This window comes from Ursus americanus, chromosome 9, assembly GCF_024610735.1.
Source record: "Ursus americanus isolate L20-20 chromosome 9, mUrsAme1.1.p, whole genome shotgun sequence".
NCBI classification, from domain to species: Eukaryota; Metazoa; Chordata; class Mammalia; order Carnivora; family Ursidae; genus Ursus; species Ursus americanus.
Window position 1 is genome coordinate 10,026,297 of NC_142135.1, and position 144,179 is coordinate 10,170,475.

Below are 144,179 nucleotides of genomic sequence, written 5' to 3' on the forward strand. Positions count from 1 at the left end.
TGTCATTCAGAATAGAAGGAGAAATAAAGAGCTTCCAGGACAAACAGAAACTAAAATAATTTGTGATCACTAAACCAGCTCTGCAAGAAATATTAAAGGGGATCCTTTAAGTGAAGAGAGAGCCCAAAAGTAACATAGACCAGACAGGAACAGAGACAGTATACATAAACAGTGACTTTACAGGTAATATAATGGCACTAAATTTGTATCTTTCAATAGTTACTCTGAATGTAAATGGGCTAAATGCCACAATCAAAAGACACAGGGTATCAGATTGAATAAAAGAGCAAGACCCATCCATATGCTGTCTGCAAGAGACTCATTTTAGACCCAAAGACACCTCCAGATTGAAAATGGGTGGGGGGAGAACGATTTATCATGGTAAGGGCCATTCTAAGGAAAGCTGGGTAGCAAACCTTATATCAGACCAAATAGATTTTAAACCGGAGACTGTAGTAAGGTATAAAGAGGGACACTATATCATAATTAAAGCGTCTATCCAACAAGAAGGTCTAACAATTATAAATATTTATCCCTCTAACGTGGGAGTAGCCAATTATGTAAACCAATTAATAACAAAATTAAAGAAATACATTGATAATAGTACAATAATAAATAGTAGGGGACTTTAACACCCCATTCACTGCAATGAGCAGATCATCTAAGCAGAAGATAAACAAGGAAACAAGGGCTTTGAATGACACACTGGACCAGATGGACTTCACAGAAATATACAGAGCATTCCATCCTAAAGCAACAGAATACACATTCTTTTTGAGTGCACATGGAACATTCTCCAGAAGAGATCACATACTGGGTCACAAATCAGGTCTCAACTGGTACCAAAAGATTGGGATCATTCCCTGCAAATTTTCAGACCACAATGTTTTGAAACTTGAACTCAATCACAAGAGGAAATTTGGAAGGAACTCAAATGCTTGGAGGTTAAAGAGTATTCTACTAAAGAAAGAATGGGTCAATCAGGAAATTAAAGAACAATTTAAAAAATTCATGGAAGCAAATGAAAATGAAAACACAACTGTTAGAACCATTGAGATGTAGCAAAGGCAGTCCTAAGAGGGAAGTACATAGCAATAAGGCCTTTGTCAAGAAACAAGAAAAGTCTCAAATGTACAACCTAACCAACCACCTCAAGGAGCTGAGAGAGAACAAAAAACAAAGCCTAAACCAAGCCGGAGATGAGAAATAATAAAGATTAGAGCAGAAATCAATAAATAGAAACCAAAAGAACAGTAGAACATATCAGTGAAACTATGAGCTGTTTTTTTTCAAAGCATTAATAAGATCTATAAACCCCAGCCACTTATCAAAAAAGAGGGAGAGGAGAGGGAGAGAAAGAGAGAGAGAGAACACAAATTAATAAAATTATGAATGAAAGAAGAGAGATCACAACCAAGACCAAGGAAATACAAATAATTATAAGAACATGTTATGAGCTACCTTATGCCAACAAATTAGGCAATCTGGAAGAAATGGATGCATTCCTAGAGATGTATAAACTACCAAAACTGAAACAGGAAGAAATAGAAAACCTGAACAGACCCATAACCAGTAAGGAAATCGAAGCAGTAATCAAAAATCTCCCAACAAATAAGAGCCCAGGGCCGATGACTTCCCAGGGGAAGTCAACCAAACATTTAAAGAACGAATACCTATTTTTCTGAAGCTATTTCAAAAAATAGAAATGGAAGGAAAACTTCCAAACTCTTTCTATGAGGCCAGCATTACCTTGATCCCAAAACCAGACAAAGACCCCACTAAAAAGGAGAATTACAGACCAATATCCCTGATGAACATGGATGCCAAAATCCTCACCAAGATACTAACCAATAGGTTCCAACAGTACATTAAAAGTATTATTCACCACAACCAAGTGGGATTTATTCCTGGGCCTCAAGGGTGGCTCATCATCCATAAATCAATCAACGTGATACACTACATTAATAAAAGAAAGGAAAAGAACCATATGATCCTCTCAATAGATGCAGAAAAAGTATTTGACAAAGTACAGCATCCTTTCTTGATTAAAACTCTTCACAGTGTAAGGATAGTGGGAACATACTTCAATATCATAAAAGCCATATACGAACAGCCCACAGTGAATACCACTCTCAATGGGGAAAAACTGAGAGCTTTTCCCCTAATGTTAGGAACATGACAGGGTTGTCCACTTTCATCACTGTTGTTTAACATAATCCTATCCTCAGCAATCAGACAACAAAAAGAAATGAAAGGCATCTGAATCGGCAAAGAAGAAGTCAAAACTCTCACTTTTGCAGACAAAATGATACTCTCTGGAAAACCCAAAAGACTCCACCCCAAATTGCTAGAACTCATACAGGAATGTAGCAAAGTGGCAGGATTTAACATCAATGCACAGAAATCAGTTGCATTTGTATACATAAACAATGAGACAGAAGAAAGAGAAATTAAAGAGTCAATCCCATTTACAATTGCACCAAAAACATAAGATACCCAGGAATAAATCTAACCAAAGAGGCAAAGGATCTGTACTCAGAAAACTATAGAACACTCATGAAAGGGGCGCCTGGGTGGCACAGCGGTTAAGCGTCTGCCTTCGGCTCAGGGCGTGATCCTGGCGTTATGGGATCGAGCCCCACATCAGGCCCTTCCACTAGGAGCCTGCTTCTTCCTCTCCTACTCCTGCTGCCTGTGTTCCCTCTCTCGCTGGCTGTCTCTATCTCTGTCAAATAAATAAAATCTTAAAAAAAAAGAAATTGAGGAAGACACAAAGAAATGGAAAAATGTTCCATGCTCATGGATTGGAAGAAAAATATTGTTAAAATGTCTGTGCTTCCCAGAGGAATCTATACATTCAATGCAATTCCTATCAAAATACCATCAAGTTTTTTCACATAGCTGGAACAAATAATCCTAAAATTTGTATGGAACCAGAAAAGACCCTGAATAACCAAATGAATGTTGAGAAAGAAAATCAAAGCTGGTGATGTCCCAATGCCAGACTTCAAGCTCTATTACAAAGCTATAATCATCAAGACAATATAGAACTGGCACAAAAACAGACACATAGCTCAATGGAACTGAATAGAGAACCCAGAAATGGACCCTCAACTCTATGGCCAACTAATCTTCAACAAAGCAGGAAAGAATAGCCAATGGAGAAAAAGACAGTCTCTTTAACCAATGGTGTTGGGAGAATTGGACAGCCACATGCAGAAGAATGAAACTGGACCATTTCATTCCACCATACACAAAAATAGACTCAAAATGGATGAAAGACCTAACCGTGAGGCAGGAATCCATCAAATTCCTAGAGGAGAACAAAGGCAGCAACTGCTATGACCTCAGCCACAGCAACTTCCTGCTAGATATGTCTCCAAAGGCAAGGGAAACAAATGGAAAAATGAACTATTGGGACCTCATCGAGATAAAAGTCTTTTGCCCAGCAAAGGAAACAGTTGACAAAACCAGAGACAACCAACTGAATGGTAGAAGATATTAGCAAATGTCTTATCAGATAAAGGGCTAGTATCCAGAATCTATAAAAAACGTATCAAACTCAGCACCCAAAGAAGAAATAATCCAACCAAGAAATGGGAAGAAGACATGAAAAGACATTCTCCAAAGAAGACATAGAAATGGCCAACAGACACATGAAAAAGTGCTTGACATCACTTGAAATCAGGGAAATACAAATCAAAACCACAATGAGATATCACCTCGCCCTGGTCAGAATGGCTAAAATTAACAAGTCAGGAAATGACAGATGTTGGCAAGGATGCAGAGAAAGGGGAACTCTCTTAGACTGTTGGTGGGAACGCAAGCTGGTGCAGCCACTTTGGAAAACAGTATGGAGGTTCCTCAAAAAGTTCCTCAAAAAACCCAGCAATTGCACTAGTAGGTATTTACCCCAAAGATACAAATGTAGTTATCTGAGGAGGCACATGCACCCCAATGTTTATAGCAGCAATGTCCCCAGTAGCCAAACTATGAAAAGAGCCCAGTTGTCCACCAACAGATGAACAGATAAAGAAGATGTGGTGTATACATACAATGGGATATAACTCAACCATCAAAAAGAATGAAATCTTGCCATTTGTGAGGACATGGATGGAACTAGAGGGTATTATGCTGATGAAATAAGCCAGTCAGAGAAAGACAAATATCAGATGATGTCACTCATATGTGAAATTTAAGAAACAAAACAGGTGAACATAGGAGAAGGTTAGGGAAAGAAATATAAAATAGGACAAAATCAGAGAGGGAGACAAACCCTAAGGACTCTTAATCATAGGAAAAAAACTGAGGGTTGCTGGAGGAGAGGGAGGGAGGGGGGATGGGGTAACTGGGTGATGTGCATTAAGGAGGGCACAGGATGTACTGAGCACTGGGTGTTATATAAGACTGATGAATCACTGAACTCTACCTCTGAAACTAATAATACGCTATATGTTAATCAATTGAGTTTAAGTTTAAAAAAAATGTTTGAGTATAGGGACCAGGCATTAATATTCTTAAAAGCTCCACAGGTGATTCTAATGTGTGGTAGGATTAAGAAACACTGACCCCCAAACAAACAAGAGCCTGGAAAGGGTACTGCCTCCTGGAATCAGCTAAGCTCTCCTGAGGCTTAATGGAGTCTTTGGGACCTATCAAGTCTTTTGAATAGTGTGGGCCAGGGTTTAGTAGTTATTAGTGAGCACGGCCCCAAACAGACACAGACATCACAGGGAAAGGCAGAGGAACAGAACTACATTTACTCAACTATTATGGTATGCCTGGCGCCATATTGTGTGTTGGGGCACCATATTACCTGTGATGGGAATTTTGGCTCTGATTTGACCATGGATGCCAAAGGGAGGGAGGTAATTCCTCTTGACAATGGGCAAATGACCTATTTGTTTCCTTTCAACTAAATGTTTCCTTTCAGAATTTTGAGTCTGGGGTAAGCGGCATAAGAGGCAAAAGTTTAAAGTTACTTTCTACAGCAGTGGCTGCTGAGAGCATAGTGGCAGGGAGGTAGGGTACCAGATTTCCTCTGGGAAATCCCCTCATGGGTCCTGTCTATCTTCTGAGCCATGTTCTCCATATCTCTTTTTGATTCTATGGGCCATCAGATACTCTTCCAAAAAATTTGTTTTCTATATTTATCAGAGAGTTTCTTTTTTCTTATATGTATTTTTTTTTACAGTGAAGAATCTTGCCTAATATCTTAACTGCATAGCAACAATGACACAAATATTTTGTAGCTGTTTGCTGGTTAAAACAGGCTTTTATATCCTTATAACTCTACGGGCAAATACATATATATCAAAAAATTAAACTATTTACTACTTTGCACCACTTGAAAAGCTCGAATGAAGAAGTCAGACAATAACAAGCGTTGGCTGAGGATGTGGAGAAATTGGCGCCCCCATGCATTGTTGGTAAGAATGCAAAATGATGAAGCCACTTTGGAAAACAGTTCGGCAGTTCCTCTGAAGAATTTAAACCTATGTCCACATGAAAACTTTCACCCAAATATACATAGCAGTATTATTTATAACCAAAGAGTGGATACAACCCAAATATTCATCAACCGATGAATGGATAAATAAAATGAGGTGTGTCCAAACAATGGCATTTACTCAGCTGTAAAAAGACACAAAGTTCTGAGACATGCTCCAGGGAGGGTGAACGATGAAAGCATTTTGTTAAACGAAGGAAGCCAGACATGAAAGAGCATATACTATCTGATGATATTTACATGAAATGTCCAGAACAGGCAACTCTATCTAGTCAGTAGGTAGATTAGTGGTTTTCAGTGGCTGAGGGGAGGGAAGAATAGGGAGTGACTATAAAAGTGTGGAATAATGAAAATGTTCTCTATTTACACAGTGGTGGTCATTATATAACTCGGTAAATATACTAAAAACCACTGAGTCATATAATTTAAAAGAGTGAATTGTATGGTATGTTAATTGTATCTCAACAAAGCCAATATATATAAAAATGAAAGCACACAGAGAAGAATTCTACCATATGCACAATTATTGGAATTAATTCCATAATCTGGGCCAAAAAAAGCAAAGGCACTTTTTTTTTTTATAACCACTTGGCTCAAAAATATGAACTATTTTTCTGGTACTCAATCAAAGAAACTATGAACTAGTACCGTGGGAGAAGCTGGCTCTGTATAGGGAAATAATACACTACCACAAAGCTATGCATATGATATTCTGTGGGTGATTTAAGAGGTTTTCAAGGGTAATTTTGCTTTTTGTCTTATGCACAGACTGCAGAAGCTACTTTATGAGATGCCACTACTGTGTGTTAACATTTTACATTTTAAAGAGGAGGAGGCTGTAGTTAGTGGCGTATATATAAATTGCTGAGAGTAACAGCACCAGCAAGTACCTGAGTTTTAATACCAAACTTCTGGACTCCAAATCCTATGCCTTTTGCCTTCTACCAATGGCCTTTTATAAAAGGATTATATTTTATATTACAAACTAAGATATGTAGTTACTATTTTCAGTAAAAAATCCAAACTGTAATTATTCATTTATCCATCCATCCATCCATCCATCCATCCATCCATCCATCCATCCGTCTATCCGTCCATCCATCCATCTGTCCATCCGCCCATCCATCCATCATGAACATCCAACCAGTCATGAACAAATGTTTGCTGTACGGGACTCAATGCAGTGGTGCAACAGTCATGTCTACTCTTGAGGAGCTCACAGTCTAGTGGAGGAACTTCAGTCCTATCCTACTGCACCACATTTGGCATATAAATTGGTCTCAGTCAATGTCAGTTGGGGAAAGCAGTGAAAATTTTTTCAGTTCTGGGCTTGGGTGGGTGGCAGTTTCACATCTTTTCCTTGGCGGTTCTAAATGTGATGGCTGCCAAGGTTTAGAATTTACCTTCTTAATGAAGAATAATTGCTTGAAATGGAAAGAACGTGGTAGAAATCAAGAATTTTAATACATAGACTGCAGGGCTTTATCGTCTTGGTGGTGATCTTCTCTATCTTAGAAGTTACTGGGTTTCTACATTGCTTCCAAAGGTTCTGCTCATTATTGGAAATTACATATGGTCTCCATCCCTGGAGCTCTTGGCAGATCGAGTGTGGCCCTTTACAATAATTTGCTTGATCATTCATAGGATCAAATACCTTATGTAAAATGAGGAACAAATCAATATTTATTTCATCTGTTTTTGATGAATAGTAATAAAGCAAGCTAAAACTCTGTACCATATAGTAGCTATTTTACAGATGGTGAGACTTGTCCAAAGCCAGTCCAGATAATAGCCAGTATGTGGCAACAGCTAGTAAGGGTAGGAATCCTGGCCTAAGTTGGTGAACATTCCGTTCCAGGTCTTGGCCCTATAGGTAGACATTCTGTAAAACTTTGTTGCTTTGAATGGAATTGAAACATTATGATAATTTATTGTTTTCTGCACAAGGAAATGACAGCAGCACTTTATGATTCCAGCATGGTGAGGCAGCGAGACTGGAGCTAGGCAGACTTGTTTCAGAATCTAGACTACTCCTTATGGTCCTCACAGAAAAATGAGAATCGTATTAGTGTTCATTCCACAGGTTCATGATGAAGAGCCAGTGAGACCTTGGGTGTAAAGGGCTTAGCAGAGGCCCCGGCCCACGGGATAACACTTGCAATCATTACTTGTCTAGAGGCCACACTAACCTGTGGTTCATCCTCACTTCCTCTGGGATTAGATTGAGGGGCTGTCAAATGAGAGAGCACAGATTTAATCTAGGACAAGCAGCCCCCAAACTGGCTTTGTATCAGAATTATCTGGGGTGTATTATGTTCATCACTGGTTCTTTCTTTAAAGGATTTTAATAAAAACATGAACACATGCATATGCAAAAATTCGAAAGGATATGCATGGAAGGTGAATCTTTTTCTGCCAACACAGATATTCCGTTTCCCAGACCCCTTTGAGAGACAGCTACTCTTACCGTAGTCTTATCTTTCCGAAATATAACCGAGGCATAGACACGATATATCTTGCATGTTCACGCTGTGCACACTTCTTGGATCTTGGGGGTTTTTCTTGGTAATCTGATGCGGAGAATATGTCCGATCAATACCTACAGATTGTGCCTGCCGTATGTTCCATTGTGTATGGATGTGCCAAAATGTACTGAACCACTTCTCTCTTGATAGACATTTAGGTTATTTCTAGACTTTTCGAATACAGGCAACATTGCAATAAATACTCTTCTGCATATTTCTTTGTGCGCAGGGTGTCTGTAGGATAAATGCCTTGAAATGGGATTGCTGGATTGATGGGTTTAAGGAAGTTTAATTTTACTATATATTTCCAAGTTGCCTTTCAAAGGAATGATACTGATTTACTCTCTCATCAATAACCCCTCCCCATGCCAACTTTGTAATATTTGCCTAACAGATAAATAAAAAAAACCCAACTCATTATTGTTTTGTTGCATTTTAAAATTTATGACAAACAGTAAGCATGTGTTCCTTTGTTTAAATGCAAAGTTTAACTTTTTTTCTGCAAAATGTGTGTCCTTGTCCTATGCCTGTTTTTTGCTAGTTTTTTTATTTATTTAGAACTCACATTTACATAGGTAGTACCTTGTATCTTCTTGGAAATATTTCTTTTCCTGTTTGCCTTTTGTCTTTGACTTTATGGCAATTTTTATATGCAGAGATTTTTAACTCTTGTATAGTCAAAGGATTAGTTCCTTAATTGTCTCTGAATTTTATGTGTTTCATAGAAAGATCTGCAGTCTAAGGTTATTTATTTTATTTTATCTTTCTTTTTAAATTTTTTTAATTTAGATTCAATTTAATTAACCTATAGTGTATTATTAGTTTCAGAGGTAGTGTTCAGTGATTCATCAGTTGCATACGACACCCAGCGCTCATTCCATCACGTGCCCTCCTTCATGTTCATCACCCAGTTATCTCATCCCCCACCCACGTCCCCTCCACCAACCCTCAGTTTGTTTCCTAGAGTTAAGTCTCTGATGGTTTGCCTCCCTCTCTGTTTTCATCTTACTTTATTTTTCCTTCCCTTCCCCTATGTTCATCTATTTTGTTTCTTAAATTTCACATATGAGTGAAATCATACATTTGTTTTTCTTTGAGTGACTTATTTCACTTGGCATAATATCCTCTAGTTCCATCCATGTCTTTCCAAATGGTAAGATTTCATTCTTTTTAATGGCTGAGTAATATTCCAGTGTGTGTGTGTGTGTGTGTGTGTGTGTGTGTGTGTGTGTACCACATCTTCTTTATCCATTCATCCATCAATGGACATCTGGCCTCTTTCCATCATTTGGCTATTGTGGACGCGGCTGCTATAAACATTGGGGTGCAGGTGCCCCTTCAAATCACTATGTTTGTATCCTTTGGAGAAATACTTAGCTGCACTCTATGATTATTTAAGAACACTTCTCTCTCACTATCTCTCTCATTAAAAAAGTTCCTCATACATTGATCACCTTCCTTAGATTCAGTAAAGTAAAAGAAAAATATTTTGTAATCTTTGCTCCTGAAACATTTAAAATAGCCTTTTTTTAAAAAAGATTTTATTTATTTATTTGACAGAGAGAGAGAGAGGGAACACAAGCAGGGGAAGTGGGAGAGGAAGAAGCAGGCCCACAGCAGAGGAGCCTGATGTGGGGCTCGATCCCATAACGCCGGGATCACGCCCTGAGCCGAAGGCAGACGCTTAACCGCTGCGCCACCCAGGCGCCCCTAAAATTGCCTTTTAATTATAGTCATCATGGTGTACGTTAGATGCCCAGGGCTTACTCCTTTCCTAGCTATCGATTTATACCCTTTGACCATCACCTCCCCACGTCCCACACCCCAGCCCTGGGCAACCACTTTTCTACTCTCTATTTTTTTTTTTTGAATTCAGCTTTTTTAGTATTGTGGTAATCATTTCAGTATTGTGAGAATACACTGCACGTGTATTAAATCATCGTGTTGTATACCAAATGTCAATAATATCTCAATAAAGCTAGAAAATAATTTTTCTTGTTCTCTGTTCTTTCATGGTTGGAATTCCCTGTAGAACAATGTGGACCTAAAGCTTTGTTGGGGGGGAGGTGATTGTTTTGACAAATTTCCTTTTTTCTTTTATAATGATTGGTCTGTGCACATGCTTTATACCTTCTGGAGTGAGGGCGGGCAATCTATATTTTCCTAGAAAATTATTTATTTTTCCACCTGGCAAAATAATCTTTTGTAATTCTTTGTTATTCACTGCACATATAAAAAAGGTCATTGTTTTTGTATTTGTGTGTTTGCTTTCTCAGTTTGTTAGGTTTTATCTAGTTCATTGCCTTTTTGCCTCCCTCCCCCAAAGATGAGGTTTTTTAATGTATTAGTCCTACAGTTTTTTTAATTGCCTGCTTTATTACCTTACTTAACTTTGTTAATTCCTTTTTTCCCCTTACTTAGGTTAATGTGTTGTTTATCTAACTCCTTCAGAAGAATGCTTAATGTACTTACTTACATTTTTTTCTTTCTTATTATTGCTGTAATTAATTTTCCTTCAACCATTGCTTTAACTAAATCCCACAGGTTCTGTTCCATGTTTTCAGTATTATACATTTCCAGTTGTGTATTAATTGTTATTTATTTATTTAAAATAGTTATTTATTTGAGAGAGAGAGCATGAGAGGGAGTGGCAGAGGGAGAGAGAATTCAAGCTGACTCCACGCTGAACATGGAGCCCAACGTGGGGCTTCATCTCACGACCCCGGAGATTACAACCTGAACCGAAATCAAGAGTCAGGGGCTTAACCAACTTCACCATCCAGGAGCTCCTATTTATTTTTTTGATTTACAAATTTTCTTTCTTTTTTTTTTTTAAGATTTCATTTATTTATTTGACAGAGAGACAGACAGCCAGAGAGAGAGGGAATGCAAGCAGGGGGAGTGGGAGAGGAAGAAGCAGGCTCCCAGCAGAGGAGCCCGATGTGGGGCTCGATCCTGGAACACCGGGATCACGCCCTGAGCCGAAGGCAGACACTTAACTACTGAGCCACCCCAACGCCCCTTGATTTACAAATTGTTTCAGAAAGTTTTATACTTTTTTGGTGGGATGGGATATTTTGTCTAGTTTTGATATTAATTAAAAATTGTATTGCCCTGTGATCATTTATCTGTAGTCTTTTTTTTTTAAATAATGCATTTATTTATTTTTAATTTTTTTATTATGTTCTGTATTCTTTATTCCTTTTGAAATTTACCAAAGTTTTCTTTGTATACTAATATATTAACTGATTTTTATAAATGTTTCATAGACTCTTGAAGGGAGATGTTCTAGTCTCCAAATTTGGGGCATTAAGTTAGACATAGATGAAGAGACTCAAATTGTTTTCTTCTTATTCTTTTCTTTTTTTACTTAGAACTTCTATAGTCTCATTTAACTATTGGTCTCTTCAATCTAATATGGGCTAAAGGGGGTGAATTAACCACTTAAGTTTTATTATATTTCTATCTTTGTTCTTTATAGTCCCTTTAGGTTTTGCTTTATGAATTTGGACGCCAAATAACTTGGTTCATAAAAGACAGCTATATATTCATCAAATAGTTTAATAATTCTTTTCAAAATAATTACTCTTTATTTTAGCAAAGTACCCCATTTTATCCAATTTGATGCATTTTACTCTGAATTAAACCTCCTCTATTACTCTTTATAAGGGCTCCCCTGCCTTGTTGTTTGTCTGTGCTGGTCTGATAGTTTGCTGACCATTCTTTTCATTTTGACATTTCTGCTTCTTCATTTTTGAAGTGCTTCTGATATATAACACATTAGCTCTTGTTTTGTGAGCCAAAGTCTGCATTCTTCTTTCATAGTGAGTTTATTCTGATCAAAAATTTTTATTTGCCAATTCTTTTTGTTCTGTCTTCTATATATCTCACCTAGTATTATCCTTTCTTTATAATAACACATTTTTAAAAATACATAAGCTAAATCTTTCAGCATACTCTCAATTTTGTTTTCCATGTGCCTACATTCCCACTGTCAGCTCAGCTACAGGAGCAGGGTGAGAGATTTTTTTGGAAGGCGAATGAACAAATGTCTGACCAGTAGGTAAGACAGAAGAGGCTGGAGTCACGTCTTTATAATTCCACTGACCACTGATTCTTTCCCACACAGAATTAGGATCATATTTGAGCCCCCAACTATATAAGTTCATTACCAAATATTTACCATTCTAGATACTGTCACATATGAGAAAAACCCGAGGGCTGTTGCCATTTTCATTCTGCAGAGGAAAATGAAGTAAGCATCTTGCATAAGCCAGCAAGTGAAAGAGCTGGAATTTGAATCCAAGCACATTTAGTTCTTTTTTTTTCTTTTTGTATTTTCTTTTATTTTGTTGTATTAGTCACCATACAGTACATCCCCAGTTTTTGATGCAATGTTCCATGATTCATTATTTGTGTATAACACCCAGTGCACCATGCAATATGTGCCCTCCTTAATACCCATCACCGGCCTATCCCAACCCCCACCCCCCTCCCCTCTGAAGCCCTCAGTTTGTTTCCCAGACACATTTAGTTCTTACCCTTTTTTTTTTTTTTGAGAGGGAGGGTGAGAGAGAGAAGGGGGGAGGGAGGAGGAGCAGAGGAAGGGGAGAGAGAGAGAATCCTTTTTTTTTTTTTTTTAAGATTTTATTTCTTTATTTGACAGAGAGAGACAGCCAGTGAGAGAGGGAACACAAGCAGGGGGAGTGGGAGAGGAAGAAGCAGGCTCCTAGCGGAGGAACCTCGTGTGGGACTCGATCCCAGAACACCAGGATCACGCCCTGAGCTGAAGGCAGATGCTTAACGACTGTGCCACCCAGGTGCCCCGAGAGAGAGAATCCTAAGCAGGCTCCATGCCCAGTGTGGAGCCTAATGTGGGGCTTGATCTCACACCCCTGAGATCATGACCTGAGCCGAAAACGAGAGTCAGATGCTTAATTGACTGAGCCACCTAGGCACCACCATTGAGTTCTTACTTTTGAGGCTGCGGTCTTTCTGTCACACTGGTCAGGCCGCAACGGAAGGAGAAAAGTGGTGCAGAGTTCTCTGCAGCTCTATGCCTAACTCAGTGGTTCTCCCCAGGGGCAATTTGTTCTCCCCTGGTACATGTACCAACGTCTGAGGACAGTTGTTGCTGTCACAACCTGGGGAAGTGCTGCTGACATCTAGTGGGTAGAGGCCAGAGAGGCTGGGGAATATGCTACCTTGCAAAAGATGATCCCTCCTTTTCAGGGATCCCTCGTCCAGTCCAAAATGTCTGTAGAATCGAGGTTGATAAACCCTGCTTCACCCTAAACCACTTTGTCCTTATTGGACTCAGTTCTGGCACATCCTCTGGGGCAAGTCTGGGTTCCAGCGTGGAATAATTGAGTTTCCCTTCACTGTGCATCTGAGTTAGCATTCCATACTGAGCACATGCCCTCGCCTTTGGAATCGAGCTCTTCAAAGGAGATTTTTGTTCTTAAGGATGATTGTATATATGGCAGTTAATTTTATGTCAGCTTGGCTGGGCCAGGGTACCAAGATATTTGGGTAAAAATTATTCTAGAGGGGCGCCTGGGTGGCTCAGTTGTTAAGCATCTGCCTTCAGCCCAGGGCGTGATCCCAGAGTCCTGGGATCGAGCCCCACATCAGGCTCCTCCGCTGGGAGCCTGCTTCTTCCTCTCCTGCTCCCCCTGTTTGTGTTCCCTCTCTCGCTGGCTGTCTCTATCTCTGTCAAATAAATAAATAAAATCTTTTAAAAAAATTATTCTAGATGTTTTTGTGAAGGTATTTTTTAGGTGAGATTAAAGTTTAAATCAATAGGCCTTGAGTATCTTCCACGATGTGGGTGGGCCTCATCCAAGCAGTTGAAGGCCTTAAGAGAAACAGGGAACTGTGTCAGCAGATTGCCTTTGGACTGGAACTGGAACTTTGACTCTTCCCTGGGTCTCTAGCCTGTTGGCTTCCCTCCAGATTTTGCTGGCTTCTACACCTCATGAGTTAATTCCTTAAAATCTCTCTCTGCCCACCCCCTTCTCTTTCACGCACCCTATTGGTTCTGTTTCCCTGGTGCTATCGTTTGAACAGTTGTATCTCCCCAGAATTCATATGCTGGAATCCTAAGACCCAATGTGATGGCGTTAGGGGGCGGGGCCTTTGGGAGGTGCTTACCTCATGAGAGTGGAACGCTCGTGAGGGGGATTCGTACCTCGTTAAAGAGGCTCCAGAGAAATATCTAACCCCCTTGCACCCTCGGAGGATACAATCAGAAGTCTGCAAAGTCCCTGGAAGAGGGTCCTTACCGACCATGCTGGCAATCTGATCTTGAACTTCCAGCCTCCAGAACTATGAGAAATAAATTTATGTTGTTTAAGCCACACAGTTGTGATATTTTGTTACGGTAGGAACGGAGACACCTGGAGACCCTGATTAATACTGTACAAAATAGATGTTATGAATACTATCTTAATGACTTACTAGCCGTGTATATTTATGCTGGTCCCCTAAATCTCTATGTGCAGGAAGTGGGGAATCTACTGAGGACGGGCTGCCATGGTAGATGGTTCTTTAATATGTTTCCCCATTCCAATTTATTCAATAAATATGCGTTGAGCACCTGCCTTATCCCAGGTCAAGTGTAACAGAAAGGTGGATGCAAGCCCTAATATCCCTGTCCTCAAGCCTTTCACACGCTAGCCGAAAGGACATATCCCAAACACCTAATATCCCTGTCCTCAAGGCTTTCACACGCTAGCCGAAAGGACATATCCCAAACACATAATTGTGCTACAGAATGATTAGTGCAGCCCTCGCTCTACTCCTTAAGGACCAGGAAGCCCAGAGAAGGGCATCTTAAGCAGCCCAGTGATTGGGCAGTTTCCCAGAACACCTGCACTTTGAGAGAGAAATAGACACCAGACAGGAAAGGCAGGAGAAAGAGCAGGCAAGCTAGCCTTCAGGGATAGATGCACATAGGAGTGCACTGGATGCTGTGAATCCCATGATGACGGGTCCTTTGATGCTCAGAATTAAACTCTATCAATTGGAGACTTCCCCGAGTTAGCCTCCCAAAAGCACCTTATCCTCCATTTCCTTATGCCCAACTCACAGGACTGTTGTGAACAGATAAAATTAATATGTGTCAAAATAACGTGTAAAGTGCAGAGCAAAATAAAAATTAAGCTTTTGACTTTTTGAGGCAGTTAGTGACTGGGGAGACACAGATTCTAGCATTAGTGAATGGAATTCGTTAACTCCATTGGTGATTTAAGAGCTGATTATCTTGCGGGGGAAATGAACATTTCAGAGTCTTTTCTGTGAAGTGATGATAGCTAAAAACACTTCCTTCACAAAGAAAATATATATGTGCGCTCTTTCTAAACTATTAGGCATTATAAAAACATTTGGTGACTTTGTCCTCTCTCTCTGTCCCCCCCCTTTTTCCCCAAGCCCTAAAATGTTTAAAAGATAAATTAGATCCACCTTCATGTTGGTTATAGAATCTGACTGATGTGTATTTGGTTTCAATGTTTCAATCCCATGTATATTCATGAAAGTAGGAGAGGGGAAAATTACTTCCTGCCCAATAGATTCTAATGAGGATTTTGATAAGCAGAACAATCATTAATTGGTACATTTCTATTTCTACTACTGTCAGGCTGGGACAAGAGGCTCCTTATGCAAATCAAGAGGAATGGGAAAGTGGATGCTGATTTATGGATTACTAGTGATAAGTCAACATATTTTTCCGACCTTGAGAACTCAGCTGAAAGACCAAGGTCAAAGACACCAGCTCCCAAATAAGAATGCATAGACAATATTGGGACCAGGCTGAATTTGTGATATTTTAACTGCTTATTGCTGCTATACATGACTATATATTCTGTTATAGTCAATTCTACATTGTTATGGACTGAATTGTGTCCCCCTTCCCCACACCACATTCCTATGGTGCAGCTCTAATCTCCAATGTAACTGTATTTGGAGATAAGGCTTTTAGGCAATCATTAAGGTTGGGACACCTGAGTGGCTCAGTTGGTTAAGCATCTGTCTTCAGCTCCGGTCCTGGGGTTGAGTCCTGCGTCAGACTCTCTGCTCAGTGGGGAGCCTGCTTCTCCCTCCGCCTGCTGCTCCCCCTGCTTGTGCATCTTTCTCTTTCTCTCTCACAAATAAATAAATAAAATCTTTTAAAAAAGGGAAATAATTAAGGTTAAATTAAGTCAGGAGGGTAGAGTCCTCATCAGATAGGATTGGTGGTCTTACAAGAAGAGGAGATCTCTCTCTCTCTCTCTCTCTCTCTCTCTCTCTGCACATGCACCCAGAAAAAGCCATTGTGAGCACATAATGACAAGGCTGCTGTCTATAGCCAGCAAGAGAGCTCTTACCAGAACCTGGCCATGCTGGCACCCTGATCTTAGACTTACAGTCTCAAGAACTGTGAGAAACAAGTCTGTGGTTTAAGCCACCCGTTTTGTTGTGCTTTCTGTTATTCATGTATCCAGAAAACATTTATTTTTGTGAGCATAATCTGTGCTAAATTCTGTGCTGGCCCTCAGGTTAAAAAGGCTATTAGAACCTGGTTTTTGCTTTCTAGCTATTCAGAGTTTAGTGGAATGGACCAACATGATTGATTCATTACAAGTCAGACATAATAGAAGTAAAAGCAAAGAGCATGGGTGCACACAGGAGTGCCTAGGTTGTGTTCCTGGGAGGGTCAGGGGATGCTTATTTTAAGAGGTGACATTCGAGCTAAGACTTGAAAGATGTCTTGCTGGGAGATTAGGACATTCCAGGAAGAAGCAATAGCATGTGGGAAAGTTAGAAGGGAAAACAGAAACTTTGAAGAAATGTAAAGTAGTTTTTATGCATGGAGTACAGGACGGTAAGGGAAGGGGTAGGAAAGAAGGCAGAAATGTAACCAAGGAAGGGATGTCATACATCATCTAGCATTCTAGGCTCAGAAGTTTGAATGTAAGGGGCATCTGGCTGGCTCAGTTGGTTAAGCGTCTGCCTTCGGCTCAGGTCATTATCCCAGGGTCCTGGGATCCAGTCCCACTTTAGGCTTCCTGCTCAGCGGGGAGCCTGCTTCTCCTTCTTCCTCTGCTCCCCCACCCCCACCCTGCCGCTTGTGCTCTCTTTCTCAAATAAATAACCCCCCCTCCAAAAAAAGGAAGTTTGGATTTTTTTATATAATTTTTATTTTGTTATATTAATCACCATACAGTACATCCCCAGTTTTTGATGCAATGTTCCATGATTCATTATTTGTGTATAACACCCAGTGCTCCGTGCAATACGTGCCCTCCTTAATACCCATCACTGGCCTATCCCATTCCCCCATCCCCCTCCCCTCTGAAGCCCTCAGTTTGTTTCCCAGGGTCCACAGTCTCTCATGGTTCATTCTCCCTTCTGTTTACCCCCCCTTCATTCTTCCCTTCCTTCTCCTACCAATCTTCCTATCTCTTATGATCCAGCAATTGCACTACTGGGTTTTTACCCCAAAGATACAGACATAGTGAAGAGAAAGGCCATATGCACCCCAATGTTCATAGCAGCATTGTCCACAACAGCTAAATCGTGGAAGGAGCCAAGATGCCCTTCAACAGATGACTGGATTAAGAAGATGTGGTCCATATATACAGTGGAATATTACTCAGCCATCAGAAAGAACGATTACCCAACATTTGTATCAATATGGATGGGACTGGAGGAGAATATGCTAAGTGAAATAAGTCAAGCAGAGAAAGACAATTATCATATGGTTTCACTCATTTATGGAACATAAGAAATAGGAAGTTTGGATTTTATCCTGAAAGTAAATAAGGACCTTTGAAGATTTTTCTTCACAAATTTTGGGGTTCTGTATTAAGTGATTATATACTTATGATTGTTATGTCATGTCTTTCTGATAGATTGATACTTTTCTCATTATAAAATACCCTTCTTTATTTCTAGTAACAATGTCTACCTTAAAGTATATTTTGTCCAGGTATTATGGCTACTCAAGCTCTCTTTTGGTAACTGTTTCATGATATATCTTTCTCTGTCCTTTGCCTTCCACCTATTTGTGTCTTTGAATCTGAAGTGTCTGTCTTGCAGACAGCATATAGCTGGATAATTTTGTTTGTGTGTTTTCATTTGGCTGATCTCTGCCTTTTGATTTGTGTTTAATTCATGGACATATCATATAATTACTGTAAATAAGGCAAAATTTACATCTGCTGTTTTGTTGTTTGTTTTCTACGTGCCTTATGTCTCTGTCCTCCATTATTGTATTATTGTGTGTGAATGGACTTTAAAAAACTGTATTATTTTAATTCCCTTATTATGATGATGATGATGATGATTTTTTACCATATTTATTATACCACTGCTTTCTCAGTGACTGCCCTGGTGATTATAATTAACATCTTAATTTAAAACAGTGTAGTTCAGGGACACTGGGGTGGCTCAGTTGGTTAAGTGTCTGGCTTTTTAATTTCGGCTCAGGTCATGATCTCAGGGTCGTGAGATCAAGTCCCGCGACAGGCTCTGCACTGAGTGGAAAGTCTGCTTGAGATTCTTCCCCTCTCCTCTGCCCCTCCTCTCAATTGTGCTCTCTCTCTCCCTATCTCTCTTTCTCAAACAAATAAATAAATCTTTAAAAAGCCCCAACAATCTAGTTCGGATTAAAAACGACTTAGTTTTAACAGTACGTAAAACCGTGATCCGCTATAGCTCCTTTTCTTCCCCCCTCCCTTCATGTTATTATTGTGATACAAATGATGTCTCTTACAGGTTGAGCCCATCAACATGTGTTCATAATTACTGCTTTGTGCAGGTAATTTTTCAATCAGTTAGAAGAAGGGTTACAAATAAAAATAAACATTCTACTAAAGTCTTCGGTAATTTCCTATGTATTTACCCCTGCCAACGTTCTTTATTTCTTCATGTTATTCCAGTTACTCTCTGTTGTCTTCTCATTTCTGCCTGAAGGATTCACCTCAGTATTTCTGATGGGGCACGTTTTCTGGACAGCAGTTCTCTCTGTTTTTTGTTTATCCAGAAAAGTTTTAATGTTTCTTTATTTTTTGAAAGATGGTTTTGCCGGACATCGCATTCTTAGCTGATATCCCTTTTCTTTCAGCACAGTGCATACATCACTGTCATTCCACTGCTTTTTGGCGGCCATGGTTTCCAGTAAGAAATCAGCTGTAAATCTTATGCAGGATTCCTTGTATGTGATGAGATGCTTCTCTCTTGATGCTTTAGGGATTCTCTCTTTGTTTTTGGACAGTTGGACTATGATGTGTCCGGGCGTGGATGTCTGAGCTTCTCCACTTGAGTTTGAGTTTCTTGGATGTACAGGTTAGTATTTTTCATCAAAGTTGGGAAGTTTTCGGCCATTATTTCCTGAAATAATCTTTCTCCCCCTTTTGCTCTCTTCTCCTTCTGTGATGCCTATTACACATTAAGTGTATGTACTACGATGCTGTCCGACGGGCCCCTTGGGTTCTGTTAACATTTATTTATTTATTTATTTATTTATTTATTTATTTATTTATTTATTTATTTTTTCTTATATGGCATAATCTCAATTGGCCAATCTTCAAATTCACTATTTCTTTTTCCTCTGCTGGCTCAAATATTCTGATAAAGGTTTCATCTCAGTTATTGTATTTTTCAACTCTGTAATTTCTGTGTGGTTCTTTTTTATGACTCTCTATTGATTCTTTATCAGGTGAGGCATTGTTCTCTTACTTTCTTTAATACTTTAGACTTGGTTTTCTGTAGTTCTTAAGACATACGTACAATAGATGATTTTAAATCTTTGGTAAGTTCAACATTCAGCTCCCTCAAGGACAGTTCCTACTGATTGTCTTTTCTTTTTTTCTCCCGAGCATGGGCCCTACTTTATTCCTTGCATATCTCTTAATTTTTTGTTAAAAACTCAATATTTAAATGAATATAGCATGGTAACTTTGTTAATGAAATTCTCTCCCCTCTACTGTGATATCTTTATTGCTGTTTGTACTTCTTATTTTGGTTATTGCTGTTTGTTTGGTGAATTTCCTGGATTAATTCTGTAAAGTCCACGCTCTTTGTTGTACGTAACCACTGAAATCCCTACTTGATTGTGAGTCTTAATTTTTAGTGACCCTGGAAAGACACCATGGTGGGCTTTGAGCTATGCTTTGGCATTTAGGTAAGCAGGGGTGGTCTGCATTCTTACCCACTGCTCTGGAATATGTGCTGCCACAACCCTTGTAGACAATCTACTGTGGATATCATCTTGCTTTCCATGCCAACCTAACCCATTATTTGAGTATATAATCAATAATTATTTTCATTTCAATCTACTCTGGAAGCTAGCAATAATACAGTTTCATATTTGTATATTAGTAAAAATCCATTGAATTTGATGACCCTTCAGGGCATTCAAAGTGGTGTCACAGTTATGATATCATCCTTTTCTCAAATAACACTGAATTGACATCACTGTCTTCATTTCATATTGGGAAATGTAGCATCTAAGATATTCAGTGATTTGCTCAATGAGACAGATGATTGATGGCAGATGCACAATCAATGTCTGGTCCTTTACTCTTTCTACTACCATACAGAGCAGAAGTTGTTAGCCATGTCACATGGAGCCCCAGTGCCAAGGGAAGCCAATCTAAACTGATTTTGCTTGAGATGATTGTTAGAAAGTGAGACACTTGCCCACAGAGACAATTGGAAACCTTGCCAGATCTTTTGAGGGCTCTTCAACCTCCCTGTTGAGAAAGGAAACTCTGCTTCCTCACCACCTAACACTCATGTCACAGTTTTGGTTAGGGCCTTGTCACAACTGGCAAAATTCTTTTTCAGCTGAAAGCTGTTCATGCATATTCAGAGATATAAATTAGAATGTGTACCCTTAACTGGAAAGAGGTTAATAACCTGTAATAGCCGCCCCTGGCACTCCAACGCTCTTGTGTCTTCATTACGCAGTGGCAAGAGAGAGTGATTTCTCACGGAAACCAGTTTGTCTTTTGGCGTCTGTGTACTAATAACATAATGGTTTACATTTCTGATAAAGGGATGCCTTCTTTGTGGGCTTTTATTCTTCACCTGAAATTTAAAAGAATAGAAAATAAGCTTATACTCTTGAAATGATAGGACCTTACACTTGGGAATCATGCTTAGACAATCTTCTCATTGCATTAGTGGAGGAAACTGAGTCCCAGAGAAACAAAGCAATTTTGCCAAGTTCACATAGCCCAAACTAAGAATTCTTTAGCCATTGTTTGCTTTTCTTTCCTACAATACATACTATAATAAGGATCGATTATAGACCTTTCACTGGGTAAGATTTTCAGAACGCTGAGGTGTAGAGGCTTACAATTAGGTAGAGGAAACACACAAAAGTTAACAAGCAAACTGCATATATATAAGAATAAGGGTATGCATACTGTTCCTTTGGAGAGTATATCCGTATGGTTAGTTGATGGAATATCTGATTGTTTTCCATTTGTTGAACTCATACTGTAAATATTTACACATTATGTAAATGCAGTGTGACAAATGCTTAGAGACATAATAACATGAATGAGACATAGTCCCTGCCTGCCTAGAGCCTGTAATTTAATGAGGCAGCCCACATAGAAGCAAATATGCGAATGACTTCGTGCATTACATACTCAAATATGCACACAAATACAGATAGTGGATGACCTACTCCTACACTGTTTCCATATGTCCTATTACAGCTTCATCTTATTTCAGCCATTTTTCTCTATCTCAGGCATTCTGGCAGCTTATCCATTTCTGATCATGCCAATGAGACAGTCCAGATAGCACATAACCGTGTGAATGTTGAAGCTGTAGTGCCTGGTTTGTATGCCAGCTCTGCTGCTTACTAATCAGGTGGGGTAAGGTAACCTCTCTGTTCCTCTGTTTCTTCATCCATAACATGGATATGATAATATTATCTTCCTTATAGTTTTTTTTTTTAATTTTAGTTCCAGTATAGTTAACATACAGTGTTATGAGTTTCAGGTGTACCATATAGTGATTCCACATTTCCATACATCACCTGGTGCTCATCACCACAAGTGCCCTCCTTAATCCCCATCACCTATTTCCCCCATCCCCCCACCCATCTCCCTTCTGGTAACCATCCCTCATAGGGTTTTCATGAAGAATTGATGAGTAAGGACACACAGATTTTAGAACTGGTTTTGGTCCACAGTTACCACTAAAATATTAGCTATTAGTAAAAAGGAACAAACAATTCTCCACCCCCTTTCAAGGTGGGGAGGGGCAGAGGAAGAAGGAGAGAGAGAATCCCAAGGTTGATCTGGGGCTCAATCTCATGACCCTGAGGTCATGACCTGAGCTGAAATCAAGAGTCAGACATTTAGCTGACTGAGCCACCCACATGTCAACCCACAAACCACTGGTGCAACAGCCTCAACGGAGCTTGAGGGATTTGTGTTGAACACAAAAAACCAACTTCAAAGGGTATACGTCATATGCTTCCATTTATGCAGCATTCTGAAAATGACAAACTATAGAAATGAAGAACATATTAGTAGTTTCCAAGGGTGGGAGGAGGGGGAGAAGTGATTGGGTCTATAAAACAGTAGCTCAAGGGATCCTTGTGGTGGAACTATTCTGTGTCTTGACTGCGGTGGTCATGCAAATCTCCATGTGTGAAAGAAAAGAAAGAAAGAAAGAAAGAAAGAAAGAAAGAAAGAAAGAAAGAAAGAAAGAAAGAAAGAAAGAAAGAAAGAAAGAAAGAAAGAAAGAAAAAGTCCAAGCCAAAACCAAGGCGTTTGGACCAAACAACGGGAGAACAGAGTTGCCTTTTCACAACATAGGGAAGACTGTTGGGAGCGGGGGACAGATTTTGGAAGAGAAATCAGGAGTTTGGTTTAAGTGGGCAGTTGAGAGAGGTGTAGCTGCAGGTAACAATTTGGCATCTGTCAATGCAAATCATTTAAAGCCTTGACATTGGCTGGGATCACAAGGGGGATGAGTGTAGACGGAGAAGAGCAGGGTTCTGAAGACTAAGCTCTGGGAGCCCTCCAAGGTGAGGACTGGGGGAGGGGAAGAAGAGCCAGCAAAGAAGACCCAGAGGGAGCTACTAATAACACAAGAGAAGATGCAAGAGAGAAGGGGGGGCAAAGAAAGGTGATGGCTAGAGGCATATGTAGGTCAAGAAAGGGTTTAAAAAATTTTTTTGTTGTTATGATTGACACTATTAAAGTATATTTCTGTGATGATGGGGATGACTTAATAGAACAAGAACATTGATGATGCAGAGAAGGAAGGGGGGAAATTGCTGGAAATATACCCTAGAATAGGTGACAATGGCTGTTAGCTAGTTTGCAAGTAAATGGTTGATTTAAGACAGAAGTGTGGACGATGCATTTATAGTAGCTGAAGAGAAGGCAGAGTGTATGGGTACGAATGCAGCTATGTTGCAGATATGGGTGAGAGGTGAAAAAATTCTCTTCTTCCTTTTTTTTTTTTTTTTTTTAATTTTCCCAGGGGAAATGAAAGTGAGGCCATCAGGTAAGAGTGACCATGGGGGAGGGGAGCTTGCAGATCAGAGTTTAGAGTAGGGGTAAAATAGTCATGAAGGTGACTGGGAATGATGCTCCATAGGGATATGTAATAGAATTTCCGTTAGGACTATGAGCCCACCTGAGGAGAGTGACCTTCGAATTTTTTAAGTGATTTTTATATCTGCATATTTGAGTGTTTTTCCCCAGTCAAGATCAGCTTAGCTGGATCAGGAACCAAGCAAGTGGGGAATCATTTAACCAAGATGGCACTTTGCCAGGTGAGTTTGACAAAGGATCAAGGAAGCAGAATGGTTGAGAATGTACTGATAGTGATTTTCATGACGACCATGCAATCTAAGCTGGAACAGAAGGAGGTGAGGATGGGAGGGGTAGGGTAAGAGATAGGGAATAATGGTAACGTCATGGATTGTGGGTTGTAGTGAAGTCAAACAATTTCCTGTCCTCTCCTCTTTAAATAAAAGCCTTTGAAAATAAATTATAGACTGATCTTAAAAGATGTATGATTTAAAATCATCATAATTAAAACAATGAAGAGCTAACATAATTGATTTAGCCAGGTTAAGCAATAAAATAAGATTAATCTATATCCTGCTTCTTATTATTTAATTTGTAAAGTGCAAATTTAATGTAGCTGAAATTGTGAGCAAGTTATACAATGAAAGTTATCACATTCCTTCAGTAAATACATGTGTGAGCATTTGTTGAACTACAGTATTTGGCTTTGAGAGTAATTAAATAAGAATAATATACAAATTTAAAAGTAATTCGTTGGACATGATCAAACTGCTAAAAACTAACTGGTCCAAATAGCATGGAACTTTACTTTTTGATAACAGGAGATAGAAAATATTAAACATTTTAGAAGATACAATAAAATGAGATTGATTGTAATTAATTTGTTACATTATGATTTGATAGAATATATTTGAAGTATGAAATTAAAGAAGGCACATCTAATTAAAAAAAAGTCACATAAAATCTTTATTTGGTAGTTTCATCCAATATAATCTGAAAAATTTTATAGTCCCAGAACATATTTCAGTTATATTTGGAAGAATTAGCATCACGCATCTAGCTTGTTTTCAAGTATTTTTTTTTCTTTCCAGCTGATGACATATTTTTAGGAGTTCAAGAATAACTGAAAAGAATTGCTTATACTTCAATATATGAAAAATGCCATTTACAGGGTTCCATCTTTCTCAGACATGCTACCTGCTGCCTTTGACTTGCTCTCCTAACGCTCTTTACAAAAGCAATGAATTTTTGTAACAATAATCTGGAGGGAGGGTATGAATGAAATAAAGTGTAGGTCATCAAAGAAAAATCACCATGACTCCTACTCCCCAAACTCTATTCCTCCACATTCAGAATATGTCAAAAAGTCTCAATCACCCAATTGCTAAAGCCACGCTTTTTTCTCTTTGAAGAAAACATCGAAGGACTCCATGGTGAGGACAAGATTTTGGTGGAATGATGAATCTTCAAAAGAGTCTTCCAAGAAAGTGGTATTTTGAAATTGCTTTATTTGGTGCCCTGAAGATAGTTTTATTTGAAGCAATTCTCCACAATCAGATTCTGGACAGCTGATGGTTATACTTTCTGTGCTAGAATGGAAAAAAAGACCATTGTAAAGAGAAAGGTAGAAGAGGAATCATTGCATGATGCTATAAAGAGCACTTACAGATGATAATTATGTCTTGGAAATCAATTTGCAACTTAATGAGTACGTGAATATTTCTTGGAAAGCTTTGATGGGGGGGCATTTGAAAAGCATTGCATCTGATCATCTTTAAGGTCCTATTTCAAACAGAAGTTTCTAAGATCACTATATAACCTACACCGTGTAGGTAAGGAAATAGGGCCAAATAAAGATAAAAATCTTGAGTTATTTTCCATACCTGGTGTTGGTATAGTGTTTGGATCTATCTCATTTATGATACTTACTTGATTGAGCATGGACATGGATTCAAACCCTAGCCCTGTCACTTACCAGTTGTGTTACTCTTGGCGACTTAATTAACTTCCTAGAACCTCAGGTTTCCTATCTATAAAACAGTAATAATGATACCTGCCTAATTATGATTGTGCTAAGCGTGAAATAAGATAATATATGTAAAATGCCCGGCACATAACACGTAGCTAAGTAATACCAATTTTCACCTCTTTCCACGTTCATTCCTTTTGTTGCACTATGGTTATTAGTGATCTTTGTTTTCCTGTATGGAAATGATTACTTTGAACATAGACTCCATAGCTTATATTCCTTTGTATAATCCTTTAGTGCTTTGATCAGTACCTAGTGATGAGGTTGTGGAATATGGGTGAGGTTCAGTGGGGTGGAGTCCAGAGCCGACAACCAAGAAAATTCTTGAGACGTCTTTGGTGCAAAATGGTGGTTTAGTAAAGCACAAGGACAGGACTCCTGGGCAGAAAGAGCGGCTGCCCCGGGTTGTGAGGGTGATTATACACTATGGGGCTGGGGGAGGTAAGGAAAAAGGGAGGTTTCAAGAAAGTACTTTCATATGTGAAACACAACTCACAGGATACCAGAGTCCTGGCCATTGTCAAGTTAAGGTTATTTACCCCTCTGGTAAGGCATTAACATGAAGATAGTTGGGAGCTTCCTGGGAGAATGTTACTTTCCTCCTATCACGTGTCCTTATCAATGGGCTGCAGGTTTAAAAGAAATTTTATTTGATTTACATTTCCTTCTGGAAGCTAGGTTATTGATAGAAATGCTTTGTTGTTGTAAACTGCTAAGACATTTGTAAACTGAGGGAGACTTAAGTCTTGCAGGATTGTGGTATCTATAGGTTAACTATTTCTTTTTCCTTTAGGGCAGCCAGGAGTGCCTGAGGAATGTCACATACATCCCATGGGGGGTGGGGAGGTTGCAGGGTGTCAGTTTCTGCTTTGTGCTCAGCTTGCCTTCTGTCCCCTCATCACCTAGCACACGGTAAGCGCTCAATAAATATTAATTATAAGAATGGAAAATGGGATCTCCTTTTGAAATTCAGATACTCTGGGGGATGCGGTGTGAGGAAGCTCAGATGGTTTAATAGCTAATTGTTATCGTTTATTAGCATATATTAGTTGATAAATTCACTAAACTTTAGGGCAAATTACCTAGAGATCTGATATAGAACAAATCAAGTCTTGGTGAGGTACTGAAAGGTGTTATATGCAACTGATAAATTATTGAACACTACATCTGAAACTAATGATATTCTATATGTTGGCTAAATTAATTTAAATTTAAAAAATTAAAGCAAAAGTATCTTCCTGGTCTCTCATTCTATCAGTCATTCTCTAAACATCTATTGAATTCCTACTCTGTATCTTTGTGTATGGAAGTAGAAAAATGAATAAAATAAGATCCCCCTGGGGCACCTGGGTGGCTCAGTCTGTTGAGCGTCTGCCTTTGGCTCAGGTCATGATCCCAGGGTCCTGGGATCCAGCCCCACAACGGGCTCCCTGCTCCGCTGGGAGCCTGCTTCTCCCTCTCCCACTCCCCCTGCTTATGTTCCCTCTCTCACTGTCTCTCTCTGTCAAGTAAATAAATCAAATCCTACAATAATAATAATTATAAGACCCCCCTCTCCACTATCTCACAGTATAATAGGGAAGACAGGCTACATGGTAGGAGTGGACTGTGCCAATCAGGGACGTAGTAATATTATTAACTCCTATAAGGGCGTAGCAGTCTTCTAAGTGCTATACTTGAATTAACTCACTTGACACTCTGTAGGTGGTATTCATGTTTCAGTTTTACACTTATGGAAAATGGGAAAAGTGAAGTAACTTGCTAGAAATCACACACTTAGTAATTGACAGAGCTGGGGATTGAATCTCAGCATTCTGGCCCCAGAGTTTCCCCTCTTCAAAGCGGAGAGTCCTGTTGGTTGGAAGGTCAAAGCAGGCTTTGTGAATGAGCAGTAGATCAGCTAGTAAAATAATAGAGCCTAGTGATTAAAAGCAGTGTCTCCAGGTTGCACAGCCTAAATTTGAATCCTGCCTGTGCTCCTTATTAGCTATATTTTTGGGCTAATTATTTAATCTTTTTAGGTCGCAGGTTCCTCCACTAGAAAATGGAACTAATGACACATACCTGCAGAGATGTATAAAGGTAAACTAAAATGTAGTGTATAAAGTTACTGGCAAATCGGATCAATCAAGTACAGCTAAAGATGGATGTGTAAGTATAGGCATAGATCAGATGACATATTCCAGGAAGAAGGAAAATCATGGCCAAGTCATGGATGCAGACAGAAAAGGGGTGGGTGCTCTGGGGACCAAGGTGAAGGAAGGTTCTTACTGAGTTCCCAGAATGTCCCTAAAGTAGGGGTGAGGGTGAGATGACACTAGGGAGCCATTACTTGTTTCATAGGTGCTTTATTTTTGGCCAGGGAGTGATTTTCTTTCTGAAGCTTAAGTATGTCATCCCTGAAATAGGCATAATATTGAACTAACAGGTTATAAGGGATATGCAAGATTGAGTAAGGAAAAGACTCTGGCACACCATAGATGCTCGAACTTCCTTGGTTGAATCTAAATCTGATCTTGGCCAAAGTGGAGGGTCTAGGAATCAGTGACCACGTCATTTTCCAGACTCATATCTTCTGTTCTCTTGCTATCATTCAGGCGGCTCAGTCAGTGTCAGGGTCAGTGGTTGGCAGCATAGGAAGCCAAATCAGAGCTGCTTCAAGACTAGGAAATTACACAGTATCTTCCTGTCCTGCTCTCTGTGTTGGCAGAGTGCAGACCTGACCAGCTAGTTTCCATGTCACTGTTCCTTGAAGCACTAAATGTGGATTGAGAGGAAGCTTTGAAAAGTGTAAAGGGCAGACTTCTTCAGAGACTGGCATGTAGCACATTAGAAAGAAGGGCATTATTGCCCTTCTTGATCAATGCTGAAGGATGGGGCAGTCTGCAGGACATTCATTTTCTGTTTCCTGCTTTATCATTATACAGAAGACAAAGATGAGCCCAATGCAATGCAACCTGGTTCACTTAAAGGCATCTTGATTCAACCCACATACATTGAGCTGTTAAAATATGCCATGTGTTGGGCTGGGTTCATGGATAAGAAAGGTAATGCTGTTTTCAGTCTTTCCAGGAAAAAAAAAATCAAAAGATTACTGTACAGTGTAAAAGTGCCATGAGAGGAATAAATTCTGGGCACAGGAAACATACAGAAGGGACAGATAATTCAGCGTGAGGGTAAGGCTTTGGGAAGGTGTCATCCTTGGTTGGTGAGTAAGAGTTCAGAGGAAGGAGAGGACATGGGCACACTAGGATGTGTGTCCAGAAGTAATGACCTAAGAGGGCACTGAGCACTTGAGACAATTTCAGGGAGTTTAGTGGGGCTATAGGTTTGGATCTTTAAGGACAGAAAGGCAGGTAAAGAGGTTGAGAATTTGGGAATTGAGAATATAGGATTTCTGCTTCTCAATATGAGATATAATCTTATTGGCTTGCTTTTTTAATTTTTAAAATTTATTTACTTGTTTTAGAGAGAGAGAGGGTATGTGTGAGCAGGGAGAGAAGCAGAAGGGGAGGGAGAAGGTGAGGGAAAGAACCTCAAGCAGATTCCACGCTGAGTGTGGAGCCCAACATGGGACTTGATCTCACAACCCTGAGATCATGACTTGAGCTAAAAGCAAGAGTCGGATGCTTAACCATCTGAGCCACCCAGGCACCCCTTACTGGCCCACTTTTAGCAGTAAAGAGTTTAAAAAAGAACATAGAAAGACCTACAGTTGTGTGGTCTGGGATGCATTCTGCAGTCTCAATGTAATTATCTATAAAATAGTCTAGTTGGTAACTACTCACTGACTTGAAGGTTAAATATGAATGTATGTAAAGTGCCTAATATGGTGTCTTATAAATTAGTGGTCAAGAAATATTAATTTCCTTTTTTATATTAACTCCACTCCTGAAATGGCATTGGGCAAATTCCATCAGGACCTCAGAAAAACAAATTAGAAATAACCCAAAGAAAGAAGAATTAGATGGTCAGAGTGAAGTTTAGAGTTAACATGCTCTCCTTATTTTGTTAAAGAAACAAACAAACGTGGGTAGGATAAATCTATATATTATTGGAGGGCTTTCATGTGGAAGGGAGAACAAACGTATTTAGAATAGCTTTGGAAGATCATTTACCCCTCTTCTTTTAGCTACACAATCCCTGCGTATCCTTCATATCTTAGGTCAAATATCACTTCTTAACAGTAAGGTTTTCTTTGTTACTATATGTATTTTTAAAGTTTTATTTAGTTAGTTATTTGAGAGAGAGACAAGAGAGTGAGCAGGTGGAGGCACAGAGGGAGAAGGAGACAAGCAGACTCCCTGCTGAGTGGGGAGCCCAATGCGGGGCTTGATCCCAGGACCCTGAGATAATGACCAGAGCAGAAAGCAAGAGTTGGACGCTTAACCTACTGAGCCACCCAGACACCCTATCGCTACTATATTTTTGAAGAGCATTCCTACAACTGATTATTATCTTTGTCTGATTATGTGACCAATGTTCATCTCTCCCCTCAACTGTAAGCTCCATTAAAGTTGAGGCTATGCCTATTTTCTAAATCATTTGCCCTGCCCTTGGCAAAAGACCATGTACATGGAAGCCTCTTAAATATTTGTTGAATATAGTTCCTGCCCTCCCGCCTCACAGTCCCGTGAGTGGGACTTCACTGGAAACACTGATACTACTCAGGTTGTACAGCCTCAGGACAGATAAAGAGAAGACAGCCCCAAGCCTGACATTAGTTATTTTGAGCAGCAGAAACCAAATAGTTTACACAGAATAACTGATGCCCCCTTTTCCAATGGTCGAGCCCTTCACCTCCAGTTCCGGCTACTTCCTATGGTCTTAATCTGAACACGTGGCCATATTGCTGAGAGTTAATGGAGACAAAGTACGTTGCCCATCAGCGGACATTTTCGGAGTAATGAAGTGGAAAATATCAGAGTGAAACAAGGTCACAGCCCAAGAGAGGGCTTTCAGCAAAGGCAGCTCCAGCAGGCACTGGAGGACAAGGGGACTTAGTTGATTGGGAAGGCGTCTTAGTCATGCAAATTAATGGAAAGGAAGCAAGAGGGGGTTACCTTGGTGATGAGCAATGATGACAAGGGAGTGGAGACATATGGCAGAAGAGGAAACGCAAAGTTATGTCAGCATGCAGTGATTCATAAATAACAGCAAGAGGTCTGTGCAGGCAGATTGAAGGAGTCGGGGTGTTATGTAATCATGCTCCAGTGATGCATGAAGGCATAGGGCGTTCTAATGTGCACAGTCTAACATGCCTGCTCTGTCCAAGAAGCCTGGGATTTGTGGTCCTGAAGGTAGAGTTTGCACAGCTAAAGAAACATTTTTAAAAAATGAATTCTCTTAGTGCTTAGATCCAATTTGGGGTAAATCTCCTTAATACCTCTAGAAGCCATTCCCATTTCCATGCTCACTCATCCGTTCCTGCTTACTCAGACATTTATTCATTAATTTATTCAACAACATTTTAGTGCCTAGTTTCAACCTCTAAGCTAGGTGGTGTGTTATTTTCTACTGCCACTGCTCATGTTCAGGTGACAGCCATCCCTTCATGGGATTATTGTAAGAGTTTTCACATTGATCCCCCTGTCTCTGGTCCTTTCTCCATTCTTCAGCCAGGATGATCGTTCTAAATGGTGATGTGGAAAATGCTTCTCCCTTGCTGTAACATACATTCCTTCCATCTCCTGTAAACAGCATCCATTCCCTTGCTTATCCTCTGCCTCATTAACGTTTTTGACAAGGCTTCATATGAGATTTACTAATTATGAGATGCTTCTCCTGCAGTGATTCAACTGACGGGTCAAGGGGTGGCTTATGACCTGTCTGAGCCAGTCAGAGAATCCTACTTTACCCTGACCACAGGGAGTGCCACAGATTTAAGCAGATGCCACAAGCTAAGCCAATCAAAGCAGTTTTCTGAACCCTAACTGGAGGTAGGGCAGAGGCAGGATTCAAGGGGCAAGGGCTCTCCGTGAATTTTCTATTGCTGCAGAACCAATAACCATAAACACAGTGGCTTTAGCAGCTCGCACTTGTGTAGGTGAGGAGTCTGGCAGGTTCTGGCTCAGCTCTCGGCTCGGGTGAAAGAAGGCTGGAATCACGACGCTGAAATGAAAGTATTTGCTGGGCTGAATTCTCACCTGGGGGCTCTGGAAAAAAAATCGACTTCCATGCTCATTCTTGTTGGTACTCTTGTTGGCTCGGTTGTAAGACTTAGGCCCCAGTTTCTTTGCTGGTTGTCAACAAGTCGGGGGCTGCTCTTGGAGACTGCTCACATTTCTTGCCACGGAGCGTCCTCCATCTTTAAACCAGCAACAGTGCATCAAATACTCTCATGATTTGGAATCTCTAACTTCTTCTGCCAACATGTGGAGAAAATGTTTTAAAAGAGCTCTTTTTAAATGTCTTCTAAAGAGTTCATGTCATTGGACTGGGCCCACTTGTGTATCTCCCTATCCTAAGGTCAACTATGCTATATAACATAACCTAATAAAATGTTTGAATTCTTCCTACCACATTCTCTCCCTTCTTTCCATAGCTTTTTATAGCTGTCGGGGTGGAGTTTTAGGGTGCATGACTCCACGTGTGAAGAAATGTGTCTACCAAGAAAAAGAAGGAAACCAATAGGCATGAACACAAGAGGAAACATGTAGACCTCTATGGCCATGGAGTGATGTTGATTCCAGCTGGGTCTCTCTATTCAGCTGCCTTCCCAGGTATGTGAACCAGTTGCCTCTACTAAACATTTTGAGTTGAGCTAATGCCACTTGCAAAAGAACCCCCCAAAATCCTTACAAATAAACATGCTGAAAACCACAGATTCTTCATTTTTCTTAGGACAAGGAGCAAACATTGTACAGTGGCCCATTTGGGATCTGATCCTAGAACACCCTCTACCCTCATCTCTTACTACTTGGTCCCTACATGCACGCATATGCACATACACACACACGCACAACTTGGTCATGCACACACCAACTCTCACACGTCATGCCCATGCGATGCCATCACACTGAATGCCATGCACTTCCTTGAGTGTGTCTGCCTTTCCCATACACAGACTTTATGCTTTGCCTGATGAGCGCTCCCAAACCCCCCTCCACCAAACTCACTCCTACTTGTCATTTTGCTCACAATTAATTGATCAGTTCCTCTGAGAAGCTTTCCTTAACCACCCAAGAAAAGTTTTGGTACCTTCTCAATGTTCCCTACAGCACCATATTCTCTATAATATCACACAGCATTGTGATTACAATTTTCCTTGCTGTTTCTTCTAAGAGACTCCGGGTTGCAGGAAGGAAGGGCATTGTCTCGTTGACAGTTTGATCCTAACTCAGTGCCTAACACATACTGATCACTGGATAAATGTCTGTTGAATAAAAAAGTAATTTGGACATCATGTAGCCAGGATCTAATGAAAAATAGGATCTCACCAATTTGGGACAATTCAGATTTTACCCTGACCTCCTTCTCTATGTCAAACCTTGGGCTCCTTTTCCTGAAAATTTTCTGCTGTTTTTGACCTCTTGCCCAGCCCATGCTTATGGCCTTAAGAATATTTTAGATTTGAAAATGAGTGCTACCTTCATTTATTGGCCTTAGTATATACCCCCTTGTTTTTGCCTTTTTGACTGGGACTTGCTCTGGCTCCTCTGTCAGTGCCTCGGGAACAATGCAGCTGGTTTCTCTGGTTTGAGGGTCTAACCATGAGCTGATGCATATAGTTGCCACCCTGCCAGATTGGACTTGGCTCTGGCAGTGAGGAGCTAGGCATCAGCTGTCAGCTCTATCATCTCCAGCTTCTTCCAACTGGAATCAATAATTCTTTCCTTCCACATGGTTGGTTCCAACTAATTTTCAGCCAATTCTCTCCAGGATGGCAGTACATAATCAGTTTCAGTCCATAGATGGGTGAAGACTAGAACCAGTGTTTCTGCTGAAAGCTTAGTATTTAATAAGCCTGTGATGAATTCAAGGGCATGTCAAATTACAGCTTCACACTGTTCTGTCCTTATTAACTCGAGTCTTACAAAGGAATATAACTCATCAGTTTGTCAAAGTACCATTACACCCTATTACTAACATATGCCAACTTCACTTATGTGTATTTCCTCCCAGATCCCTAAGTGCATGTGAAGTTCCTGCCAGGCCATTTTCATACTGAGAGCAATTGGATTCCATCCTACTCCTCATGGCTTCTTTTTTGCAGAGGTCTTGCTGATAACACAGATTTGGACATCCTGGCTCCACTGGGAATTGACATCAATCTGTAGTGAACCTTAGTTCACAAGTTTTCCTTAGGTCCCTTCAGGCTTACAGCTGTCTTTACCTCTGCCCTACCTTTACCACCACCCGCCCCCTATAGTGCTGGCCCTATCAAAGTTTCCTATATGTTGACTGCCTTCCCGCCTACATCCAATCTTGTTCCCTTCCCTTCCTAGTGCAATGTAGTTGATTCAGCATATTTCATGTATGACGTCAAGTAAGTGGTGGCACTGATTATATTGTTACCACTGGTCATGCAACTTTCTCTTAACTTGACTCTTCCCACCAGTAAAGTTAACACGTTTAAAGCGGGACTCTCTCGGGACCCTGCTGGTCTCTGATTCCTGAGTTCCATCTGAGTCCTGCCCTTCGATTTCCTTAGTTTTTTCACCTATTTTCCACTTTCTTCAATAGACTGCTTTAGTTTCAATCATACTTCTTTTCCAATCTCACTTCATTTCTTTGCACGAAAGAAACGATTTTAGGCTTAAATGACTGAATACCACTTCTGCCTCATCTCACAGGGTTCAAGGTATATGGCACTAATTGTCTTATCTTTATAATAGCCCAAGAGACTGTTTTAATTTCCTTGTTAATCAGTGCTTATTTAGAAGTTTTTGTGTATGTATGTGTGTTTTACTTCTTAAAAAAGTTACTTTTAATGAAAACAAGAAAGAAAAATCAATGAAACTGAAAGCTGGTTCTTTAAAAAGATCAACAAAAATGATGACCCTCTGGTAAGGCTAACTGAGAAAAAAGAGGGAAGAAACAAATTACTAATATCAGAAATGAGAGAGAGGCTATTACTACTGATGATGCCATAGACATTCAAAAGAATATAAACCAATATTATTAACAACTCATGCCCACGATTTAATAATTTAGATGACATAGACATATTTCTTGAAAGACACAACTACTAACAGTGACACAAAGGAAACCAGATAATCTGAATAGGTCTATATCAATTAAGGAAATTAAATAAATAACTAATAACTTTGGAAAAAAACGCACAAGGTGTTAAGGTCTGCATGTTTGCGTCCCCCTCAAATTCACATGCTGAAGTCCTAACCCCCAGGGTTATGGAGAACAAACTGAGGGTCACCAGAGGGTAGGTGGGTGGGGGGTGGGGGATGTGGGAGACAGGTGATGGGGATTAAGAGTACACTTGTGATGAGCACCGAGTAATGTACAGAATTGCTGAATCACTATACTGTTCACCTGAAACTAATATAATACTGTATGTTAAGTATACTGGAATTAGAATAAAAAAATAACAGTAATAAAAGAAATAACATGATGCAGAACAAGCATTTAATAAAATCTAATACGTCTTCATGGAAAAAACATTCAGAAAACTAGGAAAAGAATGAACTTCCTCAACTTAATAAAGAACATCTACATAAAACCTACAGCCAACATAATACAAAATGGTGAGAAACTGGATGCTTTCTCCGTAAGACTGATGATAAAGCCATACCTCCTCTTTCACTATTCTTATTTGATATTTTGCTAGAAGTCCTGCTAGTGACAATTAAAAAAAAGGAAAAAATGTATACAGATATACAGATTGGGAAGGAAGCAATAAAACTGTTTTTATTTGCAGAGGACATGCTTGTCTATGTAGAAAATTCTAAGCAATCAATGAGAAAACTCCTGGGACTAATAAGCAATTACAGCAACCTAACAGGATACAATGTTAGTACACACAAACCAACTGCTTTCCTATATATCAGCAATGAATAGTTGTACTTGGATATTAGAAAAAAATACCATTTACGATAGTATCTAAAAATGAAAAACTTAGTTATAAATCTAACCAAATATGTACAGGACTTAAATATGAAAAACTATAAAAATCTGATGAAAGAACTCAAAGAAGGATCAAATAAATGGAGAAATAGTCCATGCTCCTGCATTTTTAGGCTCAATATCATTAAGATGTCAGTTCTTTTCAACTGATCGAGAGGTTCAGTGCAATCTGAGTCCGAATACCAGCAATCTATTTTTCAGATAATGGAAACAGGTTCAAAGGTTTATATGGAAAGGCAAAATGCCTAGAACAGCCAAGGCAGTACTAAAGGACAGGAACAAAGTCGGAAGACTCATATTACTAAATAAACTTCAAGGCTTGCCATAAAGCGACAATAATCAAGTAGCATGGTATTGGTGAAAGAATAGGCACAGAGATCAATGGGACAGAACAGATAGCTCAGAAATAGACCCACACAAATACAATCGACTGATTTTTGACAAAGGAGAAAAGGCAAGCTTTGGGAGCAGCCCCATCGTCCATTATATTTTGCTGGAGATTTGACCCATACCTCGAACATCCCACATCACTAAGAATAACATCAGTACCTAAGAATGAATCCAGCAGAAAGGAATTTTTTTATTATTATATTTGAGAGGGAGAGTGAGCATGAGCGGGAGGGGCAGAGGGAGAAGGAGAGAAACTCTCAAGAAGATTCCACGCTGAGCACCGAGCCCGGTGTGGGGCTCGATCTCACGACCCTGAGATCATGGCCTGAACTGAAACCGCAAGTCAGATGCTTAACAACTGAGACACCCAGGTGCCCCAGGAATATTTTCGTTACTGAAATATTTGGCATTCCACTGCTGAACGACATTCAAACAGTTCTTGTGTCCACCTGTCACTGTGCCTTGGTATCTTGTTTGGCAGTAGCATAGACGGGGTATGGCTAATCATAGTACACACACGCTCCTGAAACCTGCCCGTGATTGTCCATCTTAGGACCAGAAATTGAAATTTGTGAGTAGGTCCTCTGTCTCACTCTCTGACATTCATCTGCTGTTGAAAATTGCACTGGTCCTCTTCTCTTTTGGTCTCACTACGGCACCATCTCAAGTCCTCCAAAGCCCCCTCCTACGTGTACAATGAGGCACTCACTAGAGTCAGCTAAGGCTAAGGTGGGGGGGGTCATTACAGGGGGCCTCTCAACAATAATTAAATATTGAAGAACCTGGATTAATAGAGCAGGATATAGGGTGAAGGCTTTGCTTCCTATTGCTCTTGAGTCTTCCTCTACTTGCTTGCGGAAGTACCTTGGTACCAACCTCATAACTCACAGTTAGATCATTAATGGCTTAGATATCCTGGAACAAGCTTTACTAAGTAGCCACCATATTCCCAGAAGGAGGCTGGTTGGACAATGCCAACATCTATGCTCATCCCCCATTTGGCGACCATATTCTGACTGTGCAATTAAAACTGACATTTACAGAAGGTACCCTCATGCTTGCTTTCTCCAAGAAGCCCCTCTTCGTATTCTCCAAAGACGAGATAATACTTTGAATAGTTTGTGTTGTATCCGCTTTTGCTATTAATCTCTGAAAAATGATGGGAAATGTTGAAAGACTTTGGGCCACGGCATCAAATTGATATACCTCCTATGGGAGGCAAGATACTATTTTCCTTTTTTTCTTTTAAGCCAGAAGTATTTTAAAATAACTATTGTATAAACTCTGCACTCCAAAATATTGGCTTTCTCATCAACAGAGACAAGAATTTCGTCTGTTTTGCTCTCTATTAAATCCTTAGATCCTGAAAAAGTTCCTAGAACAATCACTGGAGAATAAAAACGTTTACTAGGTGATCTATAAAGAAATGTTAATGGACTCATGTGTGAATTGCTCTATGAATAACTTAATGAACAGAATATGATTTGGTGTTCACTATACAGAATATGGTATTTACCCACAAACATATTTAGTCTTTCTCATTCCCTACCAAGAGATGGGGGCACAGGCGGTATGGAGCTGAGAATTTCTGCAATTAATCACCAAAAGCTTTTAGAAGCCCCTGACTTTGAAAGGAGAAGGTTTTCTAGGTCCTCCCCTCAAAGATCAAGAACCACGAGCTTCTACTCAATGCTATCCACATTCCATTCCTGAGGACAAGAGATTTTACTTCTGCTTGAGGCATTCTTTTTCTATTCTCTACTCTTCAGATATAAGAAAATCTCAAAAATGAAAGTTACCAGAATCTAATTTGAGAGGGGAACACATTGGTTAAAGTCCCTGAGAAGAGCAGGGGTGTGTTGGCTTCCCTCAGCTAGTTGTTTCTCTTTGCAGAGGTTTCCACAAGCAGGACAAAAGGAGCACAACCTCTAGTTCCTGAACCTGGGTGCTGCTGATTGTACGGGGCCAGCACCTTAAAAGATTGGAATTTGTTACCAAAAAATGCTTCCATTCCCTCTATGCCTCCTGGGTCTGGAGGCGTGTCAGCGACCGTTTTCTCATTGGTTCCAAACAAATCCCCAACAGAGAATTCCAGCGGATGATAAGGAACCTAAAACATGGGAAGACTTTGTCTTAAAAGCTGCTCCAATTTTACAGTCAACTCTTGGGACAGACCAAACATAGGTGAACAGAAGAAGGTGAGACACTTCATCAGGACTCTCTCCTGGCAGGACACAGGAGAGGCTCATTTCCAGGCCCTTCTTATCCATCTCTAACCCTTTGCTTAGAGCCCCCCAACACTGGGGATGTCAGGGCTGAGTTCCCTTTCTTATCATGGTCTCATTCACGTGTCTCAGGCTACCTCCGAGGTACCAGATCAAGGACGGGTTGCCTATTCGGCTGTTGGAGTTGCCTGGCCTTGTAAGTTGGCTCTTGGGTAGCCTGTAAAAGTGTTCCTGCACCTTGCTTCCCAGTCTGCAAAACTCAAGCTCAGGGTACAGACTGGGGCTTTGTCCTATCTGTGGCTCATGGAAGGAGCAACTGCTTCTCATTGTTCTCTTTCCTGAGTAGCTTCAACAGCTGGATGAGTTGAGTGGAGAAATAAAGACATGTTTTACTCAGATTAGACCCAGAGGATGCCTGCTTTAAGTGGCCTGGTAAAAATCTCTCCATCATGAAAACTCCAGCTCCAGGAAATATGTACTTCGTTGTGCTATGGTTGGGATATGGCTCCCAATTCCTTCAAACCCCTGTTGACAATGGGTAGGCCTTCAAGGATGCTTCCAAGAGTGGGCCTCACATGTTCCATCAGCCTTTTCTCTGCCTCTGAGGGTGGCCCTTGTGCAGTATGTTGGTGTTAGGGTAGAGCATCCTGAAAATAGCTTTAAATGCTGATAATATTATTTCCCTTCATTCATAAGAGACATAACTTCCCTAACAGTGTCCCCTAATGCTGCTGTGGTCTTTGGGAGCCTGTGGGTATACTAAATGCCATTGAATTACAATGAGTTAAATGGCGAATTTTATGCTATGTGTATTTTACTACACTAAAAATTTTGGAAAAAACTATGAAAATTATGACAATTTCAGTAGAATATTTATATCGTAGAATTGCCTTTCTATATAACCCTCCTAAAGCCATGGATGAAGAACAAAGAGAAATAGTTGCTTAAAAATTGAAAGGTTCTCTTTGGTGTAATATGCCATAATAATGTTTATGGAATCTGAAATATATTTGAGATCCCAAGTTAATAGCTTTGAATGTAAATATATTCTACGAATATATCCTAAAAAATAATAAACTGAGTAAAGAACATCAGAGGAAAAACACTAAAGATAAAAATGCTTTTAAATGTAAAAATATGTTGTGCCTCACTTATAGTTTTAAATAACAATTTTAAATAAAAATTGAAACAAAGAAATAGTTTTACACATAGGACTAGAATTTATGACATTGAAAACATCCCAGGTAGACAAGAGTCTGTTTGTAGACACTCTTACATGCTGTTGGAAGCTTACATTGCTATAGTGAGTTTGAGAGGTGATTTTGCAATTTTTATCAAAATTAAAAATGTCCTAAACTCTGTCCCTCCAATTCCACTTAAATAATTTTATTTTTTTTTTATTTATTTTTTTGGAGAGGAAGAGACATGGGGCTCCATCTCATGACCTGACATCATGACCTGAGCCAAAATCAAGAGTTGGACGCTCAACCGACTGAGCCACCCAGGAGCCCCTCCATTTAGATGATTTTATTCTGTAGCAGTTTATATGACAGAAGTAATAACATGAGTGTTCTAAGGTATATACGTGTAAGAATTTTTATTGCAGCCATATTTGTAATAACAGAATGAATCAAAACCACTGAAGGGTTTCCAATAGGGTAGGAAGCCTTTAAACTAAATATAGTATAGTGAGGTGCCCTACACCCACTAAAATACCGAAGGAGAGCTAATAAGGAAGTGCCAGAATAAAAAGGGATCCCCGGTATACAATTATGTGGAAAAACGAAGCTGCTGAAGAATATTTATAGTAGGGTCTCAGATGTGAGTCCTGGAAAAGGTAGACTGGGGGACAATTTTGTCTCTTATTTATGTACCTCGAACATTTGTCATCATGCCTGAATTTTAATTTGTTTTGCTTTTTTAAATTTTTGTACTTAAAAAAAAATCATCGTATCTTTCTATCTCTATAACTTTGAGAAGCTTTACTTTTCCTTGCAGGCTAATCATCACTCTTGCAACTCTGTTCTCTGGGACAGTGAAGGACTTACTATTCCTTCTAGAGCCTTTGCTTATTTGCAGAGAATTGAGTTCTTTCCTGATCTCAGGAGGAATTTGCTTTGTCTCACCCTCCTCTTTTGACTTTTGGTAGGCTTCTTGCAGCCCACATTCTCCGGGGAGTCCCGAACCTCTGTTTTCACACAGGCTAATTGGGGGGGTCAGTGCTGGGACTCAACCAACTTCCTTAGCACAGCTCCTCCAGTGCTGGGGTTTGCATTTATAATTTCCTCATGTGTGCACGTGCTGCCAGAAATAGCGACAAAATCTGTCTAGGGGCACCGAGGGTGGGATATCCTGATCTGAAATGTACACGCATGAAAACAAGTCACCAGGTGGCAGGAATTCTGTCCACACCTTCTTACTCTGCGTGCTTCCTGCTTTCTCAGCTGTCTATCCTCATGTCTTCTTGCTTCCTCTGCCACCCTTCTCCTTCCTCTTCTTCATCCTTGTCTTCTGACACACTTGGTGTTTGTAAATTCAAGGACTCATTAAGGGGAATGGCTTCACGTGTGTATCATAGACCAACAATACACAGCAGCAGGTTAAGGCTTATGTTTGGCTGACTGGAGAAAAGGGTCCGCCAAGCCTGATATGGATTCACTGCACAAAGGCCAGAGCTGCGGGCTTGGGGAAGGGATGAAAATGATCAGTTCCATTGTGGTCGTGTCCCACTTGAGCTCTCTGTGACATATTCTGGTGGGATACACAGTCTGGGTATTGGGGAGATCTGGGCTGCAGACACTGGGTGGAGAGTCACCAGCATTCACCTCGCTTACAAGTGGCAGGGTTGGAATACACCCCCAAGCTGTGTGACTCCCAAACCCTGAACACGACTGACACTCAGTGCTGCTGGCTTCTCAGATGACCCTGAGCTCATCTTGAACTTTCTCTCTTTCTTTTTTTTTTTTTAAAGATTATTTATTTATTTATTCATTCGACAGAGATAGAGACAGCCAGCGAGAGAGAGAACACAAGCAGGGGGAGTGGGAGAGGAAGAAGCAGGCTCATAGCGGAAGAGCCTGATGTGGGGCTCGATCCCATAACGCCGGGATCACGCCCTGAGCCGAAGGCAGACGCTTAACCGCTGTGCCACCCAGGCGCCCCTCATCTTGAACTTTCTTAACAGCTCTTTTTCATTAATACAGTAAATGGGTAAAAACAGCAACCCGTTATGGGTGTTGGGCTTCCTTAATTATTTGGAAGATTAAGCAGTTGGATGCATCTTTTCAAATGGGGGAATTCTGAGTCTTAGAGCAGTCATAAGTTGTGGCCATTAGGCACATGTCAAAAAATCTGAGCTTCAGTTGGTGGGAGCTGGCTGGGTCCTTAGGGATTATTTATTCCTAAAATGTCATTTTCAGATGATGAGGAAACTGATCCCAGGGCTGTGAAGTGGTTGGTTCAAAGTCACAAAAGCACTGGATGGGAGTGAGTCCTGGGTCAGCTTCCCCCATTACTCCGGGATGGAGATTGATAGAGCCTCAAAGGTAGGAGGACATCCCTGAGTAATCATAAAGTAACTTAAAGTACAAGTAGTTCTACTCCACCTGTCCAGCCCCGTTTGCCCTCCTCTAAGATATCCCTGATATCCTCAACCCCAAACCTGCAACAAGAGTATTTGTTTGACCAGACAAAGCAAACACTTTATAAAAGACCAAGTCCCTTGCCATGGGTAAAAGGCTGAGAATTAAAAAAAAACTCCCCTCTGTTTATTTTGTTTTACACAATGAGCAGAATAGAAAGTCCTTTATGCAGGGCAATAGGAAGCTCACCCCACGATATAATTGATCTTATCATCTGTGAGGTGGGGCTCACGAACACTCTATACCTATGAACCTTTTGACATCATGGCTTAGCAGCCTCGCAGCTGTACAAACATCGGTTTAAAGTCTAGCAACAACAATTACCAGCTGTGTGATTGTGGAAATAACTCACCAACCAGAACCCTGAATTTCTAACTTGTGAAATGAGGATTGAAAATACCTATTACTGGGGCGCCTGGGTGGCTCAGTCGTTAAGTGTCTGCCTTCAGCTCAGGGCGTGATGGGATCGAGCCCTGCATCGGTCTCCCTGCTCCGCTGGGAGCCTGCTTCTTCCTCTCCCACTCCCCTTGCTTGTGTTCCCTCTCTCGCTGGCTGTCTCTCTCTCTCTGTCAAATAAATAAATAAAATCCTTAAAAAAAAAAAAAAAGAAAAAAGGAAAATACCTATTACTTACAGGACCATTGAAGTTTAATAAACAGCAGGAGGGGTAGCTCTTAGTCCAGTGCCTGAGAGACAGAGCTCAATAAAAGGTTTGCAGAAAATGGGGTGCCTGGAAAAATTTGCTGGGTTTCCAGGGAGCATGTAAAACAAAGAGAAGAAAGAAATACCACTTAAGAAAAATTCCCAAGGAATAAGTAGACTTGATGAGATATGGGATAATAAAGCTGAATGATAATTTTGATATGTCATTATAAATACTTTGTTTTTCTGAGATCTATTTACCCAGATTAAGAAGGATTATTCCCTTGTCTGGCAGAGATTTGAAGAAGTATCTGCACTTGCTCATAGTTTTTTAGTGACTTAAGTCAGTATTTGCATTTATTCATTCATCAAAAAACAATTCTAAGTGAAATAAGTCAAGCAGAGAAAGACAATTATCATATGATTTCTCTCATCTATGGAACATAAGAACTAGGAAGATCGGTAGGGGAAGAAAGGGAAGAAGAAAGGGGCGGTAATCAGAAGGGGGAATGAAGCATGAGAGACTATGGACTCTGAGAAACAAACTGAGGGCTTCAGAGGGGAGGGGGTGGGGGAATGGGATAGACCGGTGATGGGTAGTAAGGAGGGCACATATTGCATGGTGCACTGGGTGTTATACGCAACTAATGAATCACGGAACTTTACATCAGAAACCAGGGATGTACTGTATGGTGACTAACATAATATAATTAAAAATATTATTATAAAAAAACAACAACAATTCTTTAGGGGTGGCTGGGTGGTTCAGTTGCTTAAGTGTCTGACTCTTGGTTTCAGCTCAGGTTGTGATCTCGCAGGTTGTGAGATTGAACCCTGAGTTGGGCTTTGTGCTCAGCAGGAGTCTGCTTGGATAGTCTCTCTCTGCCCCTTCCCCTGTTTGCACACACTCTCTCTCTGAAATAAATAAGTAAATCTTAAAAAAACAATAAAAAACAAACAAACAAAAGCCCAATTCTTCAGCCCGATTGTGAGCTAAGCGTTTTCCTAGACTCTGCAAATGCAAACACAAATTGGAGCTGTTTACCTGCCTTCCAAGAGCCCACAAGTTTGGCTCTTTCCTGCTCTTCCTTGCTACAAACAAGGGAGTGAACTGAGATTTAAAATACAAACCACAACTTGGAGGGGACCTTGGTGAGCACACAGCCTGCATTCCCAGTGTAGGAATGCACTCTAGGCCATCGTGGATAGGTGGTCATCATTCCTCCTGGAAAACCACTGATGAACACATCTCTTTCAAAGGGCAGCCATGCCCAGTGTGTTCTCATCTTTACTCTGTGGGCCTTTTATTCAACCCACTTTATGCCTATAACCTGATTGCATTGGTTTCTAATCTCTACTGTGCTGGCCTTTTACTGAACCAACTTTACCCCTAAAACCTGATTCCATTGGTTTAGTCCAGCCTTAACTCTAATTATTTGTCTTTATATAGCAGTAAAAAATAATAACAGTGGAGTCAGAAGAACCCATGTCATCTTGTGTTGCCTCTGACACTTACAAACTGTGTGAGCCAGAGTGAGCCTCATGTAAGAATGGGAATGCTGATATCCACCCAAAGGTGATTAAGCGAGGATTAGATGATGTAGGTTAGGGGCTGACACTGTGCAGGCGCTCAGTAAGTGGTCACTCCCCTACTTCTTCTTAGTGCCGGCACTTCAGATATCTCAGCACACAGATATCCTTTGAGGTCCTCCTGTCTCCAGGCTAAACAGGCCTAATTACTTCATCAGTTCTTCAAACGAGAGGATTTTAGTGTCTATCTTTTCTCTGTCTTGCTTTAGCTTGTCAACGTTCTTAAAATCTAGAACCTAGGAGAAAACCGAATACTTCAGACTTCAGAAGATCATACCAATTAAGATTAGCAATGCCATTTTCCTTGACATAGGATTTCTGTACGTATTCTAGGTGTTTCCTTGCTTTCTGTAAAGTATGATAAAGCAGCTCACTTTACTCTATCTTGTACAGCTGAAGTTCTTGCTATCTTTAAGGTTTAACTCTTGAGATGGTTTGGCTCCTGCCCATACTTCCTCAGTGCTGAAAGAGGGCTTAATTACTTATGTGGGGATGAGTTGAATGCTCTTCCCTAAATCAGTTACCACTTCGTGTCTCCTTCAACTTCTGAAGTTGCCCCACCGAGCGTGGAAAGTCACTGAATTTTGCCATGTATCTGCAGAGTATTGTACAGAAAACGAGTTTTGAGTTTTCTAAACTGGGTACTAAAAAGGATAAGACTTTTCCTCCTTGAAATCCCATGTATTGTATTGGAGGATGATTGTGATGGTTAATTTCCTGTGTCCACTTGACTGGGCTATAGGTGCCCAGATATTTGACTGAACACTATTTCTGGGTGTGTCTGTAAGGTTGTTTCTCCAAGAGATTAACATAGGAACCAAAAGACTGAGTAAAACAGGTTGTCCTCCCTAATGGGGGTGGGACGATCTCCTACAATCTACCGGAGGCCTTGAGAGAAGAAAAAATCTTGAGGAAGGGAGAATTTTCTGCTTCTGCCTGACTCTCTTTCTGCTGGGACATCGGAATTTCGCAATCTTCAGACTCAGGCTGCAATTACACCTTCAGCTTGTATGTTTGTCGGGCCTTCTGACCCGGACTAGAACTATACCATTGGCTCTGCTGGGTCTTCAGAGTGCCTACCGTGGGTCTTGGGGATTCTTGGTCTCCATAACTGCATGAGCCAATACTTGTAATAAATCGATGTATTCATATCTGTAGCTCTATCTATATTATCTATCTATCATCTCCTATTGGTTCCATTTCTTTGGAGAACCCAGACTAATACAGTGAAAAAACACCCTGTACTTCCCCACCATAAGAATCACCACCCTGTGGCAATGTTTCTTTTTCCATTGACTGCCTTTCCACTAGACTGTAAATTCTGTAATTCTTTTTGGGGGGAGGGAGAGCCCTTGTGACCCCAGAGCATAGCAAAATGACTGGTACATAGTAGTTGCTCAGTAAATATTTAATAAATGAACAAATATGTGTTCAAAACTCAGCAATGAATGCATTGCTGCATGATCTTGACAAGTGGCCTTACCTCTCTGAGTCTCAGTGTCATCATCCAAGTCATTTGGGGATAACAACAGGTATCTTACAGAGTTGTAAAAACTGAAGTAGTTAATATAGGCAAGAATTGCCATAGGTGAAAACTAGGGGATTGATAACACTAGGTAATTGATTGATAAACTTTTGTGCTATGGGACTCTACCATTGGAGCCATTCTTTGAAGAATACAATATTTGAGTAAAACAGAGCTTGCTAGTCTCACTGACAAAATTGGTATAAATGTTTATGATGAAATTTATGTAGACTAATTTGAAAGCCATAGGAAGCGGGGGATCAGAGGGTATTTTATGCTGTTCTTGGGTTTGCCTCACTGTTGGAATTGCATTAGAATGCACTGCGGGGTATTCTTGCTGCTCCTTATGAGACATCATGGTATAATGGAAAGATCTTTGAACTCATACAGAGTTGAAATTGAGTCACGATTTTTAAAATTTATTGCTTGTTAGGGGTGCCTGGGTGGCTCAGTTGGTTAAGCATGTGACTCTTGATTTTGGCTCAAGTCAGGATCTCAGGGTTGTGAGATTAAGCCCCAAGTCAGGCTCTGTACTCAGCAGGAAGTGTGCTTGTGATTCTCTCTCTCTCTCTCTCTGCCTCTGTCTCTCCTCCCACTCAGGCGTGTTCACTCTCTCTCTCCCTCTCTAAAATAAATAAACAAATCTTTAAAATTTACTGCTTGTAGAACTAGAGACCATTGCTCAACTTCCCTGAGTCTCAGTTTTCTTACCTGCAAATTAGAGATAAAAATGCCTAACAATTTGGTCACACTCACAATGTTCTTGGGGAGCACATTTGAAACCTTGTTTCTAGCTTTTGGTACAAGCTATCGTTATTTAAAAGCAGCATGATTTTTCCCACTCCCTCTCAGTGTCATGGTTCTCCAGTGACTACGTTTTCATACAGGGATGAAAGGAGGAGATCAGAAGATGGGGACTGAGGGAAGGGCAAAGAGGCATCCAAGAAGGACAAGGGTGCTACAAGGAAGATGGGATTCTGTGTTCGGCTTGGTCTACCTCCTCCTATTTCTGGACAGCCCACCTCCTGCTTCTCACCTGCGAATCAGAGCCTCTGGCTCTGCAGAATTACTTACCAATGCACCACATCCCTTTACTCCTCCCTGCCTGTGCCCATGCCAGGGCTTTGCCTAGAGTACCGCCTCTCCACTTCACAACCTGGAATATGGGAGCTCAGCTTTCAGGGCTCAGTTCAGAAATCACTTGATCTGTCAAGCCTTTTTGACGAGATGGCACAAGCTGGGAGTTGGACATTCCCTGTTCTGAGTTTTGTCAGTAATTTGTACTACCCCAAACACTGCTTCGGTGCTTTTTTATTATCAATATTTAAAAAAAAGTAAGAGTGGATACTTTCAACTGAAATTTTGTGGTTTCCCTTAGAACTTTTGAGAGATGGTTCTGGATCTGGATCAGAAGAAAGGACCCAGAGATGAGTAGTTAGTCTGAATATTGAGTGAAAATAATTTGAAGTTGGAGGAAAGGTGGCGATTAGAAGGGATGAATGAGAGATCAAAGGAGAGACAATGAAAGAAGACCACCAGGTGGAAAACAAGGAGCTCCAGGAGGATGCTGTGAGTGGTGCCCATTTGACAGCTGAAGGACACGTGGGTCCAGCCTTGTCCAAAGATCACTTTTCATTTGTGTTTGGGAGACTGCTACCTGCATTGTGGCCAGATGGAACTGAAATTGTTGGGCTGATTTTATATGAACATCAGGCAATAGCAAAGTTCGGTCTGATGGGAAAGAAGAAAAGCATTACAGGAATACGTGATGATATGCAAGCTGACATAATTCATCTGAAACAGGAATGTGGAGCCAGAGGGACCTGAGGACATAAGTGCCCTGGGAGTTAACCAGCATCCCATGGAAGTCTTCACATTTTCCTCATGTCTCCTAAGAGGATTGGAGACCTGAAGGAGCAGGGTGACTAGAACTGACACCAGTTATTCTCAGTCATGCATTTAAGTACCTACCCTGGGCCAGCCACTGAGGTCGGCTTTAGGGATGCAGTGTGGGCAAGACCAGAACTGGTGCTAGACTTCATGGCACTCAAAATCTGGTAAGTGGGATTCTGACCAATCATCACAGGAATACATGTCAGCTGTAAGGAGACTTAAGAAAGGCAACTACTGTGTCCCAGGTTCTTTGCTAGGCCCTTGGATATACAGATGGAGAGAATGGAGACCTTGCACTATAACACCTCCGAGTATAGCGAGCAGTACTATACATCAGTCTCATTAAAGGCACCTTCTCTACTGGGGAGATGTGGAGAAAGTAAGACGGAGAAGCCAATGACAGAGGAAATAATGTGCAATCTAGGAATGCATCTGTCTACCTTAGTGAATTACTTACTTACATTTAATTTACAAGAAAAACCCACTTAAGGCCAGTGAGTAGTACTTTCAAAATCCTTGAGGCATATAATTAGCTCTCCTTTTAACCTTGCCGACATGAGAAGGGCAGATTTTTTTTAATGGTGTTAATTATTAAATTGTGTCTTTCTCTTAATAAACTACTCCAAGTGGCACACCAGGGAGACTTCTTTAGCCTTTATGAAACTATCTCTTGTATTCGGCATAAAAGATACAAGAGGCAGAGCTGGTTTGCCTGGCTGAATCTTGGGAGATCTTAAATGCTCACATGGGACCTCCATGCCATAGAATTCTGGTAATATACAGGCTAAGGCCAACTCAGAGAGAAAGACTTTCCCAAAGACCTTTTATATCTCAATATTACAACATACCAAATCTCACCCAGTGCTCCCATTCTGTTATCTGTCACCATTCTGTTGCCATGCACTGGTCCACCAACATTCCCAATGGGACAGGGGTTGAAGAGAGAAATGGGATGGCAGGAGTTTTATTAGATTGGTCTTGTTTACTGTCCCATTATCCTTTATACCAAGAGTTTTCCGATTCTATGTTCTTGTAACCCCATGAGCTTACCATTAAGTACGGGCTTCCCTAGTTGTATGGCTGCGTTGGTTGCAATAATATAGCATGTGACTCAAATTGATATAAAAAATAAAGGGAGCTTAAGTGCTTGTGTAACTAAAGTCTTTTGGCAATTCCAGCTTCAGGCACAGCTTGATACAGAGGCACAAATAAATTTCACTAAGATCTATACACTCCTTGCCTCCTTGGCCTGCTGTCTTCTGGGTTCGTTTCCACCTAAATTTGATTTTCCTTACAGTCAAAAAATTGTTGCCAGTAATAAATTGTTGCTAGTAATTTCTTAGCACTGTATGCCTTCGTTTTCATACCCAGATGAAAGAGAGCATCTTTGTTTCAACATTTGTAGTATTATCTAAGATTTACTGTGATTGGACTGGCTTATGTCACATATTCTTCCCTAGGTGATCTGTCTGGTCAGAGGGAAGGAACACTAATTGGCTTAGCTCAGTTTTTATAATCCAACCCAGGAACCTGAGAGATAAAGAGATAAAGTGGCTTTTAAAGATCACAAGGCTATTGATCTAGTAGGACTTTAAACGCATTGTTCTTTCTTATGCACGACACTTGCAAGCTACCTGTGAATGCAGTGCCCTCTTGTATTTGTGCACTGACGGAGGGGTCTGACTCTTGCATCCGGTCAACCCGGTCATCTCTCTATTTCCAGTCATGGCTCTTTTATTGACCAGTTCTATGACCCTCCCTTAAGTCCCACAACCTATGCCAGCCTCCGTTTTCTCCCCTCTAAGGTGTGAAGGAGGATGTTCTGCATCAGGACAAAGGCATTAATGCCGACAGAAACACTGGTAAAATTCAAAAGGTGGAGGTATTCGTTTTTACTTGTTGTTGGACAGCTCCTCTGTGATGGGCGCTGGTAATCCCTGATGGATTCTTGATCTGCAAGCTCTATGAAGATAAGGATCGGGTCTGTCTGGGGCAACTGCTCCTGACCACACAGCACCGTCCTAGGTACATGGTATAGTCCCCAAGAGTAATTTGCTAAACGAATAAGTTAATCCACATTCATTGGCCTGAGATTTAGAAGGCTGGAGGCTTTATTACATACAACCATAGGCAAGCCATTCAACTACAGTGTGCCTCTCTCTCTCTCTTTTTTTTTTTTAATTTAGAAATTGGGGATAATGGTAGGTTATGAGAGTCAAATGAAGAAAAATACATAATGCCCCTAGAACACAAGCTGACACACAGAAAGGGAGGATGTTAATTACAACATACTGTTGACATCACACATCTTAGTCACAGAGGACAATCCAGTCAGGATTCATTGAGGGCTTCCTATGTTGCTAGCCCAGTGCTGGCCATGGGGTCTACACAGATAAAAGTTTGACATTCTATCCTGAGAAATTCCTGATCCAGGGGGGCCACTGGGAGCCAAGCAGGCCAGAATTCTCCTCTGTCCTCTGAGCAGACATTTCGGATTCCACAGGAGGCTGTTTTTCTCTTTGTCAAAAGACAGCTGGGCTTTCAGGTGTTGAGATGAGTTAAAACTCAAACATTTGGTGAAGAAATGGAGGGGGTCTTTATAAATAGAAAACAAGTGGGAAGAGGTTTTATTGAGGGAATTAAAAAAAGCTCCTGGGCATCCTTTAAAACAGTGCCATTTCATGGAAATATCCCACTTTGCAGTGGCTCGCTTAAAACGACTTGTCCCCGATTTTGAAAGTTTCATCTATTGCAATGAAGAGAATCTAAAGATGAGCTCCAGTGGCCTCTTTCTGCTTTTAATGAACCAAAAAGCTCAAAGTTTCTATTTTCTATCCTATGCAGAGCCAAGGTGGAGAAAATAGTATTGTAGAGACAGGCAGGCATGAGGTCATTTTATGGGCATTATTTTTACCAGATTATTCTGGAAATGAAAATTTCTTGGGGAGAAATGTACTAAAAACTTAAGCGTTTTAAAAATAAAACTAGAATAAAGAGAATAGAGAGCATAGAGTTCACCTAAGTTCAGCTCCATAACTGAGACAATTTCTGGTAGCTGGCTTGACTATGCGAAACAGGGAGAAATTTGGTGAGAACCTACTTAGTTATCCATTCCTGTGCAAGGGGAACCAAGGAAGAGTAAATCAGTGATTTTTCCCTAGGAGGCAATTCGAAACTAGAAGCGAACCCCAAATACCAGTCTACAGAGGACAGTCTCTGTTGAGCTTCTAAAGATGCCTAGTCCCCCCTCATTATGTTCCTCATTGCCTGGGTGAAAGAAGCATCCTTGGGTTCGCCCGGGGAATGCGGTTATGTGGTTGTATACAGGTAAATGCATTGTAACATTCTCATTTCCCTGATTGTTCTGATTTTTCCTCAACACTTTCCAAAGAAGTTCTGATGTCTTCACCTCACTTCCTGCAAGTCATTTATAACCACCCTTCAAGGAGCCAAACAAAGAAACCATTGTGCAGTCTTCCATAGATCATAATTCCTGAGTTATGGATGAGTCCTGTAAGTTGATGAATTCTGTAGTCATGTTTCCTCAGTCCCTCTTATACCTATTAGTCAAGTACTGCAGTTCTTCCGGTGTGGAGGCTCTTTTCCCTGGAGCAAGGATTATATTTCTTCACTTAGATTGGGCTGAGGCCTGACCCTTGTTATTGACTTGGAAGCAGTGAAGGGTCATGGGGAAAAATCTTGAAGAAAAACAAATGCCGTCTTGGGAGGCATTTGATAAAGTCATCACATGTTTCCAGGCATATGGAAGATGCTCTGCTCCAGCAAAATAGACCGGAGTCCCCACGGGTACCATCTAGCCATTACACAGGTGGGCCAGTCTCTCTTTTCCAGGTGATGCTCCATGTGTGGTTCCTTCTAGTGTTGGCTGTGACAGCCTGGATCACAGCCGTGGGAGCATAACAAGTCATTACTAGGGCCTCTCTGGCCAGAGGGGCACCAAGGGTGTTTTTCTGGGGTGATACAAAAATCAGATCCAATAGAAACCATTTATTTGATATTATGCCAAAGAAATGCTGGCAGTTCCACTGTGTTTTACCATAAGCCATCCTTAAGGCCAGGCTTTGAGTAGGCATTCATATAAGCAAGCTATTTGGATTAGTCAAGATATTGAAATCCAAGTCTTGGGTAAGTGCTCCCATGCTAGTGAATTCTTCCCTGCGCGGTATTATATTCTGCTTTGCCTTCCTCATGACCCACTCTCCTTTGTGTTCTTTCAAGTCCTGCCAGGACATATTAGGTAGATCTTGCAAGTCCTTTAGTGTGTAGCCCTGCCCTGCTGGAGCTCTGCTAGCCCTGACTCTAGTTATCAGACTGGAAGCAATAAAGAGTGATAGGATATTAAGCATCATTTTGCAAGACACCTGTTTCACGTGCAAAGATTTCTTTTGCCATGAGAAGTGTTCAGAAGATTTTAAGATGCTCAGGCTTGTCTAGACAAATACACATTCCCAGGTCTAAATAGTTCACTCTTTCCTTTGCAGGGTACTGATTTTGACATATAAGACTTGCTGACACTGTTTATTTCCTCTTTTGTGCAATTATTCCACCCCATACAATCTGATTTACATAATCTGTCTTCTGGCTATAAAGGATGAGAGTCTCCTTAATTATCATAGAGGATTCTGGATTTTACAGCATGTTTTAAGTTGGCAATTAGAAACGTTGAGCTACTTTTTGCAAGGTCGCTTGTGCCCATACCCTGCCTCCCCAACCACTCTACTCCATAATCCTTTTATTTTCTTTGCCAGCAAATTGACTAAGCATCACAGCTACTCCATCTCTCAAAATCTTGTCCTCATCCCGTTAACTACAGATGAAAGCCCATACTCATGATGCCCCTGCATCCCACTCACTCCCAGAAATGGAGATGTTATTGCCATTAGACCAGTGAGAAAACCAATTCCCAAATCTTATTTGATAGTCTGCTTTGTAGAACTACTCTTGTTACCAATAGTTTTAGGCAGGGTTTCCTAGAAACAGAAACTGAGGTGAAAATTAAGTGGTGGCGGTTTATTCAGAAAGTAGAATTCTAGGGTGGCAAGAATAAGAGAAAAGTGAAGTGAGACAGGTAAGGGTCAGGAAGCAATGCAAAATGCATTGATCGCACTGGTCAATGCTTCATGATGAGTCACAAAAATGCCCACATGGTTGCTATGCAGGAGTGTCTATTTGGTCATGTGGGCATTTTTGTACACCTCTGGCTATATGGAAAAGCGCACTGAAGTGGTCCATTTGAGGAAGAAACAGAAAATTGACTAGAGTCTCTCCCCTTTTTCCTGCCCCTCAGATCAAAGTCTTACTCCATAGGAAGTTAATTCCTCTGCACAGCTGGTTCGTCCCTTTGGCAGCTACTGGGGAATCCAGGTCCCATGACTTTCAGTGTGGTTTTTTCATCTGAAACAGGAAGTAGGAAAATCAAAGAAGAGCCAGGGACTCCAAGCATTCAACTGGTCAACCTTGGATCGTAGATCCACTAGGCACTGATGAAGTCAGTGGTGGCAGCTGGGAGAGAGCTAGTGGCTGTAGGTCTGGGAGATAGTTGAAACTGAGAGAATCTTAGGAGGCATATGGATATATCTAATACATCAGTTTTTATAACAGCAAGACTGGGTCCACTCCTGTTGGAACAGGATGCAATGTAGGTACCCAGGGGTTATAATTTTTTTTTCTGGTTTGCCTTTGTCATGAGTTGTACCCACTATCAAAAATCCTACCATGAATAATAATCAGAATATATATATATATATACACACATATATATAAAATATATAAATATATATAAAATATATATCACATAAAGTGTCTCAAATACAATATCTCAAATACTTTACATGCTTCATCTTCTTTTGTGTCATAACAGACGATGTAAGCACTACTGTTAACCCCATTTTCAGATTAGGAAACTGAAATTCAAAGATTTTTTAAAAAATATTTTATACACAATGAAACATGGAACACTACATCAAAAACTAATGATGTACTGTATGGCGACATAACATAACAAAAAAATAAAGATTTTATTTTTATTTATTTGAGACAGAGAGAAAGAAATAGAGAGCTTGAGCGGGAGGTGGGGGGAAAGGGCAGATGAAGAGAGAGGGGGAAAAAGACTCTCTGCTCAATAGGGAGCCTGACAGGGTGCTCAGTCCCACCACCCATGAGATCACCAACTTAGCCAAAACCATGAGTCAGATGCTCGCTGACTGAGCCACCCAGGTGCATCTGAAGCTCAAAGATTTGAAGAAATTTCCTGAATACCACATTGCCACTAAGTGATAGAGTCATAATTTGAATGCACAACTATGTCATTCTTTTTTTTTTTTTTAAAGATTTTATTTATTTATTTAACAGAGATAGCCAGCGAGAGAGGGAACACAAGCAGGGGGAGTGGGAGAGGAAGAAGCAGGCTCATAGCGGAAGAGCCTGATGTGGGGCTCGATCCCATAATGCCGGGATCACGCCCTGAGCCGAAGGCAGGCGCTCAACCGCTGTGCCACCCAGGTGCCCCATCTATGTCATTCTTAATCCCACCTCTTAAACTAAATATGAACTGCTTTGCATATTTGAACCTAGTTCAATGAATTTCTATAGGTGTTCTCTCTCTTATATGTAAATGTGCCTACTTGCCAGGAGCACTTATTACTCGTAAAGGATTTGATAATTCAGATTTGGATTTATGGAAGCTTAGCTCAAAAGCCATAATCAAATAAAGGCAAAGAAGGGTCAACATCTGTCCATCCTTGGCCGCTTGGACGCTTCTTGTGTGGGCTACAGCACCCCCGACCTCTCATGGAAGAAGGACACACAGCATAGAACTAGATGTGGGATTGAGGCAGAAGCTTGTGGGACTTTGATACACTGTCAGGAGGGAGTGGGGCCAGAGTGGGGCCTTTCTTAGCAAGATGTTGGACCTCACAAGTTCTGAGCCAGTAGTAATGGCTGCGGAATACTTTCTCAGGTAAGCATGTTCCATGAAGACAGAAAAATGGGCTGTGTTTCCTCTGGCAGGTGCACACATCTGCAGAGCAGTGTTTCAGTTATCCCGTCTGGACACAGCCTTCTCTTTCACCCAGTTACAATCCTGTGGTTCTTTTTTTTTTTTTAATTAATTAATTAATTAATTTTTAAATAATTTTTATTTTGTTATATCAGTCCTGGTTGCTTGTGATCATTGCAAGCTCTTTAGGAGAGTATTTTTCCTTTCTCACTATTTTACCTTTTATTCATTTTTTTTAAAGATTTTATTTATTTATTTGACAGAGAGAGACAGCCAGCGAGAGCGGGAACACAAGTAGGGGGAGTGGGAGAGGAAGAAGCAGGCTCCCAGCGGAGCAGGGAGCCTGATGTGGGGCTCGATCCCAGGACCCCGGGATCATACCCTGAGCTGAAGGCGGACGCTTAACGACTGAGCCACCCAGGCGCCCCTCACTATTTTACATTTTAATCTCAGAGATTCCAGGGATTCTTTAATTCCATTATTGTAAATCATTAACTTTGGTGGGGTTTTGTATGATCCCTTGTTTCAGGGGTGGATTCTCCTCTCTGCTAGACTATAAGTTCCATAAAGACAGCAAACGTGCCAGGCTTGTCTTCAGTCCTATTTCCATTACTTGGCACGGGGCTGGGTGTAGGATGTGTTCCCGAACATTGTTCTCTTTGATTGGATGAAGAAAACTTTACCTCTTAACATGTAGGAATTGGAAGAGTTATTTGTGTCAGTTCTGCATTCTGAACCTGGACTTTTCCCTAAATAATAGGCACATAAGAAGTTTTTTCTTTTTCTGAAGATCCTTTTCTTGCAGGCAGTTCATAATTTTTTTTAAAGATTTTATTTATTTATTTGACAGAGAGAGAGACAGCCAGCGACAGAGGGAACACAAGCAGGGGGAGTGGGAGAGGAAGAAGACAGTTCATAATTTATCCATGTATTTATTAAACGGTGATTTGTGTCTCTAAAAAGAAGTTCCTTAAATCTGGACTTGTGTAGGTTAGGATTAATCCTAGAGGCCCTGGCAGAGATGGCCTGGCAGGTAAGGAATAAGTTGCTCCCGCCCTGAGAGGAGAGGAAGCCAGGCAGCCCCTTGCGAAGGCAACTAGTGTGCAGATTTGATGTCTTGCTAGTGCCCCTTTGCCCTTCCATAAGAAACATACACTTCTGGAATGACGTAAAATTCATGTTAATTATGCTAGCAGGAAAAGCACAACTTTTTAATATTTAACTAATAACTATGCTAGTGATGATCATAGTAGCTATGAGCTAATGATTAATTGGGATGATTATTGTAATAGTAATGGGAGAACAGATTTACAGAGAGATTAATTAGGAATACATTTTTGAGAGGCTGGAATGTATGAGACAAAAAGAAGGTGAGACAGAATTGTATAGTGGAGAGAGCACCAGCTAGAGAGTGAATTTAACTGATCGATTGATTAATATGTGCATTTATTCAATAAATATGTATTTACCACCCACTCTTCTAAGCTTTAGAGATACAGCAGTGATCAAAAGAAAATGTTGCTATCCTCATAGAGCTTACATTCTGCTATGGGTTGAGTTGTGATACCCCCCACATAAATTCATAAGTTGAAGTCTTTATACCCAGTACCTCAGGATATGACCTTATTTGAAAGTAAGGTTATTGCAGATGTAAGTAGTTAAGTCATCCTGGGGTGGGGTCAGCCCCTAATCCACTATGACTGGTGCTCCTATAAAAAAGTGTCATCTCTCCCCACTCCCAGCTTTATTCAGATGAAATTGACATATAACCATGCGTAAGTTTGAGGTGTATAACATGATGATTTGATATACATATATATTAGGAAATGATCACCACAATAAGGTGAATTAACACACACATCACCTCGCAGTGACCATGTTGTGTGTGTGTGATGAGAACTTTTGAGGTTTACCCTCCCAGCAACTTTCAAGTATACCATTTAGTATTGTTAACTATAGTCACCTTGCTGAACATCCCATCTTCAAACTGGAAGTTTGTACCCTTTGACAGTTTTTACCCATTTCCTTCAAACCTCCCTCCTTCCTCCCACCCCTGCCCCTGGTGACTACCAATCTATTCTGTTTGCACGAGTTGCGTGGTTTTTTTGGATTTCACATTTAAGTGAAATCATATAGAACTTTTCTTCGTCTGTCTGACTTATTCACTTATATTGTGAATAATACCTCAATGAACATGGAGGGGGCAGATATCTCTTTGAGATAGTGATTGCATTTCTTTATGATGTGTACCCAGAAGCAGGATTGCTGGATAGTATGGGAATCAGTGTCTTAGCCTCTCATGTTCAATATACGTGTCTTTTTTTTTTTTTTGAGATTATGTATTCATTTATTTGAGAGAGAGAGAGAGAGAGCATGAGTGAGGGGAGGCACAGAGGGAGTGGGAGAAGCAGACTCCCTGTTGAGCAGGGAGCCAAATGCAGGGCTTGATCCTGGGACTCTGGGAACAGATCTGAGCCGAAGGCAGACACTTAACCAACTGAGCCACCCAGGTGCCCCAGTATATGGTGTCTTTTATGAAAAGCGGTTTTTCAATTTAATGTAGTTTAGTGTATTAAAATCTTATAATATGATTCGTGCTTTTTGTTTCTTGCTTAAGAAGTCTATCTCCAAATCAAAGCTATAGAAATATTCCTCAATATATCTTCTAGTTATTTTAGAGTTTGCTTTTTCTTAATTAGTCTTTAACTTGTCTAAAATCAATCAATCAACCAAGTATTATTTTATATATGAAGGATAAATTTTCTTTTATAGTAAAAATTGCTGTAGAAATAAGTTAAACACCTTGGATCCCTCATCTGAACAACATAACCCAGAAAATGATTTTTGTGACTTTTTTCTCCATTCTTCCAAGGATGATACATAATTAATACCCCTCCAGATAGATAGGAGAGAAGTTAATTTATTAACACAGTGGACACCATAGAACATTAGGTCTTACTTCTTTTGAGGGGAGGAACCCATCTGAGAAAGGTTGGGTTCAAGGGAGATAGAAATGGGGGATTCCATATTGGACATTTTAGTTGTGCTTTTTAGGCAAACACGCAGAAGTGTGTATGTGGCAGGTGGAAATCCCAATGTGGAGCCTGGGGATAAGTGAAGGCCAGATGTGAAAGTCTATTCACCATCATTAAAGTTATGAGATACGATCATAGTTTTTAGGAAGATACTGTAGGTAAAGAAGATCAGAGGACCAGGTGGAGGGAAGTCGTCCTTGAGGAAAACAGCTGAGTATGAGATCCCGGAGATGCGGTGAGAACACTTATTGAACAGTGGTAGATGCTGTTATAATCTAAAGCAGAATGGGAATAGGAAGGTGACTATTCAATTTATAATATGCTATTCCCTGGGGATCTACCAAAGAGCAATTCAATGGATAGTTTAACTGGAAGCCAGATGGTAACGAATTATAACAAATAGGAAGTGAAGTGACAGAGGCAATGACCGGGGCCATTGCCCTATTTTTATACATGACAAAACTGAGTTCTGGAGGCTTAACTGACTTGCCCCAAAGTCCTGGAATTCCTCTGGCCGTGGAATACTGCGAGGCTGTATTTGAACCAGACTTACGGTGGGGATCATTTTATTATGTACAAAAATATCAAATCACTCTGATGTACACCTGAAGCTAATAGTTATATGTCAACTGTACTTTAATTTTAAAAAAATCTGGTTCTTCTGCCTCTAATCTTAAGGCATCTCCCAAGCGTGTGCTATTTAAGACCCTGAGGCCTCATCGTCTTATTCCTGCCCCAGTGTGGCAATCAGCTCTACGTGGCCAACAAGTCCATTACCAGACCCAATCTCACACACGCGCTTCCTGTGTTGTGCTCTAGGACTTCTGGGTACACTTTAGTCATACACCCGTGCACCTTGGAATTGAAGAGCAGGTAATGCTCTGTAGGGCAAACCTTGACCAATAGGAGAGAGAACTACTGAATAAATAATTGACCTTCCCTACTTCCCAGCTCCAAGGACTGTCCTGAGAGACATCTCCTCTGAGGATAGTCCCAGAGGATCAAGACATCAGTCATACTTAGTGTTGTCTAGCTTGATATTGGCTCTCCCTCAGGGTAGCTCCTGCTCCTTCCCAGCCTCACCATCCCCCTCCGCTCCTTTCCTCACTTTTGCTCCCCGGAGTTGCATTCTTAATAAAGTAATACAGCACACAAGCCTTTGCCTAAGGCACTGCTTTCTGGGGCACCTACCTAAGATATTATATATCACTGCATTCTCATGTTACTAATTTACCAAATTCTGTCTGCCTTGGAGTCTTCATATGCCTGGAATATACATCTCCACCCCACTTCACCCTTTACTCTTTTTCTGTCTATAGGTCTCAACTTAAATGTCACCATGATGTCCTTACCCATCTGACTTTCAATACCAATCTGTATTCTCCTATGCACTGCCTAGGTTTCCTTCATGATACCTACAGCTGTTAGTAACCATAAACACATATGTGTGAATATTTGAGTCATGTGGGTTTCCACCTTAAACACTAAGATTCATGAAGACAGTGTCTTATTATTTCTGTATGCTAGTGTCTATGGTAGTGCCTGGTATATCATAACTGCCCAATAAATATTTACTGAATGAAAGAAGTGAATGAATAAGTGTGCTCTCTCATTCTTTCATGACTTCTCCTCTCCAGGGCCCAGCACACATAGGATTGAGTCTGTAGGGATGGGTGCAGATAGCAGAAACATATGAATGTGGTCACTTTTTATTACCTAGAGTAAGCGCTGGCTTGCTGGCCAATAGATTTATGGAGTAAGACCAGCCACCTGTTCCCTCTCTCTTCAAGCACACCAAAGATACATTCTCTGGAACTCCATCAGTTAAGATGTAGGGAGAAGGTACGTATTAGACTCATTTGAATCCCAGGATTTCGAAATTGAACACTCTGCATCATGATGCATCCATTACACTTCTTGCTGTGGTGATGGGTGAAATCAGCTCGCCATCTTTGGTGGATGCCCGGTTCACATTTGGCATTTACTGTCCTTGTTCTTCTTCTTGTTCTTGTTTAAGATACATTCAAATTCCAAACCCTCATAACTGGATAATACAGAGGGGGAGGGGATGTTGTCTGAGGATCACATTCTTTCTTTTTCCCCCTAAATGGCTTATTATTATCTTAGATAGTTAGAGGAAAGCACTTTTCCTTTCTCAGGACACATTGGAGTAGAAAAACATAACTCAGCAAAAGAAATATCCTCACTGAATGAAAGGTAAAAATGAATTCAATGTGATAAAATTACCATCAGCTGAAGGTATTTCCCTCATTCACTATTTTACCCTACGGTTTTTCCTACTAACTCATTGTTCATTCACGCATTCACGAAGGCTGGGTGTGGTGCTCGCAGCCAGGGACACAATGATAAAATAGTGCATCTCCTCAGACAGGAAGGAAAACTATCGTGTACAGTAAAGGTAAAATGTAACAAATCCTGTAATACCAAAGCAACAGGATGCCACAGCAGCAGGTAAAAGCCTCTAGAAAGTCTCATTCGGTCATGGAGAGATATCTGCCACTTTATGACTCATGGAGGCTCCCAATAGCGAATCCTGTTTTCTTTCTAATTAAAGGTTTAAGAATTCATGTGATTCAGAAGCTGAATGGCAAGTCTCATGTTGAAAACACAAATTTCCAGAAGTGAGTCTCAAATATCGGAGTATTAAAGAACCAACTGAAAAATGTGTTAAGTATGTATGTTCCTGGGGCGCCTGGGTGGCACAGCGGTTAAGCGTCTGCCTTTGGCTCAGGGCGTGATCCTGGCGTTATAGGATCAAGCCCCACATCAGGCTCCTCCGCTATGAGCCTGCTTCTTCCTCTCCCACTCCCCCTGCTTGTGTTCCCTCTCTCGCTGGCTGTCTATCTCTGTCAAATAAATAAATAAAATCTTAAAAAAAAAAAAAGTATGTATGTTCCTGCCGTCCTCCACACCCAGCCTCCTGAGCTCAATCTCACAGATGCTGACTCAGTAGGACTGCTGTGAGCTCCAGGAATCTGTGTTTATAAAACACCCCAGCTGATTCTAATGATGACGAAGACATGGCAAGAGTCATAGAAACATTGGTTTAAGGTACCTGCTATTAAATATTTTTTAATTCTTTTTTCTTACTTGAAAAAGAAATTCTGTGCCCTCCTTACTACCCGCACGTATTGCATGGTGCCCTGGGTGTTATACGCAACTAATGAATCATGGAACTTTACATCAAAAAACAGGGATGTACTGTATGGTACATAACATAATACAATAAAAAAATATTATTATAATAAAAAAAGACAAAAAAAGAAAAAGAAATTCTGTATCTTTGCATCCTTTTTTCAATGCAGCATTTTGACTCATCCTGTCCTAAAGGATGACTCGGTCAAGAAATGATGAGCTTACTGTAATAATATTGCCATTTCTATCTCACTTTATAATTTATAAATTAATTCATCCACTATTATTCATTCATTCATCAAACATTTATTGAATGCTTTAAGCAGCACCAGGTTTTATGATAAGCGCTGGGGATTCAGAAAAGAATTCCTTAAGCTCATACGTAAAGTTCGTACAGGTGTATGTCAGTAAGCAGGTGCAGCGCCGTGTTCCTGGCACTGTGGATAAGAAGAAGGGAGGCATAAAAGAAGAAAGGTTCAGCTTTTTCTCAGGGGTGAAGGGAGAGGCATGTGTCAGGAGTGACTTCTTGTTTTCTTAGTAGTAATAGTAGTAATAGCAGTAGTAGTATTTTTATTATCTTGGCAAAAGCATAGTCAGTATCAGGGTCGTCCTATGATGTTTGGGACTCTGCACAAATATTTTTGGTGAGAATTTTTTTCTATACATGCAATTTGATTAAAACATACATTATAAAGTTAATAGGCCCACATGAAGCAGAGCATTTGTTTGGTGAAGATTTAGAATAATGGGTAGAGGAGGGATGGTTATGCATTTGCTTATACTCTAATCATGGCGCGTTGAGATTCTTCACAGAACCTGGGCACCATCTCTTCATATTAAGGTGCAGGAGCCATCTCACTGTGTTCTTTATCATCAAATGTGCCATTCTTGCAAATTGCATATTTCCCACCACAAGAAAAGTGTAGCATACTCATAATGTCACGGCTCTTTGGCACCTGTCTGTGTTGAAACAATACAGACCCTCTTGCATCTGTAGCTTTGTAATATCATTACAACCAGTTACCAGTTACAACATAACTCATGATACAATATCTTCCTTTTAGCCATCTATGGATACTGGCTTCCAGTTACTCTCCAAGGTTGTTACTGCGTTTTGGCAATCAAGACTACAGAGGCCAGCTTACCCAGAGTATGCAGGAAAATTTGAACAATATTTTGTTTTATGACCATGTTACATTAACAGAATTTTGTAGCATAAAGGTAGAACAATATATCTTCCAAACTTATACCTTCTCTTGAACTTCTAAGGCCATAATGACTGCATACCTAGAATGTGATCTCTTTTAATGGTGACCACACTCCTGTCTCCTATACACATACTGCCACCAGCAGGTAAGAACGTGGGTGGAGCAAGAAGAGCAGACCAATGAGCGCAATAAATGTCTATCCTTTGTCCAGAATGATTTAAGACCAACCCTTAAGATAGCACCACCTAACTGCATGGATCAGAGAAAAGAGAAGCAACAACTGATATTACAGAGAAATGGTCTCCAAAGATCATTCAACTGGTTGAATGGTCAACTCCTGAGGACTGCCTAACACATGACACAGAGCTAGTGATGGGGGTGGGTGGCCGCTCCAGGTGTCAGTGGCAGTGAATACAGGGTGAAGAGCACATACCTCTCCCCCAGCCATCCTGAGGTGCCGTAGAGAGGAGGTAGTATCATGGCTGATAGATGAGTGAGAGCTGACCCAGTGCAAGCCCAAGGCTTGGCAGTGAACCCTTGTTAACCCAGTGTTTGCTCAGAGCCCTGAACTTGTCTCATGCCTGGCATGAGTGAGAGTCACTGCAGATCATTCTGGCAGCTCAAGCTTGCCCCATTCTATAAAAGAAAAATCACACTGACCTATGGGACTGATGTGCTCACCAGGCCATTCTCCTGGAAGTGGGGCCAGTTGCTACAATTGCCAATTAGGTACAAATTCCAGAGCAATTTGGGACATTTGGTTGACCCCACACAGGGACGATGGTCAACGGTTCTCTGAGGGAGAGAAATGGGGACCAAGGTCCACACATGTCCTGCTCTGGGATTAGGGTCCCCTGTCTGGGTTACACTATTGACCTTAGCTGCTTCCAGACACTGGAAGGGGACTTAGAACACTTTGAGGAAGCACTCCAAAGCCCTGGGCCCACTGAGGCACCGGGTTTGGGCAGAGGCCCATTTGCCAGAGTCTAAGGGTGGTACTTAATATTATTACTGTTACATTACAAATAAACAGGTTTAAGAGGCCAAGTGACTTGCTCTGAATCGTACAAATAATTAAGGGAATAAACGGAATGAAATCTAGTTTTCAAAGCTCCCAAACTCAAAGCTCCAAACACATGCTCTTTCCTGCAAACATCCAATTAATTTAACATCAGCCCAATCATGCAAAATCTGAAGAATAATTTATTGCATACAGAAAATTTTCCTGCATGATAGAAGCCAAATTAAAATGGACTTTTATTGACTGTCTCAGATTATGCGAGACAATGTGCCCCTCTGAAGGCAAGGACGCTAATGATTCTTTAAACACATTTTATGCCTGTGCAGCCCTTAACTTACAACATTCCTGGGGGCTCAGTCAGACAACACTTACCATTTTTACTTCTCAGCTGGGAAATATACTGTTCAGAGAATTTGACTGCTCTCCCAGGTCTTACACCTTCCACTGGTGGGCTTGCTGTTCTGACCCAGCCTCTTCTACTCCACAGCTCAGGCTCTGCTTACCGAGTCTCCCTGAGTATCTTAACCATTTCAAACAACCTGTTACTCAGCATTCTTCAGGTTTAATTATTACTGATTACTATTCTCAGTTTCCTCTACTTTCCACTCACATCCTGCTCAGAGCGAGTTACTATGGAGACATGACATATTATTGGTCTCTCTGTAGGATAGTGACCCGGCATATTTAAAAATGTTCTGGGTTCCTTAGCAACTCGACTGGCATTATCCGCCTTTGCCTCGCTGAGCTGTTCTTTTGCTGAAGCAAATGAAATGTGGATCGTGGCTAGCTTCCGGGGACGGTAATGGAGCTGTTAGAAAGGAAGTGAGCATTACATGCATCTAATATAGACTCCATTCCATCAAATGCCTGCCCTCTGTCCGCTGGAGCATTTTTGAAAATGACTAACAGTGATGAAATAGGAAACTAGAAGATTTAACCTTCGAAACTTTAATTCCCGTCACTTGCTTTGCTGTGAACTTTGAATGTTATTAAACTCCCCCCCCCCATGGACTCTGGGAAACAAACTGAGGGCTTCAGAGGGAAGGGGGGTGGGGGAATGGGATAGGCCGGTGATGGGTAGTAAGGAGGGCACGTATTGCATGGTGCACTGGGTGTTATATGCAAACAATGAATCATGGAACATTACATCAAAAACTAAGGATGTACTGTATGGTGACTAACATAACATAATCAAAATTAAAAAAAAAAACTCCCCCCCGAATTTCAGTTTCCGTATATCTAAAATAGAACATAAGATTGTACCTCCCTCATAGACATTTTAAAAAAGCAGTCAGTTGTGTGTGTGGAAATGTTCTATACATGACAAAGTCTTGTGTTACTACTTTTAATGCAGATTCAAATGTTCATTCTTTTTTTTTTTTTTCCCAGCAAGATCCCTGCTTGGTGCAGAGCCTGATGTTAGGCACCAAGGAAGAAGTCGGGGATGCCCCGCCAGCCGCTGGATAGCTAACCACTGGATTGAGAGATGAAAGATGAGACCAATCAGGTTGTTTCGTTCAAGGGCCGGGGCCAGCTCACAGGCCGTGTGCAGGTAACTTACAAGGGAACACCACAGCCACCAACAGTACGCACTACGGTACAGAAGGGGAAAGTGAGCAGGGGTGGCCAGGGGAGGCATCTAGGACTGTCTGAACACCTTGGGGGAGCAGAGAAGACCCTCTGTGAGCTGGCTGCTCCTTCCTCGTGTGGCTTCATCTTGCTCCACCACTGACCACACCTGTTGGATTCCAGGAACGCAGTAGTGATTTCACAGCTAGGTTCATGTCGTAACTCCAGTATTTACTACTTCCGTGACCCTTAGCTTCAGTTTTCTTGTCTGTGTGATGGGCATAATCATGAAATGTAGTTCAAAGTTGTATTGAGTAAGTCATCAGGGGGGTGTCTGCAACTCAGTATGTACTCAATAAACCTGAGCTCTTACTGTTCCAGAACATGTGTCTTCTGCCTTTGTGCCTTTGCACAAATGCTTCCTTCTTTGTTTTTGTCAATGTGGTATCATTATTATTCCAGGTTTGACTCATGGGCACCTCCCTGGGAAGCCTTCCATGATCGATCTTACTTCCTCTTTTTATCCTGTCCAGAAGATTTGGCTCTTCTGTATGTTGCGTGTGTACCTACCATGTCTTGTACGTCCCTCTGTTATAAGCTGACCGTATTGCACATTTCATTGTTTACATTGTGAAAATAAATGAAGACCAACCCAAATGAGAAAAGCCAAGGCGATTTATTCTAACCTTGCTATAGCAAGGGAGTAGGGCACCATCACTCATTTGGTAGACACTCAAAGGTGGGTAGAGGCGTGGTGGAGCTTTACAGCAGAAAAAAGAGAAGCCTTCTAGTGTGTCCTGATCAAAGGCTCTTGGCATGGGGAAGCCAGAAGCAGGCTAATTAGAAATGGGGTGTTCTATGCAATTGGTTAGGGGTGCATGCTGGACTTTTCTGCTTGGTCATAAGCTGGATGCAGGGATAGAAATTAGGAAAGCTGCCAGTTATTAATCGAGTCCTGGCCATCTGGGGCTAATTGTTATGGAAGTTGTGTAGCTTCCTGGATTGTCACTAGACATAGCAATCTCGATTCTTGCAAGTCTGACGTAGAGCACGCTGCCGTTCATGTTGTTCGTTGTGGATAAGAAGTTGGTTTCCTGGGCAGGTTGCTGCAGGTTGTGGGCCAGAGTTCTATTTTTATATACAGTCTGGCCATTTTCCATTTGCATATTCAGTCTCTCAACATATTGGTCCAATTAAACTTCTCATAACCAAAGAACAGGTCTTAGCTGTGCATGTACCCCTAGCACCTAACAGCGTCAGAAAAATGGTTGTGGGTTGATAGTTGTGTGGAAGGAAGAGCAGAAGAAAGGAGAGAAAATGAAGGGGGAAAGGGGGATGGCATGCACAGAAGGACAGGAATGGAACTGAATGCATATCTGGGGGAAACATTGAGCAAATTGGCTTGACAGGAAGCAGTGCTACACTGCTTCCTGGTAGGTGAATAGTGCTGAACCAAGTTGATTTCTAATGACTTTCTAGATGGACTTCACCCAGCAGAGAAGAGTCTATCTTTAAGTGGCCAGGGGTTAAGAAAGATGGAGAAATACAGCGAGGGGTAAAGGTAACACAGAAACTGATGACTGCCGTGGAGCTCAGATGCTTCAAAATGGAGTCATAGTTATGAAAAAATCGTTTTGAAATACATTGTGGCTTTATAGAGTTTCAGGGAAATAATCTGATAAACTACAATGCCTCTGGAGAGTTTCATGAGTTTTCTGAAAACTTTTCATTTTATAAACCTGAAGGAATGATCCTTTGCTGGGTGGGATTTGGGACCAAATTTCCTGAAGAGAGGGTGTCTGAATAGAATCCTTTCCCCAATGTTTTTTTTTCCAGAATGTGTTATGGGGGTGGGTGTGGGGGTTGGGAGACTGGTTTATTAGATAATTCACCATCAACAAGGTTGTCTGGTCCATTAAGTTTGGAGAATCTGCTCACCCTATCATCCCTCAGAGGTGCTTGATGATGGAGTCGCCATATTGAAGGTCCTGAAAATCTTGCAGTTAAAAAGTTTAACTTTAGGGGTGCCTGGGTGGCACAGCAGTTAAGCGTCTGCCTTTGGCTCAGGGCGTGATCCTGGCATTGTGGGATCAAGCCCCACATCAGGCTCCTCCGCTATGAGCCTGCTTCTTCCTCTCCCTCTCCTCCTGCTTGTGTTCCCTCTCGCTGGCTGTCTCTATCTCTGTCAAATAAATCAATAAAATCTTTTTTAAAAAAGTTTAACTTTAAAGAATGCCTTGTTTCAAAACCTTAACTAACCACAGAATTCTGTTTCTGTGAAAATACTCGGTTCTGTGAAATCTACTTGGATATTGCTGTTTTAAATATTAATTTTCACGGATGCCCTAATTCCATAGATAAAGCAAGGTTAACATGTGTCTATGTGTCTGAAAACCTTGCTCACCATGGTGCCCCCCCTTTTTTTTTGCTATTTTGCAGTTTGATGGGTGCCTTTAGAACATTATCTCTTTTGATCTGCAGCTTTCTAGCGAGATAATGAGAGGCGAGATCATCATTTTTATCTGATAGTTGAGAAAACTGAGGCCCAAAGTGGTTCATGTGAATAAAAATAAAATGAAAAGTAGGGGCGCCTGGGTGGCACAGCGGTTAAGCGCCTGCCTTCGGCTCAGGGCGTGATCCCGGCGTTCTGGGATCGAGCCCCACATCAGGCTCTTCAGCTATGAGCCTGCTTCTTCCTCTCCCACTCCCCCTGCTTGTGTTCCCTCTCTCGCTGGCTGTCTCTATCTCTGTCAAATAAACAAATAAAATCTTTAAAAAAAATAAAAAAATAAAATAAAATGAAAAGTAAATAAATGCATGAGTGATTGAGTGCCTCGGGGGGCTGGACATTTACAATGGTGTGCAGATTTCTCCAGTCTTACAATTTCCATGATTTATCAAATGTCTCTTGCGTGCCTCCTTTGAATCAACCACTTTGCTTGAGAGTGCACAGATCAGTAAGGCAAAGTTCCTGACCTCAGCAAACCCACAGGGTACTTGCAGAAACAGAAGACAAATACTAATTAGAATCCCATGTGCTATAATCAAGGCAAACTCCAAGATGTCATAGAAGCAAAAGGGAAGGCTGCCACACTATGGGTCTTTGTTTAATTTAAGAAAAGGTCCCCTTCCATGGAGACAAACCATGTGAGTACAGAGCATGGTGAGCAGGCCCCTTTGTGCAAAGGAAAGCCCACTCCGGGGTGTAAAGCATGGTGAGAAGCACCAGGGTCAGGGGCTACTCATTCACTCTTTCTCCTTTTCAGGGTAGGAAATCATACCTGTCAGTACTGAGGCATCTCCAAACTTAGTGCTCTAGGAAATTGTTGTTTGGATTAGAATGGAAAATCAATAGAAGCTTCTAGAAGATGTACCATGAGCTGGTTCTTGGAGGATGAATAATTATTTCAACAGTGGACAAGGAGATTGGAATAGATGGAGGGAACATCATGGGTGAAGGCCCTGTAGGGACCAAGCACCTTCTAGGATCTGGGGAAAGGCCAGTGTACAGAGGTAGGGAGGGCATGGCTGAAGATGAAGGGAACTGAAGTCCTGATTCAGGGGAAGTGTTAAAGGAACCCTGATCTTAAGGGCAGAATAGGAAAGAGTTCACTTCCACATCCAGAGACAGGTGCAGTACTAGGCACAGGGTGTCCTCCAATAACATGGGCTGAAGAATATGGAAAGCGGACTGGAAACCAGAGCAGCTCCCCAAACTAGGTTCAGAAATGTTAGCCAATGACTGAATTTCCTTTGAGCTACTTTCACTGTTACATGTATGTGTGGTGCAACTACTATAAGCCAGGCGTTTGAGGTGGCTGCAACCCCAAGAACAGACGTGGTGATTACAGTGCTAGGGGGTGAGTGAAGAATAGAGCTATTGCAGGGATAGAGAGGAAAGGTCCCAACCCAGCAAGCAGTGGCCATGGGCTGTCTTGAGAATGAATAAAATTGTATCCAGGTGAAGTGAGAGCTTCCTCCAATACAAATCCACTTTCAGAATTAGAAAAGTCATTCTCTTTGAGTAGATGAGTCCTCCGAAGTATATGCCCTGTGAGTGTCCCTGCTTCCAGGCTAATGTAGCCCTGGGACAGGTTGGGTTTTGCTCCTAGTTGAGGTCCTTCAGGTGCTCACCCTTGCACAGTAAGACCCTACACAACCATTTACCCACTCATGGTAGACATGAGTGGAGAGGGTGTTCCAGAGAGTGAGACTACCAGGAGAAAAAGTACTTAGACCTGACAGAGTATGGGGAACTGGAAAACCTGGAGAGGTTTGGTTTTGCTGGAGCGTGTAAGTGTAAATCACAGAGAGGTGGGAGATAAGGCCACGTTATGGGCAAAGTTAGGTCATGCAGGTCCTTGCTTGCCATGCAAAGGGATTATGGGCTTTATGCTATAAGCCATTACTGCCTACAAGACCATACAATGTCTCTAGGCCACTGTATGAGAATACCCTGGGCCGCTAATTAAATACCATATTTGGGCTCCACCAGATACGTACAGTATTGGAGTCATGGAATGTGGGCCCCAGTCATGTGTGCTTAACAATTTCCCCGGGTGTTTTTTATACCCATGCAAGTTTGAGAACCATGCTGTGACAGCTGGAAAATCATAAGCAAAGAAGGAATATTGTTTGATTTGTGTTTTGGAAAGATCACTCTGGCTGCCGAGAGAATGTGGCATTGGTGTGGGGAGGGCTGACGAAATAAATAGGACAAGGCATAAACAAGCACCGGAGTCTGATGTGCCTTGAGCAAGTTTCTTCATCCGAGAACCCTATGTCTCCTCCTTAGAAGAATAAAATATGACTTCTATGGACATCCAAGTATCCGCCAACCTATGTGCCATAGGTTATATATATATAACCTATAACATAGGTTATAATTCCACCTATGTATGGGCCCCGTTAAATTTTTGTGGATAATGGTAGTGATTCAAAAGGGCCCTCTCTTGGTATACAGGTAACACCCCTGACTCAAACATGAATCAGAAGCACTTAGAGGTTTATTCATGCCTGTTTTCATTGTTAATTAATGTTTCTCGTTGGCTCTTATTCATGATGCAATGGAATTGGTTTTGAGCATCTCAAAAACATATAATTAATTGCATTCAGTTTCATTTGCAACAATTACTTGATCCCAGCCAATCAGCATTCTCCTGGATGTAATTAGCCACTGCAGTGATAGTGGTAGGCAGATGGTTAGTCATGGACGAGCTGCAGGTTAGATGTGCTAACTAATTAGGCTAAAAATCTTTTGCTAAAGAGCTTTGGTGGGCTGCAGCTTTAGGTCAGAGCAGCACTTCAGGTCTGGTGTTATATCCTGGAGACGTGGACCCCAAAGTGCTACCATTTGACAGACCGTGAAGTCGTTTCGGATAACTAATACAAATTCTATTCCATAGATCTGCCTGCCAGTCCGTGAGACTCAATCATTTACGGGTGTTTTAGTCAAGAATCAATTCCCTCTTAAACTTAAGGAAGGAGGATTTTGTCAGGATATAGGGGGCTCATTCAGAACTCAGAGCAAGAAGGTCAACAGCCCCATGGGAACTACAAAATCATTACACATCTACTCACGCTCTCTTTTTCGGAGACAGTACATTTTCTCCTTTACTCTGTTTCCCTGTAGACCAAGTTCCTTGATAAGGCACTTGTCTCTGAGCCCTCACAGCTTTGTGTTAACACTGTGTCAGCTCAAGCCCAGATCCATCCACTCTACTTGACCAAAATGCTTCCCACATTTTGGTGTCTTTTAGCCCAATTTTCACAAGTAAGCCTCAGCTTCAGGGCTATGGTTCTGCGATTCATCCAGTTATCTTTGGTGAAGTATGAGGCATAATCTGGCCAAACATGTAGTTCTAGGCACTTCTTTAGCAGGAGGGGCAAGGCACTTCCAAGAAGGGGAACTGGGTGTATAGGAAAATGATAAAAGCAGGTTAAGGTCATAAGACTAACTATCTTAGATGTCTCAAGCACCCACCACCCAACCCATGGAATTTACTGTTGAAGAGAAATCGTATCTTCCCTTTCTGAACAGTAAAAAAAAATTTTTTTTAAATCACTTTTCTTATACTTGTCCTTATCTTAAACCATCTTCCCTGGAGACTGGAGAAACCCTAGCAACTCTATCTTGAAGAGGACATAAACCTTTTCCGGATGTCTCCTCCAGCTTGGACCCTGAGAAGGAGTAGGAGAAACAACATGTATGTGTAGGTCTGTGTGTCGTGTGTATTCATATGTGTGTGCATATATATTTATTTGCATATGTGTGTATGTATATATGGATATATTTTTCTCAAGTTTTTATTTAAATTCTAGTTATTTACATACAGTGTAACAGTGGTTTCAGGTTTAGAATTCAGTGATTCAACACTTACATACAACACCTAGAGCTTGTCACAAGTGCGCTCCTTAATCCCCATCACCTATTTATTCATATATGTGCTATATGATCAGAGATGAAAGAAACATAAACTTTGTCCTCAGGGAGCTTGTCATCTAGTGAAGGTGGTGAACACATTCAGAGACTATTGTAAAATAGTGGGGATGTTTAGTGACAGAGATATACCTGGAAGGGATGGATGAGAGGACTCTTAAAGGATGAATGGGAGGACACGTAGAAGAAGAGAAAGGAGATTTTGGGTAGGGCTGTAAGAAGGGGGTCTGAGCCAGAGAACAGGAGGTGAAAGAGCCTGATGTGTTCTAAGGCTCCCCAAACAATCAGGCCTTGGTGGAACATCATTGCCCAAGTGGGAAGAGATAGGATTTGAGACTGGAGAGATAGCTGAGGACAAAGTAATATAAGGATTTGATGACACACTAAGAAATTTGACCCATATTGGACAAATCAGTGTTTTCACGCTGTACATCAGTGGTCTCCAGGGTACAGCTGATAGAGCTTAGAGGCCCTATCTAAGACCTACAGAACACAATCTCCCAGGATGGGGGTTGAGAAGTTCCTTAGGGGATTTCAGTGTCCACTAATTTTGAGAACTGTTGCTGTGAAAGATGGAGGCTCATGGGAAGGCTTTATAAAAGGAAAGACGTTGACACACTTGCCAGCATAAAATGCCGTGGTCTGTTGGAAATAACTGAAGCCTAATCTACTTATGTTTCACCCGACTGAGCTATGGCTGGCAGTCTTGCTGCTGGAGGAATTTGAGGATTCAGAACTAGATAAGAGTGACATCTAGATTCTCAGGCTGCTTTGTGGGCTCTGTACTGGTCAACTAGGTGTATCTCCTGTTGATAACAGATTCAGGAATGTGAGAAATGACACCAAGAAATACTTTTAGAAGAAAGATCCTGACATGTTGTGTTCAGCACTCTGGCTTCTCATTTTATTTCCAGATGTGTGAACTTAAGTCAGTCACTTCACCTCTCTGAAATCCAGATTCCCTGACTTTAGTATGGAGATGCTAAATAAAGATGAAATAATATATATGTAATGCCTGCCAACTTGTCAAGTGCTGTAAGATATATCAGTTGGGTTCAGATAACTCCATTTTCAAATGATTTTTACAGAAGAATCAGAATGTCAGCTACTCCCTATTCAGAACTTAATATGTACCCAACATGAAATTGAGTACTTTGGACAACTTAGTTAATTTAATTTAATTTATTCATCAACCATAGCATGAAGGAATGGTATCTCCGAAGTACAGACGTTAAAAATATTAAGGAAGTTTCCCTAAATCCCATAGCTAGTAAGTGGCAGCTTCAAATTTAAGCCCAGGTCTTGCTGGAGCTAATCACGTGTTCTTACTGCTGAGCTATGTTCCCAAAAAGCCACTGGCTTTGAAATATGCACTTTTAGTGTTTGAAGTTTGCCTTAGAAATAAGTGCCTTTTCAATCAACTTTATCTTCTGGTTGTGAACAACTTTCTGTATTATTAATATTATTATTATTACCTCTTGGGGATTGTTTACTCCCATTGTGGAATAGTGAATTATTTGTTATGACAGAAAAAAGAAAGACAAAGAGGCTGAAGATATTGAAAAAATATATGAAAAATGACTTGATATCCTAGTTAATTGACGTTGCACTGGAGCAAAAGTCTTAGAGAACAGAACAAGTATTCATTATTTTAATAGCAGTGAGGAGAAAAGTTAAAGAAAATGAATTTTATCAATCTTTTCCCACATGTGTTAGAAATGTGAAAACATCAAGCACAGCTAAAAAGTATTATCCCAATCCATGACAATTGTTGGAAAATTCAGTAATTCATTGGTGTTTCCCCATTTTCTATCCACTCAAATATCTGTATACTCATGTCCATCCATCCATTCATCCATCCATCCATCCATCCATCTGTCATCCATCCATCCATCCATCCATCCATCCATCTGTCATCCATCCATCCATCCATCCGTCCATCCATCTGTCATCCATCCATCCATCCATCCATCCATCCATCCGTCATCCATCCATCCATCCATCCATCCATCCATCCATCCATCCATCTGTCATCCATATGGTCATTTCCCTTCTATCCTTATATTCATTTACCATCTTGCATCAATTTAATAAGTATATAAAGGATGTTAATTTTCCACGGTAACCCAGCTATCCTTACTGAGTCCCTACTATATACCAAGGGCATGGGAAAGACTTTTATGTATATCACTTCAGCCTAGTGTCAGGCACTTTGTAGCAATGAAAAGAAATATGAGCTGTCTCTGAGAAAGCCCCTGCTCTTCAGGGATGAAGAAGAAGGACAAGCCATGACCACAAAAAACAATTAACTGAGAATACATAAGTAGTGGCTTTCCTTTGAAGATAAAACCATATTAGCTGTGTCATGCAGGAAGGAACATAATTGAGTTCTAAATAAACGCCTTCAAGAGCAAATGTCTAAGAGAGAAAATGGGAGATACAAAGGCTCTTCATCCCCCAGGTCCTGGTTCAAAGATCCCTTCCTCTGGGAAGCCTTCGGTGAAGCCTGATTCCTGAAGCACGAATTGACCTTGTTCTGCTGTGCTCACAGCCCTCTGCCCCAGCTTCTCTTACAGCCCTTTGTGTCTTCCACGTGTCACCTCAGGATTTCAGGAGACTTCGAGGTGGACTGGAGGGAGCAGAGACTTCCATGAAATATAATCTGGGCTAGGATCACCACCTTTTCTTCTCATATGGGATATCTTAGATGATAATTTTATGAGTTGATGCCTACCAATTTATTCACTTATTTGACCAAGCCCTTTACATGATCCGATGTAGTCCTCACTCACCCTACCCTGGCATTTTATGCTATCGCTTTTTTTTTTTTAATTTTCCAAATGTGAAAAGTGCTGCAATTGCTCTCGTAAGGGCCAGGCTAGTTTCAAATGTTTGTCTGCAAAATCCATTCCGGTGCTACTCAGTTCACTTAGTTGTTCGCCATGCCAACCTCCTCCTCTGTACATTAGGTCTGGACGTGTTTTCCCGCAGAGTCCTGGCACAGCGCTGCAGGCAGTGAAGATACCGGGTAGTACGGGCTCCGCGCCAAGCAGAGGGCGGTCCAGCTCCACTCCACTGCACTCCACTCCACTGCACTCCACTCCACTGCACTCCACACCAGGTTTCTTGCTGTTCCTCCCAGATGCCAAGCTCAATCCCACCTTTGGAGTTTTGTCCCTTCTGTGTTCAGTGCTCTGTCCCCAGCTAGAGATAGGCATGGTTCACTACCCTCCTTTGCAGGCCTGGCTTCTAGAGGCCAATCAAGTCTCAACAAAACTGCCATCTCATGGTTAAGAAATCTCCTGATGGACTCTGGGAAACAAACTGAGGGCTTCAGAGGGGAGGGAGGTGGGGGATCGGGATAGGCTGGTGATGGGTAGTAAGGAGGGCACGTGTTGCATGGAGCACTGGGTGTTATACTCCAGTAATGAATCATGGAACTTTACATCAAAAACTAGGAATGTACTGTATGGTGACTAACATAACATAATAATAATATATTATTTAAAAAAAAAAAGATTGCTCCACAGACTTGCTGTGTAAAAAAAAAAAAAAAGAAAGAAAGAAAGAAAAAAGAAAAAGAAAATCTTGAACTTGAAAAAAAAAAAAAGAAATCTCCTGGTGACTTAAACACAGAAGCCCACACCCATCACTTTCTATAAGCTCTGAACTAATTTGTTTTTCTTCGTGTTCTTTTCACTGATGCTATATATTAATTTATTTTATTATTCAGTTCTATTTTCCCTTGTTTATTTATTTATGATTAGTCAAGCAATTTATGTTTATTTTACCCATCTTCATTAGTTAGTTATAGATTATTTTTTGTTTTTTATTTACTTTTATTTTTTTATTATGTTATGTTAGTCACCATACAGTACATCATTAATTTTTGATGTAGTGTTCCATGATTCATTGTTTGCATATGACACCCAGTGCTCCATGCAATACGTGCCCTCCTTAATACCCATCACCAGGCTAACCCATCCCTCCACCCCCTTCCTTCTGAAACCCTCGGTTTGTTTCCCAGAGTCCATAGTCTTTCGTGGTTCAGTCCCCCTTCTGCTTATCCCCCCTTCTTTCTTCCCTTCCTTCTCCTACCGATCTCCCTGCTATTCCTTATGTTCTACAAATGAGTGAAACCATATGATAATTGTCTTTCTCTGCTTGACTTATTTCACTTAGCTTAATCTCCTCCACACCTGTCCATGTTACTGCAAATGTTGGGTAATCATTTGTTCTGATAGCTGAATCATATTCCATCGTATATATGGACCGCATCTTCTTTATCCATTCGTCCGTTGAAGGGCATCTCGGCTCCTTCCACAGTTTAGCTACCGTGGACAATGTTGCTATGAACATTGGGGTGCATATGGCCCTTCTCTTCACTACATCTGTATCTCTGGGGTAAATACCCAGTAGTGCAATTGCTGGGTCATAGGGTAGCTCTATTTTTAACTTTTTGAGGAACCTCCACACTGTTTTCCAAAGTGGCTGCACCAACTTGTATTCCCACCAACAGTGTAAGAGGGTTCCCCTTTCTCCACATATTTTATTTTTTTTTAAATTTATTTATTTGAGAGGGAGAGAGAGAGAGAGAGAGCAAGAGAACAAGCAGAGAGGGTGGAGGGGGAGAGAGAGATGGAGAAGAAGACTCCCCACTGAGCAGGGAGCCTGATGCAGGGCTTGATCCCAGGACCCTGGAATCATGACTTGAGCCAAAGGCAGACACTTAAACGACTGAGCCACCCGGGCACCCCTTGATTATTTTACTTTTATTTTAGTGGTTATCTTGGAGACTAAAACACAAACCCCTTATTAGAATGTAATGCAAATGAATAATGTTACTGCCTTCCTGACAACGCAGGGGCCTTAGAATAATTAGTTTATTCTTTCACTCATTTTGCATTATTGTTCCATCTATTTAAATTCTACATATGCTTAAAATGCTACATGATGCTGATATTGTTTTGTGAAGTTCATTTCCATTTATGTTTGACCATATATTTACCAATTGCTTTCACTCTAAATTTTGAGGACAGACAGCTCATCTGACTTAGAGAAAGAAGACTTAAGGTAGGAGTCAAAATGTGAGGCTTAAGAGGAAAACTAAACGGAGAAGCCAGTTGGTATTTATCCAGTACCTGCATATAAACATATATGGTAACCTGTATGTATATTTGTACGTAATATGTGTGCATATGCACGCATGGCGTTATCCTCAGAGAGATAAACAAATATAGTAAGTTAAAGAGCTAGAGTTCAGCCCTAGAACTTTCTGATTCCAAACTACATTTCGATATATGGCCCTGCAGCTCCATTTTCTCACATGACTTGTTTTCAACTGTTGTTGGCTTTTTGTAAAATGCTGACCACGTGGGGGTAGGGGGAGTGAAGTGTTTCTTTTTTTATATATATAATTTTTATTTTGTTATATTAGTCACCATACAGTACATCCCCAGTTTTTGATGAAGTGTTTCTTAAAATAGGTAGCTTTCTATTCTAGGACTCCTTTCTGTCTGCTTATATTTTTCGGTTACTTTTTTTTTTTTTTGAAGACTTAGTTATTTATTTGAGAGAGAGAGTGTGCGCGCATGCATGCAAGCGGGGAGAAGGGCAGAGGGAGAGGAAGTGCAGGAGACCGTGCGCTAAGCACGGAGCCCAACAAGGGGTTCAGTCTCAGGACCCTGAGCTCATGATCAGAGCTGAAATCAAGAGTCTGCTGCTTAGCCTACTGAGCCACCCAGCACCCCTCTTTTCAGTTACTTCTTAGGGGAACACCGAAGCCATCATTTTTTTTTTAATTATTTAAATTCAATTTAATTAACATACAGTGTATTATTAGTTTCAGAGGTAGAGTCCAGTGATTCATCAGTTGCATATAACACCCAGGGCTCATTCCATCAAGTGCCCTCCTTCATGCCCATCCCCCAGTCACCCCATTCCCCCCCCCTCCACCTCCCCTCCAGCAACCCTCAGTTTGCTTCCTAGAGCCAAGAGTCTCTTATGGTTTGCCTCCTTCTCTGTTTTTTTTGTCTTATTTTATTTTTCCTTCCCTTCCCTTATGTTCATCTGTTTTGTTTCTTAAATTCCACATAACAATGAAATCATATCGAAGCCATCATTTTAATTATGCATCAGTGGTCATGTCCATTAGACGAGGAGTCTTTTTAAGGGCGAGAACACTTGGTCACTTCACTGTTTTGAAAATGCAGGCTCTCCATCCAGTATCAGAAACCCTGATGATAGGTTATTTGCAGCAAAGAAGGATTGAGGATATACACAACGGGCCGGAAAACTTCAAGAAGGCTTCTGAAGCTTAACTTTTTTCACATCAAGTGAGGAAAACATTGGCTTTTGGTGGAGAGCAATTTAAATTCAGGTCAAGTTAGAGTGAGTATCTCTCAGAATAATGTCATTTGGGCATAAGCCTGCTTTTTCCTGAAGAATCATGTTCCTCAGTGACACCTGTGAGCTGTCATGCTGGTTCCTGGGGCTGGATGACCTGGGAGGGTTCTCCCATCCCACACTCAGCCCCGCCTGCCACCTCCCTCCTCTCGTCCTCTCTCATGCCCTGAGCTGGGGACTCCGTTCTCCCTGCTTCAGGTGCTTTGCCCTCATCAGAGGGGTGGTACGAGGAAGGCCAGTTAACTAACAATTAGAGCACACCCTTTGTTTCAGACTTTACTGAAACTTGGGCCCCAGGTGTAGTAATAACAATAAAGAGGGTTAAAGGAAATCTTTCTTTTTAAATTTAAATTCAATTAGCCAACATATAGTACATCATTAGTTTCAGAGGTAGAGCTCAGTTATTTATCTGTTACATAGAACACCCAGTGCTCATCACATCATGTGTCCTCCTTCATGCCCGTCACGCAATCCCCCCATCCCCCACCTTCCTTCCTTCCAGCACCACTCAGTTTGTTTTCTAGAGTTAAGAGTCTCTCATGCATTTTCTCCCTCTCCGATAACTTCCCATTCAATTTTCTCTCTCTTGCCTTACGATCCTCTGTGCTGCTTCTTATATTCCACATATGAGTGAAACCATATGATAATTGTTTTTTCCTGGTTATTTCACTCAACATAATCCCCTCCAGTTCTATCCACGTCGATGTAAGTGTAAGTATGCATCCTTTCTGATGGCTGAGTGATACTCCATTATATATATACATTCATCTGTCGATGGACATCTGGGCTCTTTCCACAGTTTGGCTGTTGTGGACATTGCTGCTATAAACATTGGGGTACATGTGCCCCTTCAGATCAATACATATGAATGTATGTAGGTAATCTTTGGGGTAAATACCTAGTAGTGCAATTGCTGGATCATAGGGTAGCTCTATTTTTAACTTTTTGAGGAACCTCCATACTGTTTCCCAGAGTGGCTGCACCAGCTTGCGTTCCCACCAACAGTGTAAGAGGGTTAAAGGAAATCTTGAGGTGTGCAAAATAGTCTCAGAAATTATGGGAAAAATGAAAAAGAAAACCTTATTATGTATGGTCTTTTCTTGGGTTATCTCAGGTCCTAACCTTACTCTTTGGAATCTCCCTCTCCTCCCCTTCGTAGAGAAAGTGCCCCTCTCGCATCCCTACAGTCTGTATACATACACATGCATAAACACATGCACACACATGTGTGCACTCACACGCGCCTGACACACATGAGGTGCCGAGCTTCCTCTATGTGCCGTGTCTGTCTTAGCTCTAAGGCAATTTGCAGAGCACAGCGACCCACCTGGCCACGCACTTGCCAGTGTCAGAGTTCCTGGGTCTTGCTTCTCAGCAGGGGGTCGTTCGGGAGAATGGCTTCATATGCAGTTGGATGCTTCAAGTCCAACAGAAGAGTCAAAGGTGGGCTCTGACATGCCAGGTTATACCCTGTCCTCCAGGACTTTTCAGTTTGTATGAGGTGAAACAATGGACCTTAATTTTTCTGGAAAGGTTCTAATGGTGCCTGTGAGTAAATGACATGCCCAGCTTCTTTTTTTTAATTTATTTTTATTTTTATTTTTGATGTAAAGTTCGATGATTCATTAGTTGCGTATAACACCCAGTGCACCATGCAACACGTGCCCTCCTTACTACCCATCACCAGCCTACCCAGCTTCTAAGAACAACCGAAATATTTCAGACTAATAAAGTCTAATCTGTATTAATAAAAAGAAGCATTTTCCTAATGGAAATGGAATGGAATATAGTCTGAATATATTTCCCATGTTCTCATTAGAGATAAAATTGTTCTGTAGAAAGAGAACAAGAGAGAAGGAAAAAAGAAAAACAAATACCAATAGGAAAATAAAGGGGGCTGTATAGACATTGGTGCGTGAACCAGTTTAATAAACTTGAGAGGAGGGAGGCAGGAAAGGAAGTAACATGTGTTAAGCAGTTAATATGTGCTCAGACCAGATGCATTTGTCAATGTTTGATAACATATTTCATATTCATTGAAATCATTTGTGGTAGATATTATAATTCTCATTTTCTATAAGACAAAAATGTTACTACACAAAAACTGTAGATTTTGAGGTCATTTTTTGTGGTAAGTCACAACACGTGTGGACTGTTCATTTTCAGAGTGTATCACTTTATATCTATAGCTGTTTGTAGGTTTGGTTCATGGAATCACCAATGTTGAAAGTTATTTAACTCCTGTAATTCAGAAATCTTCAGAAGAAGGTATTAAATTTGATCATTATAGTAACGCATCAAGATGAGAAATGCATATTTCCTGGAAAAAATGAAGAATACCAGCATTGTTTTCCTACCACATGAGGGAAGACATTTTTTTTTTTCCAGGAAATGTTTACATTTCAGCTAACATTTCCATCAGGAAACGCTGATCATCTTCGAAAGGAGAAAAGTATGCTCTAGTCATGGTCCATCACATAAAGAAGGAGTCTGACATCTCCCCAAAGTGACTGCTCCCCACAGACATCAACCCCTGGCACGGTTCCTTGTTAAATTCTCCATGAATTAACATCAGCCCTTCCTTTCTGCATTTCACTCCTCTCTGGCTGTCATTAGGTCTGTTCTGCCAATTTCTGGCCATCTTTTCTCCCCACTCCATTTCAATTTCCCACATATTCCTGGTTCTATTCATTGGTTCCAGTTTTGGGACATCTGGGTGGCTTAGTTGGGTAAGCATCCAACTCTTGGTTTTGGCTCAGGTCATGACCTCAGGGTTATGAGATCAAGCCCCAAATCAGGCTCTGTGCTGGGTGTGGAGCCTGCTTGGGATTCTGTCTCTTTCTCTCCTTCTGCCCTACCACCCCCAGCTCTCTCGCTCTTGCTCTCTCTCTCTCTAAAAAAAAAAAAAAAAAATACAGGATCTTTAAAAAAAAAATTGGCTCCTGTTTTTATTTTCCCTGTTATAGCCAGAAAATGTTTAACTGGGGCAACTTTCCTTGCATAGCTACTGTTCCTGGCTCTATCCTAGATTCCAATTGGATCCAGTTCTTTGTGTTTTGTTTTGTTGTTGCGTTTTTTAGCCAGTGCTCAGAAGAAAGATACCAGGACTTATTATACTAGATATTATTTACTCATTGTTCAACTCTTTGGTATAGGAAGGTATCTCTCTACACTCTTTTAAAAAATTGTTTCATGCATGATTTACGTGAACAGGCATGTACAAGGGGTAGTCTGAAATAGCAGGGAGTTCCCTGGGCTCTGGAATCCAAGGATCTGAATTCCAACTTCACATGCTACTTACTAACATGTGATTTAAGCCAATGATGTATTGTGTCTGGATCTGTTTCTTGTGTTGCAGAATGGGGGATAATCATGCTTATTGTGACCACCCCCACAGCATTGGTTGTATTGCCTATGCTACAAACATGGGGGGAGCTGTGCTGGGGGATTGTTCATGGCTTGCAAGCAGTAGAGAAGAAATTTACATTTCGTGTTATGTCTGCTCTAACATATGAAATGAATGATGAAGGTAAGAGAGTACAAGAGTCTGGCTTTCTGCTGGGCTATTCCCAGAGTCGTAACAGAAAAAGAAAGCAAAAGAGAATGGAACTGGAGCAAGAGGAGTGTTGGTTTGGGATACAGCCTACTGGTTGTAGAACTAGGCAGGTGCTAGTGGGATTCTGGGGCCCTGCAAGAGGTCATGTTCAATGAGATTTGGACAGAGTTTCCTGGTTACTCATGAGGGTTCTCTGGAAAGACCCCTGCCCACTAACTCTAGTTGTTGTCTGATACCCCGGCCCTGAAAAATAAAGGAATAGAAAATCCTCTGGTCTCCGAGGCAAGAGGCATTGGAGAAGTCCTGTTGGCCTTACCTATTTTTGATTCTAGGGCCAAAATAGTTGGAACAGAACAGGACCTAGGTATATATCTGGGTGCTCATCCTTATAGGACGGTGGTAGTAGTTGGAGAAATCACTGCCAGACAGGGGGGCCAGATGAAGATATAGTATGAGAGGAGTGTTGTGAAGAGAACGCCTTATGCTATTGAGATGATGAAATTTCCATTGAAAAATCTATCATCTCTTAGTCAGTCTGTATTTCTTTAAATAGTAAGAAAGAGCCTCTTATAACCTACCCACATGTGATAGAAAGGGAGCTTCTATCAAAATCACATCATTACAGATACCACCTTACACCAGTTAGAATGGCAAAAATTAACAAGGCAGAAAACAACAAATGTTGGAGAGGATGTGGAGAAAGGGGGACCCTCTTACACTGTTGGTGGGAATGCAAGTTGGTACAGCCACTTTGGAAAACAGTATGGAGTTTCCTCAAAAAGTTAAAAATGGAGCTACCCTATGACCCAGCAATTGCACTACTGGGTATTTACCCCAAAGATACAGATGCAGTGAAAAGAAGGGCCATATGCACCCCCCCATGTTCATAGCAGCAATGTTCACAGTAACCAAACTGTGGAAGAGGCCGAGATGCTCTTCAATAGAGGAATGGATAAAGCAGATGTGGTCCATATATGCAATGGAATATTACTCAGCCATCAGAAAGGATGAATAACCATCATTTGCATTGACATGGATGGAACCGGAGGAGATTAACTAAGTGAAATAAGTCAAGCAGAGAAAGACAATTATCATATGGTTTCACATGTATGTGGAACATAAGGAATAGAACGAAGAACATTAGGAGAAAGAAGGGAAAAATGAAGAGGGGGAAAAATAGGGGGAGATGAACCATGAGACACTATGGACTCCGGGAAACAAACTGAGGGTTTCAGAGGGGAGGGGGGTGGGAGGATGTGTTAGCCCAGTGATGGGTATTAAGGACAGTACGTATTGCATGGAGCACTGGGTGTTATACACAAACAATGACTCATGGAACACTACATCAAAAACTAATGAAATGCTGTATGGTTACTAACATATAATAAAAAAAAAAAGAAAGAGAGCTTCTCAATAGCAATCGTTTCACACGTATGTGTGACACAGCCCAATTATCATGTTTACAAATAATTTTTGGATGGATTTGTTAACATGTTTTGAGAATTTGTTATTTCTCTTTACTGTGCTGGGCCCCTTTACACAATTTATCTTATTTAATTGCATCAAATGCAATTGATATGTTGGGGGTTGACATCTTGATTCTATGTGATACTTAGGTTGAAATTTGCCCAAGACGTGTAGGTGGTAAATGGCAATCTAGAATGCAAACCCAGATCTGTTGAGCCTATGCCCTCTTTCTATTATCCACAGTGCTTTGAACTTAACACTGTCTTACAAATCGAGCCTATAGTCTAACACTTGGAAAAGCCCTCAGTGTCCTCGATACATGGTGATTGTTTAAAAAGGTGAACAATGTGTAAGAGACAAAACTTAGTCTAAAGATGTTATCAGCATTTCTCCTTCTTAGATTATCAGAATGTAGCTCATGATAAGTGCTCAGTAAATATTGGTTGAACTCCACCTTTTCTTGATCACAGCTATGGTAGCATATTAATTTCTGTATCCTACCTAGTGACCGGCACAGGGCTGGACGCTGAAGCAGTACTCAAGAAAAATGTGTCATTGATTGATGTATTAATGTTCTCTTCTAAGGGCAGGTTCTAGACAGAAAAAAGTTCTATAGATGACATGCTGGTCAACCCTTTCGAAGCTGGGAATGTTCTCTCTTGTTCAGCTTCATCCCTTAGATTCTCCGCCCTTCTCCCTTGAATGGTTTATGTTCTTTCATACCTCTGGGCCTCCGCATATTCAAGTCTTTGGCTTATCTTTTTGTTTGAAGGACTGCCTTGATCCTGTCTCCTCGTTATCCAATTGGTGAACTTTAACTCTTTAAAACTGGTCCATTGCACTCAGGTCAAGCCTCAAATTCTCAGGCAAGCCTGTTTTGCTCTTTGCAGACTTTGGTAAGCAGCTCCATGCCACTCTTCTATCTATCATGATCCTTCGTTTTCCTGTTCACATTGCAATGTGACTTTGTACTTCGTGTGGGCATGTGTGTTATCATAGCTGTTGTTCTATTCCCGGCAGCTTAGTGCAGTTCTGGCACATGGTGGGTGCTTATTAACTGTTATAGGAATGAGCAATTGTATCCTCAGTCAGTCCTTCGTACGATTTTATTGATGGTTGATTTTATGACTTAGATTTATTCTTCCAATAGTCTAAATCATGCCCACTCTTGTCTGACATGATCAATATTATCAATAAAATATTGAGGGAAAGATAAAAATGACTATCCCTTTTTAGGCACCTATTATATGACAATAACTACTTCACATGTAACATTTAATATGTGTCGAATCAGTGGAGTAGTGCCTCTGTTGACAGAGTAGTGACTCCCCAGATCAAAATGGCATATTTACCTGCAAAGTCATTTGAAGAAGGTAGAGTGCTCAGTATGTGGGTAGGAGAATTCCTTTTCCTTAACCTCTTCCTTTGTATGGTCAGGGAAAGAGTGTCTATCTTTTTCTATCTATCTCTCTAGAGTTGGAGAGAGATGGAGAAAGAGAGAGTGATTTATTATGAGAAACTGGCTCATGTGATGATGGAGGCTGGGAAGTCCCATGATCTTCCATCCGCAAAGTAGAGAAAGCTGGAGAGGTGCCCAGGAAAGCTGGAGGTGAACAGTATATAATACATATACAAAGTATGTGTGAATTGACTGTGTTATAGATAAGGCTTCCAATCAACAGTAGACTATTAGTAGTGAAATTTGGGGAGAGTCAAAAGTGACACACAGATATTCAACTATGTGAGGGAGCTGGTGGCCCTAACTCCTGTGTTGTTTGAGGGTCAACTGTAGTTGGTTGCTAAGGCTGTCGAGTGGCAAAGCCTCTTACAGTAGCAAGCTGCAAGTGTTGGGGCTGAGACCTTGGAATATTTGGCTTAGTTCAAAAGTTCATGGTTCCACTGGTGAGGGCTTACATAACGCCCATCTCCTAAATGGTCTCTGGGCTCTGTCATATCTTTGTATCTACCTATTTTCATTTTTTTTGAGTTTTTATTTAAATTACAATCAGTGAACATACAGAGTTATATCAGTTTCAGGTGTACGATATAGTGATTCAGCTGTTCCCTACATCACCACGTGCTCATTGCAAGTGCCCTCCTTAATCCATGTCACCTTTTTCACCATCCGTTCCCTCTAACCTCCCCTCTGGTAACCACCAGTCTGTTCTCTATGGTTAAGAGTCTGTTTCTTGGTTTGTCTGGGCTCCATTTTAAAGCCACTGGCATAAATAACTCCATTTCGTTTTACCTTTCATACTAGGAGTAGTTTTTGATTGACAGGTTTATGTAAGATAAATTTATATGAAACATCGAACGCAATGTGTGGCATATAGCTGGGTCACAATAAATATTTTGTTTCTCCTGTATTCATTGTTTCCATACTCCCATTACAATTATTTTAATATATTTTCTGGATCCAATAGAGATTTCTTCTTCCCACGTACAGGAGCCTTTGCTTTTATTTTTAACAGAGTTGTGCACGAATGCATTTCCTCATGAGAAGTGCTCTTGTTAATGTTATCCTGAATGGTAAGTGTAGAATTGGATTACACAGTAAGAATACATTTGAGTCTTCAATTATTAATAATGAGTGCCCAAGCAATTAACAAGTCAAGGTACATTTGCTGGGAAGTACATGAAAGTAATATTTTTATGCAGTGATCAGAGCAGCAATTTCTAAATTTCACCTGACCATCCGCAAGTGGAGAATATTACTCTCCCAGTGGCATCTCATTGTGGTCAATTTTTATTCTCAGTGAGACTTAGGTTATTTTGAAATCCAAGAGCTCTCAAACGGAATTTTATTAGCTTGTACTCACTCATATTCCAGGCTGTTCTACTAGCCCCATACACCATACAGTCTGATACAGTACAATTCTAGCATGATGAGCTGAACAAATATTTATTAACCCTATGCATGTAAGCGGTGGAAGTTATGACATCATTCGGTGTTGCTCTGGGGCCATGCATGTTGAAATTTTGTTTTGTTTTATGATCGAAGAATCGACGAGTTGATCATCTTTATCAGGGTTCTTAATACGAAATGCATTCAGGACCAGGAAATGAAAATGAACAGGTAAAGCATGTGAGGTTTAAAAAAAAAAACAATAAGAGTAGACAGAAAAGGTGGCATAGTGGTTAACAGGAAAGGCATGACCCACCTGAAGGGGTGGCCAGGATCCAGCACTTGGGAGATCTCGGGCTTTTTAAAGAGAAAACAGAAGTCTGGATCTTTGATACAACGTCTTTCACTTTTGCAATGTTGGCAGCTACTTTCATTGGTTTTTTGCAACACCCTGCAGGACCAATACCTTTGCAGGCTGGATATCAGTTTCAACTTCTGATCTTAAATGTATCAACGATCAGATTGATGTCTATATTATTGTTTCTCCCAAAAGAGTGAAGAGAAAAATTACAGGGCAGAAGCATGCTCCTTCTTGGTCAATGATTTTATTCCTCTCCGGATGCTTGCATTGTGGTGACTCTAATAACTTCCCAAGAGCAGGGATCTTGGTTCATCTTCTTTCGGAGATTGCGAAAAACAGAAACAGAAACATACAAAATTACCAAATTTTTTCCTCTGCCTCAGGGCAGCTCAACAGGAGCGAGCTACTGCCTGGAATAGCATGCCACTCATGCTGTTTGCCCTGCGGTTCTCAGACGAGGTGGATGTTATTTCCCGAAGCCTTCCTTGATCTCTGTGTCCCGTAGCACTGAGTCAAGGAGGCCAGGCAGAGAGTTAGTTAGGAGCTCAGGTTTTGGAATTCGGTGGACCTGGCTTCGATTCTCAGATGAATCGCTTACTAGGCATGAGAGTGGCCTTGTTGTCTGAAACCTTCTACCTAGTTTTGGCATCCGTTCAGGGGGGGTGGAAATGTTTAAACCACGGATTTACTCTTTTAAATGAGAAGATTGTATGGTATCTCCCAAAGTCTCTGGCACATGATAGCTGCCTAGAAAATGGCCTTTTGTGTGCTTAGGCATATATATGACATATGTACATTAATGTGATGAGGACTATTATGTATGTAATGTGTAATGTATTCTAGCACTTACACTGCATACCGATTACGCTTCTCTTCCCTCTCAGATCTGCTCTGCGGTAGCCAAGAGTATGTCTTATTCATTTCTAGTCTCCCCTATTTTCAGCACAGTGCCAGCCCACACAAGGCATCCCTTGAAAATGAGACATTTGCTGCCCTGCCCAGGTTGCAAGACTCTAGTGACAACAGGATAATACCCAGTATCCCCACTCTGGTCTCCTTTCTTGGTCTTTATTTACCATTAATTTTTTTATTCCCCATTAATTTTTTAAAGTTCTCTTGGCTACATTTTTCCTCTATTTTTTCTTTGGGACCAATTAGGGGGCAGCTAAAGGAAGATAGGACAAAATTAGTGGAAGAAGAACAACAAGAAAGAGGAAGAAAGAAGAGTTGATAGAACCTGGTAAGAAAAAAAAATGGGGGTGCCTGGGGGGCTCAGTGGTTAAGCGTCTGCCTTCGGCTCAGGACGTGATCTTAGAGTCCTGGGATCGAGCCCCACATCAGGCTCCTCCGCTGGGAGCCTGCTTCTTCCTCTCCCACTCCCCCTGCTTGTGTTCCCTCACTCGCTGGCTGTCTCTCTCTCTGTGTCAAATAAATAAATAAAAATCTTAGAAAAAAAAAAAAGAAAACTGGGTAAGATTTGAAAGGATAGCTGGAAGGGGTTGAATGAGAAGAAATGAAGACAAGACAAAGAAAATAAGAAGAAGGAGGAAAATAGAAGGATAGACAGTCGTGTTTAACTAGGTTATGCTGTGGCAATAAAACAGTGCAAAAGCCTCTGTGGATTAAAGCAACAAAGTTTTATCTCTCACTACTTGTGGTTTAAGAGATTTCTCTCCCATCCCTTGTGGGTCACCTCCAGCTCTGCCCAACACCTTCTTTCTTCCAAGACCTAGGCTGATGAAGCGTCGCCTTCGGGAACATTGCCAGTCTCGTGGGGATAAGGGGGCAGATCTCTTAAACCATGAGTGGTGTGTGTGTGTGTGTGTGTGTGTGTGTGTGTTTTAAAGATTTTATTTATTTAATTGAGAGAGGATGGAGAGAGAGAGAGCTCACAAGGAGGGAGAGGATCAAAGGGAGAGGGAGAAGCAGAATTCCCACCAAACAGAGAGCCTTATGTGGGGCTCGATCCCATGACCCTGGGATCATGACCCAATCTGAAGGCAGACGCTTAACAGACTGAGCCCCCCAGGCGCCCCCACGAGTCGTTCTTAAAGGCCCAGAGCACTTGAACACACATCAGTTCTTGATATTCTTTGACCAAAGTGAGTCTGTCACTCCTGGTGCCCACATGGTGGAAAGTGTAGTGCTCCCCAGAAAGGGGGTGACTGAATCATTTGAAAGTCATGCAATCTCTACAGATGGCAGAGGAGAAAAATACATTGAATGATGGAAGTTTTAGGAAAATCAAAGAAATATTTGGGAAGGAGTTGGAAGGTAGATGAAGCGAGATGAACATCAGGAGAAGAAATAGAAGTTGCAGGGGAAGTAGCAGAGATAGAAACGAGAAGAGAAGAGGATAAATAGGGGCCTCCTAGGGTAGGGCTGATAAATGGCAGTGTTCCCATAGCACATGACATGGGGAGTGAGTACGGCCTTTAGAGACCGGTAAACCTAGGCTCGTCCTGATGAGCCTCACAACCTGGGTCACTTTACTTGACCCTCATGGTCCTCCATTGATCCATTGGTCCTCCACTGATCCAGTTAATCCAGTCTCATAATGTTATTGAAATAATTAGATAATATAAATAATTGTGAGATTAGGTATTGATTTTGGCTTTTTCCTTCACTCTGGGAATAATAGACTAGGGTCTCCAGTTAGGGAAAAAGTGTTGTCATGTGTGTTATATCCTAAAGAAAGCTGCTAACCAATAAACTGAGGAGGTGGGGAAAAAATCTGGCTACCTGTAGTCACCACATTAAGCTACACCTTTCCCAGCCTATGCAATACAGAGGGGAGAGAGCAGGCAGAGCCAGAACCAAGAATTGTCCTTCCAGAGATGGAGTTTTTGTAGACAGATGCCTTTTCCTTCCCATGGGTACATTTACCCCTTTCCCAAAGTCCATGTGATTGGGGGCACCCGGCGAGAAGGGAGAATGCAGGCATCACGTAACCTGGATGGATGGTGCTAAGTCACAGAATTATTATTCTCCCTTCACAGATAAGGAAAGCGAGGGCCACAGTACAAAGATCACTCAAGGCTGACAGGGGAGCCAGAATTCCAGGCCAAGGTGGCCTGATCTTACAGTCCAGCCATCCCTTAACCATGTTGCTTAATGGTCTTCTTGGACAAAGGAGGAATAGCAACTGATCATCTTCCCGTGTATCTGTTTCTCTCTTCCCAAGGCCAACCGGGGAAGGACTCTGGCTGCTTTGAGAAGGATCCTGATCTTAACCATAACACCAGTGCCCGGTTCTTCCTTCCCTTACGTTTCTTACAGTATGATCTCAATCCCTTCTCATGCTTCTGCTCTTTTTAGGTTTCAGCTTACCTTTCAAAAGAATATAGCCTAAATAAATACATAAAATAAAAAAATAATATAGCCAGCTACTAGTTGGCATGAATTTTTCTCTCTCCCTGTGTGTATACATATATACAGTGTGAAATGTGAAATATATGTAGTACCGTGTATGCGTAATTCATAATCCATATGTATATGTCAGCATGAATTACGTACTATATAAAAGAAAAGTATGTGGACTTTTCCAAACTAACACGTACTTGTATCTCTAGTTGTGGAAAATGTAGACTAAAGTAATGGATGACAATAAAAAGAATCCTTTCTTTTCAAAAATAGTTTATAATTGGATAAAAACGTATCTCTTGAATGCTTTAATTTGAAAGCAATCAGTGATTACACCCAAATGATTTTGTCATTTTCTTCCCCTCCCTCTTTTTTTTTTTAATCACAGGCCAGTCCGTTCACTGAGGTTTGATGGAAATTTGGAGGGAAGGGGCTTTTTAACAGTCTCCCAGAAAGCTGTAATACCTTGTTGGGAATGAGAACTCCAAACAGAGAAAAAACAATATCAATCAATCCCATGGTCAGAGAACCCTTCCTACTTTCCCCCAGCCACCCACATTACAAAGGATGAAATTGATTTGAACCTCTTTTAGATGATTGTTTTACCAGTTCCTTGGCTAGCCAGAGGAAGCTACTTCTGTGACGCTCTTGGCAAAACAATAGTGTGCTCAGCACCTGCAGAGTAGAGATAAGTAAACAACCCACTTTTCCAGGAATATCTTGAATTGAACTATTCTTAGCGGCTTTAGGGGTGGTTGTCCCCTCCCCCCACATACACAGAAAGAAAAGAAACAAAGAACCACCACCAAAAATGGTGCAGAGAAATGGGGACAACATAGCACTGGAATTCTTTTTTTCCCTTACTAGGCAGCAGCACTCCACCAATATTTGAAAGGGAGGACCAGACACTCAAGCAGTATGGGCAGTCTTGTTCAGAATTCAACATTTTAAACACCCACAACAAAACAAATCTGTTGCATGTCGTCGTGTGCAGTAGCAGAGCTCAAATTAACCTGCCAATACGGACCAAGCAGGCAAAAGAATTGGGTGAGGGTAACTGGAACTAAGAAAATTCCTGCATTCCTTTGAGTCAAATCATCCCTGACTTTTACTACCAGCTGATCCAGCAATCCCACCCCTGGGTATACATCTGAGGGAAATGAAATCAGTAACTTGAAGGAGTAGCTGCAGTCCCATGTTCATTGAAGCATGATTCATAATCACCAAGACACGAGAACAACCTCCGTGCCTGTCAACGGATGAATGGGTAACGAAGATGTAACACGCATGTATGTATACATGCACACACTGAACTATTATTCAGCCATGAAAAGGAAATCCTGCTATTTTCAGCCACATACATAACCCTGGACAGCATTACGCCAAGTGAAATAAGGCAGCCAGAGAAAGACAAACACGGGGCGAACTTACTTCCTTGTGAAATCTAAAAAGTGGAGCTCAGAGGAACAGAGAGTAGCATGGCGGTTGCCAGGGCTGGGAGGGAGGGGAAAACAGGGTGCAAACTTCCAATTAGAAGATGACTCGGTTCTGGGAATCTGCTGTACAGCACGGTGACAAGAGCTAGCAATGCTGTATTGTCTCCTGGAAAGTTGTTACCAGAGTAGATCGTAACATTCTCACCACACACATGCACAAAAATGGTAATTAGGTGAGGCGATGAAAGGTTTTGCTGTTGATTAACCTTATTGTGGTCATGATTTCACATATGTACACGTATCAAATCATCACTTGTACACCTTCAACTTACCCAATGTTGTGTGTGAGTTATATCTCAACAAACATTTTTTGTTGACTTCTGGTAGAATACAAAAAAAACCCCATTCTGGACTTGAAGAAAACAGAAGAAAAAGGAAACAAGCCGTAAGCAGAATTTGACACTTGGGTTCAGGAAGGGGGGGCAACAAATGGGAGTCCTGTCTCAGCTGTTGCTACAGCACGAACCATTTCCACATTGAATGACTTAAAACAACAACCATTAATCTAGCTCATGATTCTGTGGGTCCACAATCTGGGCCGATCTCAGCTGGACAGTTCTGCATTCGACTGAGCTTACTCTTAGGTCTGCAGCCAGTTAATCGGTTGGCTGGGTGTGTTGGAGAGAAGAGGGCACAGGAGTGGAAGACGTCCAAGAATGGATGTGAGTCTTGACGCAGCTGTTTATTACTTACGTGAACTGCAGAGATGCTCCTTTCCTCGTGCAGAAAAGGGAGCTGAAATTATCATCTACACAGTTTCGTTGCTAAGATGGAATAGGAAGATGCAGATGACACGGCTTTCGAAATTACAAAAATGTACCTAAGTTCTTTTCATCAAAGTACCCAAGGAAAGACTGACATAAATGAAGAGAGAAATAGATAACTCAACAGTAACAGTGGAGACATCAATATTCCACTTTTAACTGTGAATAGAACCACTAGACAGAGGATTAGCAAAGAAATAGAAGGCTTGAATGACAACACAAACCAATTAGACCTAACAGATGTCAACAGAGTACATTACTCAGCAACAGCAGAACATAGATTCTTGTCATGTGCATCCAGAATGTTCTCCAGAATAGACTACATGTTTGGGTCTACAACAAGTCTCAAAAAATTTAAAAGGAATGAAATCATACAAAGTATGATTATGTGACCATAATTGAATGAAATTAGAAATTAATACCATGCACGTCTGGAAAACCACAAGTACTAAAAATTAAAACACACTCCAAAATAACCAGGGTTCCAAGAAGAAACCACATGGGAAATTAGAAAATGCTTAGAAACAAATGAAATTGAAGATACAGCATACCAAAACCATTGAGACACAGTTAAATTAGTGCTTAGAGGAGATCTATAGCTGTAAATGCTTATGCTATGAAATGCTCTGAGCGAGGTTTCAGGCTTAATATTCAGATCACAATAGGTGTGTAATAACGAGCTTTTTAAAATTTGCTATAAAAGTGAGTAATTTGGAAAGAGTAATTAAAATGAGTAATTTAGGAAAGAAACTTGGAGCTTTTGTCCCACAGATTTCTTATGATGCATTTGTGTTTCAGATATAGGGCACATCTGTCAGAAGGTAAAATAGAGGCTAGTATCATTGAACGTGTTTGAGACCTAAAAATGGATAAGCCCAAAATATTGGCAGCCATGAGGCCTGAGTTTGGAGATGAAATTCTGAACGCTTCATTGTTTTCTTGGATCATTGGCATGCCAATTTCCTAGAAGGAATTTGGAAATCTTTTTTAATTTTGGTGTTTAGTTTTGATTCCAGCAGGACAGATGTCTCTAGCCATCCCCATTATGTCTATCAGCTGTTGTTTTATGGCGCTACATTCACCTCAAAGTCTTGTTCCAAGTCATGCTCATTTTCTGTCTGCCTGCCCAGCTAAGACGGACAGGACGCCTGTCCGCCGTATCGGGAACGGCATGTGTTAATTTACCCATCCCGATCTTAATATCTGCCTCCTTCTTTATGCATTAAAGAAATTGCACTTATTGGATTTACTGGTCAGTCTTTTCAGATGTAATCTAGACTGGATAGAAGCCTCCACGATTTCCCCTGGTCTGTTTCCAGACTTGCTCAGAACACGTTGTTTGCAGCTCCGTCTCTTAATTACCTGTGCCCCCACTGGCTCTTATTATTACTCTTGTAAATCGTCATCACCTGCTCAGCATCCAGGCCTGCACATTTGTGTAGACAAAGAGCCAAGAGGATGCCTCACAACTGTGGGGCTGTAATTATCCATGGCACACAATAATGACTTTGGACCCTGCTGTTTTTGTGCAGTAATTAACAGGTGCAAGCTTTGACTGCAACATTTTCCCCAACAGTTACCGGAGAAAACACTGACATCTGGGTAAATAGATTAAATATCGAAACAAAGATGCTGAGAAGGCCTCCTGACCCTGCCATTAGCTTGCCATCACCAGGTGGCAACACACTCTGTGAAAGACAGGGCTCGGTACAGGGATTAAGGGGAAGTCTTTTGGGGCCAGTCTACTTACATTCAGACCCTGGCTCTACCCCTTTGTGGCATGTCATGAGACCCATATAAGCATTAGCTCTGTTATGACATTGCTAGAAGCAACCTGGCACTGTCTTTGTTTCCAGCTCCTAAACACGCCATTCCAATGCCTTCATGGTCTGATGCTAGCCATTCTTCCACAGCTACCTCCAAGGAGGCTTTCTATCTAGACATTCTGGATGATTCACCAGTCCCCAAATGTGTCCTGCACACCAAAGCATTATAATAATTATTCTCATAATTATACTTTTCTTATTGCTTGAAGCACCCCACCCATTCTCTCTAGCTTCATAGTGGCTTTTGGAAAGGTCAGGAGGTACAAGAAATTTAAATACCCGTGGGGCATCTTTTGATTGGAGGAAGAAAGACTATGGGAAGAACCTAATGGGTAAATTCTTCTCTCTTCCTCTCTCCATTGGACTGCATCAAATATGATTTTCTGCCATACTAGAGGCAGACTGTGTGACCAGGGAGGGGCACCTGAGGGATAATGGGCCGAGGGTTGCTGGGAAACAGTGGCAGGTGTGGTGAGGTATCATTGTGCGTTTGCTTCTCATCCTTGCTTCTCTCTTTCCTTTCACCTTTTTTAATTGAAGAAAGGTTGACACACAATGCTATTTTCGTGCTTAAATAGTGCTTTGACAATTCTATACATTACCTAATGCTAACCACGACACGTAGGGTTGCCATCTGGCACCATACAACTTTATTACAATATTTTTTAAAGATTTTGTTTATTTATTTATTTGAGAGAGAGAGATAGTGGGAGGGATAGGAAGAGAGAATCTGAAGCTGACTTCATGCTGAGCTCAGAGCCAAACAGGGCTCGATCCCACAACTGCAAGATGATGACCTGAACCAAAACCAAGAGTAGAACACTTAATTGACTGAGCCACCCAGGCACCCCCACCTTTCTTACAATATTATTGAATATATCCCTCTGCTCTAATTTCCATCCCCACGGCTTGTTTATTTTATAACTTGAAGTGCGTACCTCTCAATCCTCTGCGCCTGTTTTGCCCATCCCCTCACCCCTCCCCTCTGGCAATTACCAGTTTGTTCTCTGTATTTACGAGACTGTTTCTGTTTTGTGTATGTTGGTTCATTTGTTTTGTTTTTTAGAATGCACAGGTAAGTGAGATCATGTGGTTTTTGTCCTTCTCTGACTTTCTTATTTCACTTAGCATAATACCCTCTAGGTCCATCTGTGTTCTTCTGAATGTCAAGATTTTGTTCCTTTTTATGGCTGAAAAATATACCAGTGTGTGTGTGTGTGTGTGTGTGTGTGTGTGTGTGTGTGTGTGTGTGTACTATGTCTTCTTTACCCATTCATCAATCAGCCGACACTTAGGTTGCTTCCACATCTTGCCTATTGTAAATGATGTTGCAAGACATATAGGGGTGCAGATACATTTTGATGTAATATTTTCATTTTCTTTGGGTAAATATCCAGGAGTGGAATTACCGGATCATATGGTAGTTCTATTTATAATTTTTTGTGGAACCTCCGTATTGTTTTCCACGGTAGCTACTCTAGTTTACATCCCCACCATCAGTGCAGAAGGGAGACGGGTTCCCTTTCCTGCACACCCTTGCCAGCACTTGTTATTTCTTGTCTGTTTGATACTAGCCATTCTGACTGGTGTGAGGTGAGATCTTGTGGTTTTCATTTGCATTTCCCCAATGATGAGTGATGTTCAACATCTTTTCATGTGTCTGTAGGCCATGGAAAAATATCTGCTCAAGTCCTCTGCTCATTTTTAAATTGGATTATTTAGTTTTTGGGTGTTGCATTGTATGGGTTCTTTATATATTTTGGATCCTAACCCCCCATCAGATGGTCTAATTTCTTATTTGCCTCATTTTTGCTGCTCTGGGATTGTACTTTCCAGGAAAGCAGTGGCACCAAATTTTTGCCTCAGGCTCTATTTCTAGAGAACCCAAGTTAGGACATTGTTCCTACTCGCTCCAAAAGTCACTTGTTATGTGATACTTTCTTGTAATATACATTCCCCGTCTTGCTTTTTTGTAATCCAATGCTACTCAAAAAAATAAATCAATCCTGTTGAGATTCTAGACTATGCTATATGCAGAATACTGTGCTGAAATAATATGAAAAAAACCCAAAACTTTGCTTTCAAGCTTTAGATACTGAGTCTGCTAGACTATCAATGTCCTGAAAGGAAAGTATCAGAGAAGGAAGAGCCAAGCATCCTGAACAAGGAGGCAAATTCCTGAGTTGTGTTTCTGAGTCTTTCAGTTATTAGTCCATTTAGTGAGTCAGATCCTACTATGGTCACGCTTTGTGCTAGGCAAGCAAAGCAGCCTTGCTCATTGTTCTCAATGAAATCACAGGCTAGTGTGAAAACCAAAGACATGCAACGGGCCCTCACAAGGCACAGTAACAAGTGCTTTTGTGGGGATATATTCTCAGAGCAATGGCAGGATTTAAGAGGGACACCTAACTCAGGCAGGTGGAGAAGGGTGTCATGCAAGGATTCTCCCAGGAAGTTAAATCTAAGCTGAGACACAGAAGAGGAATCTAAGTTATATAGTTGATCAGAGAGGGTATGGGTAGGAAAAGACATCCCTGGCAGAGGGAACAGCATATGCAAAGGCACACAATAAAATAGAGGATACGAAAATAGAGTTACGGGGGCGCCTGGGTGGCACAGCGGTTGAGCGTCTGCCTTCAGCTCAGGGCGTGAGCCCGGCGTTACGAGATCGAGCCCCACATCAGGCTCTTCCACTATAAGCCTGCTTCTTCCTCTCCCACTCCCCCTGCTTGTGTTCCCTCTCTCGCTGGCTGTCTCTATTTCTGTCGAATAATAAATAAAATCTTTAAAAAAAAAAGAAAATAGAGTTACGATTTTTTTTTTCACATGGATGGAGTATGTGTTTTGAAATAGAGAAAACTTGTGAGAGATGAGGTTGAGGAAATAATATCAATTCTTCTTTGGTCCCTTATTTCTTTACCTGTAAATTAAGTAGTGAAGACTCAGATCGTGTTGAATGTGCCTTCCAAGTTTTACCAGCCATGACACAGGGAATTGTGGAGAAGGCTGTGACCCTAGATGCCTGATAATAAACCTTGAGATGATGAAGGTATAAGGAATAGGTCTGATGTTGCACTCAATTCCAAGAGGTGACAATATACCTTCCTTAACAGCACTACACAAAAGCTTCAAAGTATGAACAAGAAGAACTAACAAACACCTCACAGTGATACTTCTTGAAGCAAATAGGGAAACTTATAGATAGATAGGTAGATAGATAGATAGATTTGATAGATTATATATATATATATATATATATATGACAAATGGGGACTCTATTTGTCTATGTATACATATTCTATCTATCCATCTATCTAATCTAATCTAATCTAAGTCTCTGATATGTTTTGAATTGACTTGATGCTATTCCTTGACCCATAGATTGAATTCTGTACAACAACTGAAAGGCTCTCATATATTGCTGATTGTGTTTTAATTTCTAGGGAGCCCAAGAATTGTCCTTTCATATACTATTGCAAAAAAATAAAAATAAAAAAAAAAGGTCAGCAAAAACAGAGTCCTTCAGACTGCACTGAGGCCATCATAGATGAAACGAATATTGAGACCATATTGGGGTTTCATAACTGAGATCCATAGTTTGGGGAAGATGAAAGTTTCCATGCAAAGGCATAAGGGAATAACATTCCCATTTCTTCTTGTAAAACATTCTTACTTTTCTTTCTCGCCCCATGGATCCGCTATGGTAGCATAACCCATGAGAGTACCTTCCGACGCAAACGTGCTCTGTGCTTAGATGAACAGGTGAGGCTAGGGAAGAGCCAGAGAATGGAAGCATGGAAGGGGAGACTCTTCAGGGACAAGGGCAAAAGTAGTTTCAGGGGAAAGTACTGCATGTTCCAGCTGAGCTCACCAGAGTAGCAGAATTGATGGGGAGCTGGTTAAACATAATGACTGTGATTTCCCCTGGTATGCCCACTATCCCCATAACCCACAGGAACTAAGTATGGCGGTGCCTATAATGGACCAGTCACAACTGGAGTTCTGCCCATTCTTCTTAAGGAATGGTACTCAATCTGTATATCACCCCATGTATCGTTCCCAATAATTCACTGGAAACTATCTTGAAAAAGTTAATCTTGTGTTGAAGCTGAGAGCACTGAGACACAGTGCCTGATGTCATTGGAAATCTATGTTATTCGATTCTCCCAGATTCTCTCCAGGGACAGGGACAAACAATTCAACAAAGAAGTTTTTAAAGGCACGCAGCTTCTTTCTTCTTACATTCTACCGAGCCTAACTTTTCACTAAACACCACACACGTTGATGTTATTTTTATTTCTAATCTAACCATTAGATAAGTTGGGGTGAGTGGCTATGGTCTCATGTTATACTAGAGACAGGAAATATATTAAAATCAGAATATTGGGTGTAGGACTCAAAGCTAGTCAATATGGAATCTGAAGTCGCTGGGTCTGAATGGTCCTTTCTTCTTTAAAGCTTTCGCTATCACCTCTTCCCTTCCCAAACCAGGGACAGTTGTCCACTCCTTTGTCACCTCTGTATCATTGCATCTGTATAGAAGCTTGTTTCCTTATTTAACTGTGAGCTTCTTGAGGTCAGGGATCCAAACTTGGCAATAACAACTGTTTCAAGGAGAGATGGGAGGGAGACACGGAGAGATGTTATTCCCCTTTACAGTTCAGGAAGCTGAGACTCAGAGAAGTTGAAGTCATGTTTTATGCTATCTCTCATCCTCCAGCCATAAAACATGAAACTGAGGCTTAGGGAGTTTTAAGTCACTTATTCCAAGAGATCTGGGTTAAAATACAAATCGAGAGCGACTGATGACAAGTCCCATATACTTTCAACATAGGAGATGCCACTTCACATGGGTTAAGAGCTTGGCAATGCAGTCAGATAGCCTGGCTCCAAATCTTGGCTTGACCACTCACTATGGGCACGACATGGGGTATCTATCAAACTCTCTCATCTGTAACTTCCCCACCTGAAACTGGAGAAAATATTTGTAACTCTCTCATGAGATTTTGTGATGACTGAAGTGAAATAATCCATTGAAAATGCTTAGGATGGGAGCGCCTGGGTGGCTCACTCGGTTAAGTGCCCAACTTTTGATTTTGGCTCAGATCATGATCTCAGAGTCCCGGGCTTTAGTCCTGCCTTGAGCTCCACGCTCAATGCAAAGTCTGCTTGAGATTTTTCTCTCTCCCTCTCATTCTGCTCTTCCCCCCCCAGCATGCACACTAAAAATAAAAAAAAATAAAATTAAAATCTCTAAAAATAAAAAATAAAATTAAAATCTCTAAAAATAAAAAAATTAAATTAAAAAAAAGAAGAAAATGCGTAGGATGGTGCCTAGCACATGATAGTAGTCAAATATTAACTGCTTTTACTGTGACCATCTCCCATCTGACCATTGCTGAACAGTGCTTCTTTGTACAGGTGGTTGTGATTAATTCCACATGAGATAGAGGCCATACCCACCACTGCCACAGGACTGTGATGGGTGGTCAGGACTTGGGGGCTTTGACTCTAGCCTGAAGTCAACATTTTCTGCTCTCTATATATCCACCCTTATTCATGGCTTCTTCTGGTGTTTGCTACTTTCCAAGAGTAAAGAGTAGGCATTTGGATATTCTTGGAGTACTTGACCTTCAACTATTACCCACAATCACCGTTGACACCTCTGTCTGTTGCGTCTTCCTGCTTCACTCTTGCCTGGTTCTAAGACTAAGATAAAGAATCAAATTACACGCAAGGATATCCATAATTATGAGAGTAGGAGTAGAGACAATGATGCCTACAATTTATTCCATGCATGCATGTGCCAGATACTTTATATGCCCACTTTATATGCCCACTATCCCCATAACGCACAGGAACCAATATCTGCACTGTTAATTAATCCATTTCATTGCTAGGAGGGTAAATATTAATGTATATCTATTTTGTTTTTCCAATCAGGTTCTTGAACCTTCACTAGCAGAAAATCCATCATCTACCAACTGACTGTCCTCCATGCCCTAAATTTTCCAATTACTCTGGTAGCTTTCTCAGTATCAAATGTTCCAAACAAAAAGTGGGGAGGAAAACAGAGGGTGTTAGAGGTCCACTAACCATGAGCTTTGGTTGTGGCCACATGGGTCCTGTTTGTCTGGGCTGCCGCTGTGCTGATGCCTGAGTTCATCTCATTCCCTCTGATTCTCACAGTGGAGTGTCACATTTGAGCCAGATTGCCGTTCTTTTAGTTCTCACTTGCACATTTAGTAATTATCCCCAAGCATGATGCTGAGCCAGGGTCCGGAAGAGCTTTCAGCCCATTTGGAGGACACGAAATACAGCACCTTGGAGTTAAGCATGTATGAGCAGTTCAGATGGGCTGCCCCCACTCCTGGTGGCGGGCATGGAGTTCTTCTCTGGGACAATTATAATTTAACAGAGAAATTCTTATCGTGTTGATTTTTAAAAGGGAAAGGAGGTAGATTCTCAGTTTCCTTTTCTCTGGCACATTTTTAAATCCCTAGCCACTGTAATTACTCCAGGGAATGGCTGAGACTACAAAAATGTTTTGGGGGAAGGCAAAGGTTTTATCAAGCACAAATAATTCATTTATATACTTTCCCCAGGGTCATGAAGATAGTTTCACCTTATATTTGTTTTAAAAAGGGTTATAATAGGGGCGCCTGGGTGGCACAGCGGTTAAGCGTCTGCCTTTGGCTCAGGGCGTGATCCCGGTGTTGTGGGATCGAGCCCCACATCAGGCTCCTCTGCTATGAGCCTGCTTCTTCCTCTCCCACTCTCCCTGCTTGTGTTCCCTCTCTCGCTGGCTGTCTCTATCTCTGTCAAATAAATAAAATCTTTAAAAAAAAAAAGGGGGGGGGTTATAATAGCTGACGACACAAGCTCGTTTTTCCTTCTGGGCCAGGAAGCATTTTGAAGCTTCTCCCCCTTGTAAGAGATTATCTCATCGGCATCTCCATCAGCACCAGATTTAGTCTAAGCATTCCTTTTTGATAGTTATTATCTTCATTTTACATATGATGAAATTAATTCAGAGAGGTTACCTGTCTCCCGGCCACACTGCTAGTAAGCAATAGAAATGGGACTCTAATTCAGATTGACCTGACTCTAAGCCCCTGGTTTCTGTGCAGTGCTCAGTGCTCACAATTGTCTTGGAGCCTAGGGGCAACCACATCCGTATGTTCCTTCAAGGTGGACACTGGAGCTTAGAGGACATTCCTTCATCCCTCATTTCCTTCTCTCTCTCTCCCTCTCCTTCTCTCTCTCTCTCTATCTCTCTCTCTCTCACACACACACACACACACACACACACACACACACACCTGTCAAATAACAACTTCGAGAATTGGGTACTGCCAAAAGGTCTAAGTCTGATACTTTTCTGTGCCCCTCATAGGTAAAAATATAGCCTTTCTGAGACCTGGGGGAAGTCCTTCCAGGGCTCATGACTTCTCTCCCGACAATCCACTAGTCACCGGCTTCTGTGGAGCTTATAGTTAGTAGGGAAAGCTGCAGCATCCAGCCTCATTCATCCTCAAGGAAATTTCGCTATTAATTTTCCAAAAGGCTTCAAATTTCCAGCCATGACTGTTTACCCACCGGCCCACTGAAATAATCTGATGGATAAAGGCTGGTCTTGATGTACCTTCATTCTTTTCAAGGGAGGCTAAGAAGGTAATTGGATTGACCTCTGAATGCACATCCCATCTCCCACTGGAAGGCGGGGCCATGTCCTCATTCAGAACACCTGTTGCTGAGATGGCCATCCGAGTGTCTGCCATGAATCAAAACTCTTTCATAAAAACCATCTATGAAAAGCCTACAGCAAATATTATTCTCAATGGGGAAAAGCTGGAAGCCTTTCCCTTAAGATCAGGAACACGACAAGGATGCCCACTCTCGCCACTATTATTCAACATAGTACTAGAAGTCCTTGCAACAGCAATCAGACAACAAAAAGGGATAAAAGGTATCCAAATTGGCAAAAAAGAAGTCAAAATGTCTCTCCTCGCAGATGACATGATACTCTATATGGAAAACCCAAAAGAATCCACTCCCAAACTATTAGAAGTTATAGAGCAATTCAGTACTGTGGCAGGATACAAAATCAAGGCATTTCTATACACGAATAATGAGACTGAAGAAAGAGAAATTAGGGAATCCATCCCATTTACAACAGCACCAAAAACCATACGTTACCTTGGAATTAACTTAACCAGAGACGTAAAGGATCTATATTCTAGAAACTATAAATCACTCTTGAAAGACATTGAGGAAGACACAAAAAGATGGAAAAATATTCTATGCTCATGGATCAGAAGAATTAACATAGTTAAAATGTCCATGCTACCCAGAGCAATCTACACTTTCAATGCTATCCTGATCAAAATACCGAGGACATTTTTCAAAGAACTGGAACAAACAGCCCTTAAATTTGTGTGGAACCAGAAAAGGCCCGAATCGCCAACGAATTGTTGAAAATGAAAAACAAAACTAGGGGCATCACAATGCCAGATTTCGAGCTGTACTACAAAGCTGTGATCACAAAGACAGCATGGTACTGGCACAAAAACAGACACATAGACCAATGGAACAGAATAGAGAACCCAGAAATGGACCCTCGGCTCTTCGGGCAACTAATCTTTGACAAAGCAGGAAAAAACATCCAGTGGGAAAAAGACAGTCTCTTCAATAAATGGTGCTGGGAAAATTGGACAGCTACATGCAAAAGAATTGAAACTTGACCACTCTCTCACACCATACACAAAAATAAACTCCAAATGGATGAAAGACCTCGATGTGAGACAGGAATCCATCAAAATCCTAGAGGAGAACATAGGCAGCAACCTCTTTGACATCGGCCAAAGCAACCTTTTTCATGACACATCTCCAAAGGCAAGAGAAACAAAAGATAAAATGAACATGTGGGACTACATCAAGATAAAAAGCTTCTGCACAGCCAAGGAAACAGTCAAAAAAAACTAAGAGGCAGCCCATGGAATGGGAGAACATATTTTCAAATGACACTACAGATAAAAGAATGGTATCCAAGATCTGCAAAGAACTTCTCAAACTCAATACACGAGAAACAAATAAACAAATCAAAAAATGGTCAGAAGATATGAACAGACACTTTTCCAATGAAGACATACAAATGGCTAACAGACACATGAAAAAATGTTTAAAATCATTAGCCATCAGGGAAATTCAAATCAAAACCACACTGAGATACCACCTTACACCAGTTAGAATGGCAAAAATAGACAAGGCAAGAAACAACAATTGTTGGAGAGGATGTGGAGAAAGGGGAACCCTCCTACATTGTTGGTGGGAATGCAAGTTGGTACAGCCACTCTGGAAAACAGTGTGGAGGTCCCTTAAAAAGTTAACAATTGAGCTACCCTATGACCCAGCCATTGCACTACTGGGTATTTACCCCAAAGATACAGACGTAGTGATGAGAAGGGCCATATGCACCCCAATGTTCATAGCAGCATTGTCCACGATAGCTAAATCGTGGAAGGAGCCGAGATGCCCTTCAACAGATGACTGGATTAAGAAGATGTGGTCCATATATACAATGGAATATTACTCAGCTCTCAGAAAGAACGAGTTCTCAACATTTGCTGCAACATGGACGGCACTGGAGGAGATAATGCTAAGTGAAATAAGTCAAGCAGAGAAAGACAATTATCATATGGTTTCTCTCATCTATGGAACATAAGAACTAGGAAGATCGGTAGGGGAAGAAAGGGATAAAGAAAGGGGGGTAATCAGAAGGGGGAATGAAGCATGAAAGACTATGGACTATGAGAAACAAACTGAGGGCCTCAGAGGGGAGGGAGGTGGGGGAATGGGATAGACCGGTGATGGGTAGTGAGGAGGGCACGTATTGCATGGTGCACTGGGTGTTATACGCAACTAATGAATCATGGAACTTTACATCAGAAACCAGGGATGCACTGTATGGTGACTAACATAATATAATAATAAAAAAAAAAAACATTAAAAATAAACCTCTTTGACCAATCCTCCTTGAAAGCTTGTCACTCTCCTGCGCTTCCACTTGATGTACGTGCCTGGCTCCCTGAGCTATAAATGTCGAGAAGGTTCTAATTGATTATCTGAGGCCAAGAGCTTTCATAAATGAGAATCACAAGGTGGATTTCTTGAGTGAGTTCTAATTTTCCAGTGCATTCAAAGACAGAATTCAGGGGGTAATGTATATTCAACAAGATTTTTAAAATAATAATTTAAATAGGAATACCTATTAATAGCAATAGCATTTGTATTTTTAGCATGTCTGCCCTGTATTTTTTAACCAGGATCTACAATCTTCTCAAAAGCCCTTCATGATAGTTACTATTAATCCCACTTTACAGATGACAAAACTGAGTCTCACAGAAGATGTTACCTGCCAAGGCTGCAGAGAGGCATGGCTAAGCTTCAGACTAGGTTTGAATTAATGAATCCTATGGTCTTTTCATAAACATGTATTTTCCTTATTAACTCTCAGTTTGTTTCACCATTTTTGTTATGTCTGATATTTTGCTGCTTCATTTCTCTAGCTTTAAAACCTACTGTGTGCATGTCTTTTTAAAGAGTTATTTATTTGAGAGAGAAAGAGTGTGAGCATGAGCAGCGTGGGGCAGAGGGAGAGGGAGAGAGAATCTCAAGCAGACTCCCTGCTGAGCATGGAGCCCAACAAGGGGCTCCATCTCACAACCCTGAGATCATGACCTGAGCCAAAATCAAGAGTCAGATGCTTAACTGACTGAGCCACCCAGGCACCCCTGAAACCTACTATGTTGTGTAACCCAACACTTCTATTCAATTCGGCAAGTGTTTATTAGGCATTTGCTACTGTAAAACACAGTGTTGGGTCTTCCGAGCATAAAAAGAATGATGGTAGACAACATCCTGTCTCTGAAATAAATTTTGTATCATATTGTTTTATTTGCTAAATATTTCACCTATATTAGCTATAAATTAATCTTGTACTTTGATACTAAATGAAGTTCTTCTTGTCTTAGGCAGAAATTCTCTCCAAATTAGAAATTGTTCTACTAAAAATTACTGTCTTCAATGACTGCTCACATAAACACTCTTAACATTATAATTAATATTAAAAACAAGTGCCTGATGTGTCAAGGTGGACTCAAAGTGTTTTCGTTGCTTATATTTCCTTATGTATTTTTTTTTACTTACACCATGATATACCAAGAAGAGTGTATCAGTTAGCAATTGTTGTATAACAATCACCATGTATTGAACCCATGTTTCTTTATGTTGGCATGTTTGGGTGGGTTTATCTGGATAGTTCTCCTGGGCCAATTTTGGCTAATCTTGGTTGGGTTTACTCACGCCTTAGGGTAGCTAGTGAATAGGCTGGGGCTGGCTAGGCTAAAGTGATGTGACAGCTACTCTTCAAAGATAGCTCCCAGTGAATTATGCCTCTTGATATTCATGTCCTCCTACAGTTGCTCTCAAATCTGGGTTGGTCCTGTGACCAGTTTTACAAATAGAATGCGGAGGAAATGGCATTGCTCATTTGAGGTCTAAGCCCTAGGAAAGCCTGACAGCTTCCACTTTTGCCCTTTTGAAAGCCCTGGGCTGCCATGTAAAAAGTCCAGCTATCATGCTGGGAAGATTGCATGGGGCTACAACATAAAGGTAACATGGAGAGGTTTTGAGATGAGAAAGAAAGAGAGAGGAGAGGGGGAGAGAGAAGAAGAAGAGGAAGAGAAAGAGAGGAGGAGGAGGAGGAGGAGGAGGAGGAGGAGGAGGAGAAGGAGGAGGAGGAGGAGGAGAAGAAAAAGAAGAAGAAGGAGAAGGAGAAGGAAAAGGAGAAGGAGAAGGAGAAGAAGGAGAAGGAGAAGGAGAAGAAGAAGAAGAAGAAGAAGAAGAAGAAGAAGAAGAAGAAGAAGAAGAAGAAAGGAGGAAGAAGAAGGAGGGGGATGAGGAGGGGGATGAGGATGAGAGGAAGGAAGGAAGGAAGGAAGGAAGGAAGGAAGGAAGGAAGGAAGGAAGGAAGGAAGGGGGGAGGAAGGAAGGAAAGAAGGAAGGAAAGAAGGAAGGTAGGGAGGAGCCTCATAGACAGGGACAAGAGGGGAGAGGAGGCAAGAGGAGGAGAGGAGAGGGGAGGCGAGGGGAGGCGGAAAGACCCATCTGTCCCAGCATCTCAGTCTTCCCTACTGAGGCATCCAGACATACGAGTGACTCATTTAGGGTGTTTCCCATTCCAGCAGAGCTCCCAAATGAGTACAGTTTCAGACAGCATCAAGTAAAACAGAAGAAAACCCAGCTGAACCCAACGAACACACAGGCATATGAGACATAATTAATTTTTTTAATGTCACTAAGTTTTAGAGTTGTTTGCAGCAATAGATGACCAAAACAGATGGTCTCACTCATATCTGCCAAATAGCTTGCTATCAACTATTGCCCTAACAGAGGTTTCTGGAACACATGTGTCGATATCCAGCAGGGTAGCCAGGTTTAGGCCTACAGTGGCAGCAGGTTTCCGAAAGAATAGGCAGAAATATACAGTTCCTCCTGAGGTTTTGGCTCAGAACTGATACAGAGTATCTTTTTCTGCATTTTATTGGCCAAAGCCAGTCATAAGGTCACTCTGGATCCAAAGGCAGAAAGATAGACTCCACAATTACATAGAAGTTGCTGTATAGTCACATTGCAAAAAAAAAAAAAGTTAATACAAAGAGAGATGGAAAATTTCAGTCATTTTTGCAATCAACCATATGAGACAATGATTATTACAACCATCTTTACAGATGATGAATGGTGGTTTAGAGGAGGTTAATCGAGTTGGCCAAGGTCCCACAGCAAGTGTGTGACAGAGGTGGGATTCTAAACCAGATGTGTCTTCTCCTGAGTTCACATTTCATCCTTTCCACCACACTGCATCTATGCTCTAGCGATTTTTTTTCTGTTGTTTATTATTTATTTTAGCTCTAGTAATCTTTCCCAGGTGAATCTTCAAGTGTATTCCATATATTTTGGTGACATTCCATAATTTAAAAATGAGAAAATTATAGTTACATGACTGTAATTTCAAAGTTGGATCCTGAATGCATTAACCTTTAAGTCAGAGATGTCCAGGGAGCTATCAACTCCTCCTCTTGAGCAGCTGGGCTTGTCACCGAGCTACTCAGAGGGGTTAGTCATCGGGGTTCTTCATTAACTGCTAAACAATTGGTTCCAAATGAAAGTTTGCAAAGTTACGGCTGAACGACTGCAAGAGACCCTAGAGACTGGACACCTTTCTGATGAGCTGATTCACTTCCTTTCTGCCCTGTTTCATGTCCATGTTGAGGATGCAACTAGAATTTTCTCAGCTAATTAAAAAAATAATTTGGTCCAATGTGGCCATTGATAGAGTTGCGAAATGACTGCACATGTGTTTGATGAATTACCCAACAATATTCAGATTTTTGTAATGGACAGATCAGGTCATGAGACTGTCTGTTTTTCCCATCAGGCCTATGGAGATCCTAATATTTGTGAAAGGGACAGTTCCCGACTCTCAATAAATGGTATCAAGTAGTACTACTACTAGCAGTAGTAACAGTTGTAAAGGAGATGGCGCCTGTCTTTCAATAAGCAGTTACTAATAGTGGTAGTAGTACTAGTAGTAGAGTCATTACTACTGATAGTAGTAATAGTATTGCTAGTAATAGTAGTGGAATGGGAGTAATAATAGCGGGTCTTTCCCATGCTACTCTACAGATACAGATCCACTCCCCACCTTTACTCAGGATCATCCCTCACTCTTCTTTCTTCTTAAGCTATTGAAGTTCTAGATATCTTTTCAGCATTCACTATAAATGTCACCTTTGCTGGGAATCCTTCCTCTATTGTATAAATTAGAATCAATATTTTCTCATCTTTCCTCCCACAATGATTTGTTCCTACCTCTCTTAGAGTTATCACTTCATAAATATACTGAAATTAACTGTTTATTGAGCTAGATTTCCCTCTACATTGTACAGAAGACACTGTTTTCTAACTTGTTTGAATTGAAAAAGTGCTTAGCACAATATCTTGCCCATCATATGCAATAAAAATGTGTTGAATAAACAATGCAAACTGGATCAGATTGAGGTTGTATTAAAAAGTAAAAGAAATTCTTATATCTTCTGCCCATTTTATGATTTGTTTATTTGTTTCTTGTGTATTGAGTTTGAGAAGTTCTTTGTAGATCTTGGATACCAGTCTTTTATCTGTAGTGTCATTTGCAAATATAGTCTCCCATTCCGTGTCACTTTTCCAATGAGGACATACAAATGGCTAACAGACACATGAAAAAGTGTTCAAAATCATTAGCCATCAGGGAAATTCAAATCAAAACCACACTGAGATACCACCTTACACCAGTTAGAATGGCAAAAATTGACGAGACAAGAAACTACAATTGTTGGAGAGGATGTGGAGAAAGGGGATCCCTCCTACATTTTTGGTGGGAATGCAAATTGGTACAGCCACTCTGGAAAACAGTGTGGAGGTCCCTTAAAAAGTTAACAATTGAGCTACCCTATGACCCAGCCATTGCACTACTGGGTGTTTACCCCAAAGATACAGACGTAGTGAAGAGAAGGGCCATATGCACCCAACATTCATAGCAGCATTGTCCACAATAGCTAAATCGTGGAAGGAGCCGAGATGCCCTTCAACAGATGACTGGATTAAGAAGATGTGGTCCATATATACAATGGAATATTACTCAGCTATCAAAAAGAACGATTTCTCAACATTTGCTACAACATGGACGGCACTGGAGGAGATAATGCTAAGTGAAATAAGTCAATCAGAGAAAGACAATTATCATATGGTTTCTCTCATCTATGGAACATAAGAACTAGGAAGATCGGTAGGGGAAGAAAGGGATAAAGAAAGGGGGGTAATCAGAAAGGGGAATGAAGCATGAGAGACTATGGACTCTGGGAAACAAACTGAGGGCTTCAGGGGGGAGGGGGGTGGGAGAATGGGATAGGCTAGTGATGGGTAGTAAGGAGGGCACGTATTGCATGGTGCACTGGGTGTTATACGCAACTAATGAATCACGGAACTTTACATCAAAAACCAGGGATGTACTGTATGGTGACTAACATAATATAATAAAAAATATTATAATAATAAAAAAAGTAAAAGAAATTCTCAACAGTGATGTTCTTGAAGTATCAGGGATGCTATTTCTACATAGAGCAGGACCTTATGTTACAGATGAACTCTGTTAATTAATGTGTATTCATCCAAACGTATCATGATGGAATCTAATTTGCTTCAGTGATGACTGGAACTCGTCAATCAGAGTACATAAATAAAGATATCTGAGTCAGGTTAAATCTTGCCAAGGACAAGCACAAATTTGCAAGTCACCACTAAACTGGTGTGGCTTTAATTTCAACGATTGACGCGTGTGAGTGATAACTCAGTGATATCTCTTAATGAGCACATGGTCATACTTGGTTCTGAAGACTTAATAATAATCAGGTATTTGATCCAATCTGAGGAGGGTGGTTAACATTTGCCAAAATGTTAGACTTTATAAGTGTGCCTTTAATAGAAACAATTATTTTTGTGTATAAATTATTCATAAGGCTTTTAGAAATTCGTGTTCTAAAAAGAAGCTCTATGCCTCAGTGAAGTTCGTTGAAATATTCCACATATCCTCTGAACACATGAAACAGAGAACTGAATTTTCTCAAACAGAACTCTCCAATCCCAGGGATCCAGCCCTTTTAGGTAAAACACTTTATAGGATAATTAAGAGCACGAAATTCACCTGGTGATTGTGTACTTGAACATTTAGAGATTCCTAATCATAAATCTGAAATAAAGCACTTATTTATTTATCCTTTGCCTTGTTGCTGAAAAAACTTGAGTAGGTTATAAGATTATATAAAATACCAGAAGATGAAGGTAGATGAAATTAAATATGGGTGAGAAAGGCGAGAAAAAAGAGCACAAATATGACATAAAGCGGCAATGAGGTTAATGGAAACTCGGCCTCCATAAATGCCCCATATTTGTTACGGCAAGAGAGGAGAAGAGCATGTACAAGGTTCTGAGATTTCTAGCAGCCGTACCAGGAAAGAATTCTGATTAAATGCGTGTGGTCCAAACAGGCAAAATGATCAGCAAAGTACAACGGACTCCAACAGAAATGTGCAGTAAAACCGGATAGACAGTATCTTCTGCTCTATCTCTGTAGTAGATGCAATAATGAATTTCATAAATCTGTATCACAGAACATCTTTCAATATGGGCCACGGCATTTAGCCCACTGACTGAAATAGACTCTCTAGCTATCAACCGTGTCTACGTAAAGGCAACGAAGAGACAGGGTACACTGGGACAACGCTGGCCTTGAACATAGGATTCTAGTCTTCCAATCATATTTACGCTTTTAATTAGCTGTGTTACTTCAGAAAAAAACCAATGAACTAATTAAAACCTAAAATTGGGGGGTGCCTGGGTAGCTCAGTCGGGTTGTGTGTCCAACTTTTGATTTTGTTTCAGATCATGCTCTCAGGGTCCTACGATCGAGCCCCGCATCAGGCTGTGCACTGAGCATGGAGCCTGCTTAGGATTCTCTCCCTCTGCCTCTGCCTCTGCCTCTCCCCACCACGTGCATGCGCTCATGCACTCTCTCTCTCTCTAAAATATTAAATAAATAAATAAAATTTTTAGAAATACACCTAAAATTGGGCCTATGTCAGATCAATCTGCTTTCTAGGTTGTTTTGAAAGTCAAAACGTGAGACTAGAAAAAGAAGCTAATACATGTTGCAGGAATAAGAGTTACTTAATTCTGAATCAGACAGAATAGTTTTGTTTTGTTTTGTTTTGTTTTTGAGAAAACTCCAAGATTTTCTTCTCCTTCCGTGATTACTCAACAGAGTAATAGAGGGAATCTATCCTCTCCTAGGATTTCTTTTTTTTTTTTTTAAGATTTTATTTATTTATTCGACAGAGATAGAGACAGCTAGCGAGAGAGGGAACACAAGCAAGGGGAGTGGGAGAGGAAGAAGCAGGCTCATAGCGGAAGAGCCTGATGTGGGGCTCGATCCCATAATGCCGGGATCACGCCCTGAGCCGAAGGCAGACGCTTAACCGCTGTGCCACCCAGGCGCCCCTCTCCTAGGATTTCTGTCCATTAAACGTAACTCAAGAAATACTTCCTGTGCATCTCCCTTGTGACAGATATAGTGCAGGCAAAGGCAGCGTGTGTGGTATAAAACCTCCCCTCTCTTTCTCCTTTTTTCATCTCCATTTGAATAATGAAGGTTGAATCCCTCTAATTAAATATGTCCCACTCAGAATAGAATTTATTTATATTTTTAGGCAAGCGGTTTTTCTCACTAGGCGTTCCATTCCTTTCTGGGACATTTTTATTAGGTAGAAAATTCTTCCAGAAGAGCTTTTCATTAATCTATGTTCTTCCTCTGCACAATCCTTTTCCCTCTCAACGCCCTTTTTGGACCCGTTTAGCAGGTCCTCTGATGACCTTTCCTGTAAAGATGGAACCCTGAAAGATCCTGGACTGATCTGGACAGAAACAGGACACATCCCAACTTGTTCAGTTTCCTGATCTCGGAGATCATTTCAACATTATCCTTCATGGAGACCAGACAGCATCTAGATTCTCTGTGAGGATCAAGCACGATAGTGATTCACAAGTCATGCCTTTTTTTCCAGAGCCCTCCTCCACTCCATGTTGGTCTAGGATAAGGGCTGGACTTCCACCCAACTCCTCTTCCAGGTTACTTGGAGTATCTCTGAAGAACTACTTTCACCATTAGGACTAAAGCCCTGTACTGAACAGTATCATTTTCCCTATATTCTGGAGCCTAGTCCTGAGTAGTGACCAGTAACTGAGTTCTACCTATCCATGGATAGGCCCTCAGATGATGGCCAACTCAATGACAAAGATGCATTCATCCTTCATTTCATTCATTCAGCACATTTATTGAGTGGAGTCAGGTACTATTCTGGACTCTGAGGATGAAAGATGAATATCATGGAGATTACACATCATAGGTATCCAGAGGATGGAGACATATATATACACCTCAATAAACAGGTCATTGTAACTCCATGTATTAAATGGCATACTCAGAATACTCTGGAGCAAAATAACAAGTATTGATTCAGTCTTAGAGAAACAGGAAAGGCTTACTGGAAGAAGTAACATTTGAGTTGAAACTTAAAGATGTGAAGAGTTAGCTAGATGAAGGAAGTTCTAGGTAGAGGGAACAGCATGTACAACAAAGACATGAAATCAGGAAAGAGCTCAGCTCATCCATGAGACTGAGAGAAGCTCAGCATGGGTATAGAGTAGAGTATAAGGGGCGGTGTCCAGAGATGAGGCTCCAAAAGTAGGAAGGAACGAGTCCTTGATAAGCAAAGGGTAGTCTGTGGACCAGCAGCATGGTCAACAAGCATCCCCTTGTTGTTCATTAGAAATGGAGAATTTCAGATCCCACCTTAGACACTCAGTCAGAACCTGCATTGTAACAATATCCCCAAGTGATTCACCGAAAATTGAGAAACTAAGTCTAGGCCATATTCAGAAGTTTTCTGTAGGTCTTAAGGCCCTTGGAGATGACACTGAAAATTTCTGAACAGAGTTGCAATGTGATCACTGCTATGCTCAGAAAGACCCTTTTACTTTCAGGGAGGAAATGGACAGTGCTGAAGAGAGCTCTAGCAGTTGTCTGAATCTCCCACAGTATGCCTCTTGCTCTCACTGGAGAGCTTCCTGCCAGCTGCTCTTCGAATCATCACTGAGCTTGCCACACCTATTGTGTCTGTAACCCTGCTGGGATCCAGGGACATCTGTTCCTTGTGATCATTTCCTGAAATGGCCCCACCACCAGGAGGCTGGACACCAGCTCCTACGTTTTCTACCAAAAATGATTTCTCAGGCAAAGACGCTTCTCTTCATGGCCACTCTCTCCATCCCAGTCAAGACATCCCTTCCTCCCTAGACCTTCGCCAAAATCACCTCCAGATGCAACATTGTAGCTGAGAATTCATTGTCTAGACAGCTGTTCAAATCCCAGGTCTACATTTGCTTACTGTGTAAATTGGAAACGTTATTTAACCTTTCTGAGTTAATTCCAGTTAACTGTAACAAGGTAACCCTTCTCGGGTTCCTCATGCCATAAAGTGGAAATAATGACAATAATACCGACTTCGAATGTTTTTTCTAAGAAATAGAGAATGGTTCAATACAATCACTCACATCACTTGCCTTCAGTCCAGTCCTGCTTAAATCCATCTCACTGCTGATGTCTCTATTCGTGTTTCTTGGCCAGAAATTCTTGTTGCCCTGAATGCAGCCCTGAGTTGGGATGGGACGGGGCCATAGGAGGCAGAGCTTGGGAGTGAGGGAGAGCTGATATAATATTGAAAGCCTAAATCAAATGTGGACTATTGGTCAGTTAATAACAACTTGAAAGGAGAGACAAAGAGCTCTAAACCAGGTAAGAGGACAGAAACCTGAGACTTCAGGACAGGACAAACAGAATTGGGCAGGAGGTAAGGGGAAGATGGCGTGGACAAGATTCTCAGAAATGCTGGCGAGTAGCAATTGTTATTTTTCTAAAGGGAGGGGGTTCTTATACTCTGGGATATGATGGAAGAGTCTCTGAAAAGTACATGCTCATTTGGACCCCCAGAGTGGTCTTCTAAGAGCCAAATAGAACCAGGCTTCTCTTCCGCTTACAGGGGTTTCCATAGTATTCGTTATAAATGAGATACAATTGACCTTCCATACCTGTCTGATCTTATTCACCACTGCTCACTATGTACTCCAGTCTCTAGACCTATGGAAAGAATCACAAATTACTCAACTTATCTCCCCTTTCTATTTGCTTCTCCCTCTACTTGGAAATTCCCCTCCTGGTTTCCAAGCATACTCCTGACTATGTCTCAAGGTCAAATTTAAGTATCAGCTTCCTTTTTTAATTGTTTATTCATTTCTGGAAGAAACAGTTACTTCCTAGTTTATATCCTCTCAGAAGCTCATCTCTTAATTCTTTAAGAATAACTGTCACTAGGTATGTATATACACATGCATCTATCAGTATTCAATTATACATAGATCTGTGTGTGTGTGTGTGTGTGTGTGTGTGTGTGTGTGTACAAAACAAGCAGAAGAATCTGCCACCTCCAACCCTTACTCTATTCAAGATGAAACATAGACTTATTGAGTCACTTGGGATGGGAGTATAATTTATTTAAACAGACCTATGATAATATTTCTGGAAAAAAATTTTAAAAAAGCAAAAAACAAGAAAGATGAATATGGAAGGAAGGGAGGAAGGAAGGAAGGAAAGAAGGAAGGAAGGAAGGAAGGAAGGAAGGAAGGAAGGAAGGAAGGGAAGAAGGGAGGGAGGGAGGAAGGAAGAAAGCAGAATTTATTCTATTGTATATCTAAAAAATAAGCTGCTTTCTGGATGGATGGGGTCTGGCAATTACGACTCTTGCTACAGTAACTGAAAGGTAGCATTGTCCTTTGCCTGTGTTCCTGCTTCCATTTCAACCTACACTGTAGCTTAGAAGCTGGAGATAAGTAGACAGCCCTCAGTGATGTTTAAGCAGAGAACAACATCTTTCTGCACTTCACCGACAGCTATTCAAGCAATGCTAGGCTGACAGGAGGATCCAGGCCACTTGTTATAAATAATGCAGCCATCTGGTATCCCAAGAACAGAGCCAAGGGTACTCTCTCCTCTATTCCAGACTGAGTCTTGATTCAGAACTCACCCCACTGGAGACAGAAACAGAACTTGTGACTACTCAAGCCTCCTCTTTGGTTTCAAGCTTCCATTTGTCCCAATCTTATGCAGCACCAAGAGGTGTCTTGGCTGTGTGTGGAATGGTGACAAAACCCGTTGCATGGTCTCCATCAGAACATCTTTCCCATCTTAAGACATTTTAACTGTTCTTACAATAATACAATCTAAATATAACCCATGAACTTTCTGAACCTCAGGACAAGTTCTCTAGTTCCCCTTGCAACAGGATCGCTTCCTTTCTAAAGACCGTCCCTCCCGTAAAGACTTTTGAGCAGCCATTGCTGTTGAGCTGGTTCCCACAGTACATTTCTAGAATACTGTGGTAGTCAGTAAATTTGGTTATTGAAAGAATGAACAAGCCATTAGAGAATTCCACTCAAACACTCATTTAGTACTTTGATAGTGCTGGTGGTTCAAAGAAAAAAAAAGACATTAGGAGAAAATCTTTGAGATTAAGGACTGGCCAGTGTGGTCATAGACTTTATACAAAAAAAAAAAAAAAAACATGGTCGGTAAAAGGAAGAACTGATAAATTGGACCTCATCAAAATTAAAACCTCTTTCTCTGCGAAAGCCCAGGTGAGGAGAATAAAAAGGCACGCCCTTCGGCTCAGGGCGTGATCCTGGCGTTATGGGATCGAGCCCCACATCAGGCTCTTCTGCTATGAGCCTGCTTCTTCCTCTCCCACTCCCCCTGCTTGTGTTCCCTCTCTCGCTGGCTGTCTCTATCTCTGTCGAATAAATAAATAAAATCTTAAAAAAAAAAAAAAGAAAATGGACAAAAGACATGAACAGACATTTCACCAAAGAAGATATACAGATGATAAATACGGACGTGAAAAGATGTTCAGCATAATTTAGCCATTAGGGATCTGGCTAATCCACTATAGACGGGGCTCTGCAAAATGCAATCTACTTTACGCTAACACTCATTTAATTCTGACAAAAATACAAACTTTACTACAGTATAGTTCTATTCCTTTCCCCCTCTGTTGTGTTATTATTTTCATGTTTATAAGACCTTTATGTCATAAACACCTTTCATGTTTATAATACAATGGCAATGTTTATATATTGTATATAAACCCAACAATTCAAATTCAGTAGGATAAGCGTTGATCTAAACAATGTTGTGGGGTTTTTTTTAATAATTTTTTATTATATTACGTTAGTCACCATACAGTACATTCCCGGTTTCCGATGTAAAGTTCGATGATTCATTAGTTGCGTATAACACCCAGTAAATTCAGGGTATTTTGTTCTTTGCCATTATATTTTCTTTAAAAATTTTAACGTATTTCCTTTAATTCTTTGAACATATTAATAATGCCTGCTTTGAGGTACTTACCTGCTAAATGAGTCTGGCTCTACTGAGAGCCAGTTTCTATTTATTGCTGTTTTTCCATAGAAGTACTCAAATTTTCTTGTTCTTTGCCTGTCTCTTATTTTTGTTGTTGTTAAAAGCTGGATATTTCAGATAATACAATTGATTCATTTTTCTAAGATGTTTCTTTGTTTTGTGGTTTTTGCAAACTGCCTGGACTTAAACTGCACAGTCTCTATCCCCCACATGTATGGCTGCTGGCTGATATGTCTGCTCAGGTGTTAAATCTCATCTTTTATCTTGGCTTTCGGGGGTTATCTTGTATCTGCACAGCTTAGTGGTCAACTGGGGGTTTGGACAGAGTTTGTGTTCAACTATCTTGGGCCTGTAAGTCTTCGGACTGCTGATAGATTGGTGAGGGGAGTGCCCATTCCAATTTTTGCCTAATCCATGGCTACAAAGATTTTCTCCTATGTTTTCTTCTAGAATTTATATGGTTTCAGCTTTTACTTCTAAAGCAATGGGTCTCTTTTGAATTAATTTTTGCCTAAGTTGTGAGGTTAGAATCAAGGTTCAGTTTGATTTTGCAAATGGATATCCAGTTATTTTCACACCACTTTTAGAACCAACTATCTTTCCTCCAAAGAATTACTGTGAAAGATTTGTCAACAATCAATGAACCACATATGTGTAGGTCTACATCTGGAATCTGTTTCGTTCATTTACCTATCTGTCTATCCCTAGGCTAATGCAGCATTGCTGAGGACGTTTTTAATAGCAGAAAGAGAGAACAGGACTTACATTTTCTTGTAAGTCTCTACAAGGGACTGAAGTGTACAATTTACATGCTGTAAATATTTCCAACAACCACTTCTTCAGAACCATGCAGAGTAGTTCCTCCCCCGCCGCCGTAACCATAAAGAGGGACTGTTATCTCCTTATGAATCTTCTGATATTTCTCATGGGTTTTATATGGCAATACCATTAGAAAGCATTGCAAAGGGGGATCAAAGCGAGCTTAAGGAAATTAAAAAAGAAGAGACTATTGAGAAATGAGCCATAAATATTTTTTGCATGTATCCTACCAAGATAGGATTGTTTCTCCATGCCCTGTTGCTTGCCCTCTCTCTCTGGTACCTCTATTTGGTCAAGACATGATGCATATAGAGATTGTTCAGCAAAAGCTCACTGAATGAAATTAAATAAAGGATGACTAATTGATGAAATGAATAATTTATTGTCCTCCTTGTTTCATCTGGATATTATAAATGCTACTTTTTCTGATGGTGCTAGCTAATTAAACCCTGACATGTTTCTCCCCCAAAATAGTACCAGCAATTTAGTCGGGTAGATTTCTTTTAAATGCCAAATAGGAAATCATAGGCCATACCTCAGTGTGTGCTTAAAACGTGCTCTTTCAATCGGCTGCTGTTTGACTACTGGAATATGAGGGGCTGTCAAAACGAAAATGGAAATTAGAACTGGTGGGGGCCAACCTATTCATTTCGTGTAAGTTAGTGCTAATGAAAATAATATAGCTGTTGAGATACTCGAATCACTTAGACGTGTAAAAATAATAAGGCAAGTGATAATATCTTCTATTCATTCAGTACTTTGAAGCTTTACAAGGAATTCTGCATCCACAATTTTACAGGATTTTAATGACAAGGATGTGAATTTATATTATTATTTTCATTTTACTGGCAATAGCTCACCCAATTTATTGGGGGTTTACAAGGCACTTTCCATGTGACTCTGCATCAATCCCCCTGTTTAATCGTCACAGCAGTTCTAGGGGTTAACACTTAATATTCTCTTTTCTAAGGATGAAGAAAATCAGGCACAGAAATATTAATAGCTGGTTGCACACAGTCACCTCAGTAATCACTGGCGGAGTGAGGATTCCAACTCATTCAGCCTGGCTTTGGAACCTATACTCCTGGTAAAACTATGAAGTGAAGAGAAAACACAGCGTTACTTGCTTAAGGAGGAAGAATTAACATTTGTAGAGAAAAGCTAAGCATTGGAAAATGCTACCTGGCATTTTTTCCCCTGCAATTTGTTTTTCTTTTAATCTGTTTATGTTTTTTATTGGGTTTCCTGGGCTGACCACACCATTATGATTGAATTTTGACTCAAGTAACAGAATTAGTTCTACCATTTTGTGTCAAGCCCGAAGGAGGAGTGAATCTACCATATTGATGTTTATCATTTCCATAGCTGGGATCAATAGTAATAAAAGTCTATCCTTTGAACGCAAAATACTAGTTCATTATGCTCTACCAGGGGAACGCCTGAGACATTTGGCTTCTTTTTGATGTTCTAAGGGATTGAACGGAAAATATTATGCAGCCTATAAATACACACACAAAACTAGTTATTTAAAGATAGAAATCAATGTCACTCAATTGGTTTTACTTAAAATACCTACACATTAGTCAGCTCTTGTTTCCAAAGATGGCAGATCTTACAAGATGTATTTGTGACGTGGCCTCTTGTGTCCAAATTAAGGGGGTTTGCTTTATATTTGGACAATGCATTTTGTTTTAATTAATTTATAATTCAAAGAAGCCATATATGTCTATGCTTTAAATAGACAAATAATCCTAAAATTTCCCTGGTATAAGTCAACCCTTATTCATCCCCTTCAAGGTTGTAACTTCAACAGTTCTGCATTTTTTCTCTAGTATTTATCTCCATACTTCTAAATAATATGCCAACATTTAATGATTGTTGTTTTATTTTTTTTTGTTTTTAAAGATTTTATTTATTCATTTGACAGATATAGAGAGAGCCAGCGAGAGAGGGAACATAAGCAGGGGGAGTGGGAGAGGAAGAAGCAGGCTTCCAGCAGAGGTGCCTGATGTGGGGCTCGATCCCATAACGCCAGGATCACGCCCTGAGCCGAAGGCAGACGCTTAACAACTGAGCCACCCAGGCGCCCCAATGATTGTTGTTTTTCTATTAGAAAATAGTTCTTGGCTCTTAGAAATGATACAGGTAAACTAAGCTTTCCTATAACTTCTTATTTCTCTTCCCAATAGTTATCTTATACTCCTTCGCTAAATTAAAGATCAGCATTTACATGACAATGACTATACAAATGTTCTTTGCTGGAGTGAGTTGTGTCCTATGATTCTACCTCTTCTCTTGACAATGTTCCGTTTATCTGGGGAAATGTTCCATTATGCCTTCCACACACCTATTCATATTTTCTCTAAGCTAAATCATTAGCCCCCTCTTTCCCTAGAACAATCTCTAAGCCATCATTACCACCTGCCTAATTCTTCCCTACTATGCTGTCTTCCTTCGATCTCTCTGGAACGTCATCACGGGACTTCCTTATAATACCTTTTGCTGTTGGATATCCTAGAGCCGAAATCATATGCCTTCTGTCTTTGCCTGCTTTCTTATATTCCTGATTATGTTCCCTAATAGCTTCCTGAAGATAGCTGATAGCAAATAAATTTTGACACAGTATCTTTGCATGTTCGAAAATTTCCTTTTTGCTCCTCTCACATTTGGTTGATTGGTTGACTGGGTAGACCATTCTAGATTAAAATTATTTTTACTCAAAATATTGAAAACATTGATATTATGTTATTGTCAAGAAGATGGCTGCTTTGGGGATTTTTGACACTTTATATGTGACTTGTCTTTTTCTTTGGGAAATTTAAACATTTCTCTTTATCTTTGTTATTGTGAAATTCTTTAATAATATGCTTAGTGTGCACTTCTTTTTTTCCCATTCAGCCCCAGACATATACTAAACCAAAGACTTGTGTTTTCAATACTGTGAAATCCTACTGTCTTTTTTGTTATTGTTAATTCCCTCCTTTCCGTACTCTCTGTTCACTGTGTCTCACTCCCTTTTCTTTTTAAATTCCTATTCTTTGGATATTATACCTCCTAGAATGATGTTCTGATTTTAATGTACTTTATATTCCTTATCTCTTGGTTTGTTTACTGGGAGATTTTCTTAAATCTTATTTTCCAAAGTTTTAATGCTATTTTAATTTCAGCTATTGGATTTTTATATTTGAAAAGAATATATAAAATTCAAAGATTCTCTTTCTTTTTTTCTTTTCTTTTTTTTTTTAAAGATTTTATTTATTTATTTGACAGAGACAGCCAGTGAGAGAGGGAACACAAGCAGGGGGAGTGGGAGAGGAAGAAGTCAGGCTTCCACTGGAGGAGCCTGATGTGGGGCTCGATCCCGTAACGCTGGGATCACGCCCTGAGCCGAAGGCAGACGCTTAACGACTGAGCCACCCAGGTGCCCCTCTTTCTTTTTTTCTAATATCTTACCCTTATTTCATAAAGCAATGGCATCTTGTAGCTTTCTCAGGATAGAAATTCTAGTTGGGGCTATTTTGTGTGTGTGTTGGGGGGTAGTTTATATTTTCTTAGTTTGGACATCATTTTAGTTTCTTCCAATTTCCTTTTTTGTTTGGTTATTTTGCTCTTCCATATATGTTGGAGACTTTCCTTAAATATCTGGTTATCTGTTGTTTTATAACCAAGACAAGGGACTGAAATCTTCTGTCTGTAAGATGGGCTTGTCTACAGCTGGGCTTCATCGTGAAGTAATCAAAACCAGTATCAGTGTCCCGCTTATAGAATTTTGGGAATCTGACAACTTCGTTTCATTTTATCTTGTCTCTGTCCATTTGCATCCAGGCCTGCAGCATTTCTGCCAGCATAACATTCTCAAAAGCCTTATGGATCACTTGTGTATGACACCCGGGCTCATACCATTAGACAAGAGGGTCCTTCTCAGATCCTTCCTGAATAACTCCTATTCCTAGTCCTCATCTCTACTCCTGGCTTCCGCTGAGATGATTGAATGTATGCATCAGTCAGACATCCATTCTCTTCAGCACAAGCCGATCTAGCCAACCCCTGGTCAGGTCTCCGGAGTGTGCTATTCCAATGGTGAGCTGCCTAGTGTTAGCTTCCTTTGCAGTCTAGAGAGGCAGGGAGCCTCTCGAGAATCATCCAGAGCTGCTTCCCTTCGACTTAACGGTTTCTTCTTCGGGCCATTTCTTTCACCTCACATTTTACTACAAATAACAAGGAGTAACCAGGTTGCACTTTCCACAATTCCAAAGCCACTTCAACATTTTTGAGTATTTGTTACGGAAGGATCCCTTCTCTCAGTGCCAGAATCACTGAGAACCATCCCCATTTATGGTGATCTCTAGATGGTTTTCCTCTCAAAGACTCGCAGATTTCTCCAGAAAGTAATCCACTCATATTTTACTTTAGAGGAATGAGGAGAGGAACTATTTCCATCATTTTGGGGGTAGAGGCAGACTTTTCTTAAATCCCACTCTGTCAGTTCTGTGACACCTCCCCCTTTACTCCACCTGCTGTCCCTGAGCGTGAGTCTCTCATGTCCAGTCTCTCCAGAAAATAAGTCTGCAGTTTCCTCCAGGGCCGGTGAGGTGGGGACAGGTGAGGTCTAACTGGTTCTATATACACAGACTTCCAACAAGACGCTTTGGTGTTGCCATTGGGCATGTTTCGTGCCTCCATGTTCATCCCGGTGAAGCTCCTGGGGGTGACATGGGCCTCCTTACTCAGTACCGCCCCCTCCCCGCCCCCCATCAAAGCACCAAGTCAGAGCTTGCTTTCCCTGCTTTTCCAGTAGCTGTTTCTCCACTCACTATTTTTCCTCAATGTTCCGAGGCTTTTCTTCTGCCATTTCTCCATTTTTTTCTCTTTATCTTTTTGGGTTGTCACAATTTAAAAACCAAAAGTACTATCATTTATTTATTTATTTTAACGTTTTTTTATTATATTATGTTAGTCACCATACAGCAGATCCCTGGTTTCTGATGTAAAGTCCGATGATTCATTAGTTGCGTATTGCATGGTGCACTGGGTGTAGTATTATCATTTTAAAAAGGTTTGGAAGGGAAGAGGAAATGGACTTATGCAATCCTGCATATTGAACTGGAAGTCTATAGTGCTAAAAAAAAATAACTATGACTACGACCTTAGCCTAACAGCATAAAGATTTAAAGAAATATTTTATATTTTACAATTTATAAATCACTGTTAGATAAGGTAACGTGTGTACTTAAAGGTGTCAATTCTTCTAGCATATCTTTTTTTAAAATAATTTTTATTTTGTTATATTAGTCACCATACAGTACATCCCCAGTTTTTGATGCAATGTTCCATGATTCATTATTTACATATAACACCCAGTGCGCCGTGCAATACGTGCCCTCCTAAGAAGCCTAAGAACCTGGAGCATATCCACACATATATATGCATATGTTGATTGGGTCCTTTGGGAAGTATATGTAATTAGATGCACAAGGGATTTATTGGGGGAAACACCTGTCAAAGTTAAAGAGGAGAAAGCTGGAGAAGGTGGGGTAGCTCTCAGAGTGAAGCACAGGTCCAACACCTTTGAAGGAGAGGGAGCAGGGAGGAGTAAGTAGAATCCGAGATAGTGGTATTATTCCTAGAAAGGTTCATCCAAATTGATATGAGTCCTCAAACCGAAGCCACCTACTGGGAGTCCCAGGGGGCCTGTGTTAGTATCTCTTCTATGCCCTATTATTGGCTGACCTTATCTTTCATATAAATACAGTGGTGGATCTGTATTACCGAGTTAATATAGACAGAGTGGGGACAATAGCTATCATTCGTAGCGACCTCTGCTCCCTGTAGCAGGAGACCCGAGGGGCATGTTTTCATGACTGCATGACACAAAAACTTTTTAAATTAAGTATTTACTTTGTCATGTAAAAATGAAAATAATTGTCCTGAAAAAATCAAGAATATTCTGTCTTTCTTACATTTATTCCATAGGCTCGTATTTTTTTAAATTCATATATAGTTGGGTTGAACCCCATAATCTATTCAGCCCTTAAAGTCTTTATTAGGTCCCTGACTGATAAAGGCAACAAGAATCACTTTGTGTTCTCTCTTTCCTGACTGGGTCTTCTTTTACTTGGCAATGTGTCTTGGCTAACAGCGATCGATGCCTCGCACTGGGCTGTGTACATATGTCCTCTTAATCCATACTGGCGGTGTATCTAGAGGGGGACGCATGTAGGATAGACTTGCTGCTCTGCTGGTTGATGAGACTCCGTTCAAAAACTGGAGGAAAGGGGCGCCTGGGTGGCACAGCGGTTAAGCGTCTGCCTTCGGCTCAGGGCGTGATCCCGGCGTTCTGGGATCGAGCCCCACATCAGGCTCTTCTGCTGGGAGCCTGCTTCTTCCTCTCCCACTCCCCCTGCTTGTGTTCCCTCTCTCTCTGGCTGTCTCTATCTCTGTCAAATAAATAAAAAAAAAAATCTTTAAAAAAAAAAACTGGGGGAAAAAAATGACGGCTCTTGATTCAAACAAAAAGCACAAAAATACAGTTTGTTCAGGTGGAGAAAACAAAAAGAATACATTTTTCTTTTTTCTATCACTACATGGCTTCCTGCCTTAGACCTTGGGAACCTTCTGGGTCTGACATGTCCTTGTCCATAAGAAGGAGAAGGGGGATGGTGCATAATCTATGATCCTCCCAGCTCGAATGGTCTGGGACTCTGGGTACGACGCGGTTACGCTGAGGCCAAGCTGTTTTTCTCGCTGATTGCTTCTATTCTCTGCCTTGGCGGTACTGTACTTCAGGGGAGGCAGTTCAGGGAGGAAGAGCAGCTGGCATACTGCAACGCAGCACTTATTTTTAGCCAGTGATAAGCTGCAGATGTTGGATTTTTTAAAAAATCTCTGCTTCATGCAGTACAAGAGAATTCGTTGGCCCCCCATTATTGTCCGTGTGTCGCTCCTGCCAATAAGACACTGATTATAAGCTCGTGTCTGGAAAATGGAGCGATTTTCTCTTGATGCACGATTGGGACAACACTGTTGGAACTGTTAGCCCCTAGAGAAACATGCAGATTGAAGGACGAATTTAGTCGGTCTAACTCTGTACTTTTAGTATACATGTCTGTGTGTGTGTGCAGGGGGCTGGTTGGGCAAAGCACCTCGTCAAATAATTCAAAGAGATATGTCATTTCTCTTTTGGTGTTGGACACTTCGTATTGCATATGTTTACTTGTCTGTCTCCCTAAGCGCCTTGAGGCCAAGCACTATGTCCTCTTGGTTGTGCCATTCACAGCACTCAGCACAGTGCTGGTCACCTCACACAGACTTGGTTATGTTTGCTGAGAAATGACTAAATGGTTGGATGAATACGTTTAATAAAGAAATGGTTAAAAACTTTGTTGAATTAGAGCTCTACAGAGGGTTCTAAGAGATCATCCCATATCTACCCAATGCTTAAGGCTGATTTTTCGATGGGAGCCCTCTTGCTATTTTCAAGAGTGCTTAGGAATCCACAAATACATGTTGAGCATCTATTCTGTTCCAGGTACTGTTCACGATGCTAAGGGTGCAACAGTGAATCTGGAAGCGTGGGCCCTTGCCTCCTGGGGACTTGATTCTAGCAAGGAATAAGACCATAACCATGTTAAAAAGGAACAAATATAATTCTAGTTACTAATACAAGCTATTAAGAAGAAGGAGGCAGACTATGGTCGTCGATAATGCTGTTTATAGATGCTTTCAGTCCTCCTTCTGGACCCATGTGAGAATGGCTCCTTTCTGCCCTCTTAAGTTAAGTATGCCTGTGATGACTCCCTTTGACCAGTAAATAACCTGAGCAGAAATGACAGGCATCACTTCTGGGTGGAAGCTTTAAGAGCTGGTGCTTGAACTGTCCATGCTCCCATCTCTGTCTCCCTGCTGTAGTTACTAGTGATGTGTAAATGGTGCATGACCTGGCAGCCTGGTTCCTGCAGGAGGAAACATTGGAGCAGAGCCCACAGCTGACTTGCAATGCGGTAAGTAAACCAAGTTCCAATCCCAGTGTCTGTGTTGGGGGTCGGGGGATGGCATTCCACACAATGCCAAGCAATTCTCAGATGCCAGCAGAGTGTCTGAAACTTCAACTCACTTCTGACATGACCTATCCAGAGGTTGCATCCGATTCCACAGATTAAGGGTTAGTCCTATAAAACTGCCTCCCCCCTCCCACTTCAGGTGCCAGTCACAAGCCCAGGCTGTCACCTGTGCTCTGACCCACCAGCTACAAATTGAAGTTTCCAACCTCCTCCCCAGTTCTGGATGTCAATCACAAGCACCAGTTGTGACCTGTACTTCTGGCCAACTGGCTATAAATCAGAGATGCTCATGTCCCCCTCGTTGGGTATGATTGATTTGCTAGAGAGGCTCACAGAACCCAGGAAACCCATTTATTTACTCAATAGATTACCAATTTGTTTTTAAAAGGATGTAACTCATGAACGGGCAGCTGGAAAAGACGCACAGGGTGAAGTCTGAGGAAAGGGCATGGAGTTTTCCCTGCCCCCTCCGGGAGCGCCCCTCTCCCACATCTCCACATGGTCACCAGCCCAGAAGCTCTCACAACCCTGTCCTCTTGGGGTTTTATGGAGGCTTCATTATACAGGTATGACAGATTAAATCATTGGCCATTAGTGGCTGATTCAACCCCTAGCCTCTCTCCCCTCCCTGGAGGTCAGGGCGTGGGACTGAAATTTCCGATCTTCTAAGCACATGGTTGGCTCTGCTGGCAACCAGCCTCCATCCTCAGGTACAGTCTAATCTCACCTCATTAGCATCACAGAAGACATGTTTATCACTCCCAACACTCAGGGGGATCTCAAACATTTGGGGGAGCTGTGAGCCTGGGACTGTGGACAAAGACCAACTATATATGGGAAATACATATATATATATATATATGTAATCTGCATGACCAAATACGTATATAAGTCACAATATTGCAATATGGGTGTGAGCAAGGACTCAATCTTGGATGTCATAAGCTACTGTGTTAGGGAGGTGGTTTTATCCTGCAGCATGATCTGTCTTACTCTTACTGATTCATGGGGTGATAGGAAAGATGGCAGAGGGCTCATGTAGGTGGAATGATTGGGAGAGGAGCAAGAAGGGAAAGACCTTCCTGAGGAAAGAACACTTGAGCAAAATAACATTTGAGCATAACTGGAGTGATCAGGAGGAGTGAAACTTCTGAAGATCTGGGGGAAAGGCTGCCAGACAGAAAGATGATCATTTGCTAAGTCTGAGAGGAAGAGGCAGACTTGGCTCATTCAAGGAACAGAAGATCAGCATGCCTAGGGGTGGAGAGAGCAGAGAAGAAAACATGGAGCCAGTGTTCAGATCAGGTAGGACTTCAGAGGCTGTGCTCAGGAATGCGGATGGGAAGCCATTGACCTGATTCGCATTTGTAAAACCTCGCTGTGATATTAGGTGGTGAAGTGCTTTACCCCTTCATAAGCAGGGTGTCCAGCAAGGAGACCACTGTAGTCGTCTAGGGAGGATGTGGTGATGGCTTCAACTCAGGTGGTGGTGGGACAGTTGGTGAGATGCGGTCATTGTCAGTATTTGAAGACGTTGTGTCCATCCGAGACGCACTGTCCTTTAGAAACCAGTCTGCATTTTGCTGTATAAACATGAAATAAGATTGAGGTTTTTATGAGGAAGCATTGAAATCTATTTTCACAAGCAAATTACTTTTACATGGGGTCTGCTCTCAGTTCAGACGCATCAACCAAAGAATCTCCATAGTGTTTATAAAGGGAATATAAAAATTTTTTAAAAAGGAGCAGTACCTTGAAATTTTATATTCAGAAGACATTCATCTTATTTTATTTAGCAGGGCACTTAGGCAGTATGTAGAAATTTTGTATGTTTTGTGTTACTTGTTCATAAAAATCATGTTTGAGGGAGAAAATGAAATTATGCTACTTGGAATTGGAACCGGGGTTCTCACTCTTGGTCCTGCTCCTTACCAGCTCTCTGATGTTGACACTCAGTTTCTTTACTAGTGCATGGGCATAACGTGCCTGTTGGGACCAGTGCTGATGCTGGCTCTTGAGATCTCGATGCAAGTAGACAAGCTAAATTTTTTAGAAGACCACAAAATATCTACATATTCTAGGGAAACCAGTACTATCTGTGGCAGCTTGCCTTATTCATAAAGACAGGTTACCGTCTTTATTTTTAAATGTTCGTGTGTCTTGTGCACAATAGCATGGGAAGTAAGTGTAGATAGCTTCCTTTTACACTTGAGGAGACTAGAGCCTTCTTTGGAAGCTGATGTCTGTCACGGCTTTGGGTAACAAAGTACGTATCAACTACATATGCCAAGTACGTATCAAGTGTTGTGCTAGGTTCTGGGATACAAAAATAAATATGTGGTCACCATTCTCAAATAATAATGAGAATAACCCTTATTAAATGCCAACATTTATTAAGTGCTTACCATGCACCAGGAACTATGTCAACCCTCATTATGTCACTTCGTCTTCTTGGTGACATTGTAGTGTGTGTGCTGTCATTATCTTTACCTCACCAGTGAGGAAATAAGTATAGAGGATTTGACTCGATCAAGGTCACATAACCAGAAAGGGGGGTGTTGGGGTTTGAACCCCAGCTTGCTTAGATGCCTTCTGACTCAAGGAGCTCCCAGTAAGCTCTTGGTTGGGTGACGTCCCAAAACTGTTGAGTCTCTCCCTGGCTCCAAAGTCCAGTTCATGCTTCTCCACTACCAGGAAGCCTTGTAGTTGCCTCTTGAATCTGCCTCTAGAAAATAGAAGTGAATAAAAGCGCTTCTTACACTGGGTCAGTCAAATGTGGTGATTCACTAAAACATCACCAGGTGGCTGCCAGCAAGGGCAGCAAGACAGGCTGGCAGCAAGGATCTGCCAGCCATGAGGGCCAGGTCCTGACTGAAGTTCGGGCAGGAGTTTGTTATCTGGCGGGGCCACACTCTTCCTCTCTCTGCCACCCAGAGGCCAGCCCAGAATGAGGTCTATGTGGACACCAGATTGAGAGCACATGACTTTTTATCCCCAGACTTCCAGAGAATGAGAATAATGCACAACAGACTTGGGAATTTCACAGTGTGCACATTGGCTATTTAGGTATTCAGGGTTTAGGACACTGATCAAATTAATTTTGCCACTAATTGAACTGCTCCCTTAGACAGGAAATGTGTATGTTTCTGTTTCTTCCTCTGCAAGTCCATTTCTAGCTCTCAAAACGTCTCCCTCCTTCTAAAACACAGGCATGATCGTTTGATTAAAATAGTTCACAGCCCGTGTTGACCTCAGATAAATATTGAAAACTCTTCATATGAAATCCAGGGGGTGTCCTGCTTCTGTCCTTGTTATTCCCCTGCCCACCTTCTTCTCAGATGACCCGACCATCCCCAAATGTGTTAGACGCTTTCACATATTTGCGACTGTGAACATTGTCTTTTCCTTCTGCTCAGAACACATGCCCTCTGACCTCAGCTTTCCAAGACTCTCTGTAATTACCCCCAATCTTGGCCTCTACCTCTACCCTTGGCATTCATGAGTGTGCCTCCAAAGCAGGCTCCCATCTTTTCATGTCTCTGTCTAGAGTACTTAACACAGCACCCGGGATAGTAGCTGCGAAATAAGTATTAGAGAATGGGCTTTGTCTTTGCTATTTGTGTCTCTCTTTGTGGGTCTGAGTTTCTCTTTCTATTTTGATGTCTGTTGTCTCCACCAGCACTTCCCCAAAAATCAAACTTTTCTTCCATCTCTCTTCCATTGGCTTCCACTAACCAGCTAGATTAGCACTGAGCCCCTGTACTTGGTGAATTTTTCTTTATACTTCTTGCTTGCTAAAATACTTGGCTCTCTCATTTGCTAACTCAGGGTCCAGAAGCATAAGAATGCTCCTTTTAACCCTTCCTAGGATTATCTTTTCTAAAACAGCTAGAAAATCCAACCAGAAGAAGGAACTGAATTTTCTATTCTTCTTTGGGCTGTAGACAGTTCATTTATTACCATTCAACCAGCCAATGGCACACAACCACGGTTCATGTTTGGAAGATGGGCCTGTCTGAGCTCTGTCAGCTGAAATGACTCATGTCAAGAAATGACGGATGCGTTAGCCTCATTTTGCAAATACATAGATAAGAAGAAGTAAGGCTTGTGAAAGGCCATGTAGCATTGAGGGAGAATGGATTTTGGACAATGTAAGCATGGAACTTTAGTTAAGAATGCCATAAATCATTCATCAGTGAAAACCATATTATAAATATTCAATGGGCCAAGCACTGTACCAGGTACTATGACAACACTGATGAATAATAAATTTCATGGCCTTCAGTAGGTGAGTTCTTTGGAGAATCGAACAATTATAACACGATGTAATAAGTTCCATCCTAGAAGCTGTCCAGAGGGGCTAATTTTACACCAGAGGATGCGGAGGATCATCCTGTCATGCTCAATTCGGATTTTCACTAAGTCCCTGTGGGCATTGTCTTCAAGGGAAACTGTCAGGTGGCGTAGTTTTTCTTCTCAGACCTTCTGCTAATTCCTGAAATTGAGGATAAGCCCTCTTGACAGAAAGTTATTTTAAGAACTTCAGCAAGCAGGAAATACTCTGGGATACCCTATTTTTTTAATTCTTCATTTAAATTCAATTATTTAACGTACAGTTTCAGGAGTAGAATTAGTGATTCATCAGTTGCATATAACACCCAGGGCTCATTCCATCGAGTGCCCTCCTTCATGCCCATCCCCCAGTTTCCCCATCCCCCCACCGACCTCCCCTGTAGCAACCCTCAGTTTGTTTCCTAGAGTTTACTCTCCAGAGTACCTCAGGCAATCTATATCGATATTAATCTGGGATACCCTCCTAAGCACTATCTATGTAGACTGCTTGAGGTGCTCTGGAGATTGAGAATTTGGGGGTGACTCCGGTGTGCCCATTAGTCCTTTATCCCTTCTCCCAAGTGTTTCTAAGAGATTTGGGTTGTGTTTGTTGCTTTGGTGTGCAGCTCCCCAGCCTCCCATGCCTCCCTCGGATGCACAAACCTGCAACTCCCTCTTCTGCTCACTTTCGGTCAAAATATCTTCTATCTTCTCCAACAATCAGTGCTGGTATCCATGCCCTGCTTCCCGGGCTGCTTTTCAACATGGCCAGAGAGGATAAAATGTTTTTAATTGTTTTTTATTTTGTTCCCTCCACCACCACCACCACCTTTTTCTTGTTTTCCCTTGGCTGGAAAGAGACTCTGTGTGTCCACTGAGTTTTTAAGGCTCATCCAGCCCAATCCTTTGTTCACACATGCCTGCCTCACTGTCTCCTCATGCTAAGGGAGACACCGCTTGTGGCCACATGATTCCAGGGTGCATTGCTGGAAGCTGATCAGTGGAGACTGAATTCATTACAATCAAGCACCACATACCACAAGCCCTGCCTTAATGAATATTTAGTTTTTAAACATCGAGGTTTGCATGGTGGACTACGAAATTTTAAAAATATAGAAAAAGATATGGAGGCACTAATATTGATTCTCATCAGCCAGAATAAACACTCACATTTGGCCCATTGGCTTCCAGTCATTTTTTTCCCTATACATGTTAATACTTTTTTAAATTATGCAACTAATATGTATGCAGATTGTATTTACCCTTTTCAGAAATATCTGGAGCATTTTTGTTAAAGCTTGAAGCCCTAGTTGACCTCTGTCTCTACACATGGTCCTCTTCCAAATACTGCTCCACCCCAAACCCACACACACCCCTTGAAGGATAGCATTATTTTGAGTTTGGGTGAATCCTTCCAGTGTTTTCTATACTATACATACAAAACCACAGAAAATATATAGTATAAGCTTTCAATTCACATACATGCTTAGTAATGCATGTAACATGCTGTCACTTTCTTTTTAACTTAAAAGAACTATTTGGAGATCTTTTCCTGTTATTCCATGTAGACATACTTGACTTCTCTGAACCCTACTCCATCATATGCACCTACTACTTTTAATCCAGTCCCTATTGTTATACATTCAGGTTGTTTCCAATTCCCCCCCCATACAAACAATGCTGCCAAGATAGCCCTCTGTTCTTCCTGTGCTTATTTCTCTAGAACAGGCATCCCAAGCTCAATAACCAGATCATAAGATAAACATACTTTTAGATTTTTGTTGATCATGTGTGAGAATGTTCTTTGCTGCAGAATTCAGCAGTGGGCTTGAATATCCTCAAAATATAGAATTCCTTAAGCTACACGTCGGACCTGTTAATGTTACCAAAAACAGACAGTTGGTAGGAACCCCATGAAAAAATGAGGGGCTAAGTTTCAGAATAACTTGGAAATTTTTTATGGCAACCATAAAGGACTTCAACATTTTCAGTTACGATGTTTAGAACACTTTGACAAGTTGAACTCAGCTCAGGCTTCTGAGGGAGGAACCTAAAATTGGATGCCACTGCCCTGGAAAAGCCACATGGCCCTTAGCTACTGTTAAGTGTGATCGCTTCCAAAGGTTTTTAAAGCAGCTGGTCATTTTATTCAAATGAGATCTTACCGGGAAGTCCACAGTACCCTGCAAAGGGTGGCACGGTACTCTGTGGCCACCTTGTCCTGTTGGCCCCGCCTCCACACATTCCAGCAATCTCCACCAGGGGTCACTGAGGAGCACCAGTGAGGCACGTTTGGAAAGCCAGTAGTTAGCCCAAACTCATTATTTTTATGATGAAGATGATGAGGAGCACTGACCTCCTCAGGTGTTCTAGACGTATCCAAAACTTAGGGCTGGCTTCCCTTTCTCAGCCATGCTTTTCTTTGATTCCGGACATTAAGTGAAAGCAATAACGTCCCCATACTTCTTATCCAACACAATGCTAAGCAACATTTAGGAATGATCTGCATTGCTTTCAGTCTTCCATCAGAAGCGGGGCTTTTTTGCCCCCCCCCCCACGGTCCCTTTTGGTTGTGGACATCACGCTGACAGATCTCACTAGGACTTAAGGCAGACACACTGAGGTTCACTTGAAATTCATGGCTTGAAAAGAGGCAGGTATTCTGATCTCTTCGTTATCTCCTTAAAGTAGAGATGATGAGCCGAGGTGATGTCCAAACATGTGTTTATGACTTCACTGGAGCTTGGTGAACGAGGTAGCCCCCTTTTCCCATTATGCAGAAAATAAATATAACTTTTAGAGAGAGAGAAAATTTCCCCCCAAATGTTTCAAATGTTCTAAGCCCACGATTGTGGGCTTGAAGCCCTAATAGTCTCTAGGAGTTGAAAAGAAGGAAGGAAGGAAGGAAGGAAGGAAGGAAGGAAGGAAGGAAGGAAGGAAGGAGGGAAGGAAGGAAGGAAGGAAGGAAGGAAGGAAGGAAGGAAGGAAGGAAGGAAGACTAGCAAACTGTGACTATTGCCAATTGCTCTTTTTTTTTTTTTTTAATGTTCAGTTAGCCAACATATGGCACATCATTAGTTTCTGATCGAGTGTTGGGTGTTATTGCCAATTGTTCTTAATCAAATCTCCCTAAGTTCCAGCTAGCCCTTCACAAAAGATAAGTTATGCATATTTCAATAAAGGATACAGCATAGAACAACCCATGTCAGATAATTGTACCTATCTCCTGCTCTTACATTTCTTACCTTCTGCCAATCACGTCCCTCAAAGATAGCACTGCCACCCATGAAGACCTCCCCCAGTGCTTTGTGACCTACAGAATAAAGTGCAAACTCCCTAGCATGGAAATTAAGTAACTTCATGAGCTTGTCTCAACACTATTTTTTTTTTGATGTCTCTTTTCCTTTTCATAAAATTCTTAAGAAGACCACTGTTCTTTTTTCATCCTTCAGTTCATTTTCTCTGGCTGTACACTCTGCTTAGAACCCCTGCCCTTCTTCCCACAGAATGTGAAAGACTAAATAAAACACTGCCTCCTCTGTTGACTCTTCCACCACCCCAATTCCTTACAAAAAAAAAAAAATTCTCTTTTTTAGGCACTCTGACCATACAACTTTTGCTTTCAATTAATGTTTATTCTTTTCATTCGTCCTGTATTTTTCTAGACTGTGTACACCCTATTCAGCCCATTAAATCATAAGTCCTGTGGGTGCAGAGGCTGTCTTACATGGTTTTGTGTTCCTACAGTGATATTCATGGCACCTTGTAACTGGCAGGTGCTTTCTGCATGTTGTGCGAATGGACACGTGCATTATACACTAGAGTTCTTATGTATTAGCCTGTTCACCATTGCACTGTGGAATCCTTGAGGGCAAGAACATCCCCCAAGATGGCACAGTAGGAAGAATACCAGCTCCCGTGGGACTGCCTGCCTTTGGAGACCACCTCTGGCACTTTCTGGCTTTGTACCTTGGACCATTTCAGGAACTTCTCTGTCTTCACTTATGCAACTGTAAAACGGGGACGATTATTCATTTACGCATCAAATGTGTGTCTACCAGGGGCTGGCAATATGGAACGGAGGTCAGCAAGACAGGCAAAATCCCTGCTTTAACGAAGCTTCCATCACTGTGAGAAAGACAGACAATAGAGGGGTAGGGAGAATAGTACCAGGTGTTTTATATGTTCTAAAGGGAAATAAGGCAGGGTCAGCAGAGAGGGGATGATGAAATTCGTTGTTTCAGATACGGTGTTTAGACAAAGCCCCTCAGAGACCTGACCGGCATGGGAGTGAACTGTGCAGACACGTGAGGGGAAAGCATTTCCAGCAAAGGGAACCTCAAGGACAAAACCCCCGAGCGACGTCACCACTGATATCTGAGGCACTGAGAATTATAAGTAAATGAGTTAACACAGAGTAAAAATGCTCACTGTTATTATCTGGCATGATTTCAGGCACATAATAGCATCTTCATAAATATTTATTAAATGAACACATGATTGATTAGAAGGAAAGCCAATATGCCAGTATTTGTTGAGTTTCCAATACGAACCACTGTGTCAGGAGCTTTCCAACATCCCCTCCGGGATCAGGAGTACCATGTGCTATGGCTGGCTACTCCAGACCTCGATTTCCAGAACTCACAGCTCTTTTGCTTATTAGTTAGCTGCATGATATTGAGTGAGTCACTTAATCTATCTGTGACTCGATTTCCTCTTTGTTTGTAAAATAGCATTAACAACAAGACCTTCTTCCTGGGGCTGCTGTAAGAATTAAATGAGTGAATGTCTCTGAAGCATTCTTAATAGGACCTGCACAATGTCAGCCGTCTCTCCGATCCTTAGCTTACAGATGGGGACACCCGAGAACAAATGGTTTAAGAAATTCTCCCAAGGCCACCCAGACAATGAAGAATGGGGAAGAGATACAAAGTTGGGTTTTTCTGCCCACATCCTTTCCTAAGAACACTGCACCAGGAGATGGGGATGAGGGCAGCGGGGTATCACCCAGTATCCCTTGCTTCTCCCTCATTCCCTGGAGGATGACCCTGATCACAGACTCTCAGGAAGAACAATGCTCAGCAGCATTTTCCCGGCTGGCTTTCTGAATTGGTTCTAATCTTCTTTAACTATGCAACATGATGTCTCTGAATGGGGACTTTCAGGCTTCTGTGGGTGAAGGCTATGTTTAGGTCCATAAACTCTCCAAATGCCGCAGGGCAAATGTTGTTGATTCCCCTCCCCCTCCTTCTCAGTAATGTGTGATTTTCATTTAAAGTCTTCTATTTACTGCCCTGAAGAGGCCCTGCACTTCTTTTCTGGTTGTCAGAGGATTTCGCTTTCACTCGTGAACCACACACACCCGCAGGGAGCCAGCCCCAGGGTCTCCACGCGGGGTCTTCACCACACCCCTCAATTCTGACATACGTTATTTAGCTCTATTTCTGAGGACTTTCACCTTTAAATGGCAGTTTCACTGGGCTGTTTTGTCTCTGCAGATAGCAAGCAGACCGTTCTCTCTCCATCTGTAGCTGGTACTGTGGGTATTTTTGACTTGAAAAGTTCAATGAAGGGGAAGAGGGAGGGGAATTTGTTTTCTGTTGGTCGTGATCTTTCTTGCCCTTCTCCTGCGTGTCCTCCCCAACTATTCCTTTTGCTCTCTGACGTGGTCCATGTGTATTAGCTCTCCATCTCTGTGGGTTTGGAATCTCTGTTATCCCAGAACTGCAGCTTTCCAATAATTATTCAGAAACAAGAGACCAAAAGAGAGGGAGGGCGGGAGAAAGCGAGACTTTGTGAGTACAATCATTTGAGAAAACAAATATCTCATGATAACATATTTTGCTTGTTCCAAATTGGCTTGGAGTTGATTTACTCATCGGAAATGCCAAAAGACAAATGGGGCCTCACAGAGATGAATGTGAAGTTTGCATATTTACAAACAGGCTTGTGTTTGGGCGGTGAGGGCACACACTTCCCGCCTACTCATTACACCGTAATTTGTCGTTTTACATGAGTGGTATCAAATGAACTGCTAATAGACGAGGAAGGATTGGTTGGGCTTGAGTTCTAGAATGAGGGAGGTATATAAGGGGCTTTAGAAATTCTCTAACCTGAGACCTTCATTTTACAGATGAAAAGACAAAGCATGAGTGACGTGATCCAAGTCCCACCAGCTGTGGAGCGGCATAGTGATTGCTAAAACCCAACTGCTAATTCATTTAATTCTTCTGTGTTGGTGGACCAAAATAAAAATAAATGATATTTAAACTATTTATTTGATGTTACAAGAGTTGGGATGTAATACACGATTTAAGAGAGACTAAAGATTCGAGCAACTATAGACCCAAACTAGATTTAAGACTCAGTCTTATCTACTGGTTTCTAAATTGCACTCTGGGGAGCCTTCAGGATCCTAGGGAGGCACCTCAGACCCCGCAGGCAGGAGACGCTGGAGTGGAGTGGCTGGAGCTCTAGCAGATTCTCCCCCATTCCCTCCTACCCCTGACCAGCACCCATTATGAAATTAGAACAGCCCAGCTTTTGTCATTTTATACTTTACTTCTTAGATTTTATTTCTTAAAATGTGTTTGGCAACTAAAAAAACTTAAGAAAAGCTGATGGGATAAAGATCTATATATCTATATCTATATCTATATCTAATGGAATATTACTCAGCCATCAAAAATTGAAATGTTACCATTTGCAGCAATGTGGATGGAACTGGAAGGTATTATGCTAAGCTAAATAAGTTAATCAGAGAAAGACAATTATCATATGATCTCCCTCATATGTGGAAAGCACAGGGGAAGGGAGGGAAAAATAAAATAAGATGAAATCAGAAGGTGAGACAAACCATAAGAGACTCTTAACCATAGGAAACAAACTGAGGGTTGTTAGAGGGGAGAAGGGTGGGGGATGGGGTAACTAGGTGATGGGCACGAAGGAGGGCATGTGATGTCATGAGCACTGGGTGTCATATGCAACTGATGAATCACTAAACTCTACCTCTGAAACTAATAATACACTAGAGGTAAATTAATTGAATTTAAATAAAAAATAAATAATAATTTAAAAAAAAGAAACTAGCAAAGGGAAAAAAAAGAAGAGCTGATTGGGTTCTACCAGCCTGTTTGCAGAGAAGCAGAGAAATAATTTTCTCCAAGTCATTAATTAAGTTAATGGTGAAAAAAGAACAAGACCACAGGTCTCTGAACTCCTCATCGAGTGGATTTCCCTTAATCAGAATGCCACGGAGGAGGCATCTGATGAGCGCTTAAGGACAGGGAAATGCGACATGTCAGATCCTGCCCCCTCTGGCCTCGTGCCAGTTGCAAGGTAAATGAGGAACTCCAACCAAATGAAAGAAACCAAGTTTTAACTGGCTTATATAGGGACAGAGTTCATAATTAATGTAAGACTATACAGAGAGTTTTCCTCAACTTACCAGAAGGCGAACACAGAACAAGGCCTGAAGGAGAAAAGAAGACTCAGATGCAACCTAGAAGGTGTTAGATCACAAGGGAGCCAGGAACGGGGTATCTGATGGAATGGAGCGATGACATGCAGAGTTAGAAGGTCCAGGCAGCAGTAGTCAGGGGAGAATCAAGTGATGGCACAGGGGCCAATAAAAGTCTCCTGAAAGCCAGGAGAGAGTAGAAGGAAGGGGAATCGACTGGCATAGGCCAAAGAGCTGGGTGCCTGAGTGGTCGGCTTTGGGATGGTTTCCTTAAGCTTGCTTGCATACAGCAACCTATGTCCCCAGAATCTTCTGAACAATTACCACAGCCAGGGGCTGGTCACTTCACAAGTGTTTTAGGGCATTGTCTTGGACCTTTGAATTGTCACTTCTGTGTGGACAGCCTGTTATTCTTAACTTCGGTACATACTGAGATTTTCCAATTCTGTCCAGTTCTGTCCAGTTGACACCAGGTTTGTGGAATCTTTGCCTTTTTCAATCAAACTTCAAGATAACACTGCCTAGATCATCCTCAGGGCAAGAGGCCCCCCATCCCAGTGCAGAACCAACAGGAATCAGGAGAGTAAGTGTAGTTCTTCAGCTTGAGATAGGGGTTTAGCGTGAGCACTTGTCTTTCTAAAAGAACCCAAAGAAAATGAAAACATGAATTCAAAAAGATCCATGCTTCCCTGTGCTTACTGCAGCATTATTTACAAGAGCCAAGATATGGAAGCAGCCCAAGTGTCCACTGACAGATGAATGGACAAAGTTGCTGTAGTATATTCTCTCTCTCTCTCTCTCTCTCTCTTTCACACACACACACACACACACACACACACACACACACACACTGGAATATTACTCACCCATAAAAAAGAATGAGATCTTAACCATCTGCAACAACATGGATGGAGCTAGAGAGTAAAATGCTAAGTGAAATAAGTCAGGTAGAGGAAGACAAATACCATATGATTTTACTCATATGTGGAATTTAAGAAACAAAGCAAATGAATGAAAAAACAAACACAAAACAGACTCTTACATACAGAGAACAGACTGATGGTTATCAGAGGGGAGTGGGGTGGGGGGATGGGTGCAAGAGGTGATGGGGATTAAGAGTACACTTACCATGATGAGCACTGAGTCACACGCAGTGTTGTTGAATCATTACATTGTACACCTGAAACCAATATAAACACTTCATGTTAATTATATTTCAACCAAAAAAAAAGAAGAAAGAGGAGTAAGAGCCTTGGCAAAACTGCAATTTGATCTTCCTGCTATTTCTTAGGTTCCATAAATGAGTGAAACCATATGATAATTGTCTTTGTAGCAGGAAGATCGGTAGGAGAAGGAAGGGAAGAATGAAGGGGGGGTAAGCAGAAGGGGGATTGAACCACAAGAGACTATGGATTCTGGGAAACAAACTGAGAGCTTCAGAGGGGAGGGGGTGGGGGACTGGGATAGGCCGGTAATGGGTATTAACGAGGGCACATATTGCATGGAGCACTGGGTGTTATACGCAAACAATGAATCATGGAACATTGCACCAAAAACTAAGGATATACTGTATGGTGACTAACATAACATAATAAAAAATTATTATATAAAAAAAAAAGAATTCTATATCTGTACCGTGTGCCATGTGACCTTGGGGTATCTGTGACTTGAGTGGATAAAACCATGATCTTTGGGCTTGGCCAAGTAACTTGCTTTGAATGTTAATGGACTTAGGAACCAAGCCTCCAATGTGTTTGTATTAAATGCATCGTGTTGAACGCTTTGGCCTATTGTGTTTCTGCTATTTGTGATAAGAACAAGCTCTGAGTAGGCACTTGTTCAAGTAGAATAGAGTATGCAGCAGACCTGCACCCAAACTGCAGCCTGATGCAAGCCCAGCGAAGCCTAGATGAGGTCAGCAGAATCCCAGCCAACCCACAGTTCTGGCTGCAAGATAAATCAGTATCTGTTGTTGTAAGCCACTGAGATTTTACATTTCTTTGTTATACCTCATTACTGCTGATCAGAGTGAGTGCCTTTCAATAGAGAGTCCTGTATCATAGGAGACAGCCCAGTGGTTAAGAGCTTAGCTCTGGAGTCAGGGTGTTGGAGTTTGAATCCTGGCTCTATTATTTATGAGCAATATAACCTTGAGAAAATTAATTAAATACTCTGTGTTTCTTTCCCTGTAAAAGGTGGGTCACGAGCATTCCTATATGATCAATCCTCATTATTCCTAGACTCTGTATTTGCAAATTCACCTACTGGTTCAAATTTTTTCGTAGGCTCCAAACCCACACTTGTGGTACATTCACCATCATTCATGGGCATGTGCAGAGAGGTGAAAAACCTGTCCCCTGATGTGCATGTCCCCAGCTGATGTTGAACAAGGCAATGCTCTACCTTCTTGTGTCGTCTGTCCTACTGTAAACAAACGTCCTTTAGGGGGCCTAGTCGTGCCGCAGTTTTTGCATTTTTGCATTTGTAGTGAATTCAGTTTACAATGCCCTCCAGTGTGGTGTGAAAGGACTAACTATTGCTCCTGAGCTCAGGAATGCCGTGATGGGCCTTCTGGAGGAATTAAGCACGTTAGACAAGCTTCAGTCCTAAATTCTAGTGCTCTTGACGGTGAGTTCAACGTTAATGAGTCAACCAGATACATTAAGTAAGGTATCTTTCAACAGAGACACACATAAAACAAAGTTAGGTGTTGATCTTTTGGCAAAAATGTTGTAATCAGAGGCTCCTAGGAACCTAATCCTAATTTCTTTCTTCTTTTTTTTTTTTTTTAAATTTTATATATTTATTTGACAGAGAGAAAGAGCACAAGCAGGGGCAGCAGGAGAGGGAGAAGCAGGCTCCTTGCTGAGCAGGGAGCCCGATGCTGGACTCAATCCCTGGACCCTGGGATCATGAACTGAGCAGAAGACAGATGCCTAACCGACTAAGCCATCCAGGCACCCCTCTAGTCCTAATTTCTAAACCTAATCCTAATCCTGTATTTCCCCTAAAATCAGCAGCTGAGTGTTCAGTAAGGCAGAGAGTAACAGCTGCTATGACTAACGAGAACTGACTTTCTAGAACATAACTACCGTGAGTAACAGAGCTCGAATATGCTTACCCCATAAGGTTCTTGTGAAGGATAAATAAGATAACTTAGGTTATGTAAGATACTTAAGGCAGGTGCCTAGAGTATAGGAAATGTTTATAAATATTATCTATTATTTAGTCATCCTCAGGAGTCCATATGGCAATCATAAGAAACTAAAATTATGTAAGTTGAAAATATAATGATGTGAGTACTGTTATTAACAAGTTTACAGATAGAACTTGCACTGATTCTGCAACAGGGAGGGACTAAGACTGAAGGTGACTGACAAGGAAGGTCAGTACAGGGAGGGGAAGACCATGTCATCCAAAGATTTTTATCAGGGATCCAAAGAGACCAAGAGATATTTGGAAAGATCGTTAGACCTGTGGCCATTATCATAGACCACCTGAAACCTAAAAGGATTTGATCCAGTGGCTTATTATTTTTTTTAAAGAAGTGAGTTTTGTTTTGCTTTGTTTAAGTTTTATTTATTTATTTTACAGAGAGAGAGAGACAGCCAGCGAGAGAGGGAACACAAGCAGGGGGAGTCGGAGAGGAAGAAGCGGGCTCTCAGCAGAGGAGCCTAATGTGGGGCTTGATCCCAGGACCCCGGGATCAAGACCTGAGCCGAAGGCAGACACTTAACGACTGAGCCACCCAGGCGCCCCCAGTGGCTTATTTCTTATACACTCTGCCACACTGGTGGAGGGATTTTAATCAGCAGGTTTTTCTGGGAGGCCACAGTGACTGGAGAGAGCCAGAGGTCTTTGTTTCTGGCATTTTCCGCACAACTGGAGATAGAATTGTTGTCACAGCCTGCTCCTGGCACTTCCTCAGAGTTGGAGGGTAATAATCACAATTAAAAGTTGACTATACAAACTTGTAAATTTTCAGAAGCAGAGGCTTGTATTTTCTGGCGAGATCGATTCTTTAAACAACTTAAAAAACAACAACTCTGAGCATAATGGTAGCATAATTTTCATGATGTTTCCTGTGCATAGGGTTCACTGAGACTCTTGAATCTGCAGCTTTAGAGTTTTAACCCTGGTTTGTCCCCGGATACATATGTTCCCAGATGACATTGAATGGTTTTTCCAGGTTTTTAGCATTGCAAGTCCCTATATTCTACCAGAACCTTTAATCCCAGGTGAAAAGGAACAGTTGGTCACCTACTAACACATTGGTCCAAAACTTAGTGGCTACCAATATCAATTTATTATTCTTTCTCCCATTTCCGTGGGTTTTCTATGATTCGTTGGGTGATTCTTGCCTGGGGTCTCTTGTTCAGCTGTGATTAACAGTGGCTGCTACTTATCTCCACAATGTGGCTGTTACCCACCACTCAAGGCTGTTAAGTTCAGTGATAAGAACTGAGTAAGAAAGGCTGAGCACAGCGTCTGATACACAAAGTAGAAAACAATTTGAGCCAGTGGTGATGGCAGAGTGAGGCCATAGCTAATTAGAACTGGCCCAGGGAAGTTAAAGAGCTGTCCCACTGATCCCCGCTGTTGCCTGTCCATGAAATAGCAGAGCCTGGGTATGAAAATCTGCTGCGTTGACAGCCATACTCATGCCATTCTGCCTCAGGAGTCAAATCAGAATGTTAGACTACTTGAACCTTAAATTCCTCTCCAACTCAACATTCTATGTCTCTCATAGTCCTTGTGTGAACGAACAAGATCCAGGTCCTTTCCATTAGCTCCTCTGTTTTCAGCTGAAAGGTCACATCTTCAGGGACATGTGTCAGATAGCCCTGTTCCTCCTTTGGACCAGAAGAGATGACGATACTGTCACACACGCACTTTATGATAACCACCGTTGCAATGATTTGGTTAAAATCTATTTTGGCTTCTGGATTGTGAGTTTGCTGTTGAGTACCCAGTGTCCAGCACGACGTTCATTGTGTAAGCAGTGTCATGTAAATACTGGTTAAAATAATAAATTTCGTAAAACTCTATATACCGATTTTAAATTTTCTTCAAAATGTGAGAGAATTGATTCTGATGATGGTGAATGTCAACATTGTATTCCAGGATTGATGTTCTTTGATTTTCTATCTTCCATTATAAGCAAGATAGATAGGAAAGCATAAATTGGTCAATTTCCACTCTATTTTTAGAATATAGACTCAAGAGGGAGGTAATACAAATTCTCATGATATTTGAACATGTCAAGGAAAAATTGTATATTAAAACCTGTTTCAAATTGAACATTTGAAGTGGCCATTCCTAACGAAGTTTCCTGTTTCTGTTGTTTTGCAATTTAAACAAAATTCTTATTTTAAAACTCTAATGTGCTTGTTTCATAAAGAGTGTGACATATTTTTGGGTACCCTTTTTCTGAGAAGCCTTGAACTCTGTTTGGAGTATACCCCGTTATCTCGGACTCTGTTCATAACACCAAAATATCAAGAAAAATAGTTAAGAAACAGTTTTCATGCCCAAAACAAAAACAATCCCCTCCCTACTCTTGATATGTTGCCATCTAAGAAAATCTACTGGCTTTTTGCTTCCCTGAGAATCAAGAATCCAATTTCAAAGGACTTAATTAAAGAACATTTTTTAATTGAGTTACAAAATAGGCTGATCAACCTGACTAAGTTAGAAAATTGACTTGGGAGGACAGCCGTGCACTAGCTGCTATTTTCCATGGATTCTAAAACGTTTAACAAACCCAGCTTTTTGTCTTTCTGTGCCTCACAAAGTCACAGTTTACCAAAATAGAGAATCTTGTGCTCAAGCTCTATTGACTTTTTTGAATGAAATCCCAGTGCTCTGGGGCTCGCAGGTGTCGTATAGAACTCCTCTCCTATGGGACAGATGGGCCAGCGAGCCCAAGCACAGACAGGTCTGCAGGGTCTTCCTCCAGAGAACTCCAGATGTTTAACAGCACAGCTGGAGCCAAAAGCCAGTTCTCAGTTCAGTACTTTTTTGTTTGTTTGTGCCTTTGTTTTTGAGGATGTGGAGAGAGGAAGGGAGGGTAGAGGGCTGGAAAGATACATTTGTTTTCAGGGTTTTTCTTTTGCAACCTTATTTACATGCTTGAGACCATCTTTTACTTGTAATATTTCTACCCACTTTTTAACTTAATACCATAATAAAAGCACTTTTCATGTTGCTTTTGAAATTTCTCTCGCTCTCTCTTTCTCTTTTTAAGTAAGCTCTACACCCATCGTGGGGCTTGAACTCATGACCCTGAGACCAAGAATCCAATGCTCTACTGACTGAGCCAGCCAGGGGCCCCCAATCATGAATCTTCATACCCCTCGCTTTTAGTGGTGACGTACTCTTCTGTTGAACGCACGTGCCACCATTTACTAGATTGAGCCATGTGGTTTTGCCATTTTTGTAGCTTAAATAGGATCAGCATTAGCGAGTTCATATCTTTGAACTTGTAACTCTCCATTCCATGTTACAGGATCTGTCTAGATTTATAAATTGGCTGCAGTGGATATCTTGAGGGAAATTTACATTTGATCCACTCAGTTTTCCCACAAACATCACCCATGTGCTTGAGTGTTACCAGCCACTTTCTCCTGGGGAGCAGAGAGCCTTGTTGCTAGTCTCCAGGAGGGCTGGTAGGAATCAGTAATACTCCCTTATCTCTGGCCAGGTCTTGGAAAAATGGCAAAGGGGTGGTTTCAAACAGCCCAACACTGTCTCCACCCATATTTGGTGGGCGAGCACCTCTGTGGGGCCTTGACAAGGCCAGAAGAACGAGCTCCTCTAATTCTGATACTGCTGTACCTGTGCTCTGCAGAACTATTTTTGTCTTAAGTTGTATCTTTTAGCTCTATTAAAGAGCCTGTAATTTTGTCCTTGTCTATTAATATCTGTCCATCAAATACAACACCAACATCCTATGACAACTGGACGTTATTTTAACACATGAAGCTGTTTTTATTTGGCTTCAGTTCCTAAAGAGGGTTTTTTTTCTTTCTCTTTTCTTTTCTTCCTTCCTTCCTTCCTTCCTTCCTTCCTTCCTTCCTTCCTTCCTTCCTTCCTCCATTCTTTAAGTAGACTCCACTCCCAGCATGGAGCCCAACACGGGGCTTGAACTAATGACCCTGAGATCAAGAGTCATGATGCTTAACCGATTGAGCCAGCCAGGCACCCCCTTAAGGGAGAGGTCCAAACGGAATTCCTATAGGAACAAATGAAAACATTTTGAAGGCTCTTTCTATGTCTTACAAATTGATTTCCAGAAGGGTTATATCCACCAATAATTGATCAAAAAAACTCATTTTGCTGCATTATCACCAGCCTCAGGTGGCATGATTAAAATATATAAATCTGTCTTGGTTCTCTTGGTGACCCAGTTTGAAGCCGTCACTGCATCCAGCTCTTTAAGCAGAAACGATAGTTGATCCCTTTATCTTCATCCTTAGTTTTTGTTGAGGGCTAAAATTTGGGGACAAACACTTGCAAGGAATCATGGAAAGAACAGCTTGCCTTTTCTACTGCTGCCTTTGGATCTTCAGATGGCCAGATTTTTTTTTTTAACATTGAAGTTGATATTGCAAGGCAAAATAACAGCTTGACTTTCTACTAATTCCATTTGAATTCAGACACGCTTGAGAGATTAAAATTTTTCCTTGCTTGTAAACTGGGCAGAGCTCTGATAGTTTTTAGGGCTGGAGAAAAAGTAGGATGTTTTTAAATGAGTGTGGGTGATCATTGGGACTCCCGGCTAATATTTATCTAACTAGAATCATTCATGCACTTGTATTTTTCGGGAGCAAATGAACTATGGGATGGAAAGAAGCCATGGACAGAATTCACAAAGCTGACCCGGCTGCATTGTTTGGGAATTAGGCAACACCACAAAGCAATAGGAAGGATGGGATTCAGAATGAGGATGCTTCTGGCTTCTGTGGCCTCTGTCAGTTACTAGCTCTGTGGTTTAAAAAAACCTCTTCTCTTTACTGAGACCTAGTGTTCTCATCTCTGAGCATAGTGTGGCTGAGAACATTCCTGAGATCATGAGTGTAAAGTACCCAGCACCCTGGAGACACACCATAAATGCTAGTAAGGTCAAACACACTGCAGGGCTTCTGAGCACAAGCGTTAAGCACACAGATCCGAATCCAAACACTGTCTCCAG

General features: G+C 41.1%; 1 long non-coding RNA gene across 1 annotated transcript; it reads right to left on the reverse strand.

Moving 5' to 3' along the window:
- Positions 1-24,527: 24,527 nt before the first annotated feature.
- LOC148109411 (uncharacterized) lies at positions 24,528-63,533 on the reverse strand. Its single transcript, XR_015725682.1, has 2 exons — positions 63,414-63,533; positions 24,528-25,174 (listed from the first exon to the last, which is right to left on the reverse strand). It is a non-coding gene; the product is annotated as an uncharacterized LOC148109411 (long non-coding RNA).
- Between the last annotated feature and the right edge of the window lie 80,646 nt (positions 63,534-144,179).